General features: G+C 39.5%; 2 protein-coding genes across 2 annotated transcripts; one reads left to right on the top strand and one right to left on the bottom strand.

Moving 5' to 3' along the window:
• The first annotated feature begins 37,505 nt into the window (after nucleotides 1–37,505).
• Nucleotides 37,506–81,754, top strand: LOC136882464 (zinc finger CCHC domain-containing protein 10). The gene is made up of 6 exons (XM_067155124.2): nucleotides 37,506–37,610; nucleotides 53,327–53,497; nucleotides 56,251–56,307; nucleotides 58,771–58,842; nucleotides 66,569–66,738; nucleotides 80,402–81,754. The coding sequence occupies exons 2-6, from the start codon at nucleotides 53,332–53,334 to the stop codon at nucleotides 80,414–80,416; spliced, it is 480 nt and encodes a 159-aa protein (XP_067011225.2). The 5' UTR covers nucleotides 37,506–37,610; nucleotides 53,327–53,331; the 3' UTR covers nucleotides 80,417–81,754.
• A 6,946-nt stretch (nucleotides 81,755–88,700) lies between these two features.
• Nucleotides 88,701–118,523, bottom strand: LOC136882073 (uncharacterized). Its single transcript, XM_067154577.2, has 3 exons — nucleotides 118,498–118,523; nucleotides 96,540–96,651; nucleotides 88,701–92,999 (listed from the first exon to the last, which is right to left on the bottom strand). Exons 2-3 carry the CDS (start codon nucleotides 96,647–96,649, stop codon nucleotides 92,588–92,590), a joined length of 522 nt encoding a protein of 173 aa, XP_067010678.2. The 5' UTR covers nucleotides 96,650–96,651; nucleotides 118,498–118,523; the 3' UTR covers nucleotides 88,701–92,587.
• Between the last annotated feature and the right edge of the window lie 1,220 nt (nucleotides 118,524–119,743).

Genomic DNA, 119,743 nt, shown 5'->3' with positions numbered 1-119,743 from the left:
ATTGAAGGAGAAAGGCGATGGAAGGTTACAGTTGATTCGTACCCTTTGCTCTGTTGATGGCAACGATATCGATCCCGTGACTACGTCTTCATGTACTACAAGATGGTTAATGTTTTATAAGACATATATCAGGCTGTGCTCAATGACTTTGCTTAGAGATATTTCAGATACCTTCAAAAATTTGGCTGTGATAATGTTTAATTTTATACTTGGCATATTTACTTTTCATTCTGTATGTTTTTTAAGACAAAGGAAATCTTTTTTTGTCTAAGTGAAATGATACTTGAAATTTTGCTGTGGCATTTTATTTGTCGTCTTAAGTTTGAATATTTGTGGACATTTTTATATGTGATAATGCCATTTTGAGAAAATCGGCGTGCTGCATTGAACTTGTGTGTTTTACCTGAAGTATTAAAATGCTCTGTACTTGTATGTCTTGCCTTTTCTCGGCAGATTCCTGCTTCCGTTTCCTTGATCTTAGGTCACGTTGACCACTTTAAGCTAGACCTAGTGGGTGGCAGCGCACGCTACGAACACGGCCTTCCCACCGTCGATTGCCAACTACCGGGATGTGATGCAGGCAGACGACATTTGCAACGTGAGCTGTGATATAAGGAAAACAAACACTAGAGAACTGATTATCAAAAATAAGGTTCCTAGAATGAAACCATAATTTAATTTCATCGATTGCATATGTTAAAAACATTTAAGCTCTTTAGATTTTTTCAGTTGTGAAATTACCACTGCGGCGAACTGATGTTTGTGAACTGGATTGTAAGGTCTTAAGTCAGACTCATGTGAATAACAAATGTAATAATTAAGGCTCAGAAACTTATGTGCTTAAATAACTAAATGTTTATTTACATTGTGTGGGATATTTTAATAATTAAATACATATTTTGTAATTTATTCATAAGTACATATTTCCTATTTTTGGCAGAAAAAGTTGGACCTATCTAGTAAAGAAATATGTCGAGGAGCAGCGCTCGAGAAATCACGGGCACTCAATATAACCCCCACCCCTCCTTTATATGTTTGGTGTTGCTGAACTGTTGCAAAGCGCATGTAATAATACACAACACCTTGGCACTCCGCACAATTTCTGCTTTGACATGTTGTTGCCGTTTTAATCAAGGCCGCATTATATAAGCTATAGAAGAAAAATTAATGTTAGGTACGAACGTTTGGGTGTCGAGAAAACCTCTCCTGAAGAAAGATTTACTGACATAGAAATAACTCAAATATTCTTCTCGTGTCAATGACACGAATAATATCCTTCAATGCTCCTTTACTATCAAAATAGAATCTTGTTTGCTATTAAATTCATTATTTCAACAGATCTGTTATTGTAAAGTGAAATAGAATGTACTCTTGTGGAATTTATTTCTGTATGTTGACAGCATGTGAAGCTCCTAGACATTTGCATAGACACAAATGGCACAATAAGGATGTCTTGTAAAGTATGGGTTGTTCCTTGTATCATATTTGTTTTTAGATAGGTAGATCATGTTTAAATTTTAAGTTATTAATCCTTTAAGAAGTCAGACTATTACATACAAAGGAACTTTGCAATTTGTTGTTGTTGACGACAGTATTATTTTGCTATCTATATTTTACAAGGTTCTTAGTACAGTATCAAAGTACGCAACAAATGGCTAGTTTCATAAATTGGTATACATAGTGTCATTTCTCATTTAGTTCAGTATTTTTACATTTTGTGTATAAAAATATCACAATACCTGTTGCTATTACTACCAGGTTTGATTTTTCAGAGGGCTAGACGCCGGTGTATTATCTATGCAAGTACTGTACTAGAAAAATTATCTGACTCCTAGGTTTAAAAATATTTGTCATAGCCCGGTCGAGGAGAGAGGACAAGATTGGGAGAACGTTATGAGAGAACTGTGGTTCATAGACAGACAAAGATGGAGGAGATTTGTACACCACACTCGGGGAACTGTAGATGGTTAGCGATGATGATGATGATCCACTTCTTAGATGGCTCCTGTGCACATTTTCAGTCCTTGTCAATTCTAGCAACTGTTTTGCCAGTGCACCCTTGTCTCTGTAAGACACAAATTCTGGAAACATAGATTATAATTAAGGCTCTTTTTAGGTACACCCCCAATGGAGGGGAGCTGCATGTACCATTTTTAAATCTCTCGCTGAACGGTACCGGAAATTGAACTCAGGCTCCCGAGAACAGCAGCTAATTGTGCTAACCATTACGCTGGCGGACATTCTTAACTACAAAACATGGATATACCGCATGACTTTGGCACGTTTTCATTGCACAGGTCGTACAGACGAAACTATTCACAAATTTGTGCGATGTCATCGGAGCTGCAGTAAGGCTTCTACGCGCTTCAAAGCGGAATTGTTGTTCCTCTATGCAAGATTTTTTTTTTTTTTTTTCATTTTCATTCATCTCGAAAAGCCAGGGGGATCTAATACACGAGTAAATACGGTATTGTCTACAACACCTGAATTGTGTGAAGAACTGGAGTAAACTGACCAGCAATCCAAGAAAATGGTGATGACTTATTTTTTTCTTTCCTTTTCACTGGTGGAGGGGTGATTTCCTCAGTGATTCCATTGTCCGCATCTTCACCGTCGCTTTGTATCGCAACATCTCCAACGTCATATTCACCGATACTTTCATTGTGCAGAAAGTCATTATCCGAGTCACTCTCCACTAAAAACTGTTCAATTTCATTATTGCCAAGGCATCTCATCTTTTGTGGCGCATCCATTTTTGTTATTGTGGTTGGAACGACAGAAGATACATATTTCATGATTGCTAGGAAACAAAATCCTAATGTAAATGTAAGTGAGATCTCTGTCCTTTAGAACTTCCTTGAACTTTTGGTGCTCCATTTGAACTGATTGGACGCTGCTCATATCTTTATGGGCTTAGCAAAACGAGTGCTGCACGAAAACGTATGTTTACGGGTTTAGCATTGGTTGGGTTAAAGTACTATTTAAGTACTATTTGAGTAAAATGATGCTTAGGTCATTGGAGTTAACTTTATTTGCCAGTAGATGGCTCTCTGAAAGTTATCTTTGGTGATAGATTGCTCTGTGAAATCAAGTTATCACCAGAATGTTAGTTCTTGCTCCATGTTGGTTCTCATAAGTGAGAAACAGAAAGAAATCCATCTCAGGATATTCTTTATTTCGAAAAGTCCTTTATTATGAAACTTTCACTGAATTAGGGTTCTTAGTTGAAGTCTTTGTGCACTGTTAAGCACGGCATTTTGCTCCGGAAATGGTAAATGGGCATTTTGCCACAATGGTTTGGTTTATTTTCCACAACAACCTCATGTAAACGACGCATGATTGTACATGATCGCCCTTGGCATCCTTATCTGTTAACCGTAGCCACATTCCAGTGTAAGGTCCTTACTGTGGATGATTCATAGGTACATTTCAGATTCACTACCTACTGAAAGTTGCCGAGCTTTATGCGATGGATTCATTGTGAAAATTCTATAAATTGTAAAGGTTCAAAACTTCCATGTGTATAGTCACGAGCAAGTGTAAGTTTAAAGGCAAATAAATGGTCTTCTGGAGTTCGGTATTTTTTCCATTACTTTTTTCACGCTTCGTGTATCATCAGTTTCATTGCTGTGACAGACCACTAGTAAATACAAATTTCTGAAAAGTTAAGCACATAAATTATCCGAGCCATAGTAATAAATAACGTAATGAACATTTTTAACAAGATATCAAACATTATGAAAATATTGATGGGCACAACCCAAAAGAGTAAATAAAGTGCAAAAGACATGTAGTTTAAATACCAACATATTTGTCACGTTTATTTATTTATTTTGTCGACATGGTAGATGTTAGTAAGCACGTAGAGATATGGTTGGCTGTATAACAAGACGCTGTTAGACCACTGCGTTCAGTTGGGGGGAGCGACTGCAATGGTGTAGCCATAGAAGGCCATGTTCACCGTGCACCAATACTGAGATATTGCTGATGACAGCTATTTGCCTCTTATAGCAGCGTTCCCATTATTGAACTTGGAAACACCATTTGCTGACCTTGAGTGTAACCTTTTTAAATTTCTGGTTATCCAAAAATTTGTGCAACGTAGTGTAACATTGTCAACTCGCCTCGGCCGCATTAGTCATTTTGTGCTGGTTTCTTGGGATGTTTGACATCCGCACACTGCCACAGCTACGGCACTACTGTCAGCCGATTACTTGCGTCAGACCTGGACTAGAACTTGCCATTCGCCATCACGCACCATTCTCTATTCCGGTTAAGTCTTATCCTATACCTGGACTTCAGTAATTTAAAATGTCGTTCTCGTATTCGACCGTTCTCCTATTTCCCTAATGTTTCTTATTATTTGTTGTACAGTTGGTTGGGAAATATCGGTGACGTTTCATGTACATGTTTGTTTATTTTATTGTGATAAAATCCAAGTCATATTTATGTAACCAACATCTGTAAAATCTATTGTGAAATCTGTTCTGCTTGCCTCGTATTTTCTTGCTGCGCTATTTTTAACTTGCGACTTGTTTGAATACATCTGTTTTGTTCATCCGAAGTTGGCACTTGTTGTTTACCTCTCGTTGCCCAGCACACTGCAACAAAATGTGTGATGGAAGTGTAAACATAGCAACCCTGCAGCATGGCAGTAGCAGCCATCGCCAAGAGACATATTTATGATCGTTTGATTTTTGCAAAGAGAAAAGTGGTTTCCCTTTCTAAACAGAAATTTGTATTGGGCAATTTCTCTAAGTTTAAAAATGGCTGCCAAGCTGCAAGTGGAAAAAACTGTCCCATTGTTCCTTAAGGTAAGAAAAAAAAAAAAAACAATCACAGGACTTCTGATTGACTAGTAAATGGATTGTGAAATGTTGAGCCATGAAGTGAAAGTGACATTGTTATCAGGACATAACTACTTTGAACTTTGTTCACGTGTTGTATGTTATAGATGTAATTCCCGAGAGATCTATGAACTGTTATGGATAAGAATTAATGCCTGTTTCTTTTCTTCATTTTGTATTGTACTTTATGAGAAGGAAGTATTCTTTTAAAATTGATATTCGTTTGTAAGGTTGTATATTCTGGACTACTTCATGAAAACAGAAATTTTAGTCCATTCACAGTTTAAAAATCAAGGTGCCCAAAATTAGCACTGTGCGTACAGAATCTGTCTTCTTTTGAAATGGATCAAGATATGTTCGTAAAAATGGATGTATGGGAATGCCTACAGGTAAGGAATGTACCAAAATCATTAATTAACAAGATAAAAATGATGTATCATGAGTGTAAAAAGACTGATGACGCCCTATTAACGGTTGAAACATGTCCCTACAAATTTTACAAAGGTCTGTAGACGTACTTGGCTCTGGCAGCAGGTAAAAAGTGAAGTGGCGCACCACCCTTCAGTCACTCTTTACAGTGGCACGACGAGGCAGGTCTGTCGAGTGTCAATTTAACCCATTCAAGTCGCAATAAATAGCCACGTTGTTCACTGTAGAATCAGATTTAATTTGCCCACCTGTCACACAAACATGCATAAAGTACCAATTAATGAAGATAATTTGCTCAAATTTTATATTCATGTCTTTGAAGGTCATGACTTCCCCGTACTGATTCCTTGATTGACTGCCGGCTGTTTAATTAGAAATCATTTCAAAAAGAAAACTGCAAGTTCGGATGGAGGAAACTCCGCTCTATCCACAATATGGATATTATCAGGATTATTGTCTGTATTCTCCAATTTCCTGTCTCTGGCCATGCACGTTTCGATGGACCTGGCACGGCACTTTCATTTTCTTTTCGCACTCGAGTAACTTTTGCTGTTGAAATCACTACCCTCGGATTCATTTTCCAGAATGTTGTTATTGCCATAATCGTCATCAAAAACACTGTTTGCAACCGCTTGTCGTGTTCACCGTGATGCTCGTTGTACCGCGTCACGCAATCCCAGTGTCGTAGAAATACAGACAGCAGTGTGTATTGTGAGAACTTGCACATTGCAGACACAGTGTCGTTGCAAGCTGACCTCGTCATTTGATTCATGCGCCACCACAGCTCGTGAAATGATGTGAATGGGTCGTCAACAATTGTAATCGTGTCTGATAATTGTGTAAGCAACAAATTAAACCGCTAGCACCAGAAGAGCATCGAATGAAGGCAGTGAGAAGCAGCTATTGTGAAGCTTTCCCCTAATAAAAATCAAACAATCTAGCTCATTGTTGTAATGCTGTCTGTGATATGTCCATTTTTACTGGCATTCCTAGTGCTTGTTCCAATGGGAAATGTTTTATGATATTTATTACATTAGCTAAGTCATGGAATTGATTTCTGTTTTCAGTGAAATATTTTACAGTTTGAATGTTTTTTTTCTTGGGTGGGCTGTTATACGTCTCGTAAGATTGGGAGCTCAGGAGATGTAATTACAGCTTGCAAGGCCTGGTAGTGGTTTACTGTGTAGATTAATACGACAGAAGATCAATATAACGTGCCCTCTTTCTGTGCAACTCACATGGGTTTACAATTGATGAATAACATGTTGGTTCCTTATTCACTTTGAATAATATTATATAGTTTCCACTATTCAATACTTAAAAATGTATCATAATCTTATTAGCTTGTTCTACCTTTCAGCAGGTCACTCATGATATTCTGGGGGGAAAAAAATAAAGATGGTTTCCTGTTGTTTTCACAGTGCCATTTTAGACTAGTTCTAGTTCTTCCATTTCCTTAATCTATCTTACTTGTTGCTTCAGATTTCAGAGTTTTCTCTCTTGGTAATCTGGTTTCTGGTGTCCTCACAATGTGACCAAAAGAAGAGATCCTCTTCTTCCGTACAGTATTTGTGATGGGCTCCATTTGGCAATATCTACCATCATCCAACTTCTCTGTACTTTTAGCATTTTGTCAATTCTGTTTCCTTAACTGACTTTAAAAAAGAATTTTGCTTCCATATGTCACCTCTGTTTGAACCACTGTGTTGTAATTTTTTAACTTAGTTTTGAGAGACATTTTTATTGAATGTATACCATGTTCATTTTTGAGCTGTTATCATTTTATTAGTTGTTTCTTGCCATGCACGTTTCTATTATATGTCATTATATCATTTTAAGTATTAAATTGTGTAAAATATATAATATTCTGTTTAAAGGAATTATTTTATTACATAGCTTTATGAGTTGCAAATAACATGTCAGAGTGGAACAATTCCTCCTGTGTGCTCTTAGCTCCCGAGACAAGACAGTGTTCTTGCTTGATTCTGATTCCAGGGAGGCATTTAATCTCCGCTCATATCATGTACCTCTCTTCATAGATGAGTTGTGAAGACTGATGTGAAAGTATTTGATGTTATTTTGTATTAAGTTTTCATGACCTGAAACGCTAGACATGATAGATAGTCTGTGCAGAACTGTTGGAATATTTGATGTGTAGACTATCATGTCTCGTTACTGTATCGTGGTTAGACATGGGTGAAAGTGTAGGGATATCTTTTGCAGTGTCATTTTATAGTTTCTGCCCTCCAGGCATCCTGACACTGTCGCTCATCTGGGATCCTTTCCATCCTTTCCTCTCATTCCGTTCATTGTTTTGTCTCGAGTATCAATCAGCAAACAATTTCTTCGCAACCAGTTCCTTTTCCTCGTCCTGATGACTTTCACCAACTCTCTCCATCATCTCCCCATTCCTTACCCTGTCCATTCTCGTCCACAACAGCAATGTCCTTTTGGCCTCGTTCCTCAGTGCCCATGTGTTGGCTCCACTGTTTGGGTCCTTAGAATATTTTAAAACTGAAGGTTGTAGGTCTGTACCTTCCGTCACGTTTCTTTCGGTATGAGGCAAGTCTAAGTCACTGTGTTTTAAGGGGAGGAGGAGCCTACTGAGATTTTCAGCCAAAAATGGCAACAACGAAGAATACCCCGAGTTTTTGGTGCTAGTAGACGCTCAAAACTTTGGGGCACATCGTTGTATCTTTTCTTTCTTTCTTTCTTTCTTTCTTTTCATGTGTGGCCATTTTTAAAGGTCCTGTGGAGACAGTTACATCACACCTTTCTTCTTCTCCTTCTTCTTTTCCTGTGCCTTGTCCCTTATGTGAGGTCTGCGGCAGAACAGCGACATGTCCATAGCACCCTATACTGTTTGATCTTCCGCAACCTCTTCTTCGTCCCCTACTCTCCTGAGCAAGTGTCCTCTCCCTTATCTTGTTGATAATACTTGAGGATGTCATTTCTGCCAAAATGTCCTCATTCCTTTCACTATCGATGAGGGTGACACTTTCTATCTTCCAGTACCCGTGCGTTGTACCCATGTGGGCAACACCGCGGGTCTGGGCGTAGCCTGTGGGTTGTGCCACTATATGAGCGACATCGTTGGTCTGCGTTGCCTGTGCTTAGTACTCACTATGTGCGGAACACCACGGGGCCCTTGGGACCGGCACCCGTGACTAGTACCCTAGGTGAGGAAACTCATCGGTTTGCGTTGGCTGTGGGTGGCGCAATTGTGTGCGAAACACCATAGGTCTGCGTTACCTGTACGAAGTACAATACTTGTGAGTAGTACCATCTTTTGTGGAACACCGTGAGTCCTCGCTACTTCTGATTAATACCCCAACGTGATACATACCATGGTTCTATTTTACTCGCGACATGTACCATTCTGTGGGGCCTTAGACGTGGATTTTGCACCCCCTTTAGACACCAAGCATCATTGTGCTCTATGAGTGGTTCCTTGGTCGGTAATAATGTTATTTTCGTTCTCTGTTGAATCCGATCCACTGGTTTTTGTTTTTGTTTGTTTGTTTTGTGTTTTGTTGGGTTCATGTCCATCCATTCATTCTTCATGACATTTTTTATTTTTATTTTGGTCAGTGGATGCCTTTGTAATTTTTGTTCTTTCATTTCGTACCATTAGGGGCCGATGACCTTCGATGTTAGGCCCCTTAAAACAACAAGCATCATCATCATCACACTTTCTATCATCCTGTTTCCGCTGAGTGGAGCATCCTTTTTTCTTTGTTTCTTAACACCCAAGACTCCAAGTCATACGGCAAGCAACTTGTTTATACTCTTTGCTCTTTAGTTTCTTGGGCATTTTTCTATCCAAAAGAACTCGCGATATCTCTCAAGATTTAGCTCAACCTGCCTCAATTCTTGCTTTAAGAAATTTAATTTCAGACGAAGGTCTCTAGTCTGCAACATGCACGTTGCTAGGCCGTATGTGAGTACGGCAGTAAGATAATTATGATTTATACAAGAACATCTTGGTTTGTAGTGTTCCTTCTTCAGGTTATAGATTTAGACCCATTGGCTAATCTGTTAAGTACTTCTCCACCCTTGTGTGAGACCATGCTCCCAAAGTACTTATATTCCTGTAGTGCTTAACAATCAAGTTAATACTAGAAAAAATAAATGCTCCTGGAGCATTTTGAAAACAAGAAAGAAAGGGCAGAAAGTAATAGTACCATAATTCCAAAACTAATTGCTCTATTTAAACCAAAATTTGAATGTTTCTTTATTTAGTCTCTATTAACTGTCTTGTCATATTTGGCTTAGTCCAGCTAATGTTAACGATGATAGGAAATTCATTAGGGTCCCTCTTAATGTGTTTACTTCTGTATGGTGGCTGTTCTAAGTAAGAATCCTCACTACACAGCAGTAAACACAATATTGTTGTCGAGTTAAAGTTGTCAATCTTGTTATATGTTACTTTATTTAGAACTATGATGTATAGTGTTGTTTCCCCATGTCTTTAGAAGGTGTGGTGTTGTTTGTTAGTGTTTATTGTTTGGGTTTTCTTCCATTATATCCTAGTCTGTATTAATAATACTATCCGATAATAATACTGTGGTTTCTTATGTGATTATAAAATAATAAGGTGGCTTTGTTGCATTTTATTAACAGATCTTTGCTTCCATTAGATTAAAACTGTCTTAAGGGTGACTGTAAGCATTATTTTAATTTTTTATGTTCTGAAAAGCTGTTAGGCAGGTTCTCTCCTGATCAATTGTAGTTCTTCATTGTCTCCTCTTTCTGTTGGTTCCTCTTCCCACGCTGCCTTATCATTATGTTTGTTCCGTTACAGTAGAAGTCTGTCATAGCGGGAAAACAGCAGTAGCGGATTGTCATATCCATTTTTCGTAAAAGTCTGGAAAAACTTGCACACATTAATATTGGTATGAAATGACCATCAGTTTGTTCAAAACCTGCGTATTTGCAGATAATCTCCACACTATGGCTTACTCGTCAGTTATTTTTCTAATACCAATACTACATGAACGTGTGTGTTCAATTTCATTCTTAAAAATTGTAATAGTATCACTCCGTAGGCTTCTGTGGCAAACGTTTCAGTTTTCTTATTCACACAGCGTGACCTAACCTGGCTTAACTGTATGTATCATGAAAACATATTTCAAGCCTCAGGAGAGTAATGATAACCTTTTTGCTATATATTTACAGGCGCGAGAAAATATAAACTAACTTCTGAAATCAGTGATGCAGTCTGTTATATCTTGAGGTTTGTTTATTGTTTTGCTTGTTCATCCCTTGTCCCATTTCCATGCGGGGTCGGGTATGAGGTGAGATGAATCTGTCGTGGTGGGCTTTTATGACCGGATGCCCTTCCTGACGTCAGCCTCACCAGAGGAGTTAATAAGATGGAATGAATGACGTGATATATGATAGTAGGAAGGCACACAGTCTACTCCTGTCTAATAGCACCAAGGGGCCTGCTCAAGGCTTAACGTCTCCAACCGATGGACGAATCACCACCAACAGCATCATATGCCCTCGCTCCATATGAGCACTGCGGAAAGGTTTGGAATTGAATCGAGGCTTGTGTATACCACCCCTTCCCCTACCGTGCCGGCCAACATTCTGATGGTAAAAATTTTTTTTACTAACGGGACTCGAACCAGTCTTAAACCGTTTAGACTTCAACGCCTTAATGATCATCGCGGTCTAGAGTTTGTTATATCTTGAGGTGGAACAATCATTTACTTGAGCGTTTATTTCTAATGATTCAGCAAATGCTGTCAGCCATGTATTTACACACAAAAAACGTGTTCTCTCATTTCAAATTTTGTTTCCAGTACACCAGTCAGTTGCAAGTCACCAGTTATTACTAATCGACCACTGCATTGCCCTTGGTTGTCGAAGAGAGAGTTCACTAGTGCACGTAGTGAGAAAACTAACTTAAAATGATCGATCACACTAAGTATAATCTCTGGAGTGGATGATATCGATAATGGAAAAAATCATGCACGTTTAATCACTCGGAATAATGGATCCATCATTGAAAGGGTTCTTTCTGTAACTAAAGAATAATACACAGTTTAATATAGGAATATACTTCAAGGAACAGAAAAGAAACTGTTGTTACAACGGGGTTCCCGCTGTAGCAGACTTTTACTCTATGTGTTCCTTTTCCTATTCCAATCTTTCTATACATGATCTGATTTGACAATACTGTTTGTTCCTTTGCAATACTTGCCTGTCTGTTCTGATGTTCTGTTTTGTCTCCACCAGATTACAGGGAAACTGGAAATCTGTTGGGTGTTATGGCTGAGTTTCAGTTAATAAACTCTAAGTGTGTGTGTGTGTCTAGTTATCATCTTCTTCCAGTTTATCAATCGTGTGTTATAATGATAGTTCAGACTATTTAGAACTGCAGAATATTGATAAGGGCCTGCTTGCCTCTGACCACTCTTTCAAGTGAGTCTATAAATCACTGATAGGGGAAATTCGCAAAGTGCCTTTGTGAATGTTCCGTATGAGTGGAGATACAGTGAGAGATGTCCACTTCCTACTGTGAACATTCTCCTCCATGTACTACTTCCAACAGAATTGTGAGAATTTTTTCTTGTTATGTTTGTGTTTATGATCCAAACAATTGGATATGGTTGTAGATTGCTGCGCAGTTGTGAGAGAATCTAGTACTGAAGATGTGTTGCTAGTCTAATGGTTGCGTCTTGGAGTTACTGTCAGCCTCTGTTTAGTTTAATCTGATAGATTAGATGTTTAGTTTTAACGTGAATGGCACCAGCTGAGAAGTCTGCAAGGATGTCTTGATCCATTTGGATCTGTACTTGTATGAATTTCTGAACTTTAATTCACAGAAACTCAATTAACTGGCTGATTGGAAAGCACTGTTTTAGTGTGATTTTGTATGGAACTGGATTTTTGTTCAGTGATACAGTAAAACCTGTAGTCAGCGGAAACTCAAGGGAGTGGAATCTGCTATATGCAGGATTCCGGTTCATAAAGGTGGTTAAAAATAAAATACAAACCATTAGTACATAACTCCGTGAGATAATCCAGCTGTGGTTTTGTGTGGTAGTAGATACAATACACCACTTCATGAGCACTAACACGAATGTGTTCTTGCTTAGAACTTCCTCGCTGTACACTACTGTCATTTACTTCTTCCAATAATCCAGAATTGACCGGGCAAGTTTGCCATGCGGTTAGAGGCGTGTGGCTGTGAGGTTGCATCCGGGAGATAGTGGGTTCGAACCCCACTGTCGGCAGCGCTGAAGATAGTTTTCCGTGGTTTCCCATTTTCACACCAGGCAAATGCTGGGGCTGTACGTTAATTAAGGCCACAGCTGCTTCCTTCCCACTCCTAGCCCTTTCCTCTCCCATTGTCGGCACAAGACCTATCTGTGTCAGTGCAACGTAAAGCCAATTTTAAAAAAAAATCCAGATTTGTATGCTGAACACAACTATCCCTGGCAGCACGGTTCTCATTATAAATGCAGGTGCAAGAAATAGTGTCCAACAAGTCCGCATCATTTTTTGCCAGCAATAAAGACTGAATGTCCTTTACAGCTGATAGGGATGAAGGAGACCGCGGAGTTTCCTGTCTGCATTCCTATAGTAAAGGATTTCCGAACCACGCAGAATATACCTGTGATGGTCTACAGATAGACTTATCACCTTACAATCGGACAGTCCAAGTTCATTTGCTTTGCATCACTCCGACACAGATAGGTCTTCTGGCGACGATGCGATAAGAAAGGCCTAGGAGTTGGAAGGAAGCAGCCGTGGCCTTAATTAAACTACAGTACCAGCATTTGCCTGGTGTGAAAATGGGAAACCACGGTAAACCATCTTGAGGGCTGCTGACAGTCGGGTTCCAACCCACTATGTTACGGATGGAAGTTCACAGCTGCGCGCCCCTAACCGCTTGGTAATTCATTTCCTGCCCGAATGCTATCTCAGCCGTTTTAGGTCCATTTGCAATCCACATGTACTCTAAAGGGTTAGGAAGAACATTTACATATTTCTTTCTGTTACAATAGCAAAAATTTTCTTCCCTTTCTGTGTCAGACAAGTAAACTTACCTGAATATTAAACCAGTATTCACAGGGCTAGGAAAATATTCTGATCTGGACAGATTTCTGGCTCATAAAATTTCCGCTAAGGCACGTTTTACTGTATTTCTGTTTTATTGTAACCCAGTTTAAATATTAATGAGTTGGCTGGAAGTTTTAAAACATTTTGTACTCCCTGACCTCAGATACCATGTTTTTTTTTTTTTTTTTTCAAATAAAATGAGAAAGAGAAAGTCTGTGTGATTGTTGACAGTTCATAACCCAAGTCCTACTTACATCTGATGAGAGAAATATTGTTCATATGAAGTGATTAGGAGGGCATGAGATGACCTGCAGAAAACTTCCCAAACACATTTAATATGATGAGAAGAGAGTTTTAAATCATTAGTGCCCTAGAATTCTTAACAGTGATGGTCGCAAACAACGTGAGCGTTTAGTGTTGTTCGTACGTCGATATCTCGCACCACTGCTGGATTCGCGGGAGCCAGTGTTGCTAAACCTGCTTGAGAGTATCAAACACAATGCCACCGTAGCGTGCTTCAAGTTCCTCCCCTGGAGAAGTTCATTTCTTGTATTGGCGCTCTCAAGCCATAATAAAGTCTAAACAAATATTCTCAAAATAAAAAATTAGAATATCTGATACATATGTTTAATCTGCAATATTATATGGATGCGAAATATGGAAAACAAGAACAATAGAAAAGAAACTGCTAGTATTTATGAACGTGTCTCTCAGATTGATAATTTGGTGTCCACAGATTATATCAAAGTAAAACGTAAAATCTGGAAAGAAGTTGATTATGAAAAGTGGGGGTGGATTGCATACGCATTGAGAGGATGCAAACATCACCAGAGCAACTAAACAGAAGAGGAGGAAGACCCAGAATAACCTGGTGCAGCACAGCAAGGAGAAAGCTGGAAGGAGATAAAAAATTAGAATTTGTTAGCAGGTTTTCATCAAGAGCCTATTCTTCCCAGAGAAGTTAACGGGCACTACTATTACTTCATCTAATCTAAACTAAAAATCAAGCAAAAAAGCCAACTTCTAGCACACTAGAAAACTATTTTTAGAAGCAGATGTAATAGATTTTACTTGTAATTATTTTTCTTACATTTACAAAATATATAATTACATTTGATTCTTTTCTAGATATTTTTTTATCAGCAGGAAGTTGAGGGTCATGAAATATATTATAGCGAGTTGGCAGGGTAGTAGGTGAGTAAATATCTGATTGGTTGCTTCTACACTAAGATTTATTTACTAATTACACAGAGCTTTACAGACAGCACAACGTGTACTTGTCCTAGCACTACAGATTCACAGTTCACCTACACATGCACTTGCACCGCAGGGCAGTGCACACTGTATTTCAAGAGCGGCCGCACACTATACAGTTCATGCACCACACAAGGTCCCACAGCCTCACCTTAGCCGTCAGCCCACGCTGAAGAACACTAGTCCAACAGTCACAGCAGTTAACGGTACTTCACAGCACTGTCCTCTTCGCGAGGTGCAAGACTCCAGGTTAATCGTCTCGTAATTTCCAGCCCTAGGCCGCACCACCAAGGGTGGAAGCGAGAGGGGGCGGTCTAGCACCTAAGCTTTGTTCACGATTGGTGTGGTCGAAGAGCAAGGGAGTGGGCCATTATGGAGACGTCACCAGCCCATCGCAAATTGGCATGGGGGACGCTATAAGAATTACAATATCATTATTTTTTTGCAAAACTTACAGTTTTGTAAAAATAATCTCTCTTAATATTCTTAATTCCTAATACGTTATTACAATGGATAAAGATTAAGCATTTGGTATGGACCCTATTGGATTAAAGTATTCCTTGCAAATGGAAACAATGTCGATATTAACTTAAAATTTGGGAGTTCCTTTTTTTCTTTTTCATTTTTAAAATCCTACAAATAGTATCTTTACCTGGAAAATGAATTAATTTAACTTTAACACCATTGGGGGTGTGCCTGAGGACACGAGTTAGTTTACTTACCTCAACATGGAAAAGATCTCACATAGCATCCGAAAGAGAACATATTTACGGAATGAACCTGGAAGGTGGAGCTATCAGATAAGAAGTTATTTTGAGACCAGGAAAACTACTGTGCACTGACATCAGAGGTGAAGAAGGAGCTGGAAGAAATGGGAATATAACAAATGGAAATCAGCAACAGGAATGTCGGTGTGACATAAAACAAATTGTAGTATAATGCATTCAGTTGCGTCACCCTCTAGAGGACTGCTGCTCTGTCTGCCACCGCTAAGCAGCATCTTAGAAAGGCTGATGAGCACAAATGGCATGTTCTGGGTGAAACGCCTCACATGCACCACCTAGCTGGTTCTGTTGCTGTCATCTGCAGCCGTGAAAGCCTTAATATCACAGTATTTAATTCAGCCAATTATTTTATAAGATAGGTAGAGAAAGATCAGACAGATTACCAAACAAAACCAAATGGTGCAGCAGGCCCAAGCGGCCGCTGCTCAACCCAAAGGCCTGCACATTTTAAGGTAGGCACGACGAACCCTCTCAGCCGTTATTCTTGGCTTTTGAAACTGGGGCCGCTATCTCTCCATCAGATAGTTTTCAATTGTAATCACGTAGCCTGGGTGGACCTCTAACCAGCCCTCAGATCCGAGTAAGAATCCTTGACCTGACCGGGAATTGAACCTGGGGCCTCTGGGTAAGAGGCAGTCATGCTACTCCTACACTGCAGGACCAGCTCAGACAGATTATACATATGAAAAACTGTAATTTTACAGAAGCTAATCCATATAGGAACTGAGTGGCATTTTGAAAAGAGTTTCCACACTCCTTCTGAGAGAATATTGTCGCTCGCAGTACAGACGTCATTTCATAAAAGTGAAAGACTTGATAATTACTTTTGTATAACATCATAGAAACTAGCAACAAGTTGTTTTACGTCGCATCGACAGATAGGTCTTATGGCAATGATGGGATAGGAATGAGAAGGAAGCGGCCGTGGCCTTAATTAAGATACAGCCCCAGCATTTGCATGGTGTGAAAATGGGAAACCACGGAAAACCATCTTCAGGGCTGCCGACCGTAGGGCTCGAACCCACTATCTTCCGGATGCAAGCTCACAGCCACGCGCCCCTAACCGCACGGCCAACTCCCCGGTATAGAAACTAGCAGCCTCGATCATGCACTAATTGAAAATAGTTCACATCATGAAAAACGTATGGAAGGCTACTCATGCACTCACAAACAGAAAGTTTTAAATTAATTTCTAACAGAGCTTCAAGGCTTACCTTAGTATTTCCTACTTGTACTTCAGGTCGATGCGACGGCAAGTTGTGGCATCAAAAATATCTATCACAGCATCATAGAAATTAGGGAAGTCACTCAGAAATTCCTTCTCAATCACAATCAAAGAAAGTGCAGAGAGTTCGTGGTGGTGATTACTGTTTTAAGAGGAAGTACAACTAGGCAACCATCCTTTATATAACACTAATCAAAGAGAAAATATGGAAGGTATCTGATACTTCAAAAAATGAAGTTATCGGCCGAAGGAAGACAAGACCACGAAGGGCGCGAAAATGAAAGACACTCTAGCCCTCGGAAACCTGATAGCGTCGGGGTCAGAAAAGAACAAGAGTTGACCAATGGAGATCGTATAGGATAGATGAAAGTGAGGAGCCTGGTACAAGTAAGTGGAAGCAATGCAAGCACTCAGCTAAGGGCCCTGTGGTCGCCAACCCACGCTCCAAAGTTAAGAGCCCCTGGGGCCCCTTTTTGTCGCCTCTTACGACAGGCAGGGGATACCATGGGTGTTCTATCGCCCCCACCCACAGGGGGTGAAAGTGCAGAGAGCCTATACTGTACTTGTGAAATTCTTTGGAAGGTGTGTATCCTTTTTAAGGCCGAGAAGCTTCTTTCAGCGGAAGCACTAGTTGCCGGGATGTTGAGAATGAGGTCAATCAATTTTGTTGTTTCTGGATATGCTTTTTTAAGACCACTGGTGTGCAAATATTGGTAGAGGTCATATACAGTATTTTTCACAAGGTTCGGCTTCGTGAAGAGGACAGACAGTTCACTTTTAAGTTTCATGCAGTCAAAATTTCGTCCATAGATCTTCACCAACGACTGATAGGCACTGTTCGGGAACTGCTTCACGAAATTGTTAAACTGATCAATATCAGTTAACTGAAGGAACTCCAGCTTGTTAATATCAGAAAATCTATCTGATAGTTGCACGGATATCATGTCAATTATTTCCAAATACAATCGGAGATATGATTTTTTTCTTAGTTCCTATAAAATCAATTCTCTGGCACTTTTGAGGGTTATCTTTCCTCCTTTCATTGTCTTGCAACTTTGACCACATACTTTCAAAATTATTTCTGGTTGTCTGCAAAAGCGCTTTAAATTGCTGGATCCCTTTGGAGCAGAAGGCAATATTACATATTTTCTTCTGAAGGATCTGGTACAGAACATCAGATGGGGAAGCTCTTCAGCAAATAAATTTAATAGGAAATAGAAATCAAAGTCTTGCAGAGTAACATAGTAACCCTTAGCTCGAATTTTCATTCCACCATTCCATTCGTCTGCGTTATCTTTCATTTCTCTGAAGAATTCAAAGAGATCTGTATAGAGAGAGGACACAACTTCAATGAGCCTACCGGCATATATCCATCGGGTAGGCGCTACTGTTGGTAATCTTCTCTGTATTACTTTGTCAAGAGCAATGGCCCTTTTAGGGGATGATGTGCAGACAGCCAGATGGCGTCAAATTGAAATGTCTGCACACGGTAGCTGAGGCCATACGATTATTATTATTATTATTAGGGGATGATGTAAAAAACCCTGCTAATCCGTACAAGGTCTGAAAAAATACTTTGCATTCCTTGATGTGATTAACAGATTGCTGTAATACCAAGTTGAGCCTATGACCACAGCTGTGAGCAAACTATATTTATCCCTGACTAACTTCTGCAACCCACTGTGCTGTCCTGCCATCACTGCTGCGCCATCAAATGTTTCTGCTACTATCTTTTCACCACATTGAAATTCTTGTAACGCTCCAAAGAGATGTTTAGAGTGGGAAACAGCAGAACGGTCACCCCTTACATCACTGAATCTCAAAAATCTCTCTTGAATCTCACCTTCGAGGCTTAACATACAGTCGAGAGTTGTGCTCTGCTTGAAATGTCTGTACTTTCATCCAAAATAACGGAAATAAAGTTTGCTCTCTTAACCTCGTCTTTAATTTTACTGGTCATAAAAATAGCTATGGCTTGTGGGTTAGAATCTCACTGGTGTCTGCTTGGCCCATTTTATTATTTACTTTCCCTCGTAGATACCAGTTTTCACTGTTGATATTTGCTATCAAATGAATTCCCATTGTTAATTGTGGCCGATGTTGCCATATACACTTTAAGGTGCATTTATAGATAATATTATTATAGCTTAATATTAATCTGGAGGTCATGGTATTATCATCTCTTTGTAAAAATAAGTTTTGATGCTGTTTAGAGCAGAGTACTGTTCAATGTAGTAGATATATATAACTTTGTTAAATTTTATATCAGAAAGTGCTGTAATAAAGAAGGTATTCTTGTACTTTTCTCTCTTGTATGTCCTGCTACCGTATGTGACAGTAGACGGTACTACTTGCGACTGGGTGGCCGTTACCAAACCTGACAAACTAAGGGAAAACCAATGGCTACGAGCAGAGGAGTCCACCCTTAGGGGGCTTGTTGAAGCCATTGTGTAGGAAGTGGCAGGCGACTGCTAAAGGCAGAAGTCAGTTGGAGAGTAACTGCAATCACTTTTAACACTTATACGAGTCTCGGATGCAAACAAAGAACTCGGAGTAGACAACACGCCAGGTGTGATGGCTTACAGCCTGATGACAGGCCAAGCCTTGCGATTGTGTAACAACCCTGGAGAAGACCACACACTCGAATAGGAACAATCAGTGTACTGAGTTTGACTGAGAAATGTGAAGAGTTAGTGGACATCATGGAGAGAAAGAAAATATCAATCCTAGGACTGAGTGAAACTAAATGGAAAGGTAAAGGGAAGAGAGAGTTGAGGAAAAACTATACCCTCTGCTGGAATGGTAACAACAGAAAGATGAGAAATGGGGTAGGATTGATATTGTCTAAAGAGTTAGATGGTATTGCAGAGATCCAGTACATCAAGGAGAGGATTATAAAGGCAACAGTTCACCTCGGGAAAGAGAAGCTGAGACTGGTGCCCTTCAGACGGGTTGCAGTCAAGATGCAAAGAACAATTTTCTCAAAGACCTAGAAGAGACCATCAGTGAAGAGAGGGCAATCATCATCAGGGGCCTCAACGCACAGCTCGTACAGACAAGAATGGTTATGAGAACATGATGGGACCACATGACTATGGGAGAAGGAATTCACAAGGGGAACATCTCCTAGACTTCTGCATAAAGAACTGTTTGGTAGTAAAAAAACAGTTAGTTCAACAAAAGAGTCAGTCACAAGATTACCCGTTACAGCTGGGATGGAAAGAGCAAGACGGTCATTGACTACGTCATTACAGATAAAGAAAGAAGTAGACTTGTGACTGATGTCAAGGTGATTCCAAGTGAGAACCTCAATAGCGACCACCGGTTATTAGTAGCAGCAAGGGTTATGAACTTCATGTTGTTGGTCCGTATTGAACTGAGACAACATATAAATTATAAACAGGAGAGTTTTCCACCTATTCAATGCATAGTTGTATTTACAATATTATTTACATTACATGGGACTAGTTTCAACCCTACTCGGGGTCATCCTAAAATATGTTTCTAAGCAGTAAGAACCTTATGAATATATAATTTACAAGATGATGTGTGGTTGAATTAGGCAAGGTGCTATGGCGCTCAAAGTGTCGCGAATGAAAGTGAAATATTACGAGTGACACAGGTGAGCAATATATATACAAGTACACTAAACATGCTAAAAAGTCTGGGTATACCCAGTAGCAGATCTGAAAGACATTAATGTACCAAAGATAACAACCAGAAAATTACCTTAGATTAAGGTGTGAGAACCACAACATATTGCAAAAAGGCTTGACTATAAGGACCGTCTGCCTGCTGTCATTTCTTGATGGATACAGTACTTTTGCACCCATCTCTTGGTACAGGCGAGAGTAAAGTGTAGCTTCCACCGAAGTCCCAGTCTCATCCATGGCTGTGACAATATGGAAGTTGTTGGGGTATGGGTAGTGCTGAGTAATGACATCCAGAGCATGAGTAATGCATCTGAGTGTTGTGAAAGGTGCTGCTCATAGGGTCAGTCATGCTGCAATAGTACTTTCTGACCCAGTGAGGAAAGGAATGGCAAACTACCTCACTCCTCATCTTGCCTAGTTCGCCTCATTTTGGTGCTGCCATTAGTTTTTGGGGTTTCCTTATAACCGCACAACCTTTGGTGGTGCTATTTGAGAATCCAACCAGCCTCTGGGCTGATGACCTAACAGACATAAGGACCGTATAAGAGGACAACTGCCTACAGAAGAAGTGGAGAGTGGTGAGGTAGAGTGGACAAGATTTAAAAACACCTTCATAAAAGAAGCAATAGAGGTTTGCGGGAAGACAAGTGCGAGAGTAAGGAAAAAAGAGTCACCCTGGTGGAATGAAAGAGTAAGATCCTCAATAAAGGAAAGCAACATAGCCCAAAAAGAATGAGATAGAGAGAAATCCAAGCTAGAACGGGTAAGGGATGAGGGGATGATTAGAGACTTCGAGCAAGTTTACCAGGACAAGAAATTGAGGGTTAAAAGAGTAGTAGAAGAGGAGAAGATAAAGTGCTGAGAGAAATGTACTAAAAAACTGAAGGAAGACAGCAGAGGCAATATGTAACTATTGTTCAGAGGGATCAGTAACAAAAGGAATTCAGTTGAAACCATCAAAGCAATTGAGGATCCTAATGGAAACCTGGCCAGGAAAGAAGAGGGCATCAGAGAGGTTCTGAGGAATCATTCTAATCACCTATTGAACAGGACAGAAGCAGATCAGAGAACAAATTAACCAGCTGTTGAAACCTGCACAGAGGAACCTCCCATTATATGGGCAGAAACAGAAGCAGCCCTTAAGAAGATGCCGCAAGGGAAATTCCCAGGAATCAATGAAGTCAGCACGAACATGATTAAAGCAGCAGGAGTTCAGGGTTTACAGTGGCTACAAAGAGTGCTCAATGAAGTTTGCAAAAATGGCAAGATACCTACCAATTGGAGCAAAGGGGTCATTATCCCCCTGTTTAATAAACAACTCCTTTCTCATGGGTTTAAGATTCTTGAGAAAATCTTAGAAAGCAGATTGCGAGTCATCTTACAGCCACAGTTTGAAGAGGAACAGTATGGCTTCAGGCCTGACAGGTCCACAACAGCCCTAATCATCTGTGTCCGTATGTTAATGGAAAAAAAGCAAAGAACTGTTTATGGTTTTCCTTGACATTGAGAAAGAAGAGCCAGAGGGACTGGTGAGGAAAGTTCAGATACTGTATGAGAACTGTACCAGCTACCAGCTGTGTGGGATTGTGTGACGGACATTCATCCTGGTTCAAGAGCAAAAGTGGAGTCCAGCAAGGCAGTACGACTATCCCCATTATTGCTTATCACCATCATGAATGACATAATGAAGAACATCAAGAAAACCTCTGGTGAACTAAATGCAATAGCCTTCGCTAATGATGTTATGATCTGGAGAGGAACAAGTACAGTCGAGACTCCATGAATGGAAGTTTAAGTTCCAATCTCAAGATAAGCAAACTCAAAACAGTAGTGATGGCAATAAACAGAGAGGGACGACCAGTGAACATCATGCTAGGAAACCATCCACTAGAAAGTGTGGAAAGCTTTACATACATCGGCAGTGTAATCGTCTCGAGATACACTAGCCACAAAGGAGGTGGCAAATAGAGTGCAGAAGAGCTCTCACTTTTACCAGCAAGTATGAACACTCCTCTGGGATCCCAAAGTTCCAACGAAGTCAAAGCGGGTGATGTTCAATCAGTACTTCTTACCAATCTTAACCTGTGGCATTGAAACCTGCACCCTCACTAAGAAGGTTGTAGGCATCCGAGATGAAGTTCTTTAGGTCCACAATTCAAAAAACAAATTGGCCATGTTGAGAAATGATGTGGTTAGGAAGGAAGCTGGGATTGAGACATCATTGTTAGATCAGGTCAGCATGTCCAATGGTTTGGGCATGTCATGAGGATGGAGCCAAGGACAGCATATGTTAACTTGGAGAGACGTGTTGCAGGGAAACAGATGGTGGGAATACGAAGAACCCATTGGATGGACATCGTAAAGATGGACATTGCAGATCAGGGAAGGATACTGGAGGACGTCATTAACAACACAACGTATCTCAATAAGACAGAATGGTAGAGGCTTGCCAACCGTACCCAGGAAACTGGAGCTGTAAAATGATGATGATTTTCCAGATTTGGTTTTTCCCTCGGGCTCAGCTAAGGATCCCATCTCTACCGTCTCAAGGGCAGTGTCCTGGAGCGTGAGACAATTGGTCGAGGATTCAACTGAGGCTGATAAGTGCCTTACCCAGGTGGGCCTCAACTGCTAGTTGGTTATTCATATAATGAGCCAAGTGGGGGTGGGGTGGGGGAAGGGGTTTAGTTGTAGGAGAATTAGTCATGTTGGTATCTATTGGCTTTAAAAAATGCTTTCTTTTATAAAAAATGTGACAGTTTGTCATAATGTTCATCAAAAAGTTCTTTGTAAAAACTTATGCACCATAATTACTACAGATCAAACTGTTATAGGTATATATTTTCTTGCTGCACTGTGTTGTTGAGAATCTCTTGAATAAATCCTCAAAATGAGCGACTTGTGGTGTTTCTTTATGTAAAACGATTAAATCTCCCTCAACCAATTCCCCCCACCATCTCTTTTGCTCATTACGTCATGACCTTAATAACCAATCAAAGTTTTTAGACAATTTTAGAAAAGCTATGTCTTAGTACACTTTTATGTTTTCACGTAAGCAAGTCCACTTGTAGCTGATGATGTTTGTGGAGGATGACTACTAACTGATAAAGTGGAACAAATATTTAATTTAATTTATCAAATACTGGTAAAAAGAATGCTGAACTACCGTAATTATACATAATGGAAAAGCTTTAATTTACATTTAACTGACCTGACAATGGACAATCAGCACCAGAACTGAAAATATTTAATTAATCATTAAAGAAAATTAATGTTACCCTGGCAGTTAAAGAGAGCAGAAGGTTTTTGTGTTTGAAAAGAATTAATATTTAGAATAAGAAAAGTGGAAAATGAAAGGTCCTTTGAGAATGTCAGCAAAAAATAAACCTAAAAGAGTGAGCAAGTACGATCCTTCATTCCGTGTTCTTTGAGAACATACCACCAACATTAAATATACTTTTAAATGGGGTAAATAGAGATTATTTCCAAAGTTTTTGAGCTCCACTTCAAATTATTGTAAAGAAAGGAACAGAATTAAGTAATTCAGTAGATATATATTTACCAGATATTGTAATAGGAGTTGAATCATGGCTGAGAAATGATATAATGGATGCAGAAATATTTTCACGGAACTGGAGGGTGTATCGTAGAGATAGGATAGGAATGGTAGGAGGGGGAGTATTCATTCTCGTGAAAGAAGAATTTGTAAGCTACGAAAATGTTAAAGATGACAAACATGAAATTCTACGTGTAAGGCTCATCTCTAAAGATAATAGGCAACTTGATGTCTTTGGAGTGTACAGACGGGGAAAGGGTAGCGCAGACGCTGATTCAGAATTATTTGATAAGATAATCAGCTATGTAGGAAATGATAAGGAAAGGAACATGTTTGTAGCGGGTGATCTCAATTTACCATATGTCAATTGGGAAGGTAATGCGAACGACAGCAAGCATGACCAACAAATGGCAAATAAGTTAATATGGGAAGGGCACCTGATTCAGAAAGTGGTGGAACCAACCAGAGGGAAAAATATCCTGGATGTCGTGCTGATAAAACCAGATGAGCTCTATAGAGAAACCGAAGTAATAGATGGTGTTAGTGATCACAAAGCTGTTTTTGTTGTTAAAAATAAATGTGATAGAAAGGAAGATATTAAAATTAGGACTATTAGGCAGTATGAGATGGCTGATAAAACAGGCATGAGGGAGATTTTAAAAGTAACTATGATCAGTGGAAAACAGTAAATAAAAATGTAAACAGACTCTGGGATGGGTTTAAAGAAATTGTTGAGGAATATGAAAACAGGTTTGTACCATTAAAGGTGGTAAGGAAAGGTAAGAGATCCACTATATTATAACAGAGAAGTAAAGAGACTAAGAAGGAGGTGCAGACTGGAAAGAAACACAGTTAGAAATGGCTGTGGAAGTAAGGAGAAATTGAAGGAACTTACTAGGAAATTAAATCTAGCAAAGAAGACAGCTAAGGATAACATGATGGCAAGCATAATGGGCGGTCATACAAATTTTAGTGAAACATACTTTAAGGCAGAAACAGGTTCCAACAAGGGCATTCTAGCAATCATTGGAGTGTGTATGTGAGGATATTCAAAATACAGAAGTATGTAAAGATTGTTGGTTACAAGGATAATTGTCCAGATAGAGGAGGAGACTAAGGCTAAAGAAGACTTAAAATTTAAATATGCTAACAATGACATTTACAATAAGATACAAAAGTTGAAAACTAGAAAAGTGGCTGGAATTGATAAGATTTCTGGGGATATGCTAAAGACATTGGGTTAAGATATAGTACCATATCTGTAGTACTTATTTGATTATTGTTTGAATGAAGGATCTATACCAAATGAATGGAGAGTTGCTATAGTAGCCCCTGTATATAAAGGAAAGGGTGATAGACATAAAGCTGAAAATTACAGGCCAGTCAGTTTGACATGCGTTGTATGTAAGCTTTGGGAAGGCATTCTTTCTGATTACATTAGACATGTTTGTGAAATTAATAACTGATTTGATAGATGGTAGTTCGGGTTTAGGAAAGCTTATTCCACTGAAGCTCAACTTGTAGGATTCCAGCAAGATATCTTGGATTCAGGAGTTCAAATGGACTGTGTCGTGATTGAGCTATCTAAGGTATTTGATATGGTAGATTATGGGAGACTACTGGCAAAAATGAGTGCGATTGGACTAGACAAACGAGTGACTGAATGGGTGGCTATATTTCTAGAAAATACAACTCAGAGAATTAGAGCAGGCAAATCTTTATCTGTCCCTATAGTAATTAAGAGGGGAATTCCTCAAGGCAGTATTATTGGATCTTTATGTTTTCTTATATATATCAATGATATGTATAAAGAAGTGGAATCAAAGATAAGGCTTTTTGCAGATGATGATAATTTGTACAGAGTAATAAGTAAGTTACAAGATTATGAGCAACTGCATAATGACCTCAATAATCTTGTGAGATGAACAGCAGGCAATGGTATGATGATAAATGAGGTTAAGAGTCAGGTTGTGAGTTTCACACATAAGAAAAGTCCTCTCAGTTTTAATTACTGTGTTGATGGGGTGAAAGTTCCTTTTGGGGATCATTGTAAGTATCTAGGTGTTAATATAAGGAAAGATCTTCACTGGCTTAATCACACAAATACAGTATGATTGTAAGTAAAGGGTACAGATCCCTGCACATGGTTATCAGGGTATTTAGCAGTTGTAGTAAGGATGTTAAGGAGAAGGCATATAAGTCTCTGGTATGACCCCCAACTAGAGTATAATTCCAGTGTACGGGACCCTCATCAGGATTACCTGATTCAGGAACCGAAAAAAATACAAATAAAAGCAGCTCGATTTGTTCGGGGTGATTTCCAACAAAAGAGTAGCGTTACAAAGATTTTGCAAAGTTTGGGCTGGGAAGACTTGGGAGAAAGTAGATGAGCTGCTTGACTAAGTGGTTTGTTACAAGTGATTTTCCAGAAAGAACAAGTCTTCAGACAAATGACTACTAATGTTTTCAAGCAGCTCATGCGTAAAAGAGATGAAGATCCATTTTAGTCACAGACATTCTAAATTTTAAAAGAGATAAGAAAGGAGTGACCAAATTCTAACTGTTTTTTTTTGCTAGTTGCTTTACGTCGCACCGACACAGATAGGTCTTATGGCGACGATGGGACAGGAGAGGGCTAGGAGTTGGAAGGAAGCAGCTGTGGCCTTAATTTAGGTACAGCCCCAGCATTTGCCTGGTATGAAACTGGGAAACCACGGAAAACCATTTTCAGGGCTGCCGACAGTGGGGTTCGAACCTACTATCTCCCGAATACTGGATACTGGCCGCACTTAAGTGACTGAGCTATTGAGCTCGGTAATTCTAACTTTGGAAAAGTTTCTTTTACCATCAAGGTTTTTTTCATTAGCAATCACTTGTATCAACCACAAGTTTAGATGTTTTTATTGTGTCACTTTTAAGGTAATATACAATTACAAAATAATAAGAATTTTTAACCTTTGTCAACATATAAGGATTGTTCAGGATCCTGACCAATGAGTCGAGGCTCATGGTGCCCCTGAAGGAGGGCAAAACATGTATCGAATAAGACTCGATAATATTATGTAAATCTTAACTATAAGAACTTGTATTGAAAAGGTGGTCTTAATAAATATTTTTGTAATAATCTTGATAAGAGGTATTTTCCGAGCTGTCAGTGGAGAGATGGCGTGGAATGACATCTATAGACGAATAAGTTTGAGTGGTGTCTTTAAAAGTAGGAAAGATCACAATATGTATATAAAGGTGGAATTCAAGAGGATAAATTGGGGCAAATATTCATTTATGGGAAGGGGAGTTAGGGATTGGAATAACTTACAAAGGGAGATGTTCAATAAATTACCAATTTCTCAATCAATCACTACTGATCTGCATTTAGGGCAGTCGCCCAGGTGGCAGATTCCCTATCTGTTGCTTTCCTAGCCTTTTCTGAAATGATTTCAAAGAAATTGGAAATTTATTGAACATCTCCCTTGGTAAGTTATTCCAATCCCTAACTCCCCTTCCTATAAATGAATATTTGCCCCAGTTTGTCCTCTTGAATTGCAACTTTATCTTCATATTGTGATCTTTCCTACTTTTATAAACGCCATTTAAACCTATTCGTCTACTAATGTCATTCCACGCCATCTCTCCGCTGACAGCTCGGAACATACCACTTAACGGACCATTTATATTGGTATTACATACCACTTAGTCGAGCAGCTCTTCTTCTTTCTCTCAATTCTTCCCAACCCAAACATTGCAACATTTTTGTAACGCTACTCTTTTGTCGGAAATCACCCAGAACAAATCGAGCTGCTTTTCTTTGGATTTTTTCCAGTTCTTGAATCAGGTAATCCTGGTGAGGTCCCATACACTGGAACCATACTCTAGTTGGGGTCTTACCAGAGACTTATATGCACTCTCCTTTACATCCTTACTACAACCCCTAAACACCCTTAATCATTTAAGAAAAGACTAGGAAAACAACAAATAGGGAATCTGTCACCTGGGTGACTGCCCTAAATGCAGATCGGTAGTGACTTACTGATTGTTTAATTGATAAATAGATAAGTTTGGATTAAATTCCAAACCTCTCCGCAGTGTTCATATGGAGTGAGGGCATATGATGCTGTTGATGGTGATTTATCCATCGAGACAGGAGCAGGCTATGTGCGGGCACAGAGTTTCACCTCCTCCCTTCCTAGTATCATATATTGCATCATTAACTCTTCTGATGGCGGCCGTTAAAATTTGCTACGAAGGTTCATCTCACTTCATACCCGACCCCATAGAGTAATGGGATAAGGGTTGCACATACATTATTATTGTCTGATTTCTTGGCTGAATGGTCAGCATTGAGGCCTTTGATTCAGATGGTTCCGGATTTGATTCCCGGCCAGGTCGGAGATTTTAATCGTGTCTGATTAATTCTTCTGTTTAGGGGACTGGGTATTCAGACAGAACACTACATTACCAACCACCATAGAAAAATGCAATAGTGATTACTTTCCTCCGTATATGGCGTCAGGAAGGGCATCTGGCCGTACAACAGGACCAAATCCATGTGTCCCATACAGCTGATACAGGCACAGGTGTGGGAAAAGCGGTAGATTATTGATTCGTTGAGCCCAACTCAGGAGCGTGCTTGAAATTGTTTAGTACAACGTTGCTTCTTCTTTTTGGTACAAGTTACTTTATGTTGCACCGACACAGTTAGGTCTTATGGCGATGATGGGACAGGAAAGGCCTAGGAATGGGAAGGAAGCAGCTGTGGCCTTAATTAAGGTATAGCCCCAGCATTTATGGTATATGTATCGCAGCTATATTAAGAAACCTGCGTATGGAATTTTTGATTGCAGAATTTTTTCAAGTAGTAGAGATTTTTAAGTCCTAAATTTTAGAACTTAAAATTTACACAAACTTTAGTAGGTATGATGTATCTTCTTATATAAATCAAGTACAGAAAAATTGATACGTAGTGTTTTTCAAAAGACATATTATCTAGGTACCTAATTACAAATTTACATTGACATGTTAATTAAATTTCATGAAAAAGTGGAATTAAAAATTTCAAAAAATCAAACATTTATTTTGGAAAAACTTTTATTAAATGTATATGTATGACATTTTTGTGATATCTCTACTTTTCTGTAGGTGACATTCCCACGAAGTTTCGTAAAATTCCATGCATTAGGTAAAAATATCTTTTTATCTCTTGAGTGTCGCCTTAAAACAATAATCACCATCACCACTACCATCGGTATTATTATTATTATTATTATTGATGATGGTGCTTGTCGTTTAAAGGGGCCTAACATCTAGGTCATCGGCTCATCTTTTTTTTTTTTTTTTTGCTACTTGCTTTACGTCGCACTGACACAGATAGGTCTTATAGCTACGATGGGATAGGGAAGGGCTAGGAGTGGGAAGGAAGCGGCCGTGGCCTTAATTAAGGTAAAGCCCCAGCATTTGCCTGGTGTGAAAATGGGAAACCACGGAAAACCATTTTCAGGGCTGCCGACAGTGGGGTTCGAACCTACTATCTCCCGAATACTGGATACTGGCCGCACTTAAGCGACTGCAGCTATCGAGCTCGGTATTATTATTACTATGGTATATCCTATTTCAAGTGTTAATTAAATTACGGTGTGTTTTTCCCAGGAAAACTATGTTACTTAACTGAGACGGGTCGTCCCTATCTTATTTTGTTAGGAGGCCTACTCGCGGATATCTGTCTTGTACAATACACAGAACCCCATGACCAAAGAGGATGACTCTGAGGATTTTTTTTTACGGGGGGGGGGGGGGGCGTAGCCCGTTCCCCCGCCGTGACCATCGACTCAATCTACATGGCCTCCGACATGCTATTAATTTCTAAGAAGAAAGAGATAGCAGTTAAGAGTGGGAAAGTGATACAAGGAGTATCTGCCGGTTTCCGAGTTAGACTCGCTACCACGGCAAGAGTTTGTGTTGGTTGGATAGTGTTAAGGTGTGGTATTGAAGGGTCAGGTAAAAACCACATAGGCAAGAAAGAGAAATAGCCTACATGTAAAACCTGACATCTCGTGACAGCACATGCAAGGATGTGGGCTGGAAAAGTCCAGAGGTTGTGTTAGTTAGGAATATGTGTCATGCAATCATAACCATTTCCTTGCCATTGTCTGTTATTATAGGGATCAGTCCTTCTTGTCACTGCTGGGTCAGCTCGGGTCCACTAGCATCTGGGCTCTGGGCTGCAGGTTCGTCCCTTTGCCCAGCAGCCAGTGGTCCCTGGTGCCAAGTCTCCGTTTGGAGAGGGGGATTAAGAGCCAAGCCTTTCTTGGTGCAAGGGGCTGTCTTCTTCTTCTTCCGCCTGGCGATGTCCGGTGTTTTTGGAACACACATGTCACTGCAGATCTGCAGCTATGCTAGGGTTATTAGTAACAGTAAATAAATATATATATACAGGTGCTCGTTGGAGTGCCGGCTTGCTTGCCTGCTCTCATGTCCAGTGTTCTACCTAAATAATAGTGGAATACACAAACAAATAAATAACTATAATAGTACTGCTGTCTTCACTATAGGGGGCGGGCTGGTGTTCCGCTCCCGTGTCTCTTTCGAGGGGCGGAGGTGGATTGATTCGTCCTTGGCCGTCTGGTTGCATTGCCGTCGTCTTTTCGTGTTGTGTTTCTTATCAATCTTTCCTCGCCTGGTCCTTGGGATAAAGACAGCTGTGATCAAAGGAGCATATTTACATAGGTACATGTTGTCTGCAGTGTGTGGGTTTAAGTGTTGTCTAGGTGTGAGCTTGGGGAGGGGGCCAGCTATCGGCCCCTCGTCCCCCCAACCCTGTGGCTGAACAGAATGTGTTTCGTGTGGGGTACTTTTTGTAAAGATCGACGTCGTAGCATCCGATGCCGCTTACTAACGGGTTGATCTTATTACCCCATGACTTTGTGTACATTCTTAGTGTTTGTTTACGTGTGTGGTGCCTTATCGAGCTGACTTTTGCAATATCGCGCAGTTGGCATATTGGTGTGTCGAAAGGGAGTCTCGCCGCTGCTTGTATGCATTTATTTTGTATTCGTTCTAGCTTGTCCAGGTTCGTCTTTGCAGTGAACCCCCAGGCTGGGGCTGCGAACATGATTATTGGCCTAATTAAGGCCTTATACATGTTTATGGCTACGTTTGTGTTTATACTGGACTTTTTGTTCAGTGTAGGGTATAGCTGGCTGAGTCTAATGTGAGCTTTCCTTTGGATATCTTTGATGTGGTGTAGCATTGTGAGCTTTCGGTCTAGGACTACTTCTAAGTATTTGGCTTTGTCATGCCATGCTATATCTTGATTGAAAAGCTTTAGCGGTTTTATGTTGACTGGTCTGCGTGTGCACCTGTTCTTTCTAGTGAACAGCACGTCTTGGCACTTGTCAACAGTGACCTTGATGCGCCATTTCGTTAGCCAGGGCTCGAGAGTTCGTAACGCTACTTGTAACCTCTTCCGAGTGCACGCTAGATGTGGGTGCTGCACTGTGATAGCAGTGTCATCAGCATAGAGGTGTGTGGTAGTAAGTTCCGTAGTGGGCATGCCGTTTGTATATAGGACAAAGCGGATTGGGTTAATAAGGGACCCTTGGGCTATGCCCGCTCTAATCCTTTGCGTGCTCGACAGTGTGTTGTGTACGTCAGGAACTCGCGAGATAGGATTTTATAAGCCTTATAGCGCCTGGGTGGAATTTGAGGTCTATTAGTTTCGCTAGTAGGCCTTCTTGCCAGACTTTGTCAAATGCCTTCTGGATATCAAGGAAAACCGAACCTGTGTCCCTTCGTTTATTGAAACCTATGGTTGCTTGTTCTATAAATCGCGTGAGTAGTTGTGGGGCAGAATGCCCGTTCCTGAAGCCAAATTGCTCGTTGCAAATTATTCCTTTTTCCTTGATATGCCCTATTAACCTTTTCAGTAGTATTTTCTCGAATACTTTACTGAGGGTGTCCAGGAGGCTTATAGGCCTGTAGTTGTTAGGGTCTGACTTGTCTTTGCCTGGTTTTCCAAATACGAGTATCCTAGCCCTTTTCCATTGTTCAAGGTAGTATTGTAGTCTGAACAATGCATTGAAGATGCTGGTATGTAGTGTTAGGGCTTTGTGTGTTAATTTCTTAATTATATTATTCTGTATCTCGCCTGGGCCAGGCGCCTTCTTGGGGTTAAGATGACCTATAATCCACTTAATTTTGTGTATATTTGTCCTCTTAACCTCCGGCTTAGGTGCGTTTTCGAGGAACTCAACTACCTTTGCCTCGGTTTGCCTGGTGAATGCGGGGTCAGATGGTATTTCGCTCGGAGTGAATGCCACCTTGATCGAGTCCGCTATGACTTCCGCTTTATCACGGTTCTCGTATATCGGGCCGTTAGGTCCCTTAATAGTAGGGATGCTGTGTGTTTCACGAGTGAAGTGTCTCGCTAAGTTCCACACAGGCCTGGTGTTTGTGTCGAGTAGACGGAGTTTGTTGTTCCATTCCCGCGACATATATTCCTGTAGTTTTGTGTGTATTTCTGTGTTAAGTTCATTTTTCATAATACGGTCGTAGCCTCTATGGTGTCGTGCCCAGTTGCGTCTGTTGCTGTTGCACTTGCGTATTAATTCCTTGATGTGGGCTGGAATTTCGAGATGAGGGTAATTTTTGTGTTTGCTTACTGGTATGCTCGCTACTGCAGCTGCCTGAATTGCTCCTACTAGGGTCTTGACTGCTTCGTCAATTTGGGCTGTGATGTCTAACAGCATGCCCTCACTGTTCTGTAGGAGTGTGTCTAGTTTGTGTTTGAATTTGCCCCATTTGGCCGCTTTAAAGTTGAGCCTGCGCTTGGGGTTGTTTTCATATTCCTCTGGGTTCACATTTAGTGTGAATATCACTGGTTTGTGCCTCAACCCAAGGTCGTTCACTACCGTTATGCTATGCCCTTGAGGAATATGTCGCAGTAGGGCTATGTCTAGTATATCGGAGACCTGATCGTTTGGCGCTAGGAACGTGGATTCGCTGGGGGCTGTTACCACATAGTCCTGGGACAGCATGTGGTTGTACAGCCTTGTGCCTTCTGAGTTAGGTCTCAGGCAGCCCCAGCTGGCGAGTTTTGAATTTAGGTCTCCTCCTAGGATCATGTTTCGATTTAGCCTTAATACTGCTTCTATGTCTTGTGTGTTTAGACTTTTCGGTCTGGAGTATGCCGCTATGACATTTATGAGTGTTTCTTGGACTGGCATGGCTATTCCACATGCCTCCAGTTCGACCCGCTCTGGTATGGAAAATTATAAATTCCTATGGAGGGAATTAGATATTTTTCACCAAGAGAGCATGTCAGAAACATATCAGATGTAAGGCTTTTCAGGCGTTTGCTCTATTAACCAGCGTTTTGTCTTAGGTCTGACACTAGACTCATCAGAGTGGGATGTGTCAGACCCTACCCACTGACGCAGGTGAAAGAGCAAACGCCTGAAAAGCCTTACATCTGATATGTTTTTGACATGCTCTATTGGTGAAAAATATCTAATTCCCTCCATGGGAATTTAGAACTTTCCATTCGGAATTGTTAGGCGGACAATAATTCCATTGTGGAGATTTATCTCCTGTATGCAGTTATCAGACTGTGCCTCTTATAAGGGCTTCTGATAAATTTCACCTGCATACACTCCAGCATCAGTGGGTAGGGTCTGACACATCCCACCCTGATGAGTCTAGTGTCAGACCTAAGAGGAAACGCTGGTAATAGAGCAAATGCCTGAAAAGCCTTACATCTGATATGTTTTTTACAGCTCTGGCACGTCCACCCCCATATGTTTGATGTCCTTTCTTAACAGAACTGCCACCCCTCCAACTCCATTGGCCTTGTCGCTTCTGTGTATTTTGTAGCCTCTTATGTTGAACTTCCTCCCCAGTGGGAGGAACGTTTCTGTTAAGAGTGCTACATGAATAGTGTTTGCGACTAGGAAGGGTTCAAGTTCGTATTTTCTGGACCTGACGCCCTGGCAGTTCCATATTAGTACTCGAAGCCGTTGTGTTGTTGGTGTTGTTGTTATCATTATTATTAATATTATTATTATTATTATTACTATTATTATCCTCGTTGTGTTGTTCAGCCATTTTGGGTTAGGAGGTCTGAGATCACGTTCACCAGGTCCCCTAGCCATGGGATTGATAGGGTCATGGCCAGCAGTTTGGCTATCATAACTCCAGTGGTTATGATTTCGGTTAGGTTCAGGTTCGGGAAGACGTTTTTCAGAATTTCGAATACCTTTCCCCTGAACACCCTTCCTGCCATGTTCCCCTCTGGCTGTTGCACCTGAGTGTTTCAGGTGTAGGTGGTGTGATGGTAGAGGGTGGTATGGTGTTGGGGGCGGTGGTGCGGATACCTTTGTACTATTGGCAGGTTTTCTGCGGTGGGGGGGGGGGGGTGCAGGTGGCCTGGGGCGAGCCCTGTGGCAGCTCGGGGGGAACTTGCGTGGACTTAACCTGTCTTTGGTTCGTTGCTTGGGGCGGGGCCTTCTTTCTATTATGGTTGGAGGTCTTGGTTTGGACGGAGGTAGGGGCTGGTTGGACTGAGGGTCCGGGGTTGTGTTCACCCTCCGTCCGTGTAGGTTTAAAATTCAAGAGACCTCTGACTGAAGGGCCTGCAGGACCTGAAGGGTCCTTTTTGCCTGAGGAGCCTGATTTCTTTGTGCGTGAACCGCCTGTGCCTGAAGTGTTGCCGCGCTTGGACCCTGTGGTCCTTTGCCTTGAAAGGCGGCTTCAAAGTCCCTGCGGCTGGGACAGTCCTTAAAGTTAGCCGCGTGTTTCCCCCCACAATTAGCGCACTTGGAGTATGCGGGATCACTGTCGTGGGGGCAGTCGCGGGACAAGTGTGAGGTGGCGCATCTGCGGCACCTGGGCTCCAGTCGGCACGCCGCCCCTGGATGGCCATGCGTCTGACACACTCCACCTTGGGGGCCAGTGGTTGGGGCGGCGGTACGGCTCAACCGACACCAGCATGTTCGCGAGCATCCACATTTTCCGCAGGTTGTCCATCATGGCTACTAGGAATAAGTTGCCTTTGGCTGGCCTATTCCCTGTTCGCATCCGCACCACGGAGAATGCGGGAATATCCTGCGCTTTCAGAGCTAGCTGGATTTTGTCCGCATTACTTCTGTTAATGGGGGTCCTCACTACGAAACGCTTCATAGTGCTGTTGGGCAATACTTTTACAAAATTAATATTCAGCCCTTTTAGCACTTCAATAGAGATTTCATAGCTCTCAAAGCTTTGCATGTGTAACCGGATCGCTTCACGTGCGTCTACTCTCGGCCTAGAGAAGTAATATTTTCTCTGTTCATGCGGCAGCAACAAGTGCGGCAGCTTGACTCTTATCCTCTTTGGTCCTTAGTATCCTGTTTGATCCTGCACGGCCAACTGGATCCCTCGCTGCGCTCCTTATACCGGCCTTGACAATCGCTTGTGAAGCCCAGCATAAAGCTGTAATTGGAAAGTTTCACCGTTATGCCGCTGGAGCGCTGGCCTACTACCCACTGACAGGAAGCTGTATATCGCAAATTGCCGCATTTCCAATTTTATTTATATGGTTTTGCTGTCGTAAATGTTGGCAATGTGTTTGCAATGAGGTGCTTGTTGGCTTGATATTGAGATCTGTTAGTTATGCGCTAGTGAGTTTATTTTCTTTTTGTGTAGTGTGATGATTATATTTTTTAAATTGTGTTTACAAATCTTGGAATTTGAGACATTCTTGTGCACCTTTTCGTACTTCGAGCAGAAATTTTATGGAAACAAGAACAAAGTGATTTCTCGCTGTAACTTCGTCCTGAACAAGGATTTTAATTTATGCGCTAATTTGTTTTTTAATGGTGTGGCGATTTGCTTGTCTTTAACTGTGTTAGGAAATATTTGAATATATATTGCTGTGTGCCTTTTTTGTATTCCGAACAGGAAAAAAGAGTAAAGGGACACTATCATTTCACAAATTCTCTGTAGACCAGGACAAAACTGCGGAGTGGCTAAAAGCAGGTAGCACTCTCATCTTGGTTTTCCGTTTCTATTTTGGGTATTTACCTTTGTTCTTTTTCTTTCTTTCTTGCTCTGTTTACCCCTCCAGGGTTGGCTTTTCTCTCGGACTCAGTGAGAGATTCCACCTCTACCACCTCAAGGGTAGTGTCCTGGAGCGTGAAACTGCGGGTCAGGGATACAACTGGGAAGGATGACCAGTACGTCGCCCAGGCGGCCGCATTTTCTATGCTGAACAGGGGCCTTGTGTTGGGGATGGGAAGATTGGAAGGCATAGACAAGGAAGAGGGAATGAAGCAGCCGTGGCCTTAAGTTAGTTACCATCCCGGCATTTTCTTGGAGGAGAAGTGGGAAGCTATGGAAAACCACTTCGAGGATATCTGAGGTGGGAATCGATACCCCTCTCTACACAGTTGACCTTCCAAGACTGAGTGGACCCCGTTCCAGCCGTCGTACCACTTTTGAAATTTCGTGGCAGGGCCAGGAATCGAACCCGGGCCTCTGGGAGTGGCAGCTAATCAGGTATTTTTATCCATTAATTTTCTTTCATAGAATAATCCTTTAGGCGGTGTCGTATTTGCCATATGACAGCAACACAACACTTTTTTTTATCCAAGATAATCTGAACTTTAACATTTAAACATTGACAAGTAAGAATCGCTACTGGGTTCGAACCCACTATCTCCCGGATGCAAGTGCACAGCTCACAGCTGCACGCCGCGCGTCCAACTTGTTCCACCCTACTGCATTTCAAGTAAAAATTGTCTGAATTTAGCATGGCCAACTTGCCCGGTATTTAATATTCTAGTGAAAGGTACGAATGAAATCTAATCTGAAACTATACATATTGAAATTAAAATTTAAACATGTCTGAGTCAAAATACTTATGTTATGCATACAACGAATATGGAAAAAGTAAGACTTTTACGTTTTGTCCAGCCCCCTTCCTGAGAGGAGCGCTTGAAGAATTTTAAAACTCTAATTGAACAATGACTCTTAATCTCAATATTAACATCAGAAGACAAAAGTATTGTGGTAAGTTCTGCTATGTATCTAAATGCCATGATAATAAAAACTATTGCTATTATTCCTCACAATTAAGGAACGTCAGTTGGACTACTCCATCCTCCGCAGTTTCATTTCACGACGTTATTTTGGCACAAATCAATGACAGTAGCCTTTAGGATTAACAACATTAGTCAATATAACATACTATTTTATTCCCTAAATTAAGATACAAAACAGACACAATATCAGAACGTCAGCTGGACTAAGTCATCTCCCCGCAGTTTCATTTCACGACATCATTTTGGCAAATATCAACGAAAGTAACCTTTAGGATTAATCATTTTAACAATATTAACCTATGTAACATTCTCCATAACTCTAAATTACGGTAAATCGGCAATCAAAGTCAATATACTTTCCATAAAGAAGTATGTATTTCTATCGCAAATAGGTCGGCCGCCAGCGCCACGTGTCGAGCTGTGGAACTACTCCGATTACAGTGCGTGGACCCGATTGTCAAGGCCGGTAAGGAGCTAGCTAGAGCGACGCATCAAGTCGGCCGTGGATCCTGACATGGATAAAATATGCCATATCTTCGAGTCTGCTTATGTTTGGTCACGGCCGACTTGATGTGTCACTGTAGCTATAGCTCCTTACAGTCTGCAGCGAGGGATTCAGTTGGCCGTGGTGTGGTGGAGGACCTGTGCAGCAAAGTGTTGGAGCGCTGTCTGCCTCTTGGTCTGCCAGTTTTATTCTGAGTGCTGTCAAGGAGCGGTGAGTATGGTTTACAAAAAAAGAGGTCAGATTACCGTACAGTGTAAATGTAGGACATTAGTATACCATATTACACTTCTGTATTTCCGATTTGATACTTGGCAGTTATAAAGAATATTAGTAGTAGGTTGTTCTGGTTTGAAAAATATTCAAAGCACCAAAGTTTTCATTTTTTATACTTTGAATTTATTTCTGCTTCTCTATTTGGAGGCTGTCAGGAAGACCCAAGTTTATATGAAAAAGTCGATTGGCAACTACAGCAGTAGTATAAAATATATTTTCTATAAAGGGTTAGTACTTTATACCATATTACACAATAAAAATCGTATTAATATTTTGAAACCTAAGAGGATCCCCTTACAGGACAAAGATAAGACTTCAACTGATTACAAACAGTGTAAATGATTTGACTATTGCTAACTAGCCTTTCAAGATCTCTAACCCAATATTCTTAATAAATAGGTTTTCCAAATTAAATTTCTTGCAAACTTTTTGAGATATGAGTAATGGTGTCCCTCTTGCTTTTGAGGAGGTGGTGTATTAATAGTGTTTCTTGTGTGTGAAATACGGCTGTAATGGGAATAGTTACTGGCTGAAACGAATAGGACAGCACCTGAAAGGCAATTTATTAAAATCGCAGAATTTCAAAGCATTTTCCCTTTACATTTATGGCATCGAAAACTCGAGAAATAGGACCGCTTGTGACAGTCAAATGGGTCAACACTCGTGCTCTTATTCGATACACATGGCATTCAAACTATAGGCTTTATGATCAAATTATATTAAGAAAATATTCTGAAAATGGGATTTAAATTTCTGTCAGTAACTCGCCGAAGTTCTTACACAGTAGAATAAAATCTGACTTTAAAGTACCCAAGGTCGTCCCGTCGTCTTGTGGGACCTGTGGGGCGAAAGCAAATTGCGAGCAGTGACGACCAAAAATGTAGTTTTCATGTAAGAGTTATCTGCATATCGGTTAAAAAGTTTATTCAAAATATCGTTCTACCAGTTCTTACAATGCCACAATTAAACTTAACGTAAACTTAACATTAGCGTTTTCATTACAGTGTGTGCTCAATAGATTCCATGAACCAGACTTGTATTGCAATGCGAATGGTGCGGACAACCGTGTGGCAGAAAACATTGTAGCAATAGAACCATATCGTTGGGTAACTTGAACACAGAGCTGTAAAACGCACTCTTGCATATAGTGAGATTTTCTTTCTTATTAATAAAATTAACGCTAACTTATAGATGTTAGATGTTTGCGTTTATGTTAACTGACGAAACCGTTCACATCCGCGAGCGTGTATTTGCCGTGAGTAGAGAATGCAAACTCAAAGCTTTTGGAATTAATTTTACTTTAAGTTTGGGAACCTGTCAATCACAGCAAACGTAAACATAGTATTTTGTGCGCGAGTTTTAGAAAAACTACTTCTTTCAATGAAACTCTTGTAATTCTCTTTGAAAACAATCCTTGTGTGTACGATAAAGGGAAGAAAGAATTACAAAGACGCTGCGTTGAAAGAGAATGCGTGGAAAGAAATTGCGGTAGCATTGAAATCTGACAGTAAATTCAGGTTGAGTTTTCCCATAACCTTAATTTTCTTGCATACGCAGACACTAGCTAAACGAAACTATACTGAAAACTAGTTTGACACATTCGTGAGACTGAGAAGCTGTGAAAGTGAATACGTTAAATAAATTCTCCAGACTTGTTCTGCAGCATAATTCATTGTATTTCGGTTGCTCATCGCCAGTCCCACATGAAATGCCTCTGGGAGAGATATTAATAGGTATTGTGAAGATGGACGATATGGAGAAGTGGGGCAGGAAAGTCCATTAAACAGCCGTGGCCTGTAATGGAAGCGATGTCTTTCTTTGATAAGTACATCAAGCGTTGAAAGATCTACAGTGACTTTCCGGGCTTGGGAATAATTATAATTTCCAGTCGGAATGCTGCTGCTCTACGTTCGAACCTTGCATGTTCGAATATGACAGGTATGCATATTGATAGAAATCTTGTTAATTCTTTCACTATATTCAAACCGGCAATCAGTTTTATTAACTTTTCAGAGTTTTCGACATTGGTGTTACAGAAGTCGAGCTAAAACGGCTTTGATGTAACTGTTTTCTCTTCCCCACTGCTGAGATGACTGGAAATCTGTCAGACCCATCTCCCAGTGGTAAGACATTGTGCTCTTCAGTGCCACAAGAGTTAATTGCTGATTATTTAAAATTAATGGCAGAGAGTCAAGCAAATTAACACAAGATGAATTGTGATAGTGCTGACTTTTTTTCATTATTCTTGGCCGAGAACTTGAGCTGTCCAAAGGCATAAAAGACAGAAGTACTTTAAAAAACATGACTGTCCTTACTTAAGGTTAGGAGAAACAATTCCTAAATCAGGGCACTGTAATATGTTTACATTTTTAATTGTGTATATTTAAAGATGTAATACGTGAATAGCAAAACTTGCATTAGTTTTTGAGTACCGGTAATGTTAGTCTTGAAATATAATAAATTTGCCCATCTATTGCACCTGCCGGTGAAAAGAGGTACTGGTAGTCTGCAGTTTGATCCTGCAGATCTTGGGTACAACATTGATAACCCCTTGAATGTTGAAGTACTCGCATGTTGCCTAGAATATTAATCTGCCAATCACCGTCCTGTACCTGGCCGTCCATTTCTTTATCAGTATAATTTAGTCCGAGAATTAACTTTCAGTATTAAGAAATTGTGAAGGCAGTTGCTTTGATTATATTGTCCACATTTTTGGGCTTTGCGTTTATATTCAGATGAAAAAATGCCAGCGAGAAACCAAAATACCGAAAGTCTTTTCAATGCGTGTAGCGGGGGAGAGTTAGATCCTCACGCCTTTAAGCTCGTTAAGTATGTTTTAAGAGGAAACGGCCTCATTGTCAACAAAGTAACATGGCATTGGGTTTGTCGAATTCGGAAAGGGATTAGAGGTAGGAATTGGGAACAAACCATTGTAAAGTCTACGTCCAAATTCTGATTGACAAAATATTCCTCCATCAGAGGGTGATCTAAAGCTCGAATATTAACATAACTACATAAGTATACTCCCTGGCACATAAGGGTTACAACCTTACTCTTTCTTCCCTGTTAACACTGAGGAGTGATTTATAGTTTTTCTTTCTGTCTGTTGGGTGTGTTCAGTGTCGCTAGCCATACAGTTAGACCCTACTTGCCGATACCATTGTACAGTTACTGTTAATCTGGCACGTTGGCACTATACAGTCATGATTTATTTTGTGATTTGCGAGAATTACGTATTGCCACTGCTGTATTGTTACTAACACTAGTGTTACATTTGCGAGTATAATTAAAGCACATTTTCTTCTGTGGTATTGGAAGTGTCTGGGTAATACCAAGTATGTAGAATTGTGGCATGTTTGAACGCAGCCTTTAATTACGGTCTTATTTCGTCTAATACTTGTGTATAGAACTCGATTAGGATGTCTAAGAACCAAGGAAAATCTGCAAGAACTCCTCTAAAAAGGAGAATAACATTACCTCCTCTACAAAGATCAGTTCATTTCAAATGGAAAGAAATTTCGTTAACCTAACCTAACCTTGTCATGACTTTGGCACGGTTTCCTGACTTTGCCTTTGTGTATTCTTACAGCGTGGTTTCTCTTCAGTCCAACAAATAACAAATTTCATGAAGGGAGTTGAATTATTTACGCTAGGTAAACACCGAAGAATACGGTTATAGTAATGCATATATCAAAATAAAGGCAGCAATATATAACATTAAATTGAGTATTTCCATAATTCCTCATTAAGCTTGAAAACGAACTTAATTATGAATATCTTGATTGATCATTTATCACTTACTTGGGTAAGGGAACCATTATTGATGCATCGAGATTAGTTTGTTGATGGTTATGTAGCTGATGAGCATAGGGCTGCAATATTTGCCTTTCATTGTATAGGCTTACGTGACTAGTACTAGAAAACAGTAATTAGCAACGCAACTGCTGAATGTTTTCTTATAATTAAAAGCGTGAGTTACGTATTTACGGTCTATAGCTTCAATACAATTTTACGTATCCCATTGCATGTAGAAGTGTTGTGTAGTGCTTGGGAAGGCTTCTTCAGTAGGCAATGGTAGATACTGCTCATGAAGTGCATCCCAGATAGCAAGTGGTTTCATTCATCACCGGACATTTCCCAATCCTGTAGTTCCATGCAAGTCTGAATAGAACCACCAGTTGCTAGAAAACTGAAACAGAACAGTGTTGATACTCTATTTCTTAGCATTGACAGATCACTAGTTTACAGAAACATCGTACATGAGTATGATAGCTACTCGAATACATTGGCAAAGGAAATCGTACTTATTTTGAGTAGAAATCGGAACACAAATCTCTATAGTGTCAGTCTCTTCGTGTTTCATCTGCATGTACAAAAAATGAACTGATGAGAGGGCATTTCCTCACATTTCTTGCTGCAGATTACCAAAATTGCCCTGAGATAACCTTTGATTCAAGGGATCAGTCTACCATCTTCTGCACAGTTGTTTATTTTGCCTTTTTAGGTACAGTTCCCAGGAGCAGAGACTTCATGTTTTAAGTAACATGAATTTCACAAGCATGTTATCTGATTCCATTGCAGTATTAAAAAATAAGACAGCCTGAAACCCAACTTTCCTGCTAATAGCACAGTGGATACCAGATTATGGTTATGTTTGTGTTATATGATAAAAGTTCTTACAAGTGGTAACGAAAAAGCTAAATACTGTTATAAATGCCTTTATTGTAAGGTTATTAATACTGAAATACTTTGTTGTTGTGAAACAATCAATATTACGTTCATATCTTAATGTCTAAAAAGAAATCTAAATTTGAAGACACCTCCAATTTTCAAACAAAAAATTGGATACCGGTATGTATTTTTTTTCTTGGTCTGGAGTAATTAAGTAAATATATTCTTTTCACCAAAAGTCCCTTACATGATTTGCCCCTAGAACAGTAAGGTGAGAAAAGAACTATTAAAAATTTCTAATATCAGGACTTGGAAATGTTACTAAAAGTAACAGCAACATATACTTTTATAGTTATTTTGAACCACTTAGACCTTTTCCACATCAGTGATGGCGATAGCGCACTAAGACGAAGTACAGTACAGTCAGTGCTAGGACCATTATTGTTTCTAATATTTATTAATGATATGGGTTATCTTGAGTTTACTGGTAAGAAATTCCTGCTTGCAGATATATTTATATTTTGACAGCAGTTGTGAACAAAAGATTATGGAGTATATGCAAAAAGATGTAGACATACTATCATGGCTGAACAAAAATAATCTAGTAATAAGCACCTCAAAAACAAAATACATGATATTCCGTAAACCAACACAAATGATCAATACCTGTAATGTAGTAAAAATTGGCAACGAGCCCATTGAAAAAGTAAAGCAGTTTGCATATTTAGGCCTGGCTTTAGACAATAACTTAAGTTGGAATGAGCATATCTCAAATGTAAAGAAAAAATAATTAGTGTAATTGGAGTACTAAAAAAGATTGAAGGACTATGGAATAAACAACCAACACTTAAGAAACATACATACCTCCCTCATACATTCACCTTATGTACATAAATATAATATGGGGAAATTGTACACAGAAAGCTGTAAAGAAACTAGAAATACTCCAAAAGAGAGCTTTAAAAATTATGTATGGACTTATTTATTTATTTATTTTATTTATTCACGGAGCACAAGATACAGCTACACTGAGCAAATTTCACTAGAAATAATCCAAAAGAGAGCTTTAAAAATTATGTATGGACTTGATTTACTTAACCATCTGTGGAAGTTTTTCAGGAAACATATTACCAGTACAATGCCAGCTTAAATACCTACTCATGCTTTATGTTCAGGTATAAAAAGGATTTCTGTCAATACAGAACTACAATACAGCAAATATATTCATTCCCATAACACAAGATCAGCAAACCAGTTTTACAAAGATTCCACAAACACACCAGATATGGTGTTGAAAGCATTTCTTATTCAGCAAGCACAGCCTTTAATAATCTACCTCCAAAATTGAAACAAATCTAAGTTGTACAGATTTTAAAAAGTACGCAGGTACTTCCTTGAACAGTGTGTTGGAGAATAAATCGATAACCACTGTGTACCTATTTTTCCACCTACGTTTATTTTGAATATCCTTTTTTTCCATGTAAAAAAGTATGATGTAAAGGAATATTTGTAAAACATTCCTTGTTATATATGTAGGCCTATGCCTTATCTGTTAACTGAAACTAAAAGCTGCGTAAGACAATACTTGGTATGTTCAAACACAATTCCAACATTTCATATGGTGTTAAATCAGTTCTAATTAGAATAAAATGCAGCTCAGTCTGGATTTTTCATTGAAAGGAGAACTGTTAAACTGAATAATGAAATTAAGTTTTGTACAAACCAAGCATGTTTTGAGAAAATATAACATTTTAATTTCATTTCATCCAGCTGAAATTATAGGAATTATTTAAAAAAAGCAATTTATACAAGTTCTGTTGTCTTATTAGCTATTTCTTTCCTTCAATTATTATAAAAATTAGCAGAAATATGCACAAAATAGTTCGTCCCGGCTAACCTATTTCCGTAGTGCCACTGCGAGTAGTGGAGAATTTGCATTCGGTACATTGTGAGGGTGGTTTTTTTTCTAAGGTCATGCATACTGACGTGTGATTCACCCGCTTGCTGCGCATTCGTCATTCTGGCAGTCTCCCTAGTGTCTGTTACTTTTAGTGTGTAGTCAAATACTGATTAATTGTATAATCACACCGTACATCCTTTTAATTGCAATATATGTACAATAGTGTTCCTTTCGTGAAAGTTTTCTATAGTATTGAATCAAAATCTATTACCGCACTTAAATTGGTAAACTGTCAATGTATACCTCTGTCAGTGTTCTTGAGACCAAAAAGCTTTTCTTACTTCAGTTTAGATTTATATAAAACCCCGTCTGCTAATACCCACAAACCCAGATACTGTTTGCTGTCTGTATATTTTTGCCCCTGCACTTTTAATTCCCAATTGCTGCTATACCATTGCACTATTTTAACTTTTTAGTCAACATAGGACTACTTTAGTCAGGTTTATGGAGGTTTTTCTTTTTGTCAGCCTAATACTGCTTCATCCTTTCTGAACGTAATTTTCTTTCTGCTTCTGGAATCACTCTTATTCTCTGCTTGTTGATTTTAGTCTAGTTTAGTGTTTCTTTCAATATCTGGAGTGTACTTTTGTATTTTAAATCTTGTTATAATATGTAACTCTCTCATGCCTTCTTTAATTTCTGTGATCCATCTAATATTCTTACTCTTCCATAATTTTTCTATTTTTCTACTGATTCTATTTTTCTGGTGACTGTATTAGATGCCCTAAGAATGTGATATTAGTTTCTTTTTCACTGTCCTTGTGACTGTCTCAATGGAAGCTAGTCTCTAGACTGTTTAACTGATAATTTTTATTTTTATTTAAACAGGTTCTCACTATTCTCCTTTCTAATTTCAGCACTCTTATCTATTGCAACTGTTTGTTGTAATTTGTGGCTGGGTGACTGTTTTGTAGTGTTTCAATTTGGTTGCTATTGAGATTTATATGTATTAGTAACATGCTGGATTCTCGTTCAGGTGTGATTTCACCTGAATATTTACATTTTTCTACAATTTTTATTTCTTGATATCCCAGCTTAATTTTGTTTGTAAGCGGAAGTTGGGTTAGCATAATTTCTGTTTTGTTCAAATAAAATTTTCAGACCAATATTTTAAGCCATTTCCTGTAAAGATTATCTTGTTTCCTGAATATTATTGGCCAGAAGAGCTAGATAATATGAAAATCCTCGACAGTTCAAATTTACGTTATTCTTCAGAGTTCCAATTTTTATGTTAAGAGTTCTTATACCGTTCCTAGTGCAGTTAAAAAAGGTGAGTCACCCTGTCTTAAACCAGTCGTTACAAGAATGGTTAATCAAGTTTTCCTCTGAACTTAATTTTAGAAATTGTATTACAGGAAGTTAAATGTGATTTTATTTCTACACTTTTATATTTTCATAATACATTTATAATAATTTCCATCTATAGATTTTTAAGTTATTGTCCCAAACTCTTCTTTCTGCCATATTGGTTTTTTCTGCTCAGAGAATCGGCTTCATTACCGTATCCAATTGCACAGCAAGATGTACTTCAGATGGGACCTCTCATTCTGCATAAACTAATAGACAAATGAACATTCTGCTTGTCAGGTTAAGAAGATGGGAAGAATGCCAATGTAATTGTGAATACAGTAAAACTTGCTCAAAGCAGAAAGTCTAAAGCGGAAACTTGTCCAATGTGTACGAAAGTTATGGTCCCGGCGAACTGGATATGGCTTTGCACGTTATTTATGTTGTATAAAGCGGCATCTGTTCAACGTGGAAACGAAAAGAAATTATGAAAATAATTACTGTATAATGCGGAAATGTTCTTTACCTGTGAAATTTATTTAGGCATACCCAGCACTGCAGGTACGTAAATATTTTGCCAGGAGAAGAGTCAGGTGTTTACAGACCACAACACGCTGCTCTGAGTTCCAGGTTTCGCAAATTCCTGGTAGAATGGGATTTAAATTTAAACTAATTTCCAGACTCTTGCCATGGTTCGTGGAGAGCTTTATCTTGATGTACAACTTGAGCCCAATTCTAAGGTAAACAGTTCCCTTTGTGTCCTGTCAGTAAATTTGTCAGTTTTGAAGACGGCACAATGTCTAAGAAATATACGTCACTGACGCTGAATTAGAATGAGAAAGTGAAAGTTATTGAAGAGTGTAAAAGGAAAAGTTGTCTGTGCATGAAATTGTCTTGTTTCAGATGTGGAAGAACTCAAGTTTGAGTCTTTAAAACATGAGGACGACATTACTAATCTAAGGTAACAGACAATGAAGAAATGAGGGATTCAGTGTGAGAATGGTTCGTCAGTGCCCGTTCAAGAAACCTTCCAGTTAGTGGACCTATTTTACAAAATGAGGCTCTTGCTGTTGCTAAATCACTTGGCAACACTGCCTTTAAAACATCAACTGGGTGGCTGGAGAGTTTCAAAACAAGACACAATATAGTATGGAATGAAGTCTGTGGGGAGTCCAAAGACGTAGCAGAGTGGAAATCGAAGCTGCAAAATTTAATTTCTGGCTATGAAACTAAGACATTTTCAACGTCGTCAAAACAGGATTGGTTTTTCGAAACTTGCCTTCAAAGTCACTTGTGCTTCATGGGGTAAAGTGTGGCGGGGGTAAAATGTCTAAAGAATGACTTACAGTACCATTGTGCAGTAACATGGAGGGGGAAATGGAGAAGTCCCTGGTAATCAGCAAAACCAAGGTGTTTTAAAAACTTGGACTTGCACAAGCTTCTGGTAACATGGAGCAACGGGAAAGCCTGGATGATGAGTTCTGTAATGAAAGAATGGCGGGACGAATTTAACGATAGGATGAAGGAAAATCGCAAAGTTATTACTTTTCTCGACAGTGCCACTTGTCATGAATTCTACGATGATACAAAAGTTTCAGATCACCTATTCAATACACATTGGGTTCTTAAAAATTAAGATTTACATCTTGTCATTCTAATTTAAACGGACATGTTTTGCCCATTGTATGGGCATCATCAGCTGTAATCTCGTGATTCTGATTAGTCAGTGTTGCATAAAGAAATTTTATAAAAATTAGGAAAGTTGTAAGTTCCTAAATGACAATTTACACAATTAAAATATGTGTAAAACTATGTAAGAGTTAAATGAGTAATGTTGGTGCAATCTTGCATTAAAAACTTTAAAACATTTTTAAAATAGCCAAACTGTCCTTATTTATGTAAATGAGTCTATGGCTAAAATTATGGCCTTGAGGTACATATTAAAATGAATGGAATCTGGTTAAAGGCAACCCAATTTGAAGTTGAATGGTTACAATGATCCTGAAGTGGCTTAATCATTTAAGACATTATTTTTGTAGAAAGTTTATAGTATTAAGAGTATACAGCTGTGTGACTGATGGAGTTATTGTTATTAGACCCATATTTGTGAGGTGCATCCAGTCTTATTTTTGTTGAAAAAAATGATAAAAGGTTCACAGCCGAGTGTTGCTGCATGTCTTTACTAGCTGATGAAATTGTTTCTTCGTTGTGCTAATAGTCAAATGGGAATGCTCATGCTTGTTGTTGGCTATAGCTTGAATGTTGAGAACGACTTCATGGATGTGTGGTGAAGAATCTGTAATGAAAGGAGGGTAGAAAGACTTAAGGTTTAAAGAAAAGATGGCTATATTTGGCAGGAACGTGTGTACATTGACTTACCTTCTCAATTTTTGTGCTATGAACTAGTTGACTTTGCAGTGTCAGAACGAGTAATTTGAATCAAAATAAAATTCTTAAAAATCTTAAAATAACATCCACAAAAGCTCCCACCATTCCATTAAAGGAAACTCCCTCCACCTGTCTCCTCTCCCGCACCACACCGCTCTCCCTCAATTCCACACAGATACAATACAAGAAATGAAAGTGTCACTCGTTCTGACGCTGCAAAGATAACTAGTTCATACCACAAATTGAGATAGCAAGTAAATGCCCACCCAGTTGATGCAATATGACTGAGGCACACAGTCTTCGTAAAAGGTAATACTATAATCAGAAAGTCAGTGAATCATAAGTGAAAACAAATTTACAGAAACTTAAAAGGTGCTGTATGCATTTGCTAAAAACATGTCACTAAAATGTACAAGTACATTTTTAAGAATGAAAATGAATGTGGAAATAACAAATTACTTGCCATTAATGGCTGGCACAGGAATTATGCTATGGCCTCCACAGATCTGAGTCACTGGAACCCTCCAGTGACTTATCACTGTCACTATCTCCAATTCCCAAAGGGAACTAAACTTTGAACTCAATTCTGCACTATCCATTGACTTTCCTGTGCCTTACATATTACTGTTGGTGTATGGTGCATGAAGTTTCTCCAGTCATCAGCACTAACATTCACCACAGCTTGACCTAATTGGTTTTCCTCTTTGGAAACTGTGACCTGGTTATTTTTTTGTGGGAACATAATCCACACACTGAGTGAAATAGCCTTACCACATGGTGAATTGTGAATGTGCACATGTTGGCAACAGTTTTGAGACCGCACTCTACCGATATAAATGGCAGCTTGGGATTGGTTAGATGTGTTTCCTTGCACAACCAGTAGATGGTGCAAAAACTGGCCAAGACTTAAATTTTGAAATGTCATGAGCATAATAACAGTAATCTGTTGGACCATATTATCTTATCATTTCAGTCACCTTCCTACATATTGCCATTTTTTGAAGTGTCAGATCCCTTCTCCCTTCCATTTTTCTCTTATTAGTGTTATGTAGAGGATGGTTGCCTAGCTGTCCTTGCTCTTAAAATAATTGCCACTACCACCACCAGAGGAGAGAATGACCCAGTATCACTTTCAACAGTTTTAATAGCATGATTGTTTATACAGGACAGTCTCTCTGTGGCAAAGAGATGAGCAAGCAAAGATATGGTAATCTAATTCATTACTATTATCCCTTCAAGCTGGTATTAAAAGTTAAGCAAGTTTTACCCTACAGTGGTAAGAAATTTTAGAAAAAAATCACAATTTTACATGCTGTCGCAAACATTGCTATAACTTCTAAACGGTGTATTTGATTTTGTTCAAAATAAATGGATATGCAGTTCATATCATGCAGATGTTTCTACTACATATAAAAACATGGCATGCAATGTACAAAATGCCTAATTACCTTGTTGGAATAAAATTCTAATGAACAGGCGCCCATGACCATTCGGGTGAGCATTTACTTACATCACACGTAATATTCTGCTGTGCATAATCATCTTCACTACAGCTTTCATTATCACTATGCTTATTCTCATCACTACTTTCACCTAATGTGTTTGAGAGCTGCATTAGATAAGTACACAACATGCGAAGGCGGCACCATGTTTATGACGATCAAGGTTGATGAAACAAATCCTTTTTATGCCATCATATTGCCAGATTATGGTAGAAAATACTGTGATGTGAGGCATGTTCAGGTTGACAACCACCAGATGGCATGCAGATGTAAATCTAAAACATCGCTAGCCTAGTCTGTACAGGTATGTCAATCCGCTCCTGGCTTGTTTTGTAGGTCCGTACATGTATAAGTCGAACCGGCTTGAGCGGTTAATATGGATATATTTTGTGGCTGAGGTCTATCTTGAATTAGTCCTAAATTTAGAGTAAACATTCTTGTCTGCACAGGAAGCACAGCATGGTAACCAGGCACTCCATTCTTGCTTACATATGCATGCTTCTGTTAACATACTTTCCTTCTGTGATTCCCACTGACCTTATTTCCATTTCCTGAATTATTTGGTTATTTGCTTCAGAGGCATTGCAGCACTATGGAAATGTAGAAATTTGTGAATAGTTCGGTCATAACATTTCTTTTTTTTAAGATATGTCTACTAGAAATATCCGTTGTCCAACAGCATGTCGCCATACTGACAGCTGACATGAATGTTAATCTAGTGGAGGAACGAGATGTTCATTCAACAAGAATTCCACTTGTAAACATTCATTCTGTACGATTCTAACCAGCTCACTGTGCTGCTTGACTATATTCTATCCAGTCTGCTTGGGAACAAAGCATACCTTTCCCCAGTCCACCAGCTGAAGTGCTGGTAACTTCTCGCTGCCTCTCCTGTTGAACATGGCTGGGTAGTGAAAGTATATAATTTGAGTCCTACTGTAACCTGACTAACCTTGGCTAATGAATGATACAACATAGCTGGATAGGACGAGTGTAAAAATTAGAATACATCCATAGTTGTAATATTGACGACAATGAATATGTAAATATTAGATTGAAACCTAATTGTGTTGGGAGAAATAGTGACAAAAGGCTGACTTTAAATATGCCCTGTTATTGGTGCCTCCTAGTGGTGAACTGAACTGAGTAGTACGTCAATGCAGGGTGTATGCCTCTCGCTAGTGTGCAGCGGCAGACGACTTTAACCCGCACTCTAGGTACAGGCAGTGCTTAAAGGGAGAAAGTTTGCAGAATTCATCAGGGGAAAATTCCCTCGCGCATTGGACATAATCTAATGCATACAGGAAGAGCGATATTCAGCTGTTTGTTGTGTCTGAAGACTTTCGTGCAGTCATGACAGCAGCTAATGCACAAGGGCTGTGCGTGTATTACGTGAATAAAGTGTGTGAAGACTTTTCTAAAGGATGTTTCAACCGATCCTGTAAGTTGAAAGTCGTACTGAAACAAGCATGTTGCCTTCAAAGCACAAGGAGCATTCCTGAAGCAACAAACAGTTGAGTGGGCAAGATACCTTAGTGGAAGGTCTATTGAAATAAAATGAGTGCTAGAATGTGAGGCAGCTAACCCACGCAGACATTGAACCAAGGTGCTTTGTGTCTGCCTTTATTGCATGAAAATGAGCACATTAAGTTGCATTTTTTGTTCATGAAGAATTATATATAGTCCAAAAAATAGGAAAATGAAGGCGGCTAATATCCATTATTCAGCTGAAAAATGTCAACTCCAAATTATCAAATCTGAAGTGAAATTTTAAAAGTGTGATTCTCGGATTAAATGCTGCTGGGCACGGTGGCATACCTGTCTTTTCACAAATATATCATTGGCTCCATTCTGCCGACCATAACACATTAAGTAGTTTGACCCAAGGAATTTTCCCTATGGTGTGGAAGGATGCCCTCATTCCGATCCTGAAAAAGGATGCACCAAGTATTCCTTCAGATTACCCAGAAGTTTCTATCTCACCACCCCTGTCCAAAGTGCTGGAACGCCTGGTATATGAAAAATCTTATGTACCTACATAAATATACTTTACTAGACTGTTACCAATTGAGCTTTAAGGAAAAAACATAGTACCATGATAGCTCTGCTGAAAGTGGCAGATTACATTTAAATATGCATTGGACAACAAACATGTGACAATACTTACTCTTAGGTTTCAGTAGCGCATTTTATACTGCAGATCCAAGGTTGCTTCCTTCCAGATTGAAGTCCTTTAACTTTGGCCAGAAATTGCTGGAGCTTTTCTATTCTTACCTCAAACTGCCAGTGGTGTGTTGTTGCAAATAATGAATGGTGGCAAACAAAAAATATTGGTGTCCCTCAAGGGTCACTTATACTGATTTGCAAATTTATCACAACACTAGAACTAATATGTAATGTAAATGCTGACCTTGAGGTAATTAATGACTATGCAATTAAAAACCACCTTAAAATAAACCCCCATGAAATAAAAGCCATTATCATCGGTACTTCAAAGAATCTTCACTTTTTAAAACAAATTTGCATTCCTCCCGTAATGTTAAATACTGCTATACCTTATTGTGAATCAGTTTCTAACCTTGGAGTTTTTATAATGGAAACTTTAAACTGGTCAGTGCAAGTTACGAATATCTATAAAAAGATGTATTGTGGCTTGCACGCCTTAAAATGGTTCGGAAATGCATTCCCTTGATCACTGAAAATTCATCTTCAGTCATTATTTCCCATTTTGACTACTGTGATGTAATTTTTATGGATATAACAAATGAATTAAGCATGAAAGTACAACAGTCAAAATACTGGCCTTAGATATGCTATAGATTTACAGTATAAAGCTTGTTTCTCCCTACTATAAACACCAGGCAATTTGGCTGTGCGTTTAGGGGCGCGCAGCTGTAAGCTTGCATCTGGGTGATAGTGGGTTCGAACCTTGCTGTTGGCAGGCCTGATGATGGTTTTCAGTTATTTCCCATTTTCACACTAAGCAAATGCTGGAGCTGTTTCTTAAGGCTATGGCTGCTTCCTTCCCAGTCCCATTGTAGCCATAAGACCTATCTGTGTCGGTGCAACTTGTAAAAACAAAGCTTGATGATCATAATCATCTTCCTTCCAAGTATTGGGTCATGTGTCCCGTTAGACAGGCTGATAGCAAAGGATCTCCTTCGGTAGTCTTCCATATTCCGTCCTTTGAATGTGGCGTTTCCAGTTTTCTCGGTAATCATAGATGTAATTAATTACTGGTTTCACATTCAGTCCTTTAAGCACATCTTCATTTCTTATACGATCTCATTTTGCATAGCCTGCTGTTCTACGCATGAGCGTCATTTCACATGCTGTAATTCTGGAAATGTCTTGAGTTCTTATTGTCCATGCCTCACTGCCATAGCAAAGGGTTGGTCTGGCTAAAGTGTAATAAAGACGTAAGCGTGTGTTTTTGGACAAGAGATGGCTTCATGATATGATTTATGATCCCTGTTCTGGTAAATTTGGTTATTTTTGCAGAGATATCAATTTCTCCTTGGTAAGATAAATTATATCCCAGATAATTCAATTTGTTCACTCTTTCCAAAATTTTATTATCTAAACAGATTTTACTGGGGATAGGGTCCTTCCCCTTTGCTCTTTTGTGGTGAAATGATCATGTCAAATTTTGAAGAGACTTTCTGGAGATTACTGACCACTGAAGATCTTCTGATGTTGCTGCCAATGCAACAGCAGCAAAGAGTGTGGCATCTGGATGTGAGATCTGCTGACTGGGATTGATCCATGCCTTTCATGCCTCCATTCCTGTTATCAATTTTGAGGTTTTTTATTTATTAGCTGTGGATTTTATTTTCATGTTGCAGTTGCAATGCTGCGAGAAGAGCCTAAGATGGAGTCTGCTCCAGAATTGCCCTTGGAACGGTCTGGTGCAACAACCCGCAGATACAAACCAAAGAAGTCGAAGAAGTGTAAGCGTAATGATACGTGCTCAGAATGTCCGAAGGATGATACTGCTGGTCCAAGAGGCCACAAAGGTATGGAGAAGACTGGAAAACAAGTTATATCTGGGGTTGTTTAATGCATAGAGCAGAACTTGTACTTGATTTATTCAAGTCCTTTCACAAGGACTAGGTCACAAACTGAGCTGAGTGTTTGTGAGTCTGTCAAACATGATAGTTGCAGAGTTCGAACACATTTTTCGATCCATTTCTTCCAGAAATCTGAGTTTTTTTCCAGTTCTTGTTTGGTAGGAGTGACAGTTTCTCTATGGAGAAAGTATGCTGGTGTGAAACATCAGCCAGTTTCATCTTGAAATGATGGCAGGTTCTATTCACATACCATGGTACCTGGCGCTTCATCTCCTTTTCCCTAGATTCTTCCTCACACACTGTTTAACTGTGCCAGTCATGTGCATCTACCATCCTCCCCACCAAAGCAGCGTGTGGGACCATTCATAGCACACAAATGGTCTTCAATCCTCTCTTCTCTCAAAACATCCCAGTACTTTGCTAACCACTGGATTTCGTGGAAATTCAATGCTTCTTAGTTGTCCAAAGAATTGGTCCACCCACATAAACAGCCAGTCATTGGCTGCATTTTATAAAATATGGACTTGCTCCTAGAATTGAACAGACTGCCCACTATGACAAATTCAGTCGCAAAGAAAGCAAGATTCCTGATTCAGTCGTTGGGCTAAGTTTACTATGTACCTGTGGCAGTTTAGACCAATAAAGTATTGGGAACGGACAAACGTATTAAGATGTTGGCTATATAGGCCCGGGCATCAAGCAGCAAATATTGAGGGGCAGCACAAATTCACTCTGAAACGTGGCCTTGCAAGAGAAATGTTTCCTTCTTTTCCCCTGGAGAGCTTCTTAATTTGTTCAGTACATTCCTTAAGGCAGGAATTTCAATAAAAATGCATGGGACATTATTTATATTTTAAATTGGTTTCAATTGATACTTTCTTTAAAGAAGTCGTATACAGCAGCACAGTTGAATGTATTCTATAGGTAAAAATGTGCTGCCTGTACCAACGGCGTTTTCTCAGGGTATGCAAGTTGTCAATACCTAAATAGAATTGAAAGGAAAATAATAATTTTATTTCATATTTAAAAATGTAATGTTACCTTAGTGTTTCTCTTCTCATTAGTTGTTCTGCTCCACATACTTGCCACTCTGACCACCTCCCGGAACCGCCTGCCAGTCTCTCACGCTGCTAGGTTGCTGGTAATGAGATCGATAGCTGCAGTCGCTTAAGTGTGGCCTGTATCCAGTAATCGGGAGGTAGTGGGTTCGAATCCCACGGTCGGCACCCCTGAAGATAGTTTTCTGTTTTTTCCCCATTTTCACACCAGCTGAATGCTGGGGCTGTACTTTAAGGCCACGTCCGCTTCGTTCCCATTCCTAGCCCTGCCCTGTCCCATCGTCGCCATAAGACCTATCTGTATCATTGTGACGTAAAGCAACTTCTAGAAAGAAAATAAGTCGCTGGTTTAGTTTCAAATGACTTGACAGTTTCACTCCCTTGATCAATACATGTGCGCATACTCTCTCAGTATACCTGGCTCATGCTTGCTAAACCTAGCCAAGGTGTTCTTTTAGCTTCCATCACCTTCGTGTTGATTTTTGTTTGAATATGTTAGCTTTACATCTCAATACATTAGTTTTTGGATACGCTGAAGTGCCAAAATTGTCCCGCAGGAGTTTTACGTGGCAGTAAATCTACCGGCACAAGGCCGACTTATTGACCACATGTGAACTCTACTGGACTGAGAGGATTATACCTGCCAAGTTGGGGTCAGAAGCCCAGTGCCTCAACTGCCTAAGCCACTCACTCAGCCCGGTTATTTGTTTTAAAGTTTCGTGTGAGTGTATTATTGCTTATGCAATCGAGTATGATGTTTAAATGTTTTAATACGGGTAGTGAAAGCGTAGTAAAACGGTAGTTTCTCATCGCTTTCTTCTAGTGAAAACAGAAGCAAGTGATAAGTCTGTAGCAGACCATGCCCAGCCATTTTTAAGGCTGGCGACAGTGGTTTAATTTTCTGTACTTCAGTTTTGCAATATTAGATTTTACAATGGGAAAGTGACTGAAATGGCTGAAGTACATATTTCACCTTTGAAAGTAAATTGTAATTATTTCCAGACTTTCTTTCTCCAGGTCTTTCTATTACATTCATTTCATAATCAGAATAATCTGGTAAAAGAAATGGTAGGTCGGGGAGTGGAATGTGTGAACGTCTGGCCCAGGAAACATCACTGGTTTGTATTTGCAACTTTGAAAGATTTGTTAATAATAAATATAGATTTTGCTGTCACCATTAGAAGAATCACCAGCCACCACTGCCAAATTGGGACTCGAACTGACTAACCGCGGTCTGAGACCTTCTAACCTTGACACTGTAACGATTGTGGCCACCAGGCTGGCTCTGAGGGGAAATATATTTGTGCTGAACAATTAATTTTTTTTTCTCTTATGTAGAATGAAACTTGTATGAGTAGTCTGACTTGCACATCTTCCTAAACGTTATAATGCATAGCGAGTAATGTTGAACTGCTCTTGTAGAAGTTCTTCACTGGTGTTCGTTTCTGCTTTGCATATGAATTTCTTGTTGTCCTTTGGTCTTGATTGTCAACATGTCTTGCTTTGCAATTTACCTTAATTGCATATCCGATACATTGAAGAAAATGCTAAGTATTATACCAATGTAAACAGATTGGTTACCATTCTTACTTTGCTATTTAATATACATGTGCTTAAATTAAATTCCTGATATTTTTCTAGTTGCCAAAAAGAAAGCTGCAAAGAAAGGGGTGACTGTAAAAGTTCTGAAGAAGAGAGGTGAGTTTATAAATTCTTTTATAGGGTTTATATTAAAGTAGATGCTAGCAGTAGACTCATTTATTAAGCCTTGTGAATCATAGGACTTCACAAAGGGATTTTGCAGTAATGCAAGGAATTAATATTTCGTTGGGAAGTTCTCAGTAATTTTGACATATCTGCTACTGGTTTGAGTTCCCTCCAAATGGGTCATTTATTTTTGTAAAATTCATTGACTGACATACAGGAGTTTTATAAGCAGTTATACGTGGCTGTTACCAGCTTCTTACTTCAACAGGTTTATAAATATACTTATGATGCAGTAAGAACATATTAACTTTTTAGGATTCTTGTGAAAACATCTTTCATTTGTTAATCTATTAAGGTGATGGCATATATAGAGATGTGTAACATAGGAGTAGAAAATGATTTGACTGAGTAAGTTGGCCATTTGGTTAGCTGTGAGCTTGCATTCGGGTGATAGTAGGTGTCAAATCCCTCCGTCGGCAGCCCTGAAGATGGTTTCTCCATGCTTACATTTTCACACCAAGCAAATGCTGGGGCTGTACCTTAAGACCATGGCTGCTTCCTTCCCACTCCTAGTCCTTTCCTATCTATGTATCACCATAAGACCTCTGTGTTGGTGCAGTGCACTTTAAGGGGCTGTACAGTACACATTCCTAAAATAAAGGTACTTGAACAGCCAGCTCCTGGAACTGCCTTTCCGGATTTTAGTATTTCCAGTATGTTTTAGAACACATTTCCTCCATGTAGGAAATATTGTCTTGTAACTGCTTCTTGGTGAAAGACACAGGGAACAGATAACGTGCTGCCCATGTAGCTTTCAGAAGTCTTACACATTGGGTCTACTTAAATACAGATCTGAGAATGTATTGAAAATTGGTGTATCGTCTCTTCCCTGTTCTGTGGATGTGAAACTATCACTGAGTTATGAAGCAGCTAGGACGCTTCCTTCATCAAAAGCTCAGATGTGTTACGAACATCAAGATATGGTCATTCTTCATATCATTGTTGACCAACTCCAGTTTCCCAGGTGTAGTATACGAGCCCCTTCCATTTTGTTCTGTCCATGAGCCATTCTTTGTTCACAATCCGCTCCCAATCGTTACCTCTGTCCTCTACATCCTTCTTCACTAAGTCTGTCCATTTTTCTTTAGGTTATCCCACTGGTCTCTTTCTCCTGATTTGTTTCATACTCCTTTCTTGCAGACCTGTTGGCACTCATTCTTTTCACATGACCAAACCACTTCAGTCTTGCCTTTTGGATATTCTGGAGTAAGGAGTGTTTAAGTCCTATGTCTTTGACTTTTTCATTCCTGATTTTATCCTTCCTGGTCTTCTGGATTGTTGTGCGTAGGAACTTCATTTCTGCTGCTTGGAGTTTCGAGTTGTCCTTTCTTGTTAATGTAGCGGTTTCCAGGCTGAATGTGAGGATAGGGTTGTAGTATGATTTATACAGTGTCTTCTTGGTTTTGAGTGGTACTTGTTTATTCCATAGTAGCCGTCTCACTTGGAGGTAAAAATGTATTGCTTTGCTGATTCGACTGTTTACTTCATATTTAGCTAAGTTATCCTTGGACATTATACTACCCAAGTACTTAAATTCTTCGACACTGTCCAGCTTAGTGCCATTTAGAATGATTTCTGGCTGATTGTCACCCTTCTGTACCTTCAACACCGTTTTAGCCTTGTTGATGTTTAATCCATATTTCTCAAACTCTTGACTCCACCCCTGCAGTCTCTCTTCATCTTTCTGAGTTACCCCAAATTACATCATCTTTTTAAGTCTTGTTGCCCCTTTTCTTTTAGTGCCTTTAATATGGTATCCATTACCAAATCGTCTAATCTCTGCTAGAGTACAGGAATAGATTTCACAAGAACAGTTGACACAGAGGATAGGCTTAGTTCTTTGATGTTGAATTAGCTGTGGATACTGTCCAGTGAACTTGTAGTTGTCTAGCTATTGCCTGGTTGTCTGCCGGGTGATTTTCTATTTTCACAGAGTAAGTTGGCTATGTGGTTAGGTGCACACAGCTGTGAGCTTGCGTTTGGGACCTGGTGGTCTCGGAACTCCACTGTGAGCAGCCCTGGAAGTGTTCTGTAGTTTCCCATCTTCACACCAGACCTTAAGACCACAGCCACTTCCTTCTCACTCCTACCCTTTTCCTATGCTACAATCGTTACACCTGTCTGTGTCGTGGCAACGTAGAGCAAATTGTAAGGAAAAGTATTTTGTTTGGAATTAAGTTGCTGTAAAGATTAATGAAAATTGAGCAAAAATAGAAACTGTATTCATAAACATATTTAAGATTCAGAAAATGTCATTGTTAATACAAATGACCTGGATTATAATGCGGGTGTAAGCAAAGAGAAGGGTTGTTTTTTAAGGAAATGATGGATAAATTCACTGATAATTTGAAGACAATGCTAGAAAATAAAGTAAATGTATCTTTCTTGTTTCAGTGCAAAAGAAAGCAGGTAGTGTAACAGCTAACCTGAAGGCTAAGATGAAGATGAAATATGGCAAGCATGACGGTGAGTAACTCTTGTTAGTGTGAAGCTAACAATGAAAATTCTTGAATATCGTGGCCATGCTGTGTGAAATGGCCCCAAGTTAAGACCATGAATGGCTGTGCAGGTTATACACAATGAGTTGAGAGGGCTGAGGAATAAGATGACATAACACATCTCCATGTACTGTCCTTTCATTTTGTTTGTTCCTCCCAACGCACACTGACCTAGCTCTTTTTTTTCAAGCCACGTTGTTGTAAGGGGAAATGAGTTAGGTGATAAGGCAGTTGTATTGTCCCGTTGCCGTACAGGGTTCCTGCCAGGCCACCCCTCTTTGCAATAAGCTGAGAACAATTCAAGGAACATTGTGTTAGGATTGGCGATGGTATAGAAATGCACTCCTGTTTACTGAAGTGAGAAGGACCTTCTCCCTCCCATTGTGTACTTGCAGTGGTAGTATGCATCCTAAAGGAGAGCATCGACCTGGCCAATCTGTGCTGTTGTCTAAAACTTCAAAGCGCCGTTTCACTTTTTCTTTTTCTTTTTTTCATGATGATCAGTCTGTAGAACCATCCATTTTATGAGGGATGGTGGCTTGTTTTATAGTTCTTAAACATGAAGTTTCTTAGTTATTTCTAACTCATCTTTTATTGTGAATTATGCTTTTTTTCCCTGTGATTGTTTAATTTAGCTTACAATTGAATATGTAATTTTACTTTAAAGTGTGCATTATTTTATTACATTTTGATTTATTTTTATAATTTTATACATAATAAACACTGCAAATTAGATCTGACATTTTTAAATTCATAATTAGACGAACGTACGATGCACCCACGGTATCCCCTGCCTGTCATGAGGCAACCGAAAGGCGTGACCAAGGTATGATCGAATCAGGACCATGAGACTACTTGTAATTAGTTCCATCATGCAGGAAACCATGGGTCTCCTTTATTTCAGTACCACTATGTTAGGTACACAGTAGGTTTGTGATTAGTAGCAAGTGTGTGTGAATCAAAATGAGTTTTACATAGTATCTGTGGTTAGTTCCACTACATGTGCAATACCACGGGCTTCAATTGTAATTAGTACAATTATGCGAGGAACACCATGGGACAGTGAGTCCCTGTGATTAATACACCTATGTGAGGAACTCCATAGGTTTGTTGCCTTCCAGTAGCACTGGAATGTGAAACTCCATAGGTCTGCGTTACATGTGCGTATTATCTGTGAGCAGTACTATAATTTGTGGAATGTGCAGTTCTATGCTGCGGCATGGCAATAAGTACTATTACGAGGGGCTGATGACCTGGATTTTGGCCCCCCCTTTAGGCCAATAAGCATCATGGATTCAGGATTGTGCTTTAGCAGGTCCTTGGTCAGTAATACTATTGTTTAACGCTAGTTTCATGGTCGATATAGATGTTGATTCCCATAGGGAACATGAAGTATTTGTCCTGAATGAGTAAATTATACCAATATAATGGTCCGTTATTGGACATTATAAATATTTCATTTTCCCCTATGGGAATCAACATCTATATCATCTGATGGCCAGGCAGGCATCAATTTTCGGAAATGAGAAAAGTCTCTCATAGTGCATTGGCACTGCCGGTGGCTTCAAGTAGACTATGCAGTGGCCTCCACAGTTGCACTAAAGATAAAAATTTCATTGTTCCGTATTGAAATTATTGATGTTAAAAATTAAATAAATGGAAAGGAGGTTGAACCTCCTTTCCATTTATTTAATTTTTAACAGTTGCACTAGGCGTGCATCTTGGTGGGTGTGCTAAGTACCAACTGATGAGCCCAACTTGGCTCACGGGGGCAAAACTCAGGCAACCAAGAATGAGTTAGCTGGAAAATTTATGAAGCCCAATAACGGTCCATTATATTTGTATTAGTTCTATGGTCAGTAATACTATTGTTTAATGCTAGTTTCGGGGAATGTGAGGCATTGCGGGTGGGATCCACTGATTGTTTTAAATTCATATTGATCCATTCATGCATCACTTCTTGAATTCTGGTCAGTGGATGATTTTGGGCTTTTAAATTGTCATTACATTTAGTCTAATTTTGTGCAGTTAGATGTTGGGCCGCTTTAAACAAGTATAATCTTACCTCCTTGTTTGTCCTGTGTTCCTAGCTTTATCCCTTTCTCTGCCTTTTTCTTATATTTATTCCACTTTATCCTATCAAATAGGGATTTGAAAGGGATTCCGAAGAGGGAATCAGAACTCGGAGACTTGGCGATATTATTTTATCAGTCTGCAGATGTGGAGAAATGGCTGAATCGTATGGAGTCTTGGAGTAGTACAAGATAAAGAAAAATATCAAACAAAAGTAAAGGAGTGCAATTGAGTAGTCGGGCGATGCAGGACGTATTAGATTAGGAAAGGAAAGAGAGGAATATTGTTACTTGGGTTGAATATTAACGATGGCGTGAGTAAGGATGACATAAAATGCAGACTAGCAAAAACAAGGAAGGCTTTTCTTAACATAAAAAATTTGCTTATTTGGAACATTGGTACAGGAATTAGAAATGCTTTAGAATTTTGCATGGTATTGCATGGAAATGAAACTTGTGCGATAACTCGAAGATGAAGGGAAGGTATTGAATTGTAGTGTTACAGAAAAATGCTGAAGGTGAGAGATGTATGAATGAGGAGAGATTTAACCAAATTGGTCAGAACTATTCAGTGATATTTGATCAGAAGAGATAAAGTAACAAGGTACATCATACTTGTTCAGTTTGTTTTTGAGGGAAGTGTAGGGGGTAAAGAAGGTAAGGCTAGACCAAGGCATAAATACGACACATATTATAGCAAATGTAGTAGTTATATAGAAATGAAAATGTTAGCACAGCATAGGGTGGGATAGAGTGCTGCATCAAACACATCTACAGACTGATGGCCTAAATGTCATCTTACACTTCCCACATTAGTACTGTAGATCTGTCAGTATGACCCCTCCGTCAGTGTCGAACCCTGTTATCCTAAAGAAGGTGGGAAACAAGAGGCTAGCCAGGAGCCGAGTACAAACTGATAAAGAATTGGTATTGAAGTTTCACCTGGAGCACTTCATTGGCGTAGAAGCTTCAGGGGCGGATGAAGTGAGGATGATGCTGAATGGTGGCCATGATTCTCAGGAGGTCCTTCACAGTGAGCAAAGGTGTGCACGGGTCTTTTGTTGTAACTATTCCTCCAGGTTGGGTCTTAACTTTTCTGTTGCCTCGAAACTTTTTTTGTGATCTTTCTGGGAGTTATGCATAGTGTCAGTCGACCAGAAATGTCATCTTCTGCAGATTCCTGGCCTTCCTTCAAATGTTATTTGGTTTCAAGCTTGGTTGAGAGGCCCTAAATATTAAAGTGGATTCAGCTGCTGTTTTGCACCTGAAGCATAACATGATTCTTTACTCCTTGTCAGCCATTTTGAAATATGCAGCAGGATATGAACAACTCCGAAATGCTTGCAGATTTGAGGATGCTAGTTGTCAGAATGTTCGAAAACATAGCCATGAAGTGTGAGAACTTTGCATGGTTATTTGTTCATGTGGAATTTTCTAATTTTTAGAAATTCTGAATAGTACCTTGTGTATGAAGATGTAGATTGCTATTGTCCTTTTGTTTCAATGTGCTACTGACACATTTCTGTTGGTCCTTCCCTGGCTGACCTGTTATTGTGTTCATCCTATTGTTTGTTCCTGCTCTCTCTGACTTGATTTGTCACTTGTCTGTTCCTTTCCTGTATTCAGACATTTAAGATGTATCAGGTAGTGTTCTGTGCACATTGAACAGATGTTACCTCCAGAACAAAATATTGAATAGATATGGGAGTCACATATTCTAGCATAATATATCCTATTCAGTCAGAGTAAGCTGTTCCAGAAATATTGTTTCATCAGGGATCCTAATACAAAGGTAACTGTCGGTGAAACAAAGGGAAGGTGGAGAGTTTGATTGGCTAACAGATATTAGGAAGCATAGCATCTCCCTTAAGCGCACACTCCTTGCACAGGTGCCAGCGATAATTTTGTAACAGTTTAGAGGCAGTACTGGAATTCCTACTGTTACTCGCTGGGCGGTTATATACATTCTTTATGTGAAGTGCTTTGTATTAGGCTTGCAGTAGCATAGTTCCTCAACTGTTCTGCATGGTCTTTCCACTTTGCCTCTCGTGTTTTACACCGTATTGGGGACAGAGAGCTCAAGACCCGATAAGATTGATGTGGACACACTGAATTACAGGGTAACGGTTTCTTAGAACGTGTTGCAAGATGCTAAATAATAATAATAATAATAATAAGTCATTTAGTTCAGATAATGTGCATAGTACTCAAATATCAGGTCCTGAAAATCCATCGCAAATGCTATCACATGTATCTGTCCCTCCTGCAACTGCACCCTGTAGGCCAGTGTAGCAACAGTTGCTACTATAATTTTTACCAGTATGGTAGAAAAGAAATGGGTGATATACAGAGACTCTGGACAAGCCACTTCAGAGTTGTTTATCGCACATTTTCTATGCCGGAAGACTAAGATTTTTGAGTCATTTGTGCTGGATTTACTGACCCACTCGGCTACATTGTTTGGGTTACGTAGCTGTTGGCTTGTATTCGGGAGATGGCAGGATCAAACCAGACTTTCGGCAGTCCTGAAGACTTTTTTCGAACTCTACGTAACAGTTTCTCATACTGTCTTTGTCCACAACCCCCCCCCCCCCCGACCCTCTCCTACATTGCCAACGTTCCAGAAACATTCCCCTAGCCGCCCCTACTTCCCCTTCCTTAGCGCTTCATCACATCGCATTCGACACGAGCACACACTTGTCATGCTGCAGACGCTGCGCAAAGTACATAGCCGTTGAGGCGAGTCAACTTCAATAACATTTTGATTCAATCAGGTTCCTAGTATTTTTATCTAGCTTTTCTATTAACAGAGGACTTTCATCATTACAGGGTTATCGAACTGAGAGGCTATGCCCGCTTAACATCAGGGCAAATAATCAGTTCCAACCACTAAAGTACGACATAAGAACTAACCTTCCACATATCAACAAACATCGGAAGACTGCACAGTCTGGCAATTTAATGAATACGACTAGTTTTTATCCAACACATGGCCACTAATGCATCTGTGAAATGAACATTTTAACATTTTAGGACTTGATTCAGCTTTAATTTCACAATTTTAGGAATGTTGTTGAACTTGATTTTTACAAATGTAAAAAATAATAGCATCACAGAATCTTGAGGACAACTTGTCACTCAGAGATGAAATTTTAAAATTTCGACTCACAAGTGTTATCTTGCTTGTAACTTAGAGTTGTCAGCTTACCATTAGATAGACATTAAGGAGTTAAGTATATCAGTATGTTGTTTTGTATTGTTATATCTTCAAGTTTCTGTACTTATTGTGCAGCCGATGATGGTGCCTTAATAGTGCGCCGAAACTAGTACTGCAATAAAATAATGTAAAAAGTCAAGATTTTTATTTTAATTGTGATCTCAGTTCAATACGGGCAAATAAGATGAAACTTCTCACGTTTAATCACTGGGTGAGGCGCTTTCTTACCTTTCCAGTATTTCTGATGACATCACACTTAGCCTGAAATATGTCATTGATGGGGTATTTTAAAAATTAAACAAAAGGTATTTCCTTGTGCCCCTGTAGAGAGATGTACTTTCTGAAGACTTAGTGATTAGAATTTTATTAACAAACTGTTTTGTCAAATAAATGACAAATTATTTAAAGTAATAGATGAGAAAAATGTTCCACCGATCAATACATTTATTGTGGATGAATTATTACACTAGTACTGGTTTCAACCTATCTTGGCCATCATCAGCTAGCACACAAATTTACAGTCATGGGATAAATTACAGAGAAGTTACTTAAGAGCATCCGGATGTCTGATAAAAAATGGAAGTAAAATATATTGCAGTATGTTGCATTAAAATAGCTCTGATTAAAAGTATTGATGGTTAGAATAAACTAAAACCTATTGATTGAGCATGGGCATGAGTACATAAACACATTAAAATATATATAGCACATTAAACACATTAAAATGTTCTATGGCATTCTCAATATTCAACTTAATCAACACAAGAACTACAAGAGGATTGAAGAATGAATGCAACGCAACATGAACTCAAATTTTAATAGACGGTTTTAAAATATACCATGTTTTAATGTGTTTAATGTGCTATATATATTTTTAGTGTCTCATGATGTGGCATATATATTTTAATGTGTTTATGTACTCATGTCCATGCTCAATCAATAGGTTTTAGTTTATTCTAACCATCACTACTTTCAATCAGAGCTATTTTAATGCAACATACTGCAATATATTTTACTTCCATTTTTTATCAGACATCCGGATGCTCTTAAGTAACTTCTCTGTAATTTATCCCATGACTGTAAATTTGTGTGCTAGCTGATGATGGCCAAGATAGGTTGAAACCGGTACTAGTGTAATAATTCATCCACAATAAATGTATTGATCGGTGGAACATTTTTCTCATCTATTACATTGAATCCAATCAATATGGAATATGAAACTTATAAATAATAAAAATTATTTAAAACTAAATGTTACAAAGTAAAAAATTATTATAAAAATAATTTTGAAAGTTCTCTCTTGGTGATGATAGCCACTTAATAATAAACATAATGAAATCTCTTTTTCTTAGCGAACTTTGGTATGTTATGTAGATTAGGTGATCTTCAAACGTGGATTCTAACATCTTCCACGTGAAAAATTGGCAGTAGGCTGTCGCTGCAGGCTTTGAGGGTTTTCCAGACTTATGTGAATAATACATTTTATTCAATAGCACGTGGGTCTGTGATATGAGCAATGATATAATTTGAGAGTTTGGGATTAATGTGAGTAAAAGAAAGATTGACCACGATGTATTCAAGAAAACTAACCTCCAATTGAGCGTGAGTCAACACAGCATGTGTGCAAAATCACATTCAGCACAAATTTTGGCTTTGAAGCACTGTTTCATGAAAACTAAATTTCAGATTTTATAATTTTTTTCGACAGGGAGCGTCCTTTTTATATTGAGACATTACCCATAATCGCAAGTTAAATACTCTAGGCACTATACGCATTCTACCCAAACAGTAAATGATTTTTTTTTCCCCCATGTACCCGTTGTTGAGGAATGCAAGTCTGCGTTCAAAAAAAGTCCTTAAGGTTGGTGTTCAGTGAAGTAATTTTACTGATTACTTGTTCAAAAAGTAATTTGTAGGTATAGATGTTCATTCCCAACTTGGCACACTGGGGCGAAACGCTGGCAACCAGGAATGAGTTAGCTGGAAAATATGCCCAGTAACGGACCATTTATATTGGTATAAGTAATTTGTATCAATTAAATATTCTCTAGTCGCTGGAATTAAGCTCAGTATTTTTGTGGTACCTTTCCCAACACTAGACATCGCACAGATTGCAGCACAGAACTTCTGCAGATACATGACATTGGTCTCGAGCGAGATCGTTGCTCATCCCTACCTGCTTCCTACCCAGTCATTGCCATTACCAGTACCACAGTTACTAAAAATCAGTTATTGTGACTTTGAACCCCTAACGAAATTTAATAAAATTCCTGGATACATGTCTGATATATTGTAGGTTGTGTTTTTAAAACTTGCTTTCCTTGTTTTAGGTTTAAAGTTTTCTCAGCTTTTAAAATCTAAAAAAAAGGTAGAGTAGTTTTCTAATTTGCACTTATTTGTTTTAGAGTCGTCTTCATACAGCAGCGATTCTGGCACGTCGTGTTATGACTCTCATAGCACAGACTGTTCCACCTGCCCTTCGTGCAGCTGCTCAGACTGTTGCTCCACCAACAGTAGCAGTAGTAGCAGCAGCAGCCCCGAACCAAGGAGGCAGCGGAAACCTACTTCTCAAAGAGTAAGTTGTTTTTCATTGTGGTGATGGAGTAAAACACAGTTTCCTTTTAAGGAATGCCGTAATATCATGCATGAGGCAGTGTGCGGGAAAACAGAATCCGCGAACACTGGCGATGCCGACAGTTGACGAAAAAACTTGGCTCATATAGTAAATTCGTAGGCACCGAACAATATTTTCATTGCTGGTGAACCTGCATTGCTTTATTTTAATGCGAGCCCAAACGGTCTTATGGTTTTAAAGGAGTAATTGCCAGCTGGGAAATCGTACAAGGGTGAGGGATGGGGGTCACAGTATTGCGTTGCAATGCACATGGTAGCGAGATACTTTATCCCCTCGTCATAGGAAAGTTCGATAAGTCACCATGTTTTAAGGGCGTCGGGCACTTTCTATGCCAATACAAAGCATCTAAAAATGCAAACAGTACAGAAATCCAAAAAATAATGCATTTGCAAAGGGGAACCGTCATAATTAATCCTCGTCTTTGAATTGTGCAATTTTTTTCTTTCGTTGCGTGAGGTTATGTTTGTCAGTGATTTATCCAAGTGCATTATTTGAACATTGTAAATGCACCTTGTTGGATACATGTTGGAAATAGTTTTTCCATGGCATTGGAAAGGTTTAAACTGTGAATCGAGGTGATTGCATGTATTAATGAGTCTTAGAATACTTTGTGATGCGGCAAGTGTTTACATCTCTGAAGTACGAGAGAAGTGCCATGGCGGAAAATCGTACAAGGATAGTCATAGGAAAGTTAGATTTTAAAGGCATTGGGTACTTTCTGTGTAAATACAAGGCATCTAAAATACATACAGTATAGTAATCCAATTAATGAAGCACGTGCACATGGGAGCCAGCATAGATTTCTCATCTTTGAATCGTGCTTTTTTTACCTCTTTCGTTGCATAAGGTTATGTTTAACAGTGAGATATCCGAGTGTATTATTTGAGTACTGTAAATGCACCTTCTTGGATACATTTTGGAAACAGTTCTTTTTTTCATGGCATTTGAAAGGTATAAACTGTGAATCAAGGTTAACTGCATTCAGTAACAGGCCATAGAATATTTTGTAATGCGGCAAGGGTTGGTACTTCTGAATTGTGAATTGGCGGTTAATTCAAAATCACGCAATTCGAAGTCCTATTTTTGAGTCCCATGGACTTCAAATTAACGAGGTTTTACTGTAGTAACAATGTAAAGGAAAGGGTGTACAAATCTCTGGTAAGTCCCCGGTTAGATTAGGGTTTGAGTGTATGGGACCAACACCAGGACTACTTGACGCAAGAACTGGAATAATTACAAAAGAAAGCAGGAACAGTTGTTCTGTAATATCCGAAAAGTGTATCTTTATGAAAATGTTCCCAACTATTGGCTGGAAATACTTGGGAGTCACTGGAGAATTGGTACGGAATGACATTAGTTGATGGATAAGTTTGAATAGAGCTTTTTTTAAAGTAGGAAAGTTCATAAGAAGATAGTTGGGATGAAAGAGAACAAATTGCAGCAAATACTCATTTATAGGAAGAGGAATTTTTAGTATATTTAAGAGAGGGAATCTGCCACATGGTCAGCATCCCTGAATCATTTGATACTTGATTTGATTTGGTGAAGTCATGCAATGTCTGCTGTATTTTTGTGGTTTCCTTCTTTTTTCATCTGTTCAGTCTCAGATGATTTTGACTCTTGTCTATATTGTACTTGAGCCAGATTGTAAATTGTCAATGAAAGAAAGGTAGAAAGAAAATGATGAAAATTAACGACAGGATATAAGTCTAATTTACAGCCACTCTCAGGTGGAGTTTTCTGTAATGGATACTGATCAGTTGAGTGAATAATTTAACATCACTTTAGTATTACAAATAGTTATCCTATGCAGAAAGAAAACTACTTTTGGGTTGTTGACAAGTGTTAATAGCTTCATTATAACTTCAGGATTTGTTCAGAATGATCATTTTTGTGCATTTACAGTCTTCCCTGTACGTTCTGTATGTAGTCGTTAGTAGAAGAGTCTTACAGTGCCTTGTGCCTCTATAAATTCACGTGGAATTTTGCTACGTAACAGCAAAACTCTTCACTTCACTTGTTAAATTTTTGAGATAGAAGATAGCTTTGACTGATTTGGTTAGTTACTGCTTTTTTGCTAGTTGCTTTAGTCTCACAGACACAGATAGGTCTCATGGCGACGATAGTTACTGCTTTTGCCTATATTACAAATTACAAAAAGTAATTGCTAGAAATCTATCAGTTTACCGGCTAGCAGATCTAGTTGTACGAATTAGATTCGTACTGCATAGAACAGCAAGGAAGCACTTCTTTCTCCCCAGACAAGAGTTCTCTGGAAAAACCACAGAATTCATGCTAAGGAGAAGAAGGTGAAACTGTTTGGTGATAATCACTGTTGAGACCTTGCAGCAATCTAGCAGAATTGATAGTGACCGTAAAGTGACAGGTTTTATTCAACCAGGTGCCCCCCATTCAGAAGTAGTGAAACCCCTCTTGAGGAATGCTGATAAACTCTATTCATTGTCATATTTATTGTTGGAGGAACCAACGACGTAGCGAGAAATGAAGTATTCTGAACAGGACTCTAGGTAAGCTGACCCATACAAAAGTGACAAACTTGCCCCAGGCATGATTTAACTGGCTGGTCATTTGTGAATAAAGCTGTCAAGGACACAAATTGAGAAATTCAGGCAAATAGTCATTTCAATAATTTTACACTGTTAGACATTCGGTGGGTCTACAGTGCGCTTCATGATTGCTAAGTTGAATGAAATCTGAATTCTTTTGTATTCAAACCAAACTTCTCATACAAGGCATTGCATGGATGGAGGAAGCAATATGTAAGAAAGTTAATAAGTAACATTACAAGTAAAGATCAGGAAAACTGTCCTTGAGCTACCTAGTCCAGGAAACTGTTCAATTCTGGACCCAATAAAATTTCAATCCAGAATGGAGGTCCAGAATTAAGTTATGACTTGGAGTGTGGGAGTAGGCAGTTCAAAATATTTCATCAGAACATTGTCTATTCTTAAGACAAATTTAGGATTAAAAGTCATTTCAAATTCAATACAGAATGTGATGTTGATCTGTTTGGGTGAACTTTGGTGTAATAATTAACTTGAACTTGTTAATATCAAAGTAGTCGGGGTAATAAAGACCATGGGGAGTTTGTATTTTTGCTAAGTCAGAAATTAAATGTAAAGAAAGGAAAAGGACCTTTAAGTGCATAATTCTGAATTAGGATTTTTGAAATAACTTCAGTGGAATTTAAGCTTCCTAGTGTTAAGACTAATTCTGTTAAGTGTTCTGTTCACTGGTTGCTGATGTTGAGATTTTCTTAGGATAATTAGATCAAGGCCTTCATAACATTTTTGGTAGGAATAGCAGTGCGGAAGTGGGCCGATGACCTTCGATGTTAGGACAGCTAAAATAATGCACAATAACAAGAAACTTAGTTAAATCACAAACTATATGGAATGTAATTAAGGAAGAAACCACCACACACAGTTGGAAATAAAGTTGCTGCAATAAAAAATAAGGGAATACAAATGAATGACCCTCATCATTTGGCTAATTATGTAAATGATGTATTTATTTATATCCCAACCATACAAACATGAAAATGCAAATAAATCCATGCATTACGTGAACTCCCAACCTTTGTGCAAAACTCTATGCAGTGAACTCCAGTAACAGAACTGAAAGCTCTTATAATCATGCAGTCTTTGAAGAATAAAACTTCCACAGGTGTAGATGTAATTCCAACAACACTTGTTAAAAAATTTATTTTGTATCTGGTACAGCCTTTAACTTCTCATCAATGAATAATTTTCTAGTGGTCAGTTTCCTAATCTCTTAAAAATAGCTAAAGTTATCCCGGTCTTTACAAGTGGAAACTTAGTTTTCGTAATTTCAGACCAATATCAATACTTACTGTTATTTCAAAAATATTTTAATGTGCTATAAGAGATCGGCTTACTAGATTTTTAATCAAATTATAACTTGTCAAATAATGCACATGACGGGTTCAGAGCTGGCAGAAGTACTTTGTTAAAATGAGAAGAGTTTCACCATCGCAGATTTGCTTTGAGGTTTCGTCAAATGCGATGATTCATCAGAATATTTTTGTTTTCATGACAAATTAATATATGTTGGCCTTTCTGATTTGCTCGTAAAACAAGAGGGTTAGGAAGGAATAGAATTCAGTTCCTGCAAGTTATGTAATGTTTCTCTATTGAATTAACTCTTATCTAAAAGTTAGTTATTTAATATTGTTTGATAACTACTAAGAAGAAATGGGCAACAAAGAAACATTTAAAAAAAGGGGAGAGAATTTCTCCAAAGAGAAGGCATTAATGGTAAGGTTAGTTGCTGAAAAGATGTAATAGAAAATAAGTGAACTGATGGTGTGACTGTAAAAGAGAAGGAAAGATCTTGGGAACAAATAAGACATTTTTAATGCTAGAGATTTTGTTAAAAAATATCTACAAAGCAGCTGAAGTCATTTTATGACGATTTTAAGCACAGGCCGAAACAGAAGATCCAGGACAAGATCAATATGCATAAAACGGGAGGTGGAGCTGCTGGAACCTCGTTAGATGAAACCTCTTCCCAATTATCTATTATCTGTGAGCAAGTGGAGCCCATTCATAATTAGTTTGACTGCGCTTTCTGTATAGATCAAATAACACCGGTCACGAGCGATGCTGTGGAGATGAAACAAGTACGACACATAACCTCTCTGCTGTGTTTGAGATCACACCTCATGAAGAATCGGCGACGTCGGCGGTTTCTCGGATTCATGTTTCTACCGAGCAAATACTGATATCGCAGGCGAAACCAGGAATCGTGGAGTGCAAGGAATAGGCCCAATTTAAATAAAGTGAAAAAGACCGAAGCTGCAAAAGCCCGTGAGAAACTTTCCGAACTGTCTGAAGGAAGATGAAAACTTGCCAAGTATTTGAACAAGTAATTATTAATAATGTAGTATCGCTATTATTTAAACTATATTTTTCTCTCTTCCCATACAGGGGATCATTCTAAGTGCTAGAGAACATTACTTCTGCATCTTCGCATTATGTTACAAAATACATTTCGGTGAAAGTGAACTAACAAAAATTACATTGATGTAGACAATTTAAATTGCCAGTAAATTGAAAGCAAATGAGTTAAAATGTAATAAAAATAAGTTCATATCATTGTGGAAGATTTCATTAAAATGCTGCAAATTTAACTGGACTACTTTCTTAGAGGAAATTATTTTCGACAATCCTTTCATGAACAGCAGTAGGCGCACAGTCACGAGGAACATCTGCAGCGGGGACCGGTATCGCATCAAATATAAGATAATTTGTCATGAGCTCTTGATCCTCGGGGGATCCTCCTCTAGTTTGTGTTACAATATTGTGAAGAATAGCACTGGCTACTATGATGGTTAATGCCATTCTTACTTTTGTTCGTAATCCTAAAGATAGCACAGGAAACCTCTTTTTCCACACCCCATACTGTTTTATGCAGTTTGTCTCCACATGAGCTTTATTGTAGTTTTCTTGACCTTCAGTCCTTGGATTCAAAAAGGGAGAAGATAGGGGGCTAAATAGTAACCATTATCACCCAATAAATGCCCTTATGGTATTCTTCCTATTTCGAATATCATTCTGATTTCTAAGTTATCAAAAATGAAGCTATCATGTTCCAACCCGGGCCATCGTGCTACTACATTTCTAATCAGAAGATTCGCGTCTGAAATTCTAACATTAATGGAAAAATATTGTTTTCTGTTGCGAAACCTTTTCGCGTTATGACCACCAGGATACTGTATTGGTACAAGACTACAGTCAATTGCCCCTATTACACCCAGAAAATTACATATACCACAAAATTCCTGAATAACAGCACGTACTTCATCTGCGCTAGGAAAACATAGTGATGTCTTAAATAGGCGATTTCTTCACACACATTCTTGATATCTTATTTAGGGTTGCCAGATTTCCGGATGACAAATAAGGAACACTTCCATATCCTTGCCATATAGCGCTAAATTAAGGCACCGTAGCCATGATTAAGAGAAAAGACCAGGGTTATGTTAATAAGTAAATACCGGTAACAATATAACAGCACCAGCATGAAATATGTAGGTGCTTAATTTATTACAAACTAATAATGCGTTAGCCTTTACATTGAAATGAACATTTAACAAGCACTTGTCATTTGAAGAAGCAATATGTAACAGTTTCTTATTCAACAAAACTTTCTTGAGAAATTCCTTACAATTCTAATCATAGTTGAAGCACCCAAAAAGTGCATTTTTTAATTATATCTACTGAACATCTGTTTCTGTCATCTCTCCATTTTATTGCCATTGCTGAAAATACTCTTTCAGTATAAGCATTCGATGGAAATAACTTAAGACAAACTTGAGTACCATTAATATGTTCAGTTTTTCTGGGCCAATTAAACCACTGGTATATAAAATGGAGGAGACCCCACACCCGCTAGTGCCGCTAGAATACTGCCAGAGGTGCTGTTCTCAACTATGATGGCTGATCATTAGTCGGGTCATAATACAGAATATTTTGATCTTAACCGCGCACTTTTTGGATACAATACTATTGTCAAAACCATGATATTTAAAAAACGGAATATTGGGCGTACGGTTTAAATGGTGCACCGTACGCGGAACAAAATGAGAAAAAAACGTATTGTTCCGGGCAAAACCGTACATCTGGCAACCCTAATCTTATTGTAGCTTTCGAAACTCCATTTGTATCTCCAATTACTATTTGAAAAGAGCCAGTAGCATAAAAACGCAGTGTCAGAAGCAATTGCTGGATTAGTGAGTGGTCTACTCCTATTAGTGGCATAGAATCTATGTTTAGGGAATGTGTGTTGCCTCATGTTATATAGAACTCTAAATTGGTTATGTTTTAAGAAAGTGAAGGAATATTACTCCTATACAGATATCTCAATATAATCTCCATATAACTTGCTTTAATTAATACAATAATATATTGTCCATATTTAATGTATTACAGCCATGCAATATCTGAATATACTTCTGAAAAACTATGATGCTAACATGTTTAATAAAAAAGCAATCTTAGTTATCTAGAAATGTGCTTGTCACTTTACAGAAAAAGCTATTGTACATGAAATGTAATTGTCTCCTATAAAGTATGTTCCGTATTGTCCCTATCACAAGCCAGAGGCTCATGCTACCTTTTGTCACCAATAAAGAAATAAATATTCAAGCCTGGCTTCAATTTGTTCTAATTTGTCACTTGTTTAGAAAGCCTGTACCTCATAAGTTTTGAATCGTCCATCGTGTGGAAAGGGTCATTTTATTCCATAATTACTCTTTCAGGTCCAAGATTCTCCAACAGTTCTATCTATATATATATATATATAATCTCAGCGTCTAAATTCTCTCCCGTTTTGCATACGAGCTTTAACATATAAATGAGCACAATAATTGAGAAGAACCCGTTTTCCCTTAGTGCTCTCACGTTCTCAAATAAAATTAAGAGAAAAAAATAGAACGATAAATAATTAGGGAGTAGACACAGTACAATATTAATGTCCACAATAAAACTGTTGTATTGCTAAACTTCACAAGGCACTATTTAACTGCACTCCAAATGACAACTATTCTCACTTCACATGTATAGCAAACCCGTTATCACGAATCCATTGCACTGCACTTGAATTCATCATACACTAGCACTGCTTGTATTTCCAATGCGCGGAACCGAAGTAATATTCATCTTCCGTTGGAGCTATAGTCATAGCGTCTGCTGTTGAGATATGCAATATGCAGCAGGCCTTTCTTTTTGACTTCACTTATGGAGGTCTAGCTCACCTTGACTTAACAGCAATGTTATATATTTTGCCCGATCACACTTCCTTGAATTTACATCAGGTTTGTGACCGTGATTTTGACAGAAGTATATATGTCTAAATTGCAATAAACATTACCGTATGTTTACAGCATGGTAGAGGTTTTAATTAACTTAAGGATCATCATGCGAGTTGACGAATGAATTCAACAATTGGATGATCATCAGTGAAAATGGATGTTGGAGAAACGTAAAAGGTGGATTTGACAGACCATACTTTGTATTTATGTAAATTTCAATACGGACCTGACATGAGAATTATAACGTAACATCAAATATTTGACTATCATCTCCCTTGACGAACGTTGGTGAAACCAGGCGTTAGTCTTGTAAATATTGATTATTAATATTTAAAAAAAATTAGGATATGCTGCCCTAACATTGAGGTATTTGTTGTGTTTTTTCTTTTTCAGAATGTTCATTATTGTGCATAATTTATTGTTGGCATATTTCAAAATATGTAATTGTTCAGTCTATGGAAGCTAAATGAATGAATGGATACTTTGTAAATTTCATGATATGGGCAAACGGTGTGCATAGTAATGACAGATCTCTAATGCATGTTGCCATCTCAAATTTCAAAGCATTTGGAAATGGGGCCTTGCATATAGTAAATAGCACTGTTAGCAGCCCCAAAGATGGATTTTCCATGGTTTTGCAGGAAAGGAAAACTTGTTCTGTGGGTGTCAAAATCAAAATTGATTGTGGGAAGTCAAAGGAAAGATTATCATGAGAGTATTGTTGTAGTATTTTCTCTTTCCCCTCGCAGTCAGTATCTTCTGATGTGCTCTGGTTAAGCTAGGTGCGGAGGGGGAGTATGTCCAACAATCTCACATCAGGCTTCTGTGGCTCTACTTGTCTCGATTTTAACTCTAGTACTGCTGCAGAGTGTACAGTTACTGGATTACACACACTTTGAAACTGTCTTGAGAGCCACCAATATACAGTACATGTATATAATTTTAAAGGTTATGCAAGAAACAAAATATTAACACTGGGTCATATTGTGAAAAATATTTAAACCATCTTAAACAATTTCAAAAAGTGAAAATGTTGTAAATGTAGGCAACCACAGAGGCCTTGGTAGAATATCTACAGGAAAATGGTATCTTGGCAAAATCACCTGCAATATGTAAGCGACAGACACAAGTAGGTCATTCGAGATTGGCATTCTATTGAAGTAAATTGATGGTGTACGATGAAGCTCTGGCCAGGCAACGAGATCTATCGACCATTTTGTGCGCCCTGGAAATACAGGGGGCGGCAATGAACTGGAATGTTAAAGGGTTAAGGGTTATAATATATAATATGTATTTAGATACTTAGACATGGGCTGACAGACTTTTATAACTGCAAATTCAAGAATTGATATTTAAGTATTCTACAATATTCATGTGTTAGCAAAGAAAGACATTACAGGAATGCCATCAGGAGGGGTAACATGCCTCAAAACTGGAATCATCTTAGTTCAAAGTTCCATTATGAGAAAACCAACTGGTAGTGAAAACATGAATAGGGACCATTATCAGTGTCTACTTTAAACCAGATTATAGGCCTAAAAATATAATGCAGTTTACAAAGAGCAATAAGGGTTGCCAGACAATAAGATTCTTATCTGGTGATTTAAATTGCCCAGTTGATGAAACACAAAAACAGATTTAGTCTTGGAATATATAGCAGAAGAGGGCATGACCTTAGTGAACAACAAAAGTGTACTCGCTTACATCTGTCACAAGAGGCAGTGCAATAGACTTCAGATATGCAAACATTACTCTTTCTGGACAATGATGGGACTATGTTGAGAAAACAGTCCCACTTCTAACAGAATTGAATTTAAAGAAAATTATGAAAGACCAGCAGACACAAAGATGTATGAGAAAACTCAACCCATAGATACTACAGGAGAATATGCACAGGACTGCAAACATCCCCCAGATCATCAGCATGGAAAACTAGATGTGGCATTGAGGAATTCATCACTAGCACAATCGTAGAAGCCCAAAACTCTCGTAGAGTAAAAATGGTTTGACAGAATGCTATGAGGAGAGAAATTCCACACTTATGTTTGCAGCAAGTAATTCAAACAATGGCAGCCAGAAGAAAGTACAAGACTATGCTAATGCAGAAGGAAAAGGTGATAAAGGATACAGAAGACCCATACTGAATGCTTAGACAAAAGTCACACTTCCCAACAGACATCCGATGGCAACATGGCAGGAGCACATGGAGAGAGCCTTAACTGCCAAGGAGACGAGGCCAACAGTAAAGATAAATGACGCTCGTGTAATAGAAAAGGGCATGCGGTTTACACCATTGGAAGTAAGGAGTGTAATATCTGCAAGTAAACCATGCAGGGCACCTGGTCTAAACGGGATCTGCATTAAACACTTAAAGCTATCATTGCCCTGTCTAGAAAACTTAAGAGGCGATATTTCACTTGACTGGCACAAATCTATCAGTTACTGTACAAAGAGAAAGGTGACGAGCGAACCTGGCTCCTATACAGGAATAACACTAGTCAAAGCCTTTTAAACCGCTAAGACTACTGACCCAAAGGCTGAGTACCATAGTGGACCCGCTTCTACCAGAACAATTAGACTATAGACTTGGTCGATCCACCTTTATGGTTGCTGGAAACCTATTCAGAGATTTCAGGGAAGATTAGGGACCATAAGATGTTTGCCATCTTCATCGATCTCAGCAGAACGTTTGATACAGTGAATAGGAGTGTGCTTATGGAAAAACTGGAGAACTTAGTAGGGCAGTCAGAGCTGACAAGACTAATTACAAATATACTGGCTGAAAATCAAATACAGGTATGCAATGGGCTATCAGAATCAAATGGTTGGTGTGCTACAGGGCGATCCACTCAGTCCAGTATTGTTTAACATCTACATGAGCGAAGTAGTCTCCTGAGTCAAGCAAGGCACACTGAACAAAAGCACCTACATTTATGCAGATGTGGCTCTCGCCTCAGAAAATACAATCTTCAGAGAGCGATGGACAGAGGAGGCAGAACACGAGCTGAGGCACTTAGTGTCACGTTTGGCAACGCATGGTTCCCTCCACCGAATCTGCAGTCTGAAATTGTTCCACGAGGCAACGGTCACGTGTATTTGTTGTTTGTGGAAAAAAGTGTGAAAAATCACATGAAATGTACCAACAGAACAGCATCACTGACAGTTCTGTTTAGAATAAGTTGTAATGTACTCCTATGCCCATTGGATGCACTTTCCTTATTAAATGTTTGAGCTGAGCCTGAAAACCTTTATTTTAGAGCATTATTGTTAAAAATTAAAGCGAACCCTAAAATTGAAAGAGGAATTCCTTTCATAAATATTTTACTTCGTTTAGAGTCCCGGATTCAGTTAGGTGGAAATGTAGTAAGCAGCCTGGCCTATGCTGACGACTTGGTCTTAATGGCAGACTGTGCCGAAAGCCTGCAGTCTAACATCTTGGAACTTGAAAATAGGTGCAATGAGTATGGTATGAAAATTAGCCTCTCGAAGACTAAATTGATGTCAGTAGGTAAGAAATCCAACAGAATTGAATGTCAGATTGGTGATACAAAGCTAGAACAGGTCGATAATTTCAAGTATTTAGGTTGTGTGTTTTCCCAGAATGGTAATATAGTGAGATTGAATCAAGGTGTAGTAAAGCTAATGCAGTGAGCTCGCAGTTGCGATCAGCAGTATTCTGTAAGAAGGAAGTGAGCTCCCAGACGAAACTATCTTTACATCGGTCTGTTTTCAGACCAACTTTGCTTTATGGGAGCGAAAGCTGGGTGGACTCAGGATATCTTATTCATAAGTTAGAAGTAACAGACATGAAAGTAGCAAGAATGATTGCTGGTACAAACAGGTGGGAACAATGGCAGGAGGGAACTCGGAATGAGGAGATAAAGGCTAATTTAGGAATGAACTCGATGGATGAAGATGTACGCATAAACCGGCTTCGGTGGTGGGGTCATGTGAGGCGAATGGAGGAGGATAGGTTACCTAGGAGAATAATGGACTCTGTTATGGAGGGTAAGAGAAGTAGAGGGAGACCAAGACGACGATGGTTAGACTCTGTTTCTAACGATTTAAAGATAAGAGGTATAGAACTAAATGAAGCCACAACACTAGTTGCAAATCGAGGATTGTGGCGACGTTTAGTAAATTCTCAGAGGCTTGCAGACTGAACGCTGAAAGGCATAACAGTCTATAATGATAATGTATGAATGTATGTATGTAGAGTCCTGAATACCTGTTGTAGAACTTGTTCACCAACATAAGTCAGTTTTAATGTACCTACTTCTCTTCCACTCAGACTGTCTTTTGATGACCTCTCCACGTTGCGCTCCACTTAATCAGGATTGCTATCCGTATCCTCAAAAATGAGCGTTTCAGTTTCATTGTCGACAAAGATGCCATGTTGCTTCATTGATATCCAGTGTAATGTTAAAATATTGCTGCCTTGCAAACAAATGCTGTTAGTGATTCACAGGTAGTTTTAAAGGATATACCTTGGGCATCTTGGACACCTGGCATTTCTGATTTTATTTGTTTAACTCGCCAGTGGTCGCTGGGATGAAAGTAACGAGAGTGGTTGCACGTTGAGCAAAATGTTCATGGTATGTGTTTAAATAATAAATACCAACTAATTTCAAGCATAAATGTAATTACACATTAAATGAACATAAGAATAAATCTCAAGGTTATAACTATATCTGGCAAAAACAATTCCCAGCTTTCTAAAATAGTGTTTTGCAATGCCCTTTACACAAGCAGGATGAGTCACTATATTTGTAGCACAAGTTTGTTAGTGTGGATTTCTTCTAGGTGGGTGTCTGCCCTCTTTGTCACCTCTTTTCCTATATAAACATTGTTACTAAACATTAAATTCTCATTTACCTCCAACATATGTTCCCCAGCTACAGATTGTTCTCCAGGTCTGTCTCGAACTGTTTATTATCCGTATAATGTTCACTGTGTCCACCCTCAAGTGGATCACTGTCGCATAATGTCACAACTTGAAGCCATCGCCGCACACTGATTACACAACACATTAGTTTAAAAGAACTGTTTCAACTATGAAAGAGCTTGCAACAATAGCGAAACTATAACACATCGAAATTAGTGCTAATGTGACTGGTCATGCGTGGAGCAAAATGCTCGCTGTTGGCAGTCTGATAATTCCTCCCCTGTCCCTTCTCAAGGTGACGGATGTGCATTTCAGTGCATCCATCCTTCTCTCAAAACTGCTGCGTGAAGGTACATCAGGGCTCAAGTTTACAACTACATGCTGTATAAAAGAGCAGATGACTTTCAATGATCGTGAGCATTTTGCTCAGCGATCAGTGGTGGGTTAAATATTTATTTTCCTTATTTCATTAATTTTTTTATATTTCAGCTGCAGTAATTAATACTTATAGATATGAAATGTGTAATATTTTAATATTAATTTCTATAAATTAGTATGGGTATCTTTAATAATTGTTTTTTAAGTGTATTTATTGAATGAAAGATAATTTAGTATTTATTACTTAATTGCTTACCGTAGTTTATATAATTTCATGTTTGGTAAGTTCACTCTTTAAGTAGGCCCTATATTTTGCAGGTAAATTTCAAATGGCATGTACTATGGAGTTGTATGGTATAAAACTGGGGAGGGGAAAACTCTCCCATTTGGAAAGGCCAGATTGCTGATCACCGTGATGTAGAGAAGTAGGTTGTGTATAAAAGCATTTCATAAGTCATAATTTCATATTCTGCCTTTCATTTCAGAAGTCCCGTCGTTAACAGCAAAAGCAATTACTCGTAAGGTACATTTGAAAGATGCTTCTTCTGGTGGAGATTTGGTGCTGGCAACCATCTAGCTGTTGAGGCAGGATGCATTCCGGTTATTTTTAATGCAACATCATGAGATATTTACTATGGCTGTGATAAACTGTTACTAATATTTTTACAAAGATGAGAATTGTGCATGTTTTGTGTATTTTTATAGCCTATTAAGATTTTTTATATTCCAAAGTAATTCACATGCATGTAAATTGTGAATGTGTAAACATTTTTAAAAATTCAGGAACATAATTTTGCAAGTCTTCATTGAGGATTAACTTGAAGCTGTTCATGAAAGAACTCCGCTAAATTAAAATTTTATGACTGTGTACAATGAGTATTTCATACAATGTTTACTACTCTATCTTTAATAGTATAGTGGACTTAATTTTGTAAGTTATCAGTTCACGAACTACTGAAGTTAGATTTGTACAAATATTTGATGTGGTCAGTTGAATAGCTGTTTCTTGCAGCAATTTGTTAAATTCTCCTGGTTTTGAGATATCAGGGGAATAAAGCTTAGTGGTATGAGAAAGGAACTTGGATTCTTCAAAATAATGTAGCTCTCATTGTTAAAGTTTTATTGGACAGAAGTTTGTCATTCTAATGACAATTTAAATTAAATCATTGCTGTTGCCTATGAAGGCTTTTGATACTTGAAATATAAACATTCTAGTCGTAAATTAAGATTCTCTTATGTATTGTCAAGTTAGTAATCAGTGGCTTGAAGTTCCTGAAGCAACCTAAGGGAATAAACAATAACTTAATCCCTGAAGTAATACAATTTTTAAATGGCACAGCAGGTCAAATAACAAACTGTTTACCAGAAAAGTTACTGCTTCATACAGTATGTCTGGAACTTCTGTCTCCTTGCCAAAATCAATATTTTCTCTTTTACAGGAAATGAAAACATCTGTGTTAATAACGTGATTTACATACAACTTGGCTTACCAACCGTTATGGTACCAAAACTAGTCGGTATTGATCATAGTACAGATTTAACTCCAGGATGGAGGCAGCTTGCTTGGTGCTGGGCTCAGAGTGGCTATAGCAGGTGCTTAGCTAAGTCCTTGTTTAATAAAGTGTACATTAAAATATCTTCCAGAATCCCAGGATTATCACTTCACTTGGTTGTAATAACGGTAAACAGAAATTACAAATTACTTGGCCCTTTGTATAGTCTTTCACTGTTCTCTCTGCTACCCCTTCCGATATTTTTTATAACAAACCTGCTCACCACACCGATTCCAAAGTGTGGCTGCTATTGTTTGATTGTTCAAAATTCTGCACAGATTGCGTAGATGATTGTTCAAAATTCTGCACAGATTGCGTAGATGAACAGTAAAGTTGTTGCGGCTGCTCTCAAATGTTCTCTATTGTTAGTTATCCAGGCAACTGTCCAAGAGCAAAGCACCATGTGAAAAAATTGCTTTGCTCTTTTCCTCTTCTCAGAATTTCTGAATTATTTTGCTTTGGCTCCTTTCCTCCAATCAGGTGCTTTTGGACCTGTTTTTTTCCTTCCTCTTAATTAACCTTCTTTTGAAATACCTTTGTTTCAGATCTTCTTTGAATTGATCTCAACTTCTCTTCCTTGAATCAATTTTTGTGGTTGCCTATTTATATTCTGAAGAGGATTCCATGGAAATTTGGTCTTTTGAGTATTGTATCTGTAATCTCCATGTTTTTTGTATAGACCTTTATATTTCCTCTTTCTGTGTGGACCTCAATTTTTCTCTGGCATTGAGGATCTTCTTTGAGATTTGTCTCTCTAGTTTCCCCACTTTGCTTTTTCCCCTATTATCAAGCATTCTAGAAGAGTCCTGGCTTTCCATCCACGATTTGTTGCTTCATTTATTTGGAACTTGAAATAAATACAAAATTAACTAAATGAAATATAAAATACCTCAAGCTTGTTCCTTTTGAGATACCAATGTTTCTTCCTTGAGAATAAAGCTCTACTTTGAGGCCTTGATGTGTAAATAATTGGTAAATATTGATAAACTGAATTATGCGTTCTTACAATAAATTACTCTCTCAAGGTACTGAGGAAATAATTCTTAAAGGTATAAAGTAATAGCCTGCCTTCATTATGGTTGTGAAATCCTTGTGGACATAATTTTGTCATTAACAATTTAACGAATTTTGATTACATTTGATATTGTATATATAGGGTTTTACTGGATAATCAAAAATGGTCTAATTCTAAATTTAAATATCTGAAATGCTGTAAGATTGAAGTGATTGTAGTCTCTGGCTATCAGTTTAATATTAAAGTAATGAAATGGCTGTGAAATGAAGAAATAAGACTGGTTTGAGTTTCTTGCAAAATTTTCAGATACTGTATATTAGTATTTTGTGGTGCAGGGAGAAATTACTTCACCCCTGTTCAGCCTCCAGTTTATAACACAAAACATGGAGAATAATTATAGCTGAGTGAAATGTTTCATCAGATAGATGACAATATTATATTCTATATTAAATGCATATTTTTATATCTCTATTTCTCTTGAAGTGCTATTCAACTTGGAGTGATGTTTTGTGATATTCCTATCTAATGAATCTAGTCTTAGAGAAAGTATTTTTAAGTCCATATGAAGTGATTTGTAGAACTTAATCCCTGTCATCATAAATTTTAAACTATGTACATTGTTTTAATAATTGGAATATATTTTTATCTTGAGCATTCCTTGGTTGCTTTTATACATTCTCATTTTCTAGAAAGTACAATCCGACTGTAATGAAACCAGTAAATTAATTGTTCCCCAAACTTGTTGCTGCAATCATAATACACACAGATTAACCCGTAACCTTCGTCTGTCAGGAGAGCCCTGACACTAAGATATTCCCTTTCCAGTCGCATATACACGACATTGTATTGCCCACCACTCTTTTGCCTGCTGTCTCTTAGCCGATGAAATGCACATTGCTATACTGTACTACAGTCTTATGGTTCATTGTGGAACTTGGTAAAATCCAGATACTATTTGACAGTCAAATCTATTTAGATGGCAGTGTAGCAGTCAGCTCTATCCAGTCCACTCGTGCATGCAATTGCTAGAGCGATAGTAAACATAGTTGCCATGTGCTATCTTAGTTATACAACGTTGAACAGTATAATATGTATGTCGGGTAATTGTACAAAACCCCAGTATTTTCGCACCTCTACTCCTTTCTTGGAACCCTAATGAATACCTGTAATAGCATTTGACGGCGCCTGTAAATGAACTGGCGTTGGTCTTCCTCTGTACCATAACCCCAACAGGTAGCTGATGGTTGGAGCAACTGTAAATCAACAGATTTCAAGAAATCTGTTTACAGCGGTTTCAGGCTACAAACCACCGCAAGGTGTGAAACCAGACTAAATTAAGAGGTTATAAATTTTTACCAATGCAGTAGAAGTCATAGTGAGAATTCATAATGGTGAAAAATGTACTCTATAACGGATTGTCGTTATCAGATTTTTTGTAAGTCAGGAAAAATCCCATGCACAATAAAATCTGTATGAAATGGCTACAAGTTTGTTTGAAACATGCATTTTCGCGGATGATATCCACACTACGGCTACCTAGTCTATTTTTCAAAATCTCAAATATTATATTTATAGGTCCACTTGTTCAATACAATATAATCCACTATTTCAAGTGGTTAAAATTTATACATAATACACAAGTCAATGGTACATGTTTCACCCTTTTTTTATGGGCATCATCAACCTATGGAAACTTTTAAATGATAGTTTTTTTGTACGGTGCGTGTTAAGTACGTCGGGCTGTTCCAGCAACGCTTCCAACAAATGTTTCAACGGGGTTAATAACACCCACTTAATGACCGTCTTTTGGATCCAATTGATTATCGCACCAACATAATTACTGACATCCGCTAGCTTTGACATAACATTTTATCATTAGCAACGCCTCCACAAGTTCAATTTTCTTTTCTACGACTTTCAGATATATCACCCGTACACATTTTAACATATTTGTTACGTTCACACTTGTTTCAAATAACCGACAGTGATTTTACTATCTTCGACTCATGCTATGGGAATGGAACAAACATCCCCCTTTGATTGTGCTTACACTCAAGGCAGACAGTCTTAATGATATACAAGAAGAGAATCCATTTTGGTTTTAAACTCTCAAATATTCATGATTAACCACGTTTTAATCTTCAGAAACTGTTAATTCACTGTTTTTTAACATACTTTGGTGCAATATCGTTATTTTAGATGTTATAGTATAATATTTTATGAAATCATTGTCCAACATTTTACTCTAGTTTATAAGATTAGAAAGATTCCATATCCATTAATTTTTAAGATTGATATAGGCTGATGATGCCCATAAAAAAAGGGTGAAACATGTACCATTGACTTATGTATTATGTATAAATTTTAACCACATGAAATAGTGGATTGTATTGTATTGAACAGGTGGACCTAAAAATATTATAATAATATTTGAGATATACGTCAACTTCAATACAGAACCAAAATGAGAATAGTTGCTTTATTTTTCAAAATCCGATGCTATGTGAAAATGTTTGATTTCATTCTGAAAAACAATTAGTACCACTCCAGAGGCCTCTGTAGCAAACGTGGCAGTTTCCTTTTTCAGTCACCTAACCTAACTGTACATGTATAATGAAAACTTATTTCAAGCGCTCGTAGAAAAATAACCTCCTAGCTACAAATTTACATGGGAATAGCCTTTCCGAAATTTGATTGGCCGCAGGAAAATATAAACTATCTAAATCAGTGATGTACTCTGCCATATCTTGAGGTGTGTGAAAAAACCTGTTTTCCAGTCTGACCAGGTCAGGGATGAAATGAAGTCCCATCTTGCGAGAATAGGAAGTGTGCCGGCTGCTGAAGCCTTTAGAATTCTCGTGGGGCAATGATTGACAGTTGAAATTAAATGGAGTGTTGCTAGAATGAATGACGGGGTAAACCAGAGTACCTGGAGAGAACCTGTCCCGCCTCCACTTTGTCTGGCACAAATCTCACATGGAGTGACTGGGATTTGAACCACGGAACCCAGCGGTGAGAGGCCGACGCGTTGCCGTCTGAGCTGCGGAGGCTACAACTTGAGGTGATCCCATTAATTTCAGTACATAACATTAAAAATTAAGCAATCGTTTACTTTAGCCTTTATCTCTAATAAGTTAACTGCTATCGGCCATTTTATTTACGCATTATTACAAAAACGTGTTGTCCTTTTTAATTTTAAATTTTCTTTTAGAGAAACGTAGTAGACAGTCATTACTAATTGACTCGGACATCTTTTTCGAATGTCTGAGAGATAGGTGGCAAATGTTTCGGTTTTTCTTTTTTCCCTGCTATTTGATTTATGTTGCACCGACAGATTGGTCTTATGGCGACAATGGGATAGTGAAGGCCTAGGAGTGGGAAAGAAGTGGCCATAGCCTTAAGGTACAGCCTGGTGTGAAACTGGGAAACCACAGAAAACGATCTTCAGGCCTGGATGCAAGCTCACAGCTGCGCAACTCTAAATCGCATGGCCAACTTGCCTGGTGAATTTTTTTCTTTAAACGGCTTCACCTAACATAACCGTATTATGTGTATAGTGAAAACAAATTCAAAGTGCCAGTAGAAAAATAACATTCTCGCTGTAAATTTACATAATAGCTTTATCGAAATTTAACCAGACGCGAGAAAATATAATTTACCGTCTAAAATCAGTCGTGCACTCTGTCATAACTTGGTGTATCGCATTCTTGCTTAATTTCAGTGTGGAATGTTCAAATTAAGCGATTGTTTATTTAGCCTCTATTTCTAACAAGTTAACTGCCATCTTCCAAATTATTTTCGAATTTATTACAAAGACATATTCATCTCTTTCATTTGTAATTTTCTTCACGGAACAGCAGTTGACGGGTATTAATCGACCCCGACATTGCCTTTGAATGTAGACGAGAGAGCTCGCAAGAGCAGAGCGAGAGAACAATACCTTAGGTCGAGTTTTGTGGCAAACACTTAAGTTTTCTTATTCGAACAGCATCGCCTAACCTAACTGTGTATGTACCATGAAACCATATATCAAGCGCCAGTAGAGAAATAACCTTCTCGTTATATATTTGTCATAATAGCCTTTCCGAAATTTAACCAGACGCGAGAAAATATAAAACTAACCTCTGAAATCGGTGAGGCACGCTGCCATATTTTGAGATGTATCCCATTTCTTAATTGCAGTATTTAGCACTAAAATTGTTTACTTCAGCTTTTATTTTTAAGAGTAAACAACTATTGGCCACATTATTTATGCATTTATTACGAAAACATGTTCTTTCATTTCCATTTTCCTTTACGGAACAGCAGTCAAGGGGTATTACTAATCGACTCTGACTACTCCTTCGAATGTCGACGAGAGAGGTCGCTAGTGGACATAGTGAGGAAACGATACCGAAGATGATTGATCGCATGCAATATAATTGCTGGTTGCATAAATATCAGTAACAGAAAAAATTGTGCACGCTTAATCGCTTCTATAATAGATGCATCAGTGATGGGGCTCTTGCTGTAACCGAAGGGTAGTACATGGTTCATTATAGGAGTTTTGAAGGGACAGGCAAAAACTGCCATTATAACGGGGTTCTCGTTACACGCCATACTCATTATAGCAGACTTACTGTAATTTATTCAGTGAAATTACTAACGAAACCAATCGGTATGTAATTGATAGTAATAATAATTCTTAAATTGTACGTACTGCTTTTATTTGCTCCAGTATAGCTTGCTGTAAACGTTCATAGGTCTAAATCATTCAAGAGCATGTGCTATCTCCAAGATCATTAAAGATGACTGCTGGTCTTATAAGAGAGATTCATATTTAGTAGGAGGGGCAACACAGAACTTCAATTTGAAGGTAAGGGTTAATTACCGGTAGAACTTTTATTCACTGATATGTTTTAAGTAAGCCACCAATACAATGGTCTGTTCTTGGATATTATACATGTTTCAGATAACTCATTTTTGGTCGCCAGTGTTTTGCCTGTGTGCTAACTTGGGCTCGTCAGTTAGTAAATTGCACACCTGCCAAGACGCATGGCTAGTGCATAAGCTACTTGGAGCCACCGGCAGTGCCATTGCACTATGACAGACTGTGCCTCTTCAGGTTCCCTATGGGAATAAACAACTATATCACACTTTAGTGTCAAGATGGCTAGTCAAATGCTAATTATGCCATAACACCATAATGTACATGTGAAGGTAAAGTCCACCACACTATTAAGGGGACCTGGACATGAACATGGGCCAGAAAAATATTTTTAAATTTTTGTTCTAAATGAAAGACCTTCCTGAATAAGAATGTGGTTTCTATAGTTGATGCTTAGTTCTTTAATGGGCATTTAGTCACCCATGCAACTGGAATACTCCTATTAAAAGCCATCAATATTGAAATAAATTGAATACTCTAGAATGTGGTGAAAACAAAAGCCTGTTTCTTAAAGTTAGCTCTAGAACTGTCGAAATGCACCCCATTAAGATCAGAATATGCACTAGCAAGAGACTTTCCTGATGGAGGCCCTACGAATGAGAATCTCGCTCCCTTTCATGACTAACTGGGCAAAAGTTGTACAAGAAAGACACAAGGAGAGGAAAACATGGCAGGAGTTTTACACCACAAATGCAATGCTAGATCAGTCATGGACAGGACCCAAACAAGGCCATTGCCATTTGACAATGGGATTAGCGGTGCATGGTTACCACCTCAAAATATGTAAAAGTAAAATATTCCGTAAACCTCAACAGAACTGCATATGTGATCTCTGCAATCTGCCGTGTGACTATCCTATTACCAACTGTTAACAAAAGAGCAAACTCAATCTGCTCCGATTGGAAGCCTCCGTAGCTCGGGCCACTATAAATCAGACTTGGGCGAAAATGAAATGCCTCCTGGATTGACCTCTGACTTTTCTTCTGACTTGCACAGGCATTTGCGCTATTTACTGTGAATGACAGACCTATTCACTTTGCGATGTCTCTGTCAACAAGAAATCATAGTGTGTTATCAGTCTTGGCGTGTCACGCTACTTGAGAAGTCTTGTGGGATGTCTCACAAGCAAGACATTCAGAAGTTCTCAAGCTTCTCGAGACATGCATTCTCATTTTCTATCCCTTTTACAATGGGATACCAGTGGCAAGGGAGTGGTGGGGGGTTTTAGGTGATGATAAACACTTTGCAATATCCTGTTGTTTATAAAAGTACAATTTATTTGACATCAGAACATTTTACCCTAATTATGAGCATAAATAATGGATATGAAGACAGATGAATGAATTATACGGAAGATATACCATACTTTTGAAGATATCACATTATTAAATAAACTTTGAGAGAATGAGGTACTTAATATGGCATGAGACATACTGATCAATATTTTAACAATATTACAATTTGAACTTTCTTTTACGTACTGAGAAAAGTATTTTCATTGTTTGTACTAAAAGTTACTAAAATGTAGATACTATGAATTACACCTGAGTAATTAAAAACATGAATAATACTCTTGAAAATTAAACTTCCTTAACTTATTTCAATTCTCTAAATTTACTAGATTGATATGATGGATGATAATATAATGAACATGATGATGATGATAACGATATTTTATAAATCTGACATGAAAGCTGTATAAGGAAATGTCAATTTTCATAAAACTACAAATGTCGAGGTCTCATCCTGAAGGCTATGTTCCTAATGTTCTATTCTAAACATTACATTTAGAGAAACAATATTGTACAGAGTCTCCAAATTTGTGTGACTATGTGCTACACCATGTATGGACAATCCACCACTAGTGCGAAACGAACTAGACGATGGAGGCACAAATGGATGACAAGTGCAGTGGGGGTTGCTGATTCTTGGATAAATATGGATTGTGATTTAGGCTTTATGTAGCTTAGAGTAAATTGTAATTGAATCCCTTTTACACCTGCAATTATGACACTAAAATCTGGGTTTATTTCAGTTAAAGAAATTCCCAGCTGTGCCAAGAGATGCACATCAAACAGGATTTTGACTTGTCAAGACCAATGAAATCAGTTTGCCAGTGGAAATTGCACAGGTCTAGTACACAGGTGTGAAAGCTTGCCCGCCGTAAGTGCTGTGTGCATGCTAGAAATACGTGTGCACGAGCGCTCAAGTCTCGTCCCCTCACTTGGCTTGTACTTCCCCACGCTCCTGACTCGGCTGTGCATGAGGGTTCAAGTCTCGTCCCCTCACTGCACTTGTACTTCCCCATGCTCCTGACTCGGCTGTGCACAAGCGCTCAAGTCTCATCCCCTCACTCGGCTTGTAATTCCCCATGCTCCTGACTCGGCTGTGCACAAGCGCTCAAGTCTCATCCCCTCACTCGGCTTGTAATTCCCCATGCTCCTGACTCGGCTGTGCACAAGCGCTCAAGTCTCATCCCCTCACTCGGCTTGTAATTCCCCATGCTCCTGACTCGGCTGTGCACAAGCGCTCAAGTCTCATCCCCTCACTCGGCTTGTAATTCCCCATGCTCCTGACTCGGCTGTGCACGAGAGCTCAAGTCTCGTCCCCTCACTCGGCTTGTACTTCCCCATGCTCCTGACTCGGCTGTGCACGAGAGCTCAAGTCTCGTCCCCTCACTCGGCTTGTACTTCCCCATGCTCCTGACTCGGCTGTGCACGAGAGCTCAAGTCTCGTCCCCTCACTCGGCTTGTACTTCCCCATGCTCCTGACTCGGCTGTGCACGAGCGCTCAAGTCTCGTCCCCTCACTCGGCTTGTACTTCCCCACGCTCTTGACTTGGCTGTGCATGTCTACTGGTAATAGGCTCCAGTTACCTGTTTTGGTCTACAAGTAACATACAGCTCCATAGGCTGTGGCATAAGGACTGACACAGTAATTGTTTGTGTACTTTTCTATCAAAACGGTGACTTGAAGAGAAAACTACTTTTATCATACCCTCTTTCCTTTTCATATTTTTACAAAAATGACGTTTTTCACAGAAACGATACCGTAGCCAGTATTATTCTGTTTCATTGTTGTTCATAGGAGAGTTGAGCATGTTAAGCCCCTAAACTATAAATGCCTTTTATTTTATACTTCATTGCTTATGGCAACATTTAAAGTGTTAATTTATTTTCCTGGTACATGGTGCTTACAAAGCATGTTGTCACATTTTATAAAAATGCGAACAGATTTAATTATGTATGTCCTTATATGAAAGAATACACACATGTATTGTGCTGAGTACCATAGTTATGAAAGTGTAATATACACCTGTCCAGGCTTGCGCTGTCTGGTAACGTCCTGGGCTAACGCTTGTAACAGCTGTTTGTCATGCATGCAGAGCTGTCCGTCAGCTGGTCGAGTGTGTGGTGTAAGCTGTGGGTGGGATATCTTGTGTGATTAATGGATAAGTTTCTGAATAAAGAAAAGAGAGAGAGATAATTAATATTTTCAGTAATGGCAATAAAATGGAAAAAGTTTAAGAAACAGAAGTTACTTGTTTTAATAAAAGATTAATTGTTGGTGTACTTAAACTATGATTAGAATTGTAGGGAACTGATCAAAAAATGTTTCTGGACAAGGATCTGTTGAACTTGGCATGTTCAAATGAGAACTGTTTGTGAAATGTACGTTTATAGAAAGTAATTACTTCTTAGTTTGTAAAAAAATCTTTACACTTGTATATATTTTATTATTAGTTAATATAGCCTTGTCCGGCTAAATGGTTAGCATGCTGGCTTTTGGTCACGGGTCCTGGGTTCGATTCCCGGCAGGGTCGGGAATTTTAACCATCCTTGGTTAATTTCGCTGGCATGGGGGCTGTGTGTATGTGTCGTCCTCATCATTATTCATCCTCATTATGACGTGCAGGTCGCCTACGGGCGTCCAATCAAAAGACCTGCACCTGGCGAGCCAAACATGTCCTCGGACACTTCCGCACTAGAAGCCATATGCCATTTCATTTCAATATAGCCTTGATTCATTAAGTGACTGCAGTGTTGGATTTTTGTACTATAAGGTAAAGAATTCTAAGTATTCCTTATTTGCAATCTGAAAATCTGACAAATAATCCTGAATTCTCAACAAAGCAGTGTAATACTGTGGCATACTGTGTAATCAAAATTTTGATGGCTGTAATTTTACCAGCAACAGTTCACATAGTGTAGGCCATAGGATCCTCTGTATAATACTGAGGAGAGAATTAAAATGCACAATGAAATTCAGCTAGATGGGAGCTCATATACAATAATAAAGGTGAAGAAAGAATGGTATATTTTGTAACCACAAAGTCTGGAATCAGAGAAGTACTACTGAAGTCTTAACATTGTCATGTTACACTGAACCTGCATTATATTGTCTTGGAGTAAAAAATTGTTAGGTGGATTTTGTCTGGCTTGCCAAATGTTAAAATAATATCCCTGAAGAAGTGTATTACATGCAACTCACAAGGGGAGTCTTCAGTGCAGCGGACATGCACATGTGTAGCGTCCTCCACTGTTCTCAATGGACAAGCAAAACAAGTACAGCCAGCACTTGACCAAGCACATGAAACGTATTTCTTATAGTAAAAACACATACTGTGCCAAGTGCCAGCCAACTTTTCACTTTCACCACAACTGAAATTTGAGACTATATACTTCATATGGTTTTGAAGTAAAATTTTGTACTTTTCCTTTTCAGAGAAGTCCCATGGCCCTTTGGCTTGCTCTACTATTTACTTGACACCCTGTAGACTCCCCATGTCAGTTGCAAAACTTCATGGAGAGATTACTGTTTAGTCTCAAAGCATTGAAAGAATTAATTTTCACTCTGTGTACCTGATCTATAAAAAATGATTACACTTCTTCTTTCTTGACCAACTTCAGTATAGCTGAATTTCTTCTGTTTTGTTTAATAGATATACATTAGTGAAAGGATGCCTCTGACTGTTGGCATAACTTGATTTATGATTGTTCATTCTACTAAATCTTCTAGATGGTAAATTGAATAGTCCTTTTACAGCTCATACCTTGTCATTTGCATTGTGGGTATGGCAGTTAAACCACTCACCGATCACCCCCTTGATGAAATTTCAAGTTCGATATTGATAGGTTCTAGTTCATAAAACAAATCACTTTATTCATAACTTAGCTTCACGAGTACTTCTTTGACGCTATAGCATCCAGTATTCTCTGGTATGTTGCTGCTGACAGACCGAGGAATGTGTCCTCTTGAGGTGCTGGGGTTGTGTAACTGTCCCCTGATCTCTTGAAAAAGAAATCATCATAGTCGGAGTAGTCTGTCGTGGCGTACGTGAACTTGGCGTAGTACACAGCAGCGAAGGCAGAGTAGATGAGGAGAGCGGCAGTCAACAGCTCAAACACAGCCCAGAACTTGTACGATCCTTCGTTGATTAGAAACTCGTAGTAGCTGTGAACAGCATCGGATTTACCCTGCTCCATTGGAGGTGGTGGAGGTGTGAGAGGTGGAACGTCGTGGTGATCATAGAGGTAGTCGTGGTCACCTCGTTGTTGGGCTGCATGGTGATAAGTACCACGGATTTCCCTGAAAAAGTTTGCAAGAACGTCATGAGTTGCATTGTTTACTTTTTAAGCACATACAGTTTGAGAGTATAAGCCAATGATTAGGGTGAGAAACTGCAAAGAAATAATAAAAGAATGGAAGCAAAACGCGTAATTACTGGTTAAATTTTACATTTGTCAGGCATGTAGTAACCTGAGTGTAACTGTGCTAGCCCGGTGCTCTTTTCAAAACCATACTAAACCATAAAGTTTACAATTCTTTATATGGTGAGAAAAGAGGACATTTTCATAACACTAGGAAGAAGAAATATAAGTTCAGTGAGGTTGTGAGAACAATGGACTTGGTGGTGGGTTGTAAGAGAAGTAGACAATGATTAGACTTTTTATAACTCATAAAATGAAATGACACGACACCAACCACATATACGTAGTTGCAAACGAACAGAAAAAATAGAAATGCTTAGTTCCTTCACAGAGGAACGAAAACTAAAACCTACAACCTTTTTTCCAGTCAGTGACCGGGTCAGAGATGGGACCAATCTTGCGGCGAGGATAGGAATTGTGCCAGCTGCCGAAGCCTGTCACTCCTCTGGAGCAATGATTAATGCCTGACACATGAAGTGAAATGATATTGGAGAGTAGTGATGTAAGGAAGGCACTGCTATAAAAATACAGTAAATCTGTTAAATGTTTACAAGAATAAAAAGGTTTGTGACATGAATATTGACCCTGAAGGGCAACTCCTTATTTATACTGTTAGTAAGGCCAAGAATATACATCAACCAAGTCTGTTTTTCCATGAGTACATCGAACAGTATGGCAGGCATTGGCGGCTGGCACTGTTACTGAACAAAGCACTATTGTGATTGCCTCGGCTGTGCACGTCACGGTCGTTGTCTGGTGCCTACGGTATGGGATGTACAGGCCGGTGCTTTTCGGATCAGTGCCGGTGTCAGTGCCAGTCTGCCAGGAGAGATCGCTTCTACAGTACCTACTGGTCATCCCGTCCTACCAAGTGCGGCCGGACCCTGCCATACTATGCTTCGTTCTCTTTTGTAATATTATCGATTGTCTTGAATTCCGTGTCAATGGCAGATAGACGAAAATCTGGCCCTTGGTTCCGTGGTTCAAATCCCGGTCAGTCCATGTGAAATTTGTGCTGGTCAAAGCAGAGGTTGGACAGGTTTTCTCCGGATACTCTGTTTTCATTGTCCTCTTTCATTCCAACAACACTCTCCAATATAATTTTGTTTCATTTCATCTGTCAGTCATTAAGCATTGCCCCAGAGGAGAGCGAAAGGCTTCGGCAGCTGGCACAATTCCTCGCCACCAGATGGGGGCTTCATTCTTTCCATTCCTGAGCCAGTCAAAATGACTGGAAACAGGCCGTGGATTTTCATTCACCTATTTTAGCATCTGTTGTGCATTTGAAAGTTTAATCCCTTTTGTGTAATGGATTTTGTCTGCTATTATTTGCATATTAAAATTAATCAATGAAAAAATGATAATGCACCATAATGTATTAATAAGAGAGAACAACTTTCAATTTAATGAGCCATTCTTCCACTGCAATGGCAGGAACCTTAGCGTCCAGTACAGCAGCTGTGCTTTTCACAGCACTTGACAGTTCATGGAAGCGTTCGAGCATGTAAAATGTCGAGTTCCACCTAGCTGAAGCATCGTGGATGAGTTTTACAATTGGGAGGTCGTTCTGCTATAAATAGTTTTTTTTTTTTTTGCTAGCGGCTATACGTCGCACCGACACAGATAGGTCTTATGGCGACGATGGGATAGGAAAGGCCTAGGAGTTGGAAGGAAGCGGCCGTGGCCTTAATTAAGGTACAGCCCCAGCATTTGCCTGGTGTGAAAATGGGAAACCACGGAAAACCATCTTCAGGGCAGCCGATAGTGGGATTCGAACCTACTATCTCCCAGATGCAAGCTCACAGCCGCGCGCCTCTACGCGCACGGCCAACTCGCCCGGTAAATAGTTTCTTAGGGCTGCCATTGCTATCATGCTTCTTGTGAAGTACTCCATGGTTTCCCTCACTTTTTTTCAGAACAACTTGTATCTCACTCTGCTTCAACGCAAATTGCACTATTAAGTTCAATGTATGAGCAAAACAGCCAAACTTAGTAAATTTACTTCCTTCAATTGCACAAACAATATTCGGAGCATTGTCGGACACAACAATTACAACCTTCTCGTCGATGTTCCATTCATTTGTGATGCGCTTAAGTTAAATACATAGATTTTTCCGCAGCATGTCTCTCTCAATACGAAAAACACTCTAAGAAGACACACTGCACGGTCATAGTGTCTGGCAAAATAAAATGGCCGTTGACAGCCATGAAACTTTCTGTATTAAGTGATGTCCAACAGTCAGTAGTTAGACAGACAGAGGGTGCAACATGAAGGTATTCTCGTACATTAAGCTGACAAGACTCATACAGAGAGTTTATCAGCGAATGATTTAAAACATATTTTGACGGAAGCCAAATGCTCGAGAGTTGCCAGGCTGTAGAAGATGAAGTGATTCAGGTATGTTTCCACTAGCTTACATTAAACTATTCTTATTAAGATAGGCTCATTTTTAAATGCCTTTTTTAATTGTTTCACTGCCTATGTCCTAAATTTCAAGAGCTTATCTGCCTCCTATTTTAGCCAAAATAAATGCCTGAACTCCTGGGTTCTACTTATCACATAACAACCTTATTACAAATTCAGTACATATATTTCTTAATAATTTGTGCCCAACTGTTCCTCAAATCTTACTTTCAGTGAACAAATGATGGTACTGTTATCCAATTGTGATTGAACTTCACTACAATAAAGAAATTTAAGGGAAGTGTCACGAGGAAAATTCTTTGTATTGTGACAAAGATATTCAGTATAGTGAATACCTAGCACTTTGTGATAGATGCCAAAAATTATCTTGCAAAAATCACTCACAAACAACTTCTAATACATAATAGGAATTTGTCACTACACTGGAATGTGCAAGACCGGGACACAGTTCCTTTTACCCCAAGCATTGCTTGGTATGATCTCTAAATCCTCAGGTCATTGGCAAAGAAATAGGTGGGTAAGGGTTATTCTGCACGAAGGCAGGTCCGAACCTCCGCAGAGGTGTGCCTGAGCCAAAGTTTACGTACGGTAGGGTGGCCAGTTCCTTTCTGCTCCTCCATTCCCTTACTCTCACCAACAGCGCGTGGCAACCCATCCACTTCTCGACCACGCCCAATGTTGCTTAACTTCGGAGATCTCACGGGATCCGGTGTTTCAACACGGCTACGGCCGTTGGCCGCAAACAAATAATTTTTAAATATAGAAACTCATTAATGGATAAGTGAAACGATATGATCCCGGTGGAACACCTGGGTTTGTTACAAATTGGACAGAGTACCTTTTCTCACAGTAAGTTACCCTTTTGAAATTACTCTTTATCCACATATAATATACAGTACAATGCAAGTAACATTAACAAAAATTTAAAGACTTATTCTCTGAGGAAGATATTTCTTACTGCAGAAAGCTTGTCTGTTCTCTGTTGGTACACACCTTGACAAATAAGTCGTGTTGCCCTGTTGCTGTGATATTGCAGCTGCTTTTGTTTTGTGAGCTACCACCAAAACTACTGCAACCGTCCACCAGCAGGAAATGGGTGTCATTTCTGAAACAAGTCTGACATATACATTTTACCAATTATATAGAATAATTTAGAGACATAATTACAGTACCAGAACAAGTGATATAGCACTGAGCTGATATTAACACAAATGAAATGGCGTATGGCTTTTAGTGCCGGGAGTGTCCGAGGACATGTTAGGCTCGCCAGGTGCAGGTCTTTTGATGTGACACCCATAGGCGACCTACGCGTCGTGATGAGGATGAAATGATGATGAAGACAACACCAGCCCCCGTGCCAGCGAAATAAACCAATGATGGTTAACATTCCCGACCCTGCCGGGAATCGAACCTGGGACCCCTGTGATCAAATGCCAGCACGCTAACAATTTAGCCATGGAGCTGGACAATACCAATGAAGGCGCAACATATAAAACACTGCAGCCAGGGCATAACGTCCGTCTTTCATAAGGATATTACTATTATCCTCATTGATAGTTGTATTATGCAACACCAATTATTAACAGTACATTTCAAGAATAAACCATCACAGAAAGATGATACTTGATCAGGCAAAAAAAAATTCAGAATTTGATTTTTTTTTTCATGGAGCGGTGAACTTCTTTTCCGAGGAAGTCAATTTCTTGTTTCAGACCCTCCAAACTGTATTTCTTCTTACTCCCATGGCTCTGGCAGTACGTTCTTCCTGAACTTTTTGAATGGGAAATTGTACAACTGATTAACTACCACCCCCGGAGGTCCGGGTTCGATTCCCGGCTCTGCCACGAAAATTTGAGAAGTGGTACGAGGGCTGGAATGGCAGCCTCGGGAAGTCAAATAAGTAGAGGTGGGTTCGATTCCCACCTCAGCCATCCTGGAAGTGGTTTTCCGTCGTTTGCCACTTCTCCTCCAGGCAAATGCCGGGATGGTATCAAATACAGTAGAGACAATACACGACACTGAGCGAGATATCGAGGGACAGCTATTGAAGCTCACTCTAGCGGATAGACCTGAACGGTACTGATTCTGTCATAAGAGCACGTGCATTTTTGTGTGAAGTTTTCGATGTTATTTATGCGTTCTCAGTGAATTGAGATAATTAAATAGTAGCGTGTATCATTCCTTGATATCTCCTCTCAACATGAGGGGAAAGGTATGTGCTGTGTTTGGCTACAGTAATTACGAAGTAGAGAAAAATGCGCGGTCGTTCTTCAGGTTCCCTCGTGACAAGAACATGTAAGTAATAATGTGTTTGCATATATATTCTTCCAGTGACAGAGATTTTTATAGTACTTCATAATCTTCTGACCTGCTCGACCCATGTTTTAACGGGCTTAAAATATAATATGCATATTTTATTGTATAGTGCAGCAGTTAACCTTCAATACCGATGTGTTGTTGTAGGTGTGATCTGTGGGTTTTGAAATGTCACAGAAGCGATTTGGATAAAGTGTACAAGAAAGAAGGGACGTTACGCTTATATACAAATTATAAGATCTGTTCAGATCGTTTCCAGGCCCGCGACTTTAAAAATCCTCGACTATACAGCCAAGGGTATGTTATATTTTTACTCTAATTGCACGTTAATATTCCTCAAAGCATCACTATCGACAACATTTTCAAACTTTTCTTTCTTTTATCCCTCTTCTCAGATTAAAGCCGGGATTTTATAGATTTTCTTTCTGTTAGTAGGCTTCATGTTAAGAGGAAAATTGTCCAGCTATTAAATGTTAATTCATTGCATCATATGTGTAAGGAATGTGCCGATATTTTTATTGACAAATGTCTTAATGTGATGATACAATGTTTTTAAATGAGGAAAAAGACAAATCCAACCGTAAGATTTCAGGCAGATATGATAAAGCTAAAAAAAGTAATGCATAAAGGAAAGATCAAGCCATTTCACAGCAGTCCATTTCACACCTTGTTTATATGTCTAATTTCAGTCTTTAAATAATAACCTTTTAAATAATTCTTCATTAATTTATCCAGAATTGCTATAGCAACTTCAAAGTTAATATCTCAATACCACTTTCTTTCTAGACGTAATTTATTTATCCATTTCCGTATATACATTTCCATTGATATTTGAATTTAGCGCGATTTGTTCAGGTCAAGTCACTAGGAGCGCCACCGTCGAATTGTCTCCCATGTTAGCAAGGCGAAATCCGTAAGTGTCGTGTATTGTCTCTACTGTATTTGATGGTACCTAGCTTAAGGCCACGGCCGCTTCTTTCCCTCTTCTTCGTCTATTCCTTTCAATCCTCGCACAAGGTCCCTGTTCAGAAAAGCAGGTGAGGCCGCCTGGGCAAATTACTGGTCATTCTCCCCAGTTGTATCCCCCGATCCAATGTCTCAAACTCCTTGAGGCGGTAGAGGTGACTCCGAGGGAAAAACCAGCCCTGGAGTGTAAATAGATAAAGAAATAAATAAATTGTACAACTAGCCACTGATTAACTAACAAATATAAACCAACAGCAAGAATCATATTTGTGAAATAAACATGTAAAGCAATAACAGCTTATGAAAGGTAAGTTTATTACAAAAAAGCGATTGAGAGGAAACTATGCCGATTGCATTGCTGGGTTCGTTGCCTGGGCAACAGGCTATTTTCGAGCAGCGTTAGTCAACTTTTTCTCGTTATTAGCGTTAAACGAGACTCCAAATCTTGGGGGCACCAATTTAGTTTCACGGAGTTGCAATAAAAATCGAATTGTATCGTGACAAGATGCCGTGTGCTAGTTATCTATACGTGCATTTCATTTGCTACGGTAATCTCTTTAACTTGCAGATTTAAAGTTAATTGATCTTCAATGAATCATTGAATTTTCACGGCCTCAGTTTGTATTTATATTGACTACGAAAACTATACGGTATCAGAGCTTCTAACCATGACTAAATGGTTAAGAATGTACAGTTTTAATAGTGAATGGGGGAAGCAATATTGTTCCTCAACTTGCAGCGAACATGCAGTATCTGATTTCGGACTAAGTAAGTACCGGTACCGTACTATATGTTTAAAAATATTCAGTCATTATTAGCCTATATGTTTCTATTTTATTATTGTAACCATCAAACGGCGCCTGCCACACCATTAGCCAAGATTGGGCAACTCTCCTATACCGTGCACTGTCACGTTAAATGTTTAACTAAAAAAATTAGAAGCTGGAGGATTTTACCCTCTTGTTTCTACTGACAATTTTGCTTCATACATTCATCCTAAATAGCTGTGAAGTCAAAATTATTAGTGACATTGGAAGGCTGCGGGAAGCGTGGCATATTATGCGATGAAATGAAGCCGGAAGCTGTTTGCTAGTTTACTAGTGCACTTAACACGCGCTCAGAGGTCACCAGCTGAAGCCGTTAACAGCCAGTGTGTTGCAATGTTCACGTATGTGTTAATTAACCTACATAAATCACTCATCAAGGTGACAGCTGACTGACATACCACGCCGCATCGCTCCATTCATCCTAAACGTGTACCTTCTTCGGTCTGAGCGCCGTACAATACGATTTGTTAAAAGAGTGCACATCATTATTGTCGCTTATGTATGGTGACTAGTATCTGCAATTATTGCGAAATATTGTTTATTATTTTATTGTGGCTACACGCATGCTCTGGATCGTTCGGTGGAGACCACGAAATAAAATATTCAATAGAATTGCTTAAAATGAACCAACACAGCTATTCCTTATCTTACGACACTAGGAGATAGTCTGCTTACTACCTTGTAAGTACAAAAGGGAAATGTTAAAAGAAGAAAATTATTTTTTGCTAATCAGTATTAGATTATCATCAAGTTAAATTCATAAATTGTGCTGGAACAAACATTGTTTTCCATTTACAACCATAGGTTAGTTTTTTCGCCCTCGTGTAAAATCTTTGTTACATACCACGATATTGCGTCGAGGCGTAATATAAAAATAAAAAATAAAGTATCTGTGACAACTTGTTCCCTTACAAGGTGAAAATGAGCGTACTCCCGTAAAAACTGGGCCACGATATGTGATCAGTCACCATACTCTAAATCATTAGCACCAGGTTGAAAGAAACGAGATGCACCCTGGTGTAACCTAGATATCTCTGTTTTCTGCAGCCTACGTAGTTTCTTAAGTTCTGATCTCATTGTCGTGTTCTTTTGAGTTAGTACAGTGACTAAGTCCACCTGAAACAATTTGTTGTTGATGGTTCGGTAGTAGGTTCCATAAGAGTTGCAGTCTGACATTTGAGCGGCGAAAACAGGCACTGCGTTGTTGTTACTAGTACCTCCTGAGATATACCATCCTTTAATACAGGCTGAGTGTGAGCCAGAGAGAAGGTGTCATCTTCTAATTGGTGGGGGGATGAAAACCTTTCCTAGGTCCTAGGCTGAGTGTTTGATAAAACACGTAGGTAGGCCTAATGGGATTCAATGAACTTTGACCCCTTGATAAGCTCGTGTTAACAGTTTCAGTACCGACCTCGATAGCTGCAACGCTTAAGTGCGGCCAGTATCCAGTATTCGGAAGATAGTGGGTTCGAACTCCACTGTCAGCAGCCCTCAATATGGTTTTCCTTGGTTTCCCATTTTCATACCAGGCAAATGCTGGCGCTGTACCTTAATTAAGGCCACAGCCAATTCCTTCCAACTCCCAGTCCTTTCCTATCCCATCATCGCCATAAGAGCTATCTCTGTCGGTGCGACGTAAAGCAAATAATTTCAGTATTTTTGACGACACCTCATTGCCGATAAATATGAGATCTTATATCACCGAATGCACAACATATTACAATACTGTAGTCTGGGCATATTTCAAATCCATCAGCCAGTCATACACTACACATACATCAGCATTTGTAAAGGCCGATTCACATATCTCCGCGATGTGACTGCTTTCAGACATGAATTTTTCACGTCTGTTCTCACATTTCAGTTCTGTTCAGAAAACTCGGTACGGTAGTCAACGGTAAGTGTTCCATGACAAAATGTCAATGACAGCTATAATCGTGGAAGAAGAGGAGGAAAGTAAGAAGCACTGGGTGAAATCGCACGTGATTAAAAGGAGAATTTTGAGGACTTGATAGATGATGGAGTGAAATGAGCAGAGATAGCAGAACATGGAACGTTTAGTTGCAAAGAAAGGTACTTCCTGGAGATTTGGAGTTGTACCGAAGGAAGGACTGGCAGGTCTATTTAAATTATATTAAAATAACGTAGGTAGGTATATCTCTGAAATTAATAATATTCATGTTCGTGATAAGTTTTTATTTACATGAATGTAGCCTACAAAAGTCCAATATTTTGTAAACAGTGGGGACGTAAAATTTACGAGAAAATTGGTAAATCAGTAATGTTTTTAAACAATGAAAAGTAACATTGAAATCATGAATGTTGTTTGGATAGTGAAGTAAACTTAGTTGTCGATGAATTCTGCTGAAGCTGCCATTTCCTCTCGTCTTTGGAATCTCCATAGGGCTGTCGGATTCGTCTTCAGTATCAATTCTAGTCATGTTTTATTTTATTTTGCAGTCACATCTTTAAATGCAGTATAGTCGATGGCGTCTTTTTAATTTGTGTGCTGTGTGAGTAAATAATTTAATTTGTTTTCTGAGTGTACGTAATGTAGGTTCTCTGTCAACTTTATCGTACTTTATTGTACAGCGTCCGGGTCTACCTACGTGCGCGAACCCCCACTGTGATAAAATAGTGAGGTTATAAATAACGATTTCAGGAGTATTTTAGCGGTACCGAGCAAGTGGATGCAGGGTTTGCGTCATGTAGCTATGAGCTGGCATTCGGGAGATGTGTATATTCAATCCTCAGCCCTAAGGCTGGTTGGATCCTCAACAGCTCCGCCATTAGCTGGCATAGATGGCCTAGGCATCACTGAAGAAGGGTACTACCCTATGAGCAGTATTTTCACACCATCAATAGCAGAGACTGGCTGCATAATCATTGCTCATACCTCAGTCACTGTCATGTTGTCAAAGACAAGGATGAGACTGAGACAAGTCAATGAGAGTAAGAATACTGGGTTCGAAGCCCATTGTCGGCAGCCCTGAAGATGGTTGTCTGTGGTTTCCCATTTTCACACCAGGCAATGCCTGGTCTGTACCTTAATTAAGGACACGTGCGCTTCCTTCCCACTCCTGTCCCATCGTCGCCATAAGACCTATCTGTGTCGGTGCGACGTAAAGCAGCTTGGAAAAATTAAAACAAAAAACTAATGTGGAAAAATGAGATTACCATTGAAAATGTCTTGGGTTTCCAGTTGAACAATTAAGGCTTTGGGAGGAATAAGTGAAAAGTATCTACTCTTAGCTGCATGTAACATGGCAGTTGGAGGTCCCCTTTATTTTTGTATATAGGGCATATTATCCCCTCTTTCCAAGCTTTCGGGAATACCCCTTTCTCGAAAATTTTATTGAATATCCTTGTCAACATTTCCCACATGCCGTTTCGCTCTCCCACCTCTTTCCAGAATTCATATGTAACACCCGAAATAGCTCCTGATTTTCCCTTTTTAGATCCTTGCAACTGGTTCATTATTTCCTGAGTCGAAATAGCCTCATCTAATTCAGGCAGAGTGACACTCAAGCCCCCCGAGACAATAATCCCCTCATGATGCGCTCTCCATTTGTCTTCTTTATTCAATAGTTTCTCGAAATACTGGACCCATGTACCATGACTTATATATTGGTCCCCCCTGAACCTGATTTCTTCTTGGTCATCTGATTTATTTTATCCCATACTTTCCTACTGTCATTTTCCTTACACTTTTTATTTATGTCTGCAGCCATCTTTTGTTGCCATTCCGACTTCGTCTTTCTTAACAATTCTCTGTACTCTTTCCTCTATCTACAAAATTCCTTTCTAGCTACTTGACTTCCATCCTCCCTGTATCTCCTAAGTGCCTTCATAACCTGTGACTTTTTCTTTGCGCATTCTGTATTATGCCACCCACATTTTATCTGAGTTTTACCTGGATTTTGCCTCATACATTTTCCTGTCATTCCAGTTACATTTTCTATCCTGGTTAGGGCTTCTTCAACTCTATTCTCTTTATCAGTTTTACAATACCGGTACCTATTTTCCAGATCTCAAAATTCTCTCCATTGAAATACTCTCTAAATTCATTCCCTAATTCTTCCTCTCCAACGATACCTGGGTATTTTCCTCTCCTTCACGCTATCGTAAACTATCTCCTGTACTCTTAAATCTTGAATCATTAATTTTATAGATACTGGCATATGATTTGCCTCCATCCAATCCCTAACGCATATCTCTTTAATAACTTGCAAACTATCCCTACAGCATACAACTAGGTCAATTGTACTGCCCCCATTTTCTACTATATAAGTTAATTTTCCCCTCTCATCACCGAACCACCATCCATTCAATATATAAAGCTCCTCTAACGCGTATAATTCTAGTAGTTTTTCTCCATTTCTGTTACATTCTTTATCTTGGCTATTTCTATTAACTACTAATACCTCGTCCTCATGTTGACTATAAACTGGCTTCTTGTCCCCTATTCTCGCGTTAAGATCACCCATAATAATAATACTTGCCTGATCATACGTACTTCTCATTCGTCTAATTTCTGTCGCTAAATTCTCAAAAAACTCATTCTGAGGAAATGGGGAGCTCGAAGGTGGATTATATAAAAGCTATACATTTTTTCTTCCTCCTATTGGCCCTATCTAATATTCTTATCCAGATTAATTCCTTAAACTCAGATCGTAAGAGCTGTATCCTATCTTTTAAGCTGTTTTTGATTACCACCGAAATTCCTCCCGATGTTCTTCCTCTATTGTGTCTCCTTATCTTCAAGTCTTTCTTGTAATCAGCCCCAGTTTCTACAAGTGCAAGAATATCCATTTCTTCCAGTAGCTCTTTAAAGTTTTCGTTACCTATTTTGTTCCATATTCCTTCGATATTAACACATGATACCTTTAACTCTAGTTATTTTTTACCTTTATAGTCTAAACTCACTGACTTACTTCTGGTCATTCTAGATATTCCCATTTGTTCTAATTCTACCACATCCTTTTCTGGAGTTTTAGGCGTTTTGCCATTCTCTTCCGCCCCCCCCCCCCATTATCAGTCTGTAACTTATTTCTCTTTCCCATAAATCTTTTAGACTTAGGTTTTTACCCTTTACCATAGTCTCTCGTCTTCTTTCTTCAATCCCCTTGCTGACCCCTGGGCATTGCTCGATAGGGCTGTCTTCCAGTGCGCCGCTGGCTGCTCGGCTCCTGTATCCACTCCTCTTTCTTCTGCCGTATCGCTGCCATCTACGTCATCACCTTGCTTACTTCTGCTACTTCCTCACACGTTACACTCTGCTGATGTTGGTGTTTTTAGTCTATTTCCTGTAGCTGACCTGGTATCCACGTACGCCACCAGCGACCGTCTCCAACGATCAAACACTGCCCGTTAATGTAGGCCCTTAGGCCTTGAGATCTTGCTTTGCCTAGGTGCCTGCGTAAAATGTTCTGTTCCTTGATGATGCCATTGTCCATGTCCCTTCTCACCCAAATTTTATCACCTTTTAAGTTGCTAGTATTCCTCAGCACTATTCCCGCCATCAAGGTTGATATTAACTTAACCTTGATCGGTCTCCTACCCTTGACTCCCCCCACTCTATATACATCGTCTATGTCTACCTCACTGAAGTTTATCTTCATTTTACTTTGTATTACTTCTACCACTTTATGTGGGGTCTACCTGTCGAAAGAACTGGAGCAAACTCAGGCATTTTAGATTATACGTTCCACTCGTGCGTAATGGTGCTTGCATATGCAGCAAGGCGCATCTTGCCCCGTCTCGAGTAGATTTAGCCCACTCATTCGCTTCACAGAATGCGTATCATTTTTAATTATGTTATTCTGCGTCAAAATAGACCTCGATAGAAATGACCGCCCTAGTCGCTTGTTGACACGCATTTACGGAATGCAGAAAGCCCGTGATTGGCTATTCGCATATTCGGCACAAACAACATTCAGCTCTGGCTACCTGTAGGCGTACGACACGCTGCTCGCCACACAATGCGGAGACAACGCTACAAAATGATAACATTTTTATTTCAATAGAGAAGTAAAGCTTGATAGTTTACCAATTGTGGTAATAATAGTTTTTTGTGTGGATATTTTGATTCAATATTATACAATAACATTTTCACCAGAGAAACAATTACATATGTACTGTATTGCAATTAAAGAGGAAAAATCATTTTATTTGACTACACACTGAGTATCAAACACTAGATAGGAACTACATAGACATATTGACTGATTGAGACTTCCAGACTGACGAATGCACGTGGCAAGCGACAGAAATATATACCACCCTTCTTCACACTCTGCTGCCCGCGTTTCCGCTACTCACAAGGAAACCCTTCCAACTATAGTTCCCCGATCTGATTGAGATTTGATACGAGAACTTGAGTAGGAATGTTTTATTCAGCCAGTTCATGTGTCACACTCTCACTCTGTTTCTCGCGCACACATTACTTCCCCGCGATGCATGACATTTTGTGCGTGATTGTGCTAGGTCTCTTTTAATTAATCAAAGGAAATAATAAGGTAATAACACAACAGAGTTTGTATACTTTGTTATAATTCCTAGTTCAACACGGCTAGAATGGAACAAACATTTAATTCTCTCCCCCTCCGCTCCCTTAATCGCCGACATCCGGTGCAACTCGACACCTAGGATTTTTTGTTGGTGATGATGACTGGAGATGGATGTTGATTACTAAAAAAGAGTGAAATAAGCAGACAAAACCGCACTAAACATGTTTTAAATGGACACACTGTACAGAACAGAACCGAAATCACATCACCACCGTATTGTGCCGTCCTTGGTGGCCTGGCTTCCAATACCGGTACTGCTAGAAGTTTAAGATTGGTCGGAGGGCTGCTGTGCCTGAAGAAAGCTGCACCACCTGGGAGCGAGGACAGGAATTCCTTGACGAACTGCGACTGGTTCTCTAGGTCTGATGAAATAACTGTCTGTCTGTTAGGTCAACAGCCCAGAGGCTGGTTGGATCCTCAAATAGCACCACCAAAGGTTATGCGGTTATAAGGAAACCCCAAAAACCAATGGCAACACCAAAATGAGGCGTACTAGGCAAGATGAGGAGTGAGGTAGTTTGCCATTGCTTTCCTCACTGGGTCAGAAAGTTCTATTGCAGCAGCACGACTGACCTTATGAGCATCACCTTTCATAACACTCAGATGCACTAGTCATGCTCTGAATGTCATTACTCAGCACTACCCATACCCCAGCAACTTCCATATTGTCACAGCCATGGATGTTGACTGGGACTTCGGTGGAAGCTACACTTTACTCTGGCACGCTGCAAATATCAAGAAGAAACTACTGCACACTGTCCATCACTCGCAGAAGTATTTGTGGTGATTATTGTTTTAAGATGAAGTACATCTAGACCACCATCCTCTGTCAGCACTAATCAGAGGAAAAAATTGGAAGAGATCCGACATTTCGAAGAAAGCAAGACAAGGGCCATGAAGGGCGCAAAAATGAGAGACGCTGTAGGATTCGGAAACGTAACAAGAGTTGACGAAGGGACGTTTGATAGTGGGGGGCCTGGCATAAGTAAGTGAAAGCAGTGCTACGACTCAGATAAGGGCCCCGTGGTATTTCGACAAATAGTGGATACCACCCTCACCCACAGGGGTCAGTTTCTGTACTGACCAGTGCCTGCGTGGAATAGTCCTTGCAGTATTTTAAAGATCTTCAAACTCGAGCAGAAAGGTGGATGAAGGCGGTACTCCCTGCCTGTCGTAAGAAGGGAATTGATTTGGGAGTGTGGTTTGACAACCGCGAGACCTCTAGCTGAGTGCGACATTGCGTCTACTCCTTTTGTATCCAACCTCCGACTGTTTGCGAGAGTCCTTCGTGGCCCTTGTCTTTCTTCATTCCTCGAAGAACTGGACTTTTCTTTTATGAGATGAGCAGCTGAGGGAGTAGAGCGTTGGCCGCAGGTGAAGAACTTCTCGTTCAAACAGTATATTTCAATTTTTGTCCTGAAGCAACTTACTGTAGACTGTGCCTGTATGTCCAACCCTTGTCCCGTTTGTCTACGGGGTCTAGTATCAAGTGAGATGAATCTTCCTAGTGGGGTTTTATGACCGGATGCCCTTCCTGACGTCAATGTCATCAAATGAGTTGATAAAATTAAGGTTGTGATAGTAGGGGGAGAGTGAAACCCGGTGCTGGGCACATATCACAAGGGGTCTGCGTAAGGCTTAACGTCTCCATCGGACGGACGAATCACCACGAACAGCGACATATGCCCTCGCTCCATATAAACACTGGCACGCAATCTAGTGATTACAAACTGTATACCACCTCCTCTCTTAGCTCGACATTCTGATGGTGAAAATGTTTTCGAGCAACGGGACTCGAACCACGGTGCCATGCCGCCTTAACGCTCGTGGCTACTCTACATTAGATTAGAAAGGCTCGTCCAATCGATATTTTCTATCGGTTTTAGCGTGACGAGAAACTGCAAGCTTGTCACTTGCGTCGTAACTGCACTCAATTGTTAGGCTCAGTGCTACATTTCACTCAAACTAATAATTCAGATCGATGAAATACAGATTTTCTTACCGGGTCCTACTCCTTCACATTCTCAATACGAAAGAAAACATACAATTTTAACGCCAACAATCAAAACATTGTTTTACTAAGTCATAAAATGCCGTCAGTTTCGTTTGCAGACGTTACTTTAAAGAGGAAAAATAAGTACCAGTATTCGATATTATGAACTGTCGTAATGGTCTTGGTAGCGATGTCAGCTGTAACCTAACTTTTCGCAATTAAAATTTAGATAAAAAGTGCAGCTTATTTTCGGGGCAATACGGTACTCTTTCTACAATTTTTCATTAAAAAAAAAAAAAAAGAGAACACTTTGAAAGACTAGAAATAGAAAGTCCATATTGCAGAACATATTCATTTGTACGTTCTGCAGAAACGATTAGCATTTCAGTCACCTAGGTTCAGCATGCGTCCTGTTGCAGCAACATGTGGTCGCGGATTGTCCTCCTGGGGTGTCGTACAGAAAGGGTATGGCTGTGGGTCGCAGGATGTCACTCACTGTCGCAGTGCCCTGGACACGCACCAACTGTGTTTTGTGGTTCTACCCAATAGCACTCCACACCATAAGGCCGTCAGTTGGCGCTGTATGTCTTGTGAGAATGCAGTCAATGTGATGCCTCTCTGCGGGGAACCAAAATGCGGCCATCATTTTCAAACAAACAGAACCTGGATTCCTGTCCCCAGTGACGTCGTTCCATACAGCATTGCAGTCTAGCACATTAGTCACAGGTAGGCGGAGAAGTGGGCGACACGGCGACAGACTGTCACTCCTGATAGTGTACGATGTGTTTCACTGTTTCACTGCTGCGCCACAGCCGAGGAGGACGCACATCTGTCCTGCAATGCCATTCAGATGAGGTGTCGATCTTCTCGGGTGGTGCGACCAGACCCATCTTATCGTGTTCTACGGCCTTCTGAGAACCACCCGTTTCACTTCCTACACACTTCGTCTCACACGAGTAGCAATTTCCCGGATGGATGCATCACGTTCTCTCATGCCAATAATGCGCCCCCTTTCAAACTCACTGGACGGTACGGTTCTCGCGTACGGCTGCGATGCATCCTGCACGTCTGCTCAAGTCACACTGATCCATTTCTTTCGGTTTATAGCGACAAAGAGAGCCGCAGTCGGTGGTGGTGCGCCGACCTTGAACCTGAGGGCCGACATGGTTCAAATGCTAAGAACATACTAATGCACATGTGTTGTGAATATGAACTTCCTATCTCTCGTCTTTCAATGTGTTTTGGTTTTTATGATCATGCATTTACATAAATACTAAGCCGTCATCCATGAATACGACATCTAGTAAAATATAAACTGCTATTTATATTTTAATAAAATCCCAACCTAATCGCCAGTCTCGAATTACTTCTGCTCTTCAGAGCAGAATGGACTCGTTGCACAAATGCATCTTATTCCGTTGTTTAAGTTTACTCTTTGTGCATGGAGGTCGTTCCAAGGAACATGTCACAGTTAAAATATGTACATTCATTTTCTGTCTGTCTGGCCTAGTTGCATCTTGAGTAGGCCTAAAGCTCGCTTAACGTAAAGACTTGCAGATCAGACTCCAATATCGTCTGTTAATAATGCAGTGACCTGACAGTCTTCAAAGTCTTATAAGGCTGGAATATTGTGTAAAAGTTTCCTCACATTTCAGTATATAAAACTAAATCTATTTGCCAGTTATTTATTTTAAATAATGAAGCATCACACAGACTTGGCAGTAGTTAATTCTTCTCTCCTCTTTCATATGTCACTAGTTAAAATCAATCAAAGGCATTTATGTTGACAATTGGGCTGCAGTGAGAATTGATGGTAGAATGAGTTCTTGGTTCAGGGTTCTTACAGGGGTTAGACAAGGCTGTAATCTTTCACCTTTGCTGTTCGTAGGTTACATGGATCATCTGCTGAAAGGTATAAAATGACAGGGAGGGATTCAGTTAGGTGGAAATGTAGCAAGCAGCCTGGCCTATGCTGACGACTTGGTCTTAATGGCAGATTGTACCGAAAGCCTACAGTCTAATATCTTGGAACTTGAAAATAGGTGCAATGAGTATGGTATGAAAATTAGCCTCTCGAAAACTAAATTGATGTCAGTAGGTAAGAAATTCAACAGAATTTAATGTCAGATTGGTGATACTAAGCTAGAATAGGTCGATAATTTCAAGTGTTTAGGTTGTGTGTTCTCCCAGGATGGTAATATAGTAAGTGAGATTGAATCAAGGTGCCGTAAAGCTAATGCAGTGAGCTCGCAGTTGCGATCAACAGTATTCTGTAAGAAGGAAGTCAGCTTCCAGACGAAACTATCGTTACATCGGTGTGTTTTCAGACCAACTTTGCTTTACGGGAGCGAAAGCTGGGTGGACTCAGGATATCTTATTCATAAGTTAGAAGTAACAGACATGAAAGTAGTGAGAATGATTGCTGGTACAAACAGGTGGGAACAATGGCAGGAGGGTACTCGGAATGAGGAGATAAAGGCTAATTTAGGAATGAACTCGATGGATGAAGCTGTACACATAAACCGGCTTCGGTGGTGGGGTCATGTGAGGCGAATGGAGGAGGATAGGTTACCTAGGAGAATAATGGACTCTGCTATGGAGGGTAAGAGAAGTAGAGGGAGACCAAGACGACGATGGTCAGACTCGGTTTCTAACGATTTAAAGATAAGAGGTATAGAAATAAATGAGGCCATAGCACTCGTTGCAAGTCGAGGACTCTGGCGACATTTAGTAAATTCAGACCACAGAGACATCCGCAGGCCGACGCTCTGCCACTGATCCACAGATGAAGCTAGCGAACATTGCAACTGACAAACATATCGTCTGAACTAGTGAAGATATTTGTTTTTCCATCAGATTAAAGAAAGCTATATAAGCCAGTTGCTGACAAGTCTGAAAACTACCGCACCATTGGTTTAGTATCTCACACTTGCAAAATTGGAAGACTGAACGCTGAAAGGCATAACAGTCTATAATGATAATGTACGTATTGTATGAATGTTGATTACTTTATTATTTTGGTGAGTGTGTCGCTGTCCATTCTATAAATATGGCCATAGAATTTTCATCTTACGTCATCAGTGAAGCAGGTCCATATTTTATTTTCTCCTGGGACCATACATTTTCCGGAGAATTTTCCTTTCTTGCTTTTCAATTTCTATAATATTTTAGAGTGACCAAGGGATATGGTTTCTGAGGCGTAGAACATCTGTCTTGCATTGTCGTAATTTTGGATTACGCGATACGACTCTCTTGTTGTCGTAATTCCACGTTAGTTTGTACGCTACATAATGTTTAGTGGCTCTTTCTATATTGCCCCTACTGTCTAGTTCACATGGTATTTGAAGTAGGACACCCGTGAAAGTGTGCCATCTCTAGCGGAGCTATGTTAATGTAGATTATTTATTTATTTATTTATTTATTTATTTATTTATTTATTTATTTATTTATTTATTTATTTATTTTTACACACTTTCGTTGTAGTGTCATTCAAGCAATTGTACATATTTTAGGAAATCAAAGCACAATAAACCTTAGTGTACGCTACAATTTAACGCAAAATTCCAACCCATAAATTATTATGAAATAAAATAAATTTCTTCAGCTTATTCCAGTTATTTCTGGGGTCGCTGGTGGCACCCAGCCTCATTTTGGTTTGACCGGATGCCCTTCCCGACGCCGGGTCAGATGCCAGCAGCTAAGCCACTGAGCTAACAGCACCCTTCCAATAATAATAATAATAATAATAATAATAATAATAATAATAATAATAATAATAATAATAATAATAATAATGACTCCAGTTATTCTTTAGGTGACTTCAGTCCCTAGTTGGGTAAGGAGCACAGCACGTTTTCGGCAAAGATGGTGACGAGAGGACCCATGTAGATATCTATCAGTATGGGTGGGTTTACGGTAAACCGAATGACCTAAACTTCCATCTGATTTCCTAGAAACCCAAAAATTGCTTAAACAACCGAATAATTTTAACAAAGCTGACGGCTATATACTGAGTAGATCATGCCTGTCCTCCATATTTAACTTGTCAACATCTTTCTCCCTGACTCTGGAGGCCATGGAGTGAACTATATTTCTAAAAGGGTCTCTCTATCCAGCGTCTGGTTACTGTGGAGTGACAGTTGTCAATACGTGCTTCGTTACTGCTCTGAAGACGATCCTCGTCGTAGCATCGAAACGCGGTACCTGGTTATTAATATCATGCGACCTAAATTATTATGTCATTTAGTGCTCGTGAAAGTCACGATTTTCAAAACTGTTTAGTTATTGCTTTTTTACGCCCCACTAACTAGATTATAGGGGCTGCCTAGCCGAGGCGGTAAAGGCGTGCTCGATTCGCCCGGAAGGACGTGGGTTCGAATCCCCGTCAGGAAGTCGTAAAATTTAAAAAACGAGATTTCCACTTCCGGAGGTGCATATGGCCCTGAGGTTCACTCAGCCTACACCAAAAATGAGTACCAGGTTAATTCCTGGGGGCAAAGGCGGCCGGGCGTAGAGCTAACCACTCTACCCCATCACGTGCCGCGGTTAACAATGGTGGAAGCCTTTACCTTCCACTCCTCCAAGGGCCTTCATGGTCTGTACGGAGGTGACTTTGTGTTTGTCTTTGACTAAGTAGATTATTCAGTTTTTGGAGACGCCAAGGTGCCGGAATTCTGTCCCGCAGGAGTTCTTTTACGTGCCAACACCTACACGAGGCTTCACCTGCCACCGGCCTGAGACACTCGCTGCGTGTTCGTCGCTAGGTCCACGAGGTGCCTATGACTGAATTTCGCCATGTGAACACCAGAGATTTTTTACTTGACGACATCGTACGACATCCGCAGGCCGACGCTCTGCCACTGATCCACAGATGAAGCTAGCGAACATATGAAAGCTTTCGAACATTGCAACTGACAATCGTCTGAACTAGTGAAGATATTTGTTTTTCCATCAGATTAAAGAAAGCTATATAAGCCAGTTGCTGACAAGTGTGAACACTACCGCACCATTGGTTTAGTATCTCACACTTGCAAAATTGTAACGGGTATTGTTTACAGAGGAGTGCAAAGACAATTTGTAGGTGACTTGGGAGAATATAATTTTGACATCAGAAGAAATGTAGTAAATATGGTGTAGTGATTAGTGTGATTAGCTGCCAACCGCGGAGGTCCGACTTCCATTTCCGGCTCTGCCAATAAATTTGACAAGTGGAACGAGGACTGAAAGAGGGGCCACTCAGCCTCGGGAGGTCACGTGAGTAGAGGGGGTTCGATTCCTTCCTCAGCCATCCTCGAAGTGGTTTTCTGTGGTTTCACTCTTCTCCGGACAAATGCCGAGATTGTACCAAACTTAGGCCGACCCCCTGTTCCTTGTCTATCGCGTCCGGCCTTCCCACCCCCAACAAGGCCCCTGTTCAGCATGGGAGGGGTACTGGTCTTCCTGCCCAGTTGTATCCCCGACCCAATGTCCTTGCGGCGGTAGAGGTGGGATCCTTCGCCGAGGAAAACCAACCCTGGAGGGGTTAACAGATTATCAAGTGAAGGCTTAAATGAAATAGATAAATTGTTGTAAAGTAACTAATGATGGCAGAGGTGACGAGGACATATAGCACGAGCAAGAAAGGCCTTTCTTAGCTCACTTCGAACATTGATATAGAAATTAGATTTTCGTCTAGAGCGTTGCACTGTATGGAAGCGAGACATGGACGATAACTATCTCCGAAAGAAACAGCATTTACATTTTTGAAATGTGGTGTTTCGGAAGAATGCTTTTTTTTTTTCTATTTGCTTTTACGTCGCACCGACGCAGATAGGTCTTATGGCGACGATGGGATAGGAAAGGCCTAGGAAGTGGAAGGAAGGGGCCGTGGCCTTAATTAAGGTACAGCCCGGCATTTGCCTGGTGTGAAAATGGGAAACCACGGAAAACCGTCGTCAGGGCTGCCGACAGTGGGGCTCGAACCCACTATCTCCCGATTACTGGATAGTACCCGCTCGGTCAGAAGAATGCTGAAGGTGAGATGGATGGATTGAATTGGTGAGGGAAGAAAACATGGAATGATAGGACACATCTGAAGACAGGGAAGTGTAGGCGGTACAACAAGAGTAGATGTGGTAGTTAGGGTGCTACGGAGAGCTGCATCAAGCCACTTTATGAACTGATGACCCAAATCACTTATTCTGTAATTTAAAAATAAGTTGCAAGGCACATTTTTATTTTTACGTATAAAGGTGTATTTGTTGTCGGGTGTATGTTGGGTATTTAGCCCGAAGGTTGGTTTGATCCTCTGGAGCTCCGCCAACAGCTGTAATAAATAGCCTAGGCATCACTGAAGAGGCGTACTAGGGAAATGAGGAGCGAGGTAGTTTCCCGTTGCTTTCCTCACCGAACCAGCCGTTGCTATTACATATCAGTCTGCCAAGCCCACTGAAATGCATGCACCAACCGACTCCATAAGTAACATTTTCACACCATTCATAACAGGGACTGGCTGCAGAAGGAATGGTATTACTAGCATCACTCATACCTCAGTCACTTTCATATTGTCAAAGCCAAGGATAAGACTGAGACAGACAGGTCAATGTTCTAGCCCATACCAGAAGACATACACTACATCTCGCCAGCAAAGGGCATTGTTGTCGGGTCGGTGGATTTAATCGCGGGGATACTTTTCACAATCACACAGCACACCACGCTACCAACCACGACAGAAACACACATCGTTCCACATAGAGTTGAAGTCAGGAAGGGCATCCGATCGTAAAATAAGGGACATATGCGCAGCAGTTCGCACTACAACTCCTTGAATACAGACACAATCATGTGCAGTCCCGTTTATGTGATTATCCCAATGAAGATCTTTGCTTCAGTAAATGGAGACTGTTTTTCGGTTAACAAAAACATATTTACAAGAAAATAACGTCTTTCCTGGAAGTGCAAAGTCCGCGGCTATACAATAGTTATTAAACCTGAACATCATAACAAGGGACATAAAGTAATGAGAAACATTCTAGGAGTACATTAATGCGGGAATATATGAAAATATTTTCAAAATCACAGACACAATGCGCTTGTTAAGAATCCAATTCACGACGAGGCTGCGCTCAAACCGACTAACTCACAAAATTCACTCATTTTTAAAGAACAACACCACCCGGCCGAATTGGTACAAAAGGTCAGAAAAAGATCACCAAATTTACAGGACCGAAATTGAAATGAGAAAGATCACTCACACGCAAAGTTTTGAGGAAGACTCACGAGTACATACGATCATGAAGGACTCCTGATTCCGCGTGGTCATAAGTGACCCATTCGTGAGTAATAATAATAATCTACGACGATAATGTATGTACAAGCCCGCAATAATTGAAAATGGGCCCCTCTTTTCTCATAAGGAAACTTACAAGTTTATTTCGAAGTACAGGGTTGTATATTATTACAATGAACAACAACGACGCAACGATAATAATAATAATAATAATAATAATAATAATAATAATAATAATAATAATAATAATAATAATAATGTACGTATGTCTACCCCATACACTCGATTCCTGACGTGGCGTCGGGGATGAGATGAAATGGGTTTTTTTTTGCTAGTTGTTTTACGTCGCACCGACACAGATAGGTCTTATGGCGACGATGGGACAGGAAAGGGCTAGGAGTAGGAAGGAAGCGGCCGTGGCCTTAATTAAGGTACAGCCCCAGCATTTGCCTGGTGTGAAAATGGCAAACCACGGAAAACCATTTTCAGGGCTGCCAACAGTGGGGTTCGAACCTACTATCTCCCGAATACTGGATACTTGGCCGCACTTAAGCGACTGCAGCTATCGAGCTCGGTGAAATGAAATTATATGGCATGTTTTACGGTGGTGGGCCCTTCCTGACGCCAATCTCAGTAGAGGAGCTTATGAAGATAATGGAACGAATGATGGTGAATTAAATTGGGTAACGAGGTAACGAGGGGCAAGGGATCGACTGTGGTCTATAAATTAAATAGGAACAGTCCCAGCATTTGCCTGTGAACCACAGAAAATCATTCTCATTCTTCTTCGTCTTCTTCTTCTTCTTCTTCTTCTTCTTCTTCTTATTATTATTATTATTATTATTATGTTCAGTCTTCAGCCCTAAGGCTGGCTGGATCCTCAACAGCTCTGCCATCAGCTGTCATAGATGGCCTAGGCATCTCTGAAGAGGCGTACTAGGGAAATGAGGAGTGAGGTAGTTTCCCGTCGCTTTCCTCACCGAACCAGAAGTTGCTATTACATATCAGTCTGCCAAGCCCAATGAAATGCGTGTACCAACCGACCCTATGAGCTGCACAAGGAATGGTATTACTAGCATCGCTCATACCTCAGTCACTTTCATATTATCAAAGCAAAGGATAAGACAGAGACAGTTCAATGAAAGTAACAAAATTGCTCTAGCCTATACCAGAAAACATAGTGCACTGTAAACACTAGGTTCTGCCAGCAAAAGGCATATTATTGTTATGTTATTATTATGGCTGGGCTGAGTGGCTCAGTCGGTTAACTTGCTGCTCTTGTGACTCCAACTTGTCAGGTTCGATCCTTGCTCCTGGCTCAGTTCGGTGGCATTTGAAGGTGCCCAAATACGTCACGTGTCAGTAGATTTTCTGGCATGTAAAAGAACTCCTGAGGACTAAATTCCGGTACCTCGGCGTCTCCGAAAATCGAAATAGCAGTTAGTGGGACCTAAAGCAAATATTATTATTATTGTTATTATTATTATTATTATTATTATTTCTTATCTTATCTTAATCTGTTTATTGTCCAGGGTTGGCTTTTCTCTCGGACTCAGCGAGGGATCCCACGTCTTCCGCCTCAAGGGAAGTGTCCTGCAGCGTGAGTCATTGGGTTGGGGATACAACTGCGGAGGATGATCAGTACCTCGCCCAGGCAGCCTCACCTGCTATGCTGAACAGGGACCTTGCGAGGGGATGGGAAGATAGGAAGGGATATACAAGGAAGAGGGAAGGAAGCGGCCATTGCCTTAAGTTAGGTACCATCCCGGCATTTGCCTGGAGGAGAAGTGGGAAACCACGGAAAACCACTTCGAGGATGGCTGAGGTGGGAATCGAACCCACCTCTACACTGTTGACCTCCGGAGGCTGAGTGTACCCCGTTCGAGTCCTCGTACCACTTTTCAAATTTCGTGGCAGAGCCGGGAATCGAACCCGGGCCTCCGGGGGTGGCAGCTAATCGCTCTAAGCACTATACCACAGAGGCGGACAAAGTCATATTTCCCCGTGAATTTTCTTAATTTTGTCATATATTTATCTTTATACTCCATTTTCGCACACCTGCCTGCAGTCGCCTCAGAGACGGATTATTCATATCTCCTAATTGTTGTCTGTAACTTTTTACTATTATCTTTCTTAGAAATATATATTTATGTTAATTAGGAGGGTAAACTCTATAGAAGCCGGCCCCGTGGTGTAGGGGTAGCGTACTTGCCTCTTACCCGGAGGCCCCGGGTTCCATTCCCGGCCAGGTCAGGAATTTTTACCTGGACCTGAGGGCTGGTTCGAGGTCCACTCAGCCTACGTGATTAGAATTGAGCAGCTATCTGACGGTGAGATAGCGAACCCGGTCTAGAAAGCCAAGATGATCACACGACAGCTCGTAATCTGCAGGCCTTCAGGCTGAGCAGCGGTCGCTTGGTATGCGAAGGCCCTTCAAGGGGTGTAGTGCCATGGGGTGAACCTCAGTTGAACTCTAATGATTTGAAGTGTTTCAAATGTTAGTTCAATAACATCCTGTGACGTTGGGCGGTTACAAGTCAATGTTGCGAGAACATAGAAGATCGTTCCTAATTGAAAATTTTATAATCTATGTAATTTGCTATTGCAATTCTTTTGATCGCCCATCAAAATGTGATATGTATTTCGTTCTGTGCAGAGTCGAGAGTTACCTTTGGATTGAGTAATTAAATAAATTCAAAATACCGCATAATAATGTTATTACTTATTTATTGAATGTGCTAGATTGTCAGTATAATGTTAAGTTGAACAGCGGCAAGATTTTGAATATTTCGAACATTTTGAACTCATATTAATTGCCATATTTTAATAAATTTTATGTCATAAATGCTTGCATATTTGTAACGTTTTTAGGTCATAAACATGAGGGCCCTATTCGTGTGTTAAGCTGGTATGTGTAGAGTTGTGGAAAATGAGTTCGAACGTGGAAATAAAGACACATGTGAGGAATGTATAGCACCCTATAGAGAACACATAAGAAGAGTGTGGTACATACCAAGGAGGTGATGAGAACGTCCCGGGTCCAAGCTGTCTCCACTCACTACTGAATGCTGTCTGCTGCTACCGTCCCAACTGATAAACAAGATAACGGCAAGCGGAATAGGAAGAGCAAACAGCACCACATGAGGTGCAACTGGACGCGCCGTGCGCCACTTTAACGTCTGTCCTTTTCCACTGCCCTGATTTAGTTCTCAACGATAATTACCCTTATTCGATTTATCTAGAGCAGACTGGGCGCAAACAATAGCTTTGATAAGTTCCGTCCTTTCGACCTGGGACATGACCAGTAGTAGGAATGTTACAAGTTACGACCGTAATAATAATTTACACAATTTAGTTTTAGGAATTAAAATAATACACTTATATGGAACGAACACATACACCAGTTATACTGACCGTCACAATATTAGGAAATAATCTCGTTCCTAGGACCAAGCTATTTACAATTCAACAATCCTACTTAGCTACACTGACTACCCAGAGTTATAAACAGGCCCGAAACGTCACTGTTTAGAGTTTAGACAAGGAGGATGTCGCATGTTCGCGGGCTACTGGTTCTCACAAGTGGCTAATTACTGCGAAAGCCTTGTTGATTGTTGTGAGCGGCAGCAAGGGATGGTTATTATTGGAACAGGCTGGGAACCCACATTCTTTCAGAAATAACTACCGTACTCCTGCTGACGAAAGAAGCCCTGCACTACGACGGCCAAAGTTTGTTTAAAGAAGAAGTGAAACTGAACGACTGTCCTCTATCGGCCCAAAGGGTGCCGGGTTCTGTTCCCGGCCGAGCCGGGGAATTTATCTGTCCGGTTAGTTTTTCTGTCAGTGAATGAATGAGTCAATCAATAATCTGCTGTCGTCCAGGTGGGAGATTCCCTATCTGCTCTTCACCTAATATTTTCAATTATTTCACAGAAATTGGAACATCTCCCTTGATAAATTATTCCAATCCTTTATTCCTCGTCCTATAAACGAATATTTGGCCCAAGTTGTCCTCTTGAATTCCAACCTTATGTTCATATTGTGATCTATCCTACTTTTAAAGACACCACTTAAACATATTCGTCTACTAATGTCATTCCACGCCAACTCTCCACTGACAGCTCGAAACATACCACTTAGTGGAGCAGCTCGTCCCCTTACTCCCAAGTCTTGCCACCCCAAACTTTGCAACATTTTTGTAACTCAACTCCTTTCTCGGAAATCACCCAGAACAAATCGAGCTGCTTTTCTTTGGATCT

Source organism: Anabrus simplex, chromosome 10 (assembly GCF_040414725.1).
Source record: "Anabrus simplex isolate iqAnaSimp1 chromosome 10, ASM4041472v1, whole genome shotgun sequence".
Classification (NCBI taxonomy): Eukaryota; Metazoa; Arthropoda; class Insecta; order Orthoptera; family Tettigoniidae; genus Anabrus; species Anabrus simplex.
This window is presented reverse-complemented; position numbering and strand designations above follow the sequence as displayed.

What these genes read in the sequence shown, in the direction of transcription:
- LOC136882464 (XM_067155124.2), top strand. Translation starts at nt 53,332, where the DNA reads ATGCTGCGAGAAGAGCCTAAGATGGAGTCTGCTCCAGAATTGCCCTTG. An exon ending in TGGTCCAAGAGGCCACAAAG is followed by an intron (nt 53,498 to 56,250) that starts GTATGGAGAAGA and finishes ATATTTTTCTAG; the next exon opens with TTGCCAAAAAGAAAGCTGCA. An exon ending in GAAATATGGCAAGCATGACG is followed by an intron (nt 58,843 to 66,568) that starts GTGAGTAACTCT and finishes TATTTGTTTTAG; the next exon opens with AGTCGTCTTCATACAGCAGC.
- LOC136882073 (XM_067154577.2), bottom strand. Translation starts at nt 96,649, where the DNA reads ATGACACCCATTTCCTGCTGGTGGACGGTTGCAGTAGTTTTGGTGGTA. An exon ending in AACACGACTTATTTGTCAAG is followed by an intron (nt 93,000 to 96,539) that starts GTGTGTACCAAC and finishes AAACTTTTTCAG; the next exon opens with GGAAATCCGTGGTACTTATC.